The following is a 144,179-nucleotide window of genomic DNA, read 5'->3' on the forward strand; positions in this document are numbered from 1 at the left end:
AATTTAACACATTTCACCATTTTCCACATCAAACTGATGACAATCATAACTTGATAGAATAAATTACATAATTAAGTTTGCTGATGACACAAAGCTGGGAGGAGTGGCTGACACGCCAGAAGGCTGTGCTGCCATCCAGCGAGACCTGGACAGGCTGGAGAGTTGGGCGGGGAATAACCTAATGAAATTTAACAAGGAAAAGTGTAGAGTCCTGCATCCGGGCAGGAACAACCCCAGGTTCCAGGATAAGTTGGGGAATGACATATTAGAGAGCAGTGTAGGGGAAAGGGACTGGGGGGTCCTGGTGGACAACAGGATGACCATGAGGCAGCACTGTGCCCTTGTGGCCAGGAAGGCCAATGGCATCCTGGGGTGTATTAGAAGAGGGGTGGTTAGTAGGTCGAGAGAGGTTCTCCTTCCCCTCTACTCTGCCCTGGTGAGACCACATCTGGAATATTGTGTCCAGTTCTGGGCCCCTCATTTCCAGAAGGACAGGGAACTGCTGGAGAGGGTCCAGCGTAGGGCAACAAAGATGATTAAGGGAGTGGAGCACCTCCCTTATGAGGAAAGGCTGAGGGAGCTTGGTCTCTTTAGTTTGGAGAAGAGGAGACTGAGGGGTGACCTTATTAATGTTTATAAATATATAAAGGGTGAGTGTCACAACGATGGAGCCAGGCTCTTCTCGGTGGCAAACAATGATAGGACAAGGGGTAATGGGATCAAGCTGGAACACAAGAGGTTCCACTTAAATTTGAGAAAAAACTTCTTCTCAGTAAGGGTGACAGAACACTGGAACAGGCTGCCCAGGGAGGTTGTGGAGTCTCCTTCTCTGGAGACATTCAAGACCCACCTGGACATGTTCCTGTGCAACCTCACCTAGGTGTTCCTGCTCCAGCAGGGGGATTGGACTAGATGATCTTTTGAGGTCCCTTCCAATCCCAAACATATTGTGATACTGTGAACTATAATTGCAATAAACAAATCATCAGCTATATTAAAAAAAAACCCTTTAAAATAGATACAATCATCTAGGAAAAAACATTTATTCAATTAATTTACAGAGTAAGCCCATTAAGGCAAAATATATTACTTGGAAATAGGCTTTTACTGGGTACAAATGTGAGCTGTCTTAGAATATATTGTATATAAAAAGGTCCTTTGAAAGCATCTAAGAAAGGTAAAGACAGAGCAATACAAGCTGAAGAACTGCTTCTTTAAGGCAAACAAAAAGTATGTTTATTCTTCATTTCTTAAAAAAAGTATTATTACCAAAATATTTTCTTCACAAATGTTTCCATATTTCTAAATAAAGGTTTAAGATTGTGCGAGTATAGATAGAGGGCATTGATAGCCATGAAAAGAAAATCAGACACCACTGAAGATTTATATGAGAAACAGTGAGCTCATGACATCAAGGCTTTTAAGACTTAAAAATGTTTAGAAAAGATAGGATAGCAAAGCAAGGGATACACATTTCACCATTTTCCACATCAAACTGATGACAATCATAACTTGATAGAAGAAATTACATAATTCCATACAAAATACAAAGTTTGGAAGCACTTGAGTAAATTATGTTGTTGAAACTGCTGAGCTAATTTCATGTGTATGTGGTACATGATCTAAAATCCACTGAAGCAACTTGAAATTTGTCTAGTGTTTTAATTGGACATGAATTTCATTACTGTTACATAAAAAGAAAAAAGATGCAGCATGGTAAATGAGACTTCAAAATTATTTAGCAATTACTTCAACTAATGGGGCATGGATTTGTGCTTTTCTTCAGCAGCTCAGTTATGTGTTTTAAAAACTACTCAGCATCACTCCTGAGAACTTGTACACAAACACCAAACCTAGGAGATGTTAAGTACCACCAAAGCATAGCCCCCAAGAAAACATCTAACGCAGAAGGTAGTCTCTCTGTATTGAAATGTATATATAACATATATGTTACACTGTCAACATGTTTGCATTACTAATATAATAGAAATAGCTAAACAATTATCCCCTTCTTTTAAAAAGTATACTAACTAACATATCTCAGCAAACGCCTAGTACGGTGTCAAATAATAGCATATTCCACTTTAGAAACTGTAATGCTATTTGACCCAGTTATAAATACGTTTGTGCTGATTTCCTGGTTCGTGAATCGTATTGGAAATCATATAGTAGTTAAAATTTGCAATTGCTCATTTCCACTATCGGAAATTACCTTCACTCTGAAAAAGTAAAACAGAGTTTAATTACATTACAAATCTGTGTTGTATCCACTGAGAATTAGAATATGTAAGCCTCCACTTCAATTCCAGAATCAAAACCAGTATTCCTTCGTGTCATGGATCAGCCTTCTTTCAAATGGTCCTGGGTAGTAAGTGTTGTTTGTACATTCCTGCAAGAGCCTTAGCTGCACTGTAGATCATCTGTCGACGGGACATGCCAGTGAATGCCACATGCCAATCAGTCCTGTTGACGTTCACCACACTCTTCTCAAGCACTTCGCCCACAGTCACCAACAGGCCTGACCATCTCAGATTGTAGTCCTGAGGAGTAAGATTCTTAGCCTGTGTAACATTTTGAAAAGTGATTATTGAAAGAGTTTGAAATTAGTAGTTTTGTTTCTGTCTTCACCATTACCAACTTTCATAAGTAAACATTTGCACATTTGCACCTGTCAAACTGAAGGCTATCAGAATTTCAGACTGCCCCATAATTTCCCTAGCCAATTATTCTTTTTGGATTTGTATGTATCATGATCCAAATGACATTTGAACAACACAAAACTAAAATATAATGCTTAAGAGTAAAGACATTCTGCCATTACTAGGAAGTAGTCTTCTCTTTAAAAGTAGCCAACACATGGAACCAATAATTATACATATTTATACAAAGACTCATCCTTCAAAAGTTTTTAAAATGGTTAAAATGTCCATCTGAAGCAGAAAAGTAGTCAAATACAAGAAGAATGTTGATCCTGGCAAAAATGGAAGATTGAGCTATTTTAATGAGATCACAGAGAAGGCACATACTGCAATTCCCTGAAGCTGGAAGCAGAGGGAAGCAGCGGGGGAAGGATCACAGCATTTATCTGGTCTGATGCTTATCCCAAGCAACCACATGTGGCCACCCTCACACACAATGAGAGATAGAAGACTTTTAGCCCCACTAAGACTATTCTCAGTATTACTCAGTTCCTCACAGCATCGCACACTTGGTCAAATTCTTCACACAGATTTTATTTCAACAAATATTCAAGTCAGTCTGTTTCCAGTGTATGCACAGCACATCAAAGATGTGTTCCAGCCTTCCTAAAACTACTCTCTTGCAACAGTAACACCATATATAAGTTTGTTAGAATATGCAGTCTGCTCCAATATTGAAATAACTTATTATCATGAGGTATATAAGAGACAGATTTCTTGAGCAAAGGAACACAAAATGCTCCTTATTAGTCAGAACATTAACAGTAAGAAGTAAGTAACAGTGCATCTAGCTGCAAGAAGGGACTGAATATCTGACCAGGGTATCTCTGTTATGATCCATACCTGCAAATAACTTCATTAAGTAATTATTTGTATTTCTACTGCTGAGAATCAATAAACTTCAAATGAAATAAAAAACAAAACAAAACAACCCAACAAACAACAATATTGCAGTAGTTTCCCCAATTGCAATTTCTGGCTCAGCAAAAAAACCAAGATGACATCTGGTCTTCTCATAGAAAAAGGTTCTCAAAACAAGCCCTCAAATCCCCCTTTTACCTCCTCAAATCAAGTAATACTTAGAGTTCTGAACAGCTGTGAGTCTCATATTATGTGCTCAGAAAACTCTGCGCCCTTGGTAGAGACATTAGTGAGACAGTATGTATTCTGTACAGTTAGTTTTACCACTATTTCTATTACATAGAACAATAAAACACCTAGCTAGCAAGAATTTCATGGAACATAATTGCTTTAATGTTGCCTCTCCTAAATCTTTTGTACAGTGAATAAGAAATAACATTGTCCCATAAAAGTTTCTTCTCTATTTTTAGTCTGACATACAACTATACAATTGCTAGGAATTTTCCTACTGTAATCTAGATTTTTATTAAAGATATTGGAATGGATTTATACAGATTTATGTTTCTCACAGGCCCTTGAGAGAAACCCACTCTGATTCTAGAAGAGACATAATGGTAACAAAGGTAACAACTGTTGCATACACACAATCAAGAACCAAATGATTCACCACCACACATTATGTGGAAGTTAACTGAAATATATAATAGCACAACTGAAAAAAAATTAACTCTGGAAGTACAAAACAAAGCTATGTTTTACTGTTGATGTATATACAAGAACAGTTTTATTTATATAGGAGAGTAGAATTCCATTTAATTCAAGTTTAGAGGCTTACAGTTCCACTGAATCTGTAGTATACACTGAGCTATACACTAAATGAGTTGCATAAAAGTTAGAACAAGTACAATTTCTGCTATTACAAGGTAAACACTACTTTTCAAAGTTGCAAAGTGTGTGTACCTAAGATAAAAAAAAAAACATAAGAAAAAAATCCTCACCAAGTTAAGCTATTAACTATACTTTTAAAATGACAAAATAGAGAATATTCTGTGAAACGGAAATTGAAGATGCCTATTGTGCTTTATGCTAAAAAAAAAATCAGTTCATATCAGTGCTCCACAGAAAATGTGACACTTATTTAGTAACTTCATATTGCTGTGCCTATTTTCATAGCATCACAGAACAGTCTGGGCTGGAAGGGCCCTTTGAAGATCATCATTTCAACCTGATTAATTTTTTTCCCTGTAGCTTCACATCTTTCTCCACTCATTTTGGAGAGCATTCTGGAAAAAGACAGAGGGACTGAGCAATATTTCTCTTTTGGCCACTCATCAGCTTTTTGAGGCTGAAAGAACTCCGAAAAATAAGAAGTAAAACCAACCCCACAAACGTTCACTCTGCTGGAATTGGTACTACCAAAAAAAAAAATCCCCAAAACGTAAATAGCTACTACTTGTTTTCTCAAAACAACTCCCCGAGGAACAAATCCCAAACAGTTCTGTTTTGAAATTCTTTACAGAAATATTTGTTCAAAAAGAATTTTCAGACCAGAGTTAACTAGCGTGTGACTCATATCTGCTGTCAGGCAACATGCAGTGACTGGAATTTGGAGTAATTACCAGTGTGTGCCCAAAGAAATGTAAACGATCCCATAATTACCATTAAAAACTGCTACTGGTGATATTTTCAGTGGGATGAACTGTGATATTTCCAAGATTTCAATCTCTCCATTTCAGAAATTTTACATCCTTGTGAGAATAGTGCAGTCAGAAGTGTAAATCAGTCTTGCCTTTTAGGTGAGAGTCTCTATGTTCATGTTGGAGTTAAGTTCAAGCACAGATCTGAAGAAGGGGTATCCTTTATTTATGTATTTATTAGGAACGAGTTTTCAGAACACTAACTAGTACAGTATGCTGTCTGTTTGCTGGTAATTAACAACATAAATACTGAGAATTAATGAGCTTTATTAAGAAATGAGTGGTAAGATCTCAATTCATAAACTTGTACCTAGATGAAGTAGAAGCTACTTCACTGAATTTCTAACATGTATATGCGTGCACACAGACACTGCTCTATTACACAGTTTTGCTGGCATTAGATGAAACTCCAGTATGTATGTGAAGTAAGTCAAGGAAAGGAAAGCCTTCAGATTGGTAAGACTGCTTACTGCACCTTGACGCAATTACTTAGTGCATTATCTAAGCTGCAAAGACCTCCCTCCACACCTGAGGAAGAAAGAGTATTATTTTATCTATGTAAGGATTCGTGAGGGTTAATTTTGAGTCACTGAAACAGACTGATAACAATATTCCAATGGTTAAAGTTATATCTCCTTTATGAAGGACTATTTTTTTGTGGCTAATTTCTTCTTGGTTTATATTTCGTCTTGGTTAAGTTCTTGTTGGAATATTTCTTCTTCATTAACAGAAAAGTAAAACTAGTTCTTCCAAGTGCCATGTATTGTAGAATGAGACTCTCAATCAAAAATTGCTTTCCCACCAATGCCAAACATTTTTAGGTAATCCATAAACATTATTCAAAAATAGTTATAATCCTCATTTCATAAATTAAAACATTCAAGTGGAGCAACTGTCAGTAAGAAATGACACAATCAATGGAATTAAAAGTAAAGTCTTGTGTCCCAACTGTTAATCCAATGTTGGTAAGAAAATGGAACACTCACCTGCTGAACATATTGCAAAGGCACTGGTGTTGCTTGGGTAAAAGCTTCCAGATGAATTCCATGAATTGGATCCTCAATAATCAGACATCCAATGTCAAACCACCTGCAATGACATGCAAGTTACTTTGCGTTTGAGTACTGAATATCACTCAATTGAAAAACAACACATCAACAGTTGAAATATGACCATTTTATAAACTCTACTACAAATGTTGTAATAATGAGTTTCAAAGTTCTCTAGCATTTTTCAAGTAAATTTTTAATATATCTCTCTCTATATATATAAAATTCTAGTGCAAGTGTATGCATATCAAATAAATAATGCACATAAAAATAGATAAAATACATGAAACTTACAGATCAAAGAAATAAAGAAAGCTGGTAGGGTGGGCATGTGTGCAGCTACATCCTTTTGGCCATATTTACTATGCTACAATTTTTGCCTAATCTCTGAAAGAACGTTTTTCATTAAGATAAATTTCCCTAAAAATTTAAAAAAAAATAATCTACCAATCATTCATGTTCTATATTCAGAAGATTTTTTTTTGTATGTCTAATACTGTAACAATCATTTAAATGACTTATTCAGAAAAACACTTCTGCATCTTTCAGAAAAGATGGTGTCTCTTGTAGCAGACACAGTAAAGGCTACTGAAGCAGTACCTGAATGCTTCTCCTATCTGGCTTGCAAAAACATTAAATCATATCTCCCTATCAAAAAACTAACAATAGTGATATGATCCAAATAAAACCAAGGGCAATGCTTCATCACTACTTAACTGTACTCTGTTCTTATAACAGTTTTACAGTTGAGTTTCCATGGGAGAAACATAATCCAGGGAAACCACAAACAAAACAGCAAGGCAAAGAATCGTAAAAGATTTTAAAAGGAAAATATTACTGTAGTTCTTGTTTTATATGTGTGTTTACATATAAAATGTACTTAATTATTTAAATCGCAGGAAGCAAGGATGTTGTTATAAAAAGAAATGCAAGACTCCAACTTTAAGAAACGACTGGCTGGGCCACACAAGCTTCATGTTAAGAGTAAGAGTTTACTGGAGCAAGACAGGCAGAAATACTTCACTTTGCCATCTTCGAAGGAGGGAACAAAGCGCTGGAATGTTCTGGGATAGAGGACTACCTCACTTGCAAATATGAAACACTGTTGAGAAAGCTTCATGGTTAAAGATATCTTGCTCCCAATTAAAAAATGAGTGAGGAATCTAAACAGCAAAATACACATAAAAGAGTTTGCAACCTGTTCTGCAAACAGTATTCAGGGCACACATTTGGAAGGGAAAGTAATGCCCTTCAGTTGTTTGACAGACAACTGAGAAGTTTAGCTGTGAGCAGTGACTGATCTGATGTTAGGTGCAGAGCTCTTAGTATTCGTGGGTCTTTACTTGGAAACTCATCTCCTTCAGACACAAACAAGTATGGTGAACAGTATCAGCAAAATAATGATTACATCCCCACATTAAAACTGTAAAACTACAATTCTCACTTCAGAATAATAATTAATCAGTTATTAGCACCATGACCTATCATTTCTTTGTAATAAAAAAAAAAAAACAACAAGGGCAAAAAGTAGTTCAAACGTTTTTTGTAATGCCACGCAAGGAAACTTTCAATGCTGCCTACAGAGTAAAAATTAAAGCATGCATTCAGTTATTCTTTGTTTTATTGTAACTAATATTGAAGATCAAGACATTCTTGGAGCCTGTAACGTACAGACAGAAGAGAGAGTGTTCCTTGGAATAGCCACTGCAGTTCTGGGTCAACTCTTTCACACCCAGTACTTTAAACAACATTTTCAGATTTAGGAATGTGAGTTCAAATGACAAGAACAGCAATTATTTTGAAACAGAGATCTCATTACCATAGTTACTCCTTTGTGGAAATACAATAAAACAGCTAAATCGGACTAGAAGGAAATAAATAGTAAATTCACTATCCATCTTCCACTGAAGATACTAAATATACCTTTAAAAATGTACCTTTAAAAATGGTGCAGGAGCAGAGTATGTATATAAAAAAAAAAAAACCAAACAAACAAACAAAAAAAACCAATCAAAGCCCATTACATGAATAAAAAGGTAAACAATAGAAAAAAATACTTGAAGTTTGCATGAAGAAAAACATGACATTTTCCATAATGTTTTTGAAATTAATTATCAAGCTGCTTCAAGAACTGTCTGTCAAAAAGTATGTTATGAAATCAAGTTGTAATGTATTTGAAAACACTATTGTTATGTCTGTGCAGCGCAAATTAAAAGTAGTAAGTACATTGCCAGTGGAAGAAAAATGGATAATATATTATCTGATAAAATCATATTACTAAAAATGCCAGCACGTCTCCCAACATACTTTCTGAACTGAATACAATTTCAGAGAAAAAAAAAGAGTGCACACACGAAAGTGAGCAAACTACTAGCAAAATTCCAACTTTTACAGCTCCTTAATTTTGTCAGTTCAGCACAACTTCATTGTATTTTTATATTGTGAATTCTGAAAAACCTGACAAGGATTTTGTATATTAAAGTCTCAAGATGTCTGGACAAAAAAGCTGAACATCATCACCAAAATCATGTCTGCCCACGCAACACTGAAGAGAGACTATCTTTTCTGCTCAGAGCGATACTGTCAGCAACTCTTTAGAGGCACCTTTGAGTCAACAAAGAATATGACTTGTTTTATTTGTTTTGTTCCCCTCCCAGGAATATATTTAAAGTTCTCACTTGTCAGGAAGCAATTCCTCAATGAAGTTTTCTACTGATACCACAGGCTGTTTTTCATGTATTACTCCTGTCCGACGCAAGCTGTCTATCCTTTCTTGGGCTCCCTAAGTGGTAACATTAGCTGTTAGAAAATATTATCTTTGAATCACAACATAGTACAATGCTTACAGATTAATGCAAAAAGAATACACTTTTCAATTTACACAGAAAATACAAGACATTTTGAAAAACTACTCTTTATTTCCATGTTGGGAAAAGAAAAAATAAAACTCATGAAAAGCCATAATGGAATACCAAACAGTAAAACACAAACCATCAACAAAAAAACTATGATAAAGCTAACTACAGAATTTTAGTTTGTTATTTTTTTTATGAAAAAGGAGTAGATTAGCATGCCAAGAAATCCTAATCTGTAACGGTGCTAAGCTTCACTGTTAAAGCATCAGTATATATTTCTGTTACTCACACTGACATTTTTGCATCTTAAGATTTGTTTGGTTTAGATCCTTTAAGAACTTTCTATCAACTTGTAACACCAAGGGAGAGAACCTCTTTGTTGTGGCATCTATCCAACTAAGATGTATGAATCACTTGCTCCAAACCTGCTATCACTCTTAAGTTTTAATAGAAATACTACTACACTGCAGCAGTTAAACAGCTAAAAGAACATACACATTGTCCTCCTTTACCTCAATATAAAATTGTATCACCTAAAATATTGCTATTAGGATAGGCTTTACTCAACTGTGAGCACTGACAAAGCAGTTAGGAGAAAATCTTTCTTTTTTAGAGAGTACATTATTTTCTTACATTTAAGAAACAGAATATTAAATAGTTAGGTTAAGTTACAGGCAAAGGACGTGGCTGCATCCACATACACCTGACGAATGTGTACGTTTTTAAAATCCAGTGAAACAACTTTTGCTAAGTCTTCCCCTGGGCCACCACAGCTGTTTGCATGCTGCACAGTGAGTTCTTATTTTTAAAATGTAACACAGATCTGTTCAAGAAGATCCCTAGCAAGTGCTGATCAAACCATCTTTGGTCTACAGAATTAGTGGGGAGACAGCTCAGCCTCTAAGTCTTTTCATTTCTAACATTCCCACCATGGCTAGTAACAGACCAAGAAGAAATGCCCAATATACTTTGAAACTACACTAGTATCACAATGTATACTAGATGTGATGGCAATCAATGACAGTATAACAGAACTGACTTAACTGTTCTTCATTTGCTGTGATGTGTTTGCAAAAAATGCAAAAAGTGCTTCAACAAGCATCTTTAAGCTTAACTAACGAACCAGGTGGGGGGAAAAAAAAAAAAAAAGGAATGTTTACCTAGCCCACAAACTGACTTTCCCTTAACAGAAAGTCCGATTCTTGGTAAATGTTTGTTTCCACACTCTCTTTGCATTGAACGTACTTTACTACTGTTATATATCAACTTACTTTTAAACCTGCAGCATAGCCCACAGGTTGGGGTGCGATGTTAGACTGTGCAGCCTCTCCAGTAACAATAGCCATTCCAAAGACTTCTTGAAAGGCATCTCGAATTGCTGCAACCTTTACCTCTTTATTAGAAGTAACCACTATGTCCAGTTCTCCCCCAGTTTCTGTAAAATACATATATATATGTGCATACATTTTTCCTCATTTCTGTTAGAAGCTAGTTCGAATACATACTACAGTTCAGGAGTATGCTTCAGCTGATCTTCTCTTTCTCATGCACTGTACAAAAGTTATTTCATGAAGCAGCAGTAACTAAAGTTAGAAAGTAAAAGTTAAATGAATAGCTAAGTGATTCATGGATGAACGACAGACAATAGAACTGATGGTTGTTCAGCATCTGAAAAAAAAAGCATACCACTCATTTAAGATGACAATTCATGGATTCAGAATAATAACTCAGACATCTATTTCTAAGGATATTATGGTGTTCTGGGAAGTGGTAAGGAATGTTGGTGTGACACAAACTCTTCCTTATGAAAGGGACCAAGAACACAGATGCAGTTCATCAAATCCACTCAACAGCTGTCAAATTACATAAGCTTTAAAAGAATGGCTCTCGCGTTACTTTCTGTTTGTCCTTGGACAGTGTAATTTTATTGCCTGTCTGCCTCCCTACACCTTTGTCTTGGTTTTAGATACAAAATATCTATGGAACCAAAATGTTTTAAGTGTTTCTGAATTACTTCCATATGGTGGTATCTCCATAAAGAAGAATAAATTTTCACTAAGCTTTTCTAAAATAAAACAAAACAGTTAATGCATTAAAAGAAATATAAAACTACTACAAAAGACTGATGAACTCAATTATACCTCACATCACAGCTGACCATTTTTATTGTCAAACTTAACTTATACAAAAAACATCCTATAAAACTTGTCCCCGCTGTGACAGGCCTTCTTAAGAAAATCTTAAACTTCTTTCAAAAACAGAATATGAGAGAGAAAGCTGCATAAGTACATTGCATCAGCAAGTGTAAAGGAGAAAGTAATGGACATGTCCACAAGCAGACACTAAAACTAATAGGTACAGACATGCCTCTTGTCATCTTTAGTCCACTGGCTGTGGATGATGGAAGAGTACAAGGAAAAAGGACTACAGAAGTCACCATATCTACTGTCATTCACCATACAGCATCTCTCGTTGCTTCTCCTGAATTGAGCTAGATGAAACACTGGACTGGAGCATCTGTTCTATGAGGAAAGACTGACAGAACTGGGAATGTTCAGCCTGGAGAAGAAAAGGCTCAGGGGGATCTTATCGATCTGAACAGAGGCTGCAAACAAGACTGAGCAAGGTCTTTTTCAGTGGTGGCCAGTAACAGGACAAGAGGCAGTGGGCACAAACTGAAACACAGGAGGTTGTATACAAACATCCAGAAAATCTTTTTTACTGTGAGGGTAACTAGTTGAGCGCCAGTACAGGTTTCCCAGAAAGGTGGTGGAATCTCTAACCTTGGAGACATTCAAAAGTCATCTGGACACAGCACTGGCAAGTGTCTATAGGTGGCTCTGCTGAAGGAGGGGGCTGGGACAAGATGACCTCCACAGGTCCCTTCCAACCTACACCACTTTGTGATTCTGCGATCCAGCAGGACATTTCTTATGACAATAGAAGTAAACTAGTGAAGCCTTTTAACCTGTCATTTCCCAGACCCACTGACTGTACAAAAACATGTTACCTTTTCAAAGAAAAAGAACAGAGCCCAGTGGTTTTGCTTCTAAACACTAAAACTCCACCTAATTACACATGCTGATCAAGTCTGCAGTATTTATCCTGATGTAAGAAAAATTCCTCTATTGATAATGATAAGCCTGAAGCTTAAATTTTAAAGAAGAGAACAATTTATTCTTAGGCTCATATTACTTAGCAGACCTCAGTTATAACATCTTTTTCTAAGGAATCATCAGAGATATGCCAGATGAGCAGTAAGACATAGTATTTGGTTTTTAAGCTATTTTTAAACTTATTTATCAATTGCTTTACTGAATGGGAGTTGGGTGTACATATCGCTGAACTTTGGGTAATTGTTTTGAACACTGGCTAACAACAGGACTAAAGAAACATTCAGAGGATCTATTTTCATTGATTCCTTCTTGATAGAAATCAAGTTAACATCACTAAACAAGTACCTAAAATTGACTGGAGGCTTTTGCTGAAGTTAGCCTTGTTTGACTGCCCAGAGATACAAAAACTGTTCAAGAGGCTTTTGATGTGACTAAAAACTAACCCATAACATACCTATTAAATTACTGGTTTTTAACTTAAGGACAGTAACTGTGCCCCATATGTTTGTGTATTCCAAGAGCAGAATTCAGATTATGTTCTTTTGTATTAAGGATCACCATACATCAAAAGCATATCTTTGTTCATCACAGGTAGAACAGAAGGGAAACAAAGATACTATATGCATTAAAAGAAACCATTTATGACAAGATCTGTCACATACTATGGTAATACGGAAATATTAAAACCTAAAATATAAGAATGAGGTATACACTGGTAAATTCAGAGATAACTGTCACATTAAGTGCTCTGACACCTGAACATGAAATTTCATTGTAACTTGTGTTTTATAAACCAAAATGACAGTTCCACCTACAATTTAAGATTCTCTGTTGTCTTTTGTTATAAAAGCATAGATGCTTATGCTTATAAGGTATTCATTTCCTGTGTAGACAGAAATTTTCTCTTCCAGGTGCTTGCCTCAGATGACATCTTCACAATGTGTCACTGAAAATAGTTCAGCCCTTTTCAAGAAAGAGATTACAGAAATATTATTTGCTCCCTCTCATGAAAAAAAATTTCGACCACCTCATCCAGAAGCTTTGGTAGTTTCATGCTTTGGCCTGAAATTTATTTGAAATTGCAGCAGTGGAGGGAAAGCAGCGTGAAGTTGGGTCACTTGTTGTTGAGGACATGGCTTTTGTTGATGCCAGAAAACATTTCTAGAAGGAAGTAAATACTAAGTTTACAAATCTCTGCTCTATTTCTACGACCTGCAACTACAAAAAAAATCGCAATATATTAATGGCCAAGATGTATAAAGATACTTTCCCTTCCAACATGACTTTAGAGAACTTTGAGATAACCACTGAATTTGCTTACTCTAACCGAATCTTACAAGCAAAGCATTTTATTAGACTTACTTCCTCGTCTAGGTAATGTTGTTTCGTGCAATGAATACTGTGTCACACTGTCCAAACTGTCACTGGATACTGACAGATCCTATCTTAAAAAGGGATGGTTATGACTGCAATAGAAACCACAAATACAGTTTGCCAAATTGTGCATAATCAACATTTACTGTAGCTTTGCATTGCATCCCACTACTCCTCTCAAATACTTTCTCAGTTGCTGGCTGGCCTTCTTGCTGGTTTCATATCCTACTATCTCCTCACTAGTCAGCTGCTTGGATATCTTCCTTTAAAAGTAAGACAAATACCTATTCCTCAATGATTAAGTCATCTTCCCATTTTATTCCACATGTTGTTCACTAGATTAGTACAACAGTGCAGCAATGTGATCAGCTGAATCACTGAATAGGTCCAGGTGAAAAACAGCTCAGAAAAACAAAATGCGAAAACATTTAGTAGTTACTTCTTAGCCTTATCAGTTTCCCAAACAACTTCACCTATATGCAAAGGGCAGTACTGGCACAACTAAGAAGAGGACTGCTTAGCAGGCTGCTGGAAGAAAAACAAACAAACAAACAAATAACAAAACCAAACCACAACCCTGGACAAATTATGCCTTTTTCGCCCTATTTTAATAAAGTAGAAATCTCAAGGCAGTTACACGTGACATGCAATATACTGTAGTAAAACAAAAAACAGTGAATACCACGATGTTTCTCCTTCCTATTCATTTTCAAACTGTAATTAAAATGCTATGCTTTTTCTTCCAGGATCAATGCTCAGCAACACTTCAAACTTCATTAGACCATTATAGAATTTTAATGTTCCTACTAACTGATTCAGGAACTACTTAAAGTTTGATGAATTTCCTAAAAATAGTATAAATACTGCTGGGCTAGAAAAGTGGAACAGTTTTAAGTCAGGAAAAAAGCCTCAAAAGCTATGGAAGTACCTCTGTTCTATGCATACTTTTTGGCTTGTTTTAGCTTTCATGTCATAGCTTACACAGCAGTATTTCAGTATGTGATCCAACAGAACACATACAGTGTATTTTAAACTCAACTCCATGAGGCTTAAATAGAGACAAAGTGGGAGAAAACAGCATGCATCTTAGGGATTATAGACATGGTCTCCTCATTTTCTTTTCTTTTTAACTTCCTCATCTTTCACAATCTGAATTAAAGGGTATGTCTATGCCAGCATCTGAACTACAGTGGAATACAAAGTCAAACGAACCTCAAGACACACACAAGAAGTCAGCCTCCAGAGTAAGAGTTTCACCGGGTGATATACTTGAGAAATCAGTATAATATTGTGACTCTGAATTAACACACTAGATATAGAAACTTCAAGTGTGAAAGCAATGTGCTATTACATTAACCTCTCTAACACTGACATGTGTTACTTAATGGTTTGTCACCAATACTTACTGATATACGGAACCATGCCAGGATCCAGCGTTGTGATCATGGTCTCCACTGAATGTTTGGTTTTATCAAGAACAGACTTCACCATGGGATTCTCAGCTACACCCTAAATTTAAGCAAACAGATTTCCATATTATCATTCTTTTTTTTTCCCAAGACACTCAAAATGTCATAGCTAAAAATCATACAAAGAAGTACTTTCAAATACTAAGCTGCTTTGTGTTTTTCTTACCACATTTACACTTTGTAACACCTATTGTATCTCACTCCTTAGCACCAACGCTACAGGATATGACAATCAGTGCATGACATTTCAGTTACAACATAAAGTTCAAATCCTGTCTTTAACACACTCTTCTGCATTAATGCAGGAACAGGCCTGTCAGTGATGGTGGAAACACACTTGATGTACTCCTATTCTGGGACTGGAAGCCTTAAGCATTTAGTAGAGTTGTAGATTCCTAATGCTAACTATAGGTATTAATATCAGGCTAAGTAGCTACATTTAGACTGTGTTAACTCAAGCTGAAGAGTCCTTGTTTTCTAACCTTCTTAAAGACAATAGGATCTATTTTTGAATGGCCCATCACTAACAAATTTTTCTAGAGCAATTGAGCTGAAAGTCCTCAATTTATAAATAGATTCTAAACAATGCCGGAAAAATGTTCTACATTCTCCAGCCAAATCGTAGGTGGAGGTGCTGACAGACATAAAAGTTCGTTAAATATAAACACAAACACTGTCTTGTGTCTTGCACATAGTCTTAGCGAATGTCTGTATCTCATCAAAAGATCACAGGGTGAAAGAAGAAACACACCAGTGCTGAGTTACTGAGATAAAGCACTGGAAACTGTGGAAACCTTTTATAAGATTTCCTTAGTAAACAGACTGCTTTCAGTCTAATATTAAAACTGGATATACTTGTATCTGTTTCACTAAATGACATGCATTACATAGGACAGCACTGCGCACACATTTTTCTCCAGAAAATGCTTGCTTAATACACCTTCACAGTATTTCACAGTACTGCAGAATCAGAGTAGTTTTAACTATTGCAGAATAATTTTACTCAGCAGAGCTTCTTTCCTATAAATCGTAGAATCATATAAAGGTTTGAGTTGGAAGGGAAATTAGAGATCACGTACTTCTAACCCCACTACCATGGGCAGGGACACCTTCCACTGAAACAGGTTGCTCAAAGCCTCATCCAAACTTTGAATGCTTTCTATTTATTTGCAGCAAGCTTAACAAAGGAAAAAAAAAAAACAAAACAAACCATACTTCTACAACTACTGAGATACTGTGCAGCTACTAATAATTACTATCTTATCCTATGCTCTAAAGCCAGAGCTCACTGTAACCACTCGTTTCTCATGAATATAACGCAAGACTTTTCTGAATAGTATCATTCACTGAGTAACACAAATATTTGTGACTACTCATGTACCAACAGGTTGCCACCAAGAACAGGGAAGTTTATATTCCTGCTTCAGCTCTCTCACAATTTGAAGTTTGTTGGTTTAACAAAAACTGAGTGAATGCTATGAGATCCTCAGAAATATTTTAAGTAGGAATTCTGAGTAATGCAGAACCAAGCAGTACTTCTCCAATCAGCAATCTGTCTGCCTAACTAACATGAAGTCATTGCACATCTGCAAATAATCAGGTTCCCGGGCAGCAAGAAGCTGCTACTTCTACCTGTGGAAGATGCCTTTATGTTCATCAGCCTACCACAAGAAGGAGAAACAACCCAGTTTTATACCAATGCAAAACATGAAATTATCACAACAGTGTGAACTGCAACACAGCTAAGTTTGGAATTTCTGCCAAGTCAGATCTAAGTCAACATAAATCCTGTCACAGTTTAACCGCATCTAGCTATTCAAAACCAGGATAGCTGCTCACTCACTCCCTGCCCCTCATCCCCAAATAGGGAAGAGAATCAAAAGGGAAGGGACAAACTTGTGGATCAAGATATGAACAGTTTTATAAAACAACAAAATAATACTAACATACTACTACTAACAATAATCATATACAGAAAATGGAAATAAAATATAAAATGATGGTCAAAGTAATTCCTCATCAACTCTGTCCATGCTGAGCAGCCAGTCCTGGGAAGAGGGCACCCTGGTCCCAGACAGCCAGTCCCAGAGGAAGAGAGAGAAAAACCCACATTGGCAGAAAGTCTCAGAGGCCACTGCAAAACAGCAGAATGGCAAAAGGCCAAACTAAAGGAGCTCCAAAGGGAAGTCTGCTGAAACAGAGCAGAACTGCAATAGGTTTAGAGCTGGGTTTTCCAGCTGGGTCCTTAAACCTGAAGCATGATGCTAATGGTATGGAATATTCTCATCCATCAGCCTGGATGTCAGTCAAGTTCTGCCCCATCCATGCCACCCTTCCTTGCTGTCTCACACCTGCAGACAGAGAGCTCAGAAAGACCTTGCATCCCAGACAACAACTAAGATAACAGTAAGTTCTTACATTCTCTTTGTTCCAACCCATGGTCACTAGAAAGTTATTTGAAAACATTAATTCTATCCCCAGGTGCTCTCTTATTGTTCTCAAACTGAATTCAAACAATGACCATATTAGTTGCAAAAAATAAAAGTTTCTAAACGTATGAAGAAAATTAACTCCATTTCAGTCAAACCAGCACAATACAAATTGCTTAAATGGAGAAACTTCCATGTTGGAAGAGCATAAACACAATTTTTCTTTTCATTTAGGTCCTGGCTGTCTTCATTGCTCAGTCAAATACAAAAGCTTCCAGGTGCAACGACTGTAATAGTACCAAACTTTGCCTCTGATGTATCACATAGAAACCCATCTTGGAACTGCTATGAGTCTACTTGGCCATCTTTGACAGATCAAAGGAACCGAAACAGCCTCATTTGATTCTGGAACGTTAATTTGCCTATTTTAGATTGTCATACTCTTGGGTATTACTTAGCTTGAAGGAAATCTGGAAGAATGGTGTATGATTTATTAGGAACACCAGAGGAAAACAGATAGTTCAAACTACTTCAAGGACAGAAATAAAGATAACTGCTGCAACTAGTTTGTAAGCTCTTCAACATGGAATCTAGGATGCACTTCTGTAATAATCACAAGCCAGTCTCTCAGATTCTGAGTGATCTTCAGAAAAAACAGAGTCTGATGTGTGCTTACACCTACAAACAACTTGATGGCTTCAGTATAACTAATGATTCCTCATTCTTCCACATAGAAAATTCTCAAAAAGAGGCCACTGAACACACAGAGCACAAAGAATTGTTTAATATTTCAAGCAAAATCTAGATTATTGAAGTAAATAATCCAGACCCTATCCATAAATAGAAACAGGATGCCTTTTGGATCTTACTGGTATAAAGGCAACAGTCATGTGGATGAGACTGGCTTTTCAACTAATTTGCAATTGTAAGCTCTGGTACCTTCAAAAGAGCTACAGAATCACGTTACAAGAAAATGTTCTCTTCCGGAACATGACCATCTATTGCAAATATTAGGACAAATATGATGACTGAGACCAGGACATTATTATTTAAAGGAAGAAAGATGTGTTTTTATGATCACCAGGAGACACCTCCCCCTGAAACGTGCAGCATGGCAACGCTGCTCTCACCATACTCATGGAGAATTAAACTTGCTCTTTAAGATTGTAAAGATGTGTATTCCTTCAGTAAGGGATAGCTCAATGTGCCATGCCACACACAACTTTTTCTCCCAGCTTTTCATGTTAAAAAGGGCTTGAAAGTCCATTGAAAACTCTGCAGTGCCACTGGGACATCAATCTTCTCAATTCTTCTTGCACGTTCGGTACAGTACAGAAAATTGTGTTGCTCTTGAAGACGGTTCAGCATTCAGGTACAGTCCTCATATGTTTTTGCCACAACCTTCATTATGCTACTTACATACATCATTTGTTACAGCTCCAAAAATGTTACAAGCTAATTAAATTCTATTAGTTGATGTTGCTACTCATTTCCTCTGTATGATTAGACCGCATCACAAAGAGTATCTGTTCTGCACTATATACCACATGCCTTCAGCAGAATAGAAAAATCCTACAAGGTATCTCAGACGCTTCTCAGGTAAACTTTTCCTTGGTGGAAGATGTATTTGTCTCCCCTGGAAGAGACTTGTTTGTTATAGAACAGGCAGGACTTGCATCCTGCAGAAATCAAACTCAGTTCATTAGGAAATGATAAAGAAACAGGATATGCAAAGAATTCTGGTGAGGTAAAACAGTTGCTGGGAAGTAAAAATTAGCTTTCAGATCTTAAAGAGGTTCTAAATTTTCACCTGATTTAAGAACATGTGACAGAACCTGTTAGGTATGCATACTGTCCTGTTGCAAGCACTGAAATTAACCTAGAACACTTGCATTTTTGTAGTCCTGCCTCTTCTATACAAAGAAAGAGCAAAAGCATAGTTTCAGTAGCTACCACTATGAAAAACAGCCACCCTGCACATGAGGTCAGAGAAAAGACAGAATTTATAACAACAAGCATTTAAAAAATATGTCAGTAAAGTTAGTAAAAAATGGTAATTCCTCATGCAGGTAACAGACAAAACCCTATACCTTTATAAACCCCCACAGTCCTCCAGCAGGTACTGCGCCTTGGGCAGTGGACACTCTGGGGTCTTCATGCTCCTCAGGAAAAGTGATTGCAGAACCAGTTCCAGGAGCCAAAGGTGATGAGAGAGTTGCTTGTTGAGTAATAGGATCTGCCAGAACACCTAATATGAGGAGAAAAATAAAACACAAGTGTTCATTTGTTATACTGTAGCAACAGGCAATTGTTTAACAGGAAAATGAGCAGGAAGAATAGAAGAATACTGGGTTGATTCACTTCATTTGTTGAAGGCTCCAGAACAACTTTGCTTGTTAAAGGTTAGCCAACATAATTACTGTAAAAGAATTCGACAATATCTGCTAATAGAACCGAGGCTGCCAGTACAACATGTATAAAATCAAATAATATTTTTTTCTTAGCAGGTTAGTTTAAAAGTGGTGCTTTTTATTGTATTTTTATTTTCACAATAAGCCCTCAGTATAGGAAAAAGAGGAATGGGTGTTGCCCAGGAATGTTCTTATACATCATAGAAGTGAGAGAAATAGGAATTTTTCTAACCCTGAGTGCTGGAAATTAGTAGCAAACAAACAAAGACCAAGTAAACTAATAGCTTTACACATTTTAAACAAAACCAAAATGAACTCAAGCAGTAGAAAAATTAGTCATGAGCCTTTGCCCCATTACTCAGGCCTATTTTAACAGACTTTCCAACACCAGCCTTAATCAAGAGTTATTTTTATTTCACACTGCACAATTGATAAGTCTTTTTAGACATTTTCCTAATACAGGCTACTTAAAAGAGGTATCACCAATAACAGTAAAAGCCTGGCCCAGTTGCAGTTAAACAGCCAAGTTTCCATTCCACTAGCAGGAAATGACATCACTTCAGCAACTACAGCAATTGTTTACATAGAAGGTATTTATTTTTAGCTGTCCTAATGCAATTTAGTAGCTGGAAACAAGAAAACAGAATTTGTCATATGACATACAGATTGTTATAGATAGCTTTTCAGAACAAAACCCTGAAGTATGAGATTACAGCCTGAGATATATCATTCAGCGGCAAGAAAATGGCTGAATTTGACTCTCTGATCTACACAAAAGAGATGTATATATGTTCAGGTGGCTTACCTGTGCAAGTTAACAGAAAACAGAGCTCTTAAAGTTTTTTTTCTGTAAGATTGAATGCTAGCACAACTCTGCTAAAGAGGACTCTCTGTCCTAGACCATGACTGTATATTAAAGGCTACTTTCCCTTCTTCAGAGTGCAGCTACATTAATTAAGTGTATCCAGAAAAATAAAGAAGCTGGACTTGCAGGACTCTAGCAGACTGGTAGAAAAAGCCACTCAGGACATCCCTCACCATTTCTCACAAACGTGAAAGCATATAAACAAAAACTTACCTGTGACTGGAGGTGCAGAATATGATGGCATCAGTGGGCTCTGTGGTGCTCGACCAGCATGACCTCTGGTAATGTCATAGGTTGAAGACATGGAAAATCCTGAAATGGGGGGACCAGTGGGAGGTGCAGGAAGACCAGAGCCAGTAGTAGAGCTTAATGGAGAAGGTACAGAGAACTGGGACATGGAGGTACTAAAAGCTGAAGGAGCAACAGGAGGTGGGGTAGGAGTTAGAGGTGGTGCAATAGTAGAAACCGTTGCAGAAGGCACAACTGGAAGAGAAGCTGAAGTCATCACAGGAGAAGGAAGTGGAGACACTCCAGTGGGCAAGGGTGGTGAGTATGCGGGAGAAGACGACATGCTTGGTGTAGTAAGGGGCCTGGACAAAGCTAGGAAAAAAGAGAAAAAAAGGAATTTTAGAAATGCTGAGCCTTAATCACAGACATTCAATCATATAGTTGTTCAGATATTTTACAAATAAGTTTTGACCCAGCCTGCTTTTTTTTCTTCAAAGTGACTTTTAGTTCACCTTGAGTCTGCATACTACAGCAACTGAACTCAATTTTTGGTGAAAGTATCTTGTAAGCTGCATTTCTTTTTCTTGTATGACACTATCTGAGACAAGCTTAAAAAGATTAGTAAGAATTTGACTACTGAATTTATACCAGCTGAAGTCTGCCTCAGAAATTTCTAGCTAATACTGTTCTTTCTGACTGACTGCTTAATCAAAACGAATAATGATGACGGAAGAAGTGCCCATCTTTCAGAATAAAATGCACATTCATCACACTCATCATATCTAGAAGGGTGGGAGTTACTTCAGAGGTATGGTTCTGTGAGATGGGATGAGCACCAGACAGCCCTCTCCTCCCTGGCACCCAGTATCCCTAACCCATCTGCTTTATCTGTTTCAGTCTGGCCCTCAGCTGATGCTTAGATAAGCCCATTTTTCTCTCTCACTTTGAAACTCTCCAAGTTTAGCCAGAAAACCAATTCAGAAAAGCAGAAATGACTATTATTGATAGCAGTTGCAATAATGCAGTGGTGTCCAAACTTTATCATGCATGCCTATCAGTAAAAATTTTTGAGTTAGCACCCCAATGTATGTAAATTTACTTATAAACCATTTACATGTACCACTGTACTAGGATACTGTGTATATCATAAAACATATACAATAGGAACTTTAAAAGGATGTGATAAAGATGAATGAAAAAAAAATTAATTTCTTAACAGCACAAAAGCTTTTCTGCCTCCACTGCAAATTGTTTTATTAATATACTATTAATAGAATTAAATACTATGTAATACAATTATTAAAGTAATTATTAACATACCATATAATAAAATTATTAATAATAAATTTTTAGTGTGAGCAATGTGATTGAAGATGTCACACCTTTAAGAAAAAATTTTGGTTTAATACCTTATGCTACGGCAATTTGAAGTTCCGGTTCTACTCTGTGTCCAGATTATTTCAATATTTGGCTTTAACAGCTGTCGTAGCTGGAAAAGATACCTCACAAAGATACATAGGTCCAAATGGAACAAGTGCACTGTTGGCTGAACTTACTAAAACGTGCTATGTGTTTTCCACTCCTACCCACCAATTATGCAAAGGCTTTTCTTGAAATTCAAGCAGTGAATTTCAGCCTTCCCTGATGTCAACCAACTGTTCTTGCGAACAAATCAGAAGGTGGTGTACTTTGGCATTTTATCAAATGGGTTCAAAACCCACTGAAACTCTTTATTTGGAAGATTTTTACATAGGTCACGAAATCCTCTTTGCAAGTGTATGTGTACAGATCTGATAGTTTTTATAAGCTACACTTGCTTTTTTTTTTGGCAACTGGATTGCATAACAATGGAAACATATCCAAATATCCATTTTCAAATCCTTCTCTAAAAAGCATGACTTTCTTACAAAAAGCAGTTACTGTATTGCTCCTTGTTAAAATGTCACCTTTACGTTGAAGGGACAAATTAAGATCACATATTTTTAAAAAACATTTAGTAGTTAGCACATTGCTGACAATCACTTGTCATCACAGCAAATCTCAGAAAATCTGGGAGACATGTCTTTTTGTAAAAGAACAAAGTTCACGTCATCATTAAGTTCTACAACTCTTTTAAACACCTTGCCACATGACAACCAACAAACCTCTGTGCGATACAAAAAAATAAATTCCTGGTCACTCCTTATCTCATTACAAAATATTGTTAAAAAAAAAATCTACTGTTTAAAGATCATTTTCATAAAATTAACCACTTCTGGCCCCGGTTTCTTTGCTGCAATAGCTTGCCTATGAATGAGGCAATGAATCAATTTTATGTGTGGCAATATCTGTGTAATCTTATTCCAGAATCCATTTTTATCCTAGTCAAAGCAACTGCTCCGCCAGTGGTTATGCTTACACAGTTTTAATAAAAACATTGCTTTCATTAAAGAAGTCATTTATTGTTGAGGATGTATCTTTCCTGGCACATCTCTCCTGTAGTGTTTGACAATAAAGCAGTTCTTTGTGTATTTTATTATTGAAACAGAATTTAGCAAAAACCTAGGCTGAGACATGCTAGGAACATCTGTACTTTCAGGCAACTGTACAGCAAACTTCCTGCGGTGTGTAATTTGTTCTAATACTTGTTTCTTCAAATCTTCAGGCATGTTATCTATGCATCTTCCAACAGTATTTGCAGATTAATGCATTTTAGTTTGTCACCCTATTGTTTACCAGGTATTATTTCAGGCATTTTTACCATGTCAGGAAGAACATGTGTTTCCCCAGCATACATAGCTTTTTGTCTTCACTATTAGGTAAGAAATCTCAAAAGAGGTTTCTAAAGATTTATCATTAAGTTTACTGAAATTTTTTAAGTATTGGACTGAGTACTGTATGACTTATTAACAAAAAAAAATTGGAGAGGTTTGTTTTCATGTTCTGCTTAGTTTTTAGATGTCTTGCTAATCACAGTGGCTTCATACTGTCCTTAGCTAATATCACAAGGCTTGATATACATTTAAGGCAATGTTCATTGTTAACAACAGGGGATGTAAATTTCTATTTCAAATAGTCCTCTTGAAAATTTTGAAAATTTTTTTTGCAATTTTTTGGTCAGATCTGATTAGATTGTTAGCCATATTATGAAGTAAAAACAGTGGCAAAAGAGCTCGTCCTAGGAGTTGGAGAAGTGTCAGCTCTTCCATTTTCTTGTTTGCTTGTGCTCACATTATTAGCAGTATTTTCAGTCCGTGGTTTTGCAGGAATCTTTTTTAAGTCACTTGCCAGTTTTGTGAGGGTTAGTACAGTTAGAACTAGATAACAATACATAACATCCACTTAAGCAGGCACACAAGCTGCAATGTGTTGCAATATGACGAAAGTGAGCAAACAAGTGAGGGTGCTACCGTCAACCACTTTCCAGCATTAAATACCAGCTTTTCCCTCAGGACACTTGAAAGTTCAACATATGGACCGAGTGAGGAGAGCAGCATCAAGCAGTGTATTAGATATTAGTGAAGCTTAATTTCTTTCTTATTTTTTAGAGTAAAATAAACACTAATGGAAGTTCTAATATTTTCTTTCCACACCTGAATGGATTGCCTTGCACACTGCCTGGTGTAAAAGCACCCTACTTTGGCATCTATTGCACTACAGTGTCTCAAGGTGTGTCAGAAAATTCAATATGTCACATAGTAGATGTATCAGAAAACTAAATATTTGGTATTCAGAATACAATGTTCCAATTCCTGAAAAAGCAGATGAAGTGCTTTGATTACCACCCCCAATATTAAAAATCAAGTGATTATCCAGGTTTACTACTATCCCCTACAAGACTATAAATTCAAGTGGTTTTTAAATTCCATTCTATACCACTCATTTAACTGCACACTGTAGTGGAAGGTACTATTTCCCTGGTCCCAAACCCTTAAAAACCACAAATTTCAAGAATAGCATTTAAAATATTGTGTGTGCTAGATGCACATCAGATAAGAAGCATGCTTCCATGATTAAGCAACAAATCAAATTCATCAATCAGTCTGGAGAACAACACTGTAATTATGCCGATTGCAATGTTTTTGGATGAACTGCTGTGCTTCAAAACACAAGAATAAATATGATGAAGTGGCTGAGGAAGTTTCTGTACCTAATGAGATAGGTGTAGCAGTGGCAGCCGCAGCCCCTGTTGTAGTTGGTGGAGGTGTGCCAGGTGGAGTTGTCTCTATTCCACTCTCTTCCATCATTTTCCTTCAGCTACGAAAAGCTGTGTGGAAAAAAAATAAAAGGCATACCTTGAGAAACAAGGGAAAATGTTTTAAATTAGAATGTAAAGGTCCCAACACAGTGATTTACGTTTCTGAACAGAGCAGGTAAATGAAATGCTCCTGAAAAAAAAGAAAAAAACTAACATCTCAAGTACATAATTATCGAGTATATCTCATTTCTACTGTATGTTCCCTTTATTTTTAGCACTGTGATAATATCTCAAACTCCAAGCCTCTTCCTAAAAACTATATTAGGGATGCCCAGTTACTGCTTCAAATATACACTGGTGGTACTTAGATGAGTAATAATAGAGAAGTAATTACATATCGCAAACCCCATATCCTATTGCAAGAAAAACTTCATTATAAGGTAGTGTTTTGCTGCATTATTGACTGTAATAGCTCAAACAAGGACCTCTTATTTTCAGAGCTGATGTATGAGGGAATGCAAAATGCGGCCAGAAGTAAGACCAAGGACCAAAGTCTCCCCCTTCTGACAGTGATAAACCATGACTACCCAGGAAGTTGTAGCCCTTTCGGGCTTAAGCACTTCAGGAGATGCTCCTGAGCATCACAACTGAATACAAGCACCTTGCTGAACAGTGGCATAGGTGGCAATGGCCCAGGAGCCTGGACTCTGTGACCTAAGCTCTAACCAGGACCTTGCAGAAGCGTTTCAAGGTCAGCTAAATAATCCTCTAGAAAAGCCAAATGAAAACGGCTGAAATTTACTTACAACGTTAATAAAATTACACTGAAATTCATTTACTCTGAACAAATTTTCCAAAACTGACAGTTGCTGTAAAATCTGAATACCATACTGCTCTGGTGACACTATCAGAAGTGAAAGTAATTGAAAACTTTGGCTTTTATTTTGAAGACCAGATTATATTGGAAGTATCTTTTAACACCTTTGAGTAAACCTTTAAAATACACTACTACTGAAAAAGTAAAGCTACATGCCTATTTAAAAATCTTAAATTAATATAAAAGGGCTTAGAAGAAGGAAAAATATTGAGACTTTCAGGAACACCTGGAGATTTTTCTTCTTCAGTACACAAACACAAAGCCCTACTTTCTTCTAAGTCTGGTAAACTAGATCACAATGATTTGTACCACTCCCCAAGGTAACTACTCTTAAGGAAATTTTAATGAAATAAAAATCCTACATAAAGTAATTGTATGTATGAAAAATAGACAGACTTAAACATTTTCCACCATTACATCAGTGGCTATTAAAGACTGCCAGCTTATTCCCTTCAACAATTTACAGAGAAAAAGCCTTAGATAATGTGTTGAGTAGAAATACCCATGTGTATATACAAAAACTCCACTTACTAGAATACAGGAGCTTTCCTCTCTTTCATAAAAACAAAACAAAAACTCATTGCCCCATTGTTTTTAATGTATATACAACTCTTTAAGTTAAATATGGAGGAAAAATTACTGTTATTACCAAATTGAAAAATCCAAGGAGTAGGATGACAATGTTAGTCTTGACAGGCTTACAAAGAGTCCCAGAAACAAATTAAATAATCAAAATCACAAAGAAGAAATCAGAGTCCTTCTGACAAACCTGTATCCACTGCATAAGTAATTCAAGACTGAATATTTGATCCTAGCCTCAGAAAGCAAGTACATATGGTTTATGTGCAGTACTCTTCATGAAAACTCTTACGACAGAGGGATTTTACCTTTTGATTACCTCTTCATTTCATTTAAAAGCTTCTCTTCAGGTGGGATGAAAGGGTCAGTAACTGACTGGTGAGGAACAGACTGTCCTTGCAGAATGACTACATCTCATCATCCCTTAGAAAGGAACTGCAGTATCTTCCATTAAACTTCAGTAAGTGGAAGAATTTGTAATAATAAGATTTATTTATTCTTTTTAATCAACCTACAGGAGTTTACATTCCCCCTCAAAGAAGTATTTCTAAAGTCATTCTTCTTCCAATTATACACTGCAAAGCAAGAAAGAATTTTCCATTGTGCAACTAAAGTCATCACTGATTAGAAACATTTTGTTTTATCAAGGCTCATTTAACCTGCTGCTTGATTTTACCTAATGCATTAATTAAAAACTGCTGAGAGATGCTTATTACTTAAATTAAATACTACAGCCATGTAGAATGACTGAAAAAGTTCCACAAAAACTCCATACAAGCTCCTTTAAAGCTTCGCAGAGCTATCACAATTTGGGGTGGGGGAAGGGGAGAAGGGGGAACAACCCCAGAAAAAGTAATCTGACATCTGGAAACTTAAGAATTAGTAGAAATGTAACTAAATCTATAGTTACTTTTCTCTATTACCTTTACAATGAGAAAAGTGAAGCAAGCATAAAGAGACATAACCATCACAAATGTGCAAAAATTATGTGTCAATTGCTGAAATATGGAACCGACTTAAAATCTGAACTGACTTAAAATCTGAACTTTAAAAAAAGCAAAAATCAGTACTTTCACATTTTCTCCTAGCACTTGTAAGCCTCCCTGGGAAAGCCAACCATCTGCAAATCCAGCCTGGCCAGGAGATGGAAGCTTGAGAAGGGAATCCTGCCAGTTGTAGGGCTTATTTCCATTCCCTTTGGACTTTGCAGGTCCGGGTGCGTACCCCTACATGATACGTCCCAGTAAGCTGGATACCCTCTGAGTGATGCTCAGTCAGAAACACAGTGCTATTTTCATTCTGTTTTGGCTGAAATTTTATCCTTTGAACCTCTTTCATACATTGTCCACTATAATCAATTGGGGATTTGCCACTAGCTAGCCATAAGACCTCTCCCAACCTTTTTGCTGGAAGAAAAGACAAATTCCTATACTCTCACATAACACATAACCACGATATCCTGAATCGTTTTTCTCCCACTCTCAACTTTTTCCTTCACCATTTCCTCTTTCCATCTACCCACATCCATGCCAATTAGAGAATCCTGAACCCTAACTGCTCCTGTATTATTTTCCTTTCAGCTTACCCATCCCCTCACACAACTATCAATCTTACTGAGAAGTCCTGACCTGGCAGAGACTAACATGAAGCTTGCACAAGTAACAGCCTTCTATACACCAGCTTCTCAACCTAAGCCAGTTGTAGTTTGCACACACTGCATAAAAAACAAAAATAATACAAAAAATAATAATAAGGTTAAGGAGAAAGATAAGATGTGGGAAGAGGGAACACACAAAAGAAAAACAAAAAGTACAATAGGTGTAATTGGAAGCTAATTGTAATTGGAAGCTCATTGTGTTGAAAGAATCCAGCACTATATAGAATTAAAATTGATCCTACAGGATATATGGTTTAACACTTGAGTCTAACTGACCTACCTGAAACCAGTTATATGTGAGAAATTGAGAAGCACTGGAGTGGAACAAGAAGGTAAAGGGAAAAAAAAAACAACAAGAAATTCACAGACTTTAATGGTATTCAGTCTTCAGCAAAGTTTCCGAGGAGGGTTTCCAGCTTCCCATAAGGGAGTTGCAGGGAAAAAGTTCCCCAATAAGATCAGATCAGCCTACAAATACTTACTGACTGCTGGGTGTGGAACCGTACTGTCTTTTCAGGGATTTAAAAAAAAAATAGTAATAATTCTTCATAGATCAAGCCACAAACACATAATTTACAGCAAGGACCAACCAAAAATTCAGCATAACTTTTTAAGGAAGTTACTTTTGTGCCTTCTTGCAAACTAAAACACTTTGTATTACTAAACTGAAGCCACGAAGGAGAAACTCTGAGACAGACACATTTTAGTGTGTGCAATTAGGTGAAAATAACAGCAGTACTGCCATCTAGTGATTTGTGATCATAAATTGGTTTCACAAATTTGATAATATTGCCACATTTAGCTAGAAGAAAATCTTGATTTATGCTTATATGAAAGTAAAAAATAAGGTATATGAAAAAGAGAAAAAACACACTCCAAATGATCAGTCATGCTTATAATAACCCATTTAAGAAGCAGAAGCATGAATTTTGTTAGGCTGCCAAAGATTATTTGTTTAAAAAAATAACTCTTGCCAGTAATAAAGAAGACAGTATAGGGATGCTGTCAAACCCCCACATTATACAAAGAAAATATACTATACCCACAATGTGCATCCCTATGACTGGTAACTATATTTTACTGATTCTCACCAACTGAATCTCACCCATTAACCTGAAGCTGAACCTCATTCTCCTAATTCTCAAAAGCAAGGCCTGTATATATTGCAATAAAAACTAGGCTAACGTTCTAATTAAAATTTTTAGCAGGGCTTGTGTTAAAAGCAGGTATGAAATAATTTGAATTAGAGACTAAAAGGCTGAACTGGCAAATTATTCATCTTTTGACTGAAGTTTAACAGGAAGTAATTAAATTTCCACTAATATTTTGCAACAATCTTAAGGATATAACAATACTTCAAAAGCATTCTTCAAGTTGTTACTCTAAAATGTAGATTTCACAGATAATTATAAGATTATCTACAAATGGAGATTGGCAAATTTCACATGGATAAAAACACATTATGTAGAAATCAGTAAGTAATACTTCAGAGTTTATAATAAGGGCATACTTTCAGTCATCCTTAATTAACCACTTCTTGTATTTCAGTAGATGTTCCTGCTAATAAATGAAAAACCACAGTATACTTAAGAATCCTAAGAGGCAACACTGTTCTCTAAGCAGAGCCTAAAATGAAAAAAAAACACAGCTGGAATACTAAATTTAAATGCTATTAAACGTCTCATCTTTAATCACAACATGCATAACGACAAGGTGTTTCAAAAAGATGGACACAGTTTGAAATATCTGTATCTCTGCAAACACAAACTGCCTATGAATGAAACTCTTACACAGAGCACTTATTAGAAGTTTACTAAAACTTGATAGCTTATTAAACTGTTTGTAATTTTTTGTGTAATACGTTGGGTCCATCTTTCTGAAACACCCTGTATTTTAATTGTGTGTAACAGTACTGATTACACACATTGTTAATGGCTAAGCACAAGCTGACAACTGTCTAGAATAAGAATCAGTAATTCATTTATTTATTTGAACAAACAAATTCTTTGGAGCCATTCCTTGTGCAACAACATCTACAAATAAAATATTATGCTCTAGGTTGCATTAACTGATAGAGAGATTCACAGGCTCATAGTTCTAGTCCAGAGGGGAGATGTCAAAGGGAAAAAAAAGCCCAAGAACTCAAAGATGCAAACAAGGGAGATTAAAAAGAGAATTACCAGTAAGAAAGTGAGAAAGAAAATGGCAAAAGAAAAACCTTCAGCTATTAAAGATGGCATGCAGCTGACCTCAATCAAAAAGACAACACTTCCAAAAAAAAAACCAAAAACAAAAACAAATCCAGAGTTGAACGTTTAGTACATTGAAGTCTTATTTGAAAAATCCCTCATGTTGTTTTTTCCATTTTAGAAAGGAAGAGCACAAAGTCAGCAACAGAACTTCCTTCAGACCCTGGTCTGTTAAATGCAGGCAGTTCCCAGAGGACATACAAAGCCTCACTGAAGCCAAAGGAAGGGCATAGAGGGATGGTAAGTTTAATCACGTGGTGTTAAATGACTGGTTCTATAGTCTAGAGAGCTAAAGGGAGGTTATCGCAGAAGAAAATGCACGAGAGAACAAAACTCTCCTATACCTGTTTTATCTTTATAGTATAAATAACATTAATCATTACACCAGCATCACTTTTTCACTTTTTTTCTTAAAAAAGAAAAAAAAAAAGTTCACTAACTAGAATCCAGTACACCTCAGACCTAATGCAGTACCAAGATAGCCTGAAACATCAGGCATGCCAGAAGAATCACGGAATGTTAGCGATTGGAAGGGACCTCAACAGATCATATAATCCAAGGGGTTGGATTCATCTTGACACTACTGCAGGCAGTTATCTTAGTCCACAGACACCATAAAAACCAGAAAGTTCCACTTTTCTAAAACTTTCCTAATCTCTGAGCATTATTTTGTTTCCCACATTCTTAGTGCCATTGCCAACGCTCTGGATTTGTTCCAGACTACATGCACACTTACTATCAAATATTTATTTTTAAACATCACAAAGTTCAAAGGCAACCCTCATCTTTGGTATTGCCAGCTCTTGTGATTTATAATAATTTCAAAGCAATCCTCAAGACACTGATGTTCAAATATGTGAGATTACAAGATTTGATGAACTAAAAAGTTGAACCATAAAATAGTTTGGGTCGGAAGGGACCTTCAAAGGTCATCTAGTCCAGCCCCCTGCAATGAGCAGGGACATCTTCAAACAGATCACATTGCTCAGAGCCCCGTCCAGCCTGGCCTTGAATGTCTCCAGGGATGGGATAGCCATCACCACCTGTTCCAGTGTTTCACCACCCTCATTGTAAAAAACGTCTTCCTCATGGCCAGCCTGAATCTTCCCTCTTCTAGTTTAAAACCATTACCATGGACCACTCCAGAACACTGATGATCACAAAGAACTTCTAACCTAGTATACAATGTTACATACAACTACATAAAACCATCCAAGAAATAGCTTAACAAAATCACGTATATTTTATCAATTTGCACCAACAACTACATCATAGGATGTGATGGAACAGCTCCAGCATTTTCAGAGAAAGAAACTATGTTTTTTTCATGTGACAATAAAAATAAATAAATCATATAAATCAAGGGCAAATCACTTCAACAATGCCTCCAGAGACATTATAATAAGTAATAAACCTCCTGAAGCATCAGTTGATAGAACTCAGGTACTAAAAGACCTGCAAGGGTGAGCATTTCCACTGTCAATCACACTGAATTCAAGCTGAAATCACACAGGTTTAGCAAGACCAGCATTTCAATCTCTAGCTGCAAGGCTAGAAGACAAAGTCCCGAGGTCAGGCATCCAATCTCCCTACACAGAGCCTGGAGGAACTCTGTTAGCCAACAAGAGTGACTCACAACAGCTGAACAATATATGTGATCTAGCAAGGTGCTGGAAACAGCTAACTAAAAACTCTACGGTAGAGTGCTGGTCCATGTGTGCATTTGCAATGACACCAGTCGCTGAGGCAGCAAGGAGTCCTGCTGTAAGGACTCTGATCTCCATTCATAGCGTATGACGCTCACCCTTACAGCGAGCTTCAAAGTATGTTCTCGTCAGGAGGGAGGACAGGAGCCGCTGCTTCCCTTAAGGACAAGATGGTTGAGAACAACAGGAAGAAGCTAAAGTGCCCGTAGCGGGGTCAGGTCCTTGGCCACTCTGCAGGATCGAGCCCGGTGGGCGGCTAACACCATGCGGCCCCAGGTGTGCCGCCCAAAGAGGAAGAGTGCCCTGGGGGGAGGTCTCGGGAGGACTCCTGGAGCTCGGCCCGGGGCCTCCACACGCGCAAACACACGCGGCGGGGCCTACAGCCCCTGCAGCCGCTGCTGCTGAGGGGCCGGCAGGCCGGGCGGACCCTACGGGCACCTCCCCCCGCGCGGGAAGCCCTCCAGCGGGCTCCCCGCCGCGCCCCATCCCGCACGCCACGCCGCCCCTCGCCCCGTCGCCCTGACCTCCGGACCTGTCCCAGCTGCTTCGGGCCCCAACGCAACCCAACCGCCGCAGCCGGCACCCTGGATCGCGGGGAGGCCACCGCTCAGGGCCGCAGCCCAGCCCAGCCCTCCAGCCACTCCCTCCCCGTCGCCGGGGACGATGGGTGCCACGGCGTCCCCTCTGCCCGCCACAATAGGCAACCTCACCGAGCCCCAGCACCAGAGCTCACCGCCTCGCCACGACGCGGCCTGCCGGGCCGCGCTCTCCTAATGGGGAAGCTGCGCCCCAAGCCTCGCCGGCGGGAAAAGGAGGCGCCCACCGGCCGCGCCTCTGACTACAGCTCCCAGCGCCCGTAGCGGCGACGCGCACGCGCTCTGCGCCACGCTGGCTACGCCTCGCGCTGCCACGTCTCCGGCAGCGGCGCCGCTCGTTCTCTTGCGCTGCCGCCGCGCGCCTGTTCGCCCGCGCGCCCGGGGCGGCGCGTGCTGCGGCCCCAGGCGGTAGAACCGTGCCTCGCACAGCTCGCGCCCTGCCCCCAAAATGGCGGCAGCGCACGGCGGGACGCCGCTGCGCCACGCTGCGCCACGCTGCGCCACGTTGTGCCGCGCTGCGCCGCGCTGCGCCACGTTGTGCCACGTTGTGCCACGTTGTGCCACGTTGGCGGGCGGCCGCGGGGACACGCGATGGAGGGCAGGGCGGGATAGCGGACTGTGGCTGGCGCGGGGGAGAAACTCCCTTCCGCCATATTCCTGGGCGCTGGTGGGGCTGCCCTTCCAATCCTGTGTTCAGTTTTGGGCTCCCCACTACAGGAAAGACATTGGCGTGCCGGATTAAGTTGAAAGGACGGCAGCGAGGCTAGTGAGGGGCCTGGAGCCAAAGTCTTTATGAGGAGCGGCTGAGGCAACTGGGGATGTTTAGTCTGGAGAAAAGGAGGCTGAGGAGAGACCTAATCACTTTCTGCAACTACCTGAAAGGAGGTTGTAGCATGGAGGGTGTTGGTCTCTTCTCTCAAATAGCAAGTGATAGGACAAGGGGAAATGGCCTCAGGTTGCAACAGGGAAGGTTTAGATTGGATATTAGGAAAAAAAATTGATCATGGGAAGGGTTGTTAAGCAGTGGAACAGGCTGCCCAGGGAAATGGTGGAGCCACCGTCACTGTAGGTATTTAAAAGATGTATAGATAAAGCTCTCACGAACACGGTTTAGTGCCCAAGTTAGGTTACTGTTGTACTCAGTCTTGCAGGTCTCTTCCAACCAAAATGATGCTGTGATTCTTTATCACTAGCTGACTCCTGTCACATTACACCTGCACAACAAATCATTTTCAGGGATGTCAACAGCCCCTCTGCCTATCAGGGAGAAAAAGAGAGGAGGTGCTCTCGGAGAGCACAGGTCCAGCCCCATGATGGCCCAAGCAGGGCAAGGAGGCTGTGCCAGAGCAGAGGGAGAAGCCCCGTGGCCTCTGCTGAGGGTAGCGAGAGGAAATGGTGGGCACAGCGCAGGCAAAGGGGGAGGAAGCAGTACGAGTGGGGTCAGCAACGCCACCTGAACTGTTAGTAACACCCAGACGTCCTCTGCAGTTTTTAGGCCCTTTTTGTCTTTTTTTAGGCTTGACAATCAAGCCTAGAAGGCTGGGAGCCCTTGCTGGCTGGCACAAGCCCCAGCTGCTGGCCCAGCCCTGGTTTTGGCAGAGCCTGGGCCATTCTAGTGCTGCTGGTGGGGTGGCCTCTTGGCGGCTGGAGAAGAGTTCTCAGGGCTGCCGGCCCTCCTCCTCGGGGCTCGCTGTGGCTCCCCCTGGGGAGCATTCCCTGCCCTGGCTGGCAGAAGATGGACCTGGCGCAGCCTCCTCCTGGGGCTCTTGCTGCTCCCAGGGGATGGGAAGCAGAGCAGAGGGAGGGCTGCTGGGACCCCCAAGCAGGACAGCTGCTGAGGTGCTGGGCCAGTCGCCCATGTTGTCTCCTTCAGGGCTTCTGGAGGGAGCTGGGGCAGGCATGGGAGACCGTCCTTGTGAGGCAGAGGGGCCGGGGACAGCCTCAGGGCTGCTGTCCTGCTCCCAGGCAGCACAGCCGTCCTCCAGGCTCAGCAGACGGTGGGCCTCCCTGCTGCAGCATTGCATGGCCACGTCAATAAGCTGGTGCACAAACGTCGCCGGGTGGTTTTGGAGGGTGGACCCCAGCAGCTGGACCATGATATCTTCATCCAGCCCAAAGAAGACCAGGAGGTGACTGATGAGGTCCTTCACTGTGGCTGCCTGTGAAGACCAGGTCCCAAATAGCTGTCCCAGCTCCTGATGCACCCAGGTCAGCAGGGGCTGGAGGAGAGCTGGGTGGTCCCAGAAAAGGGATGCCCAGGTGATGGGCCGGAGGCCACCCAGAGGAGCCCTGGGCACCATCCCCACAGGCTGTGGTTGTTCTACTGTCAAGGTTTAAGGCAAGGTGGCAATAAACCATGGTAGACGCTCCCTGTTATCCCCTCACTTCCCGCCACCCCTTTCCTTTAGATCGGAAAGATGATAAGAAAGAGAAGGGGAAAGGAAGAGGGACTTAAAGTTAGAGAGTTTTAAAGGGGTTTACTGATGCTACTAATAAATAGAGAATATCTATACAAAATATACAAAACACCAATCTTGAATGCTCGATGTGGAGCTGGCGTCACTCCAGCAGCAGGAGCTGGGTGTGCAGAGCTGGCGGCTCCGGCAGCTGCAGCTCAGGGCCCTGGAAGTCATGGGCGGGACTTCACAGCAAACCAGAAACTGGTTGCAGGGATGCAGGGCCTGAGGCCTGTAGATCGCAGGCAGACAGACAGGGTCCTCTCTAGATGCCGGCCATGGTCAAAGAGAGCGTGACCCTCGTGATCACCCTTTTATATAGGGGGTATGACGGTTATGGGTTGGAATACCTAATTGACCCTCAGTTGGTCAGTTCTAGTCACCCATTCCATCCGCCTCTCCTCAAACACGCCCCTCTCACAACGGAACGTGGGCAAACTTACCAGTCTTTCTTGGCTACCATAGTAATAAATCTAAACATGAGCTTCTTCAGCATTCTGTTGTTCTTCTTATCAGCACTGAGTACAGCATCCTAGGAAAAAAATATGCAGGCTAAAACTCAGAAAAGTACAGCCACCTAGAAGAACTTAGCTAAAAGAAAAATCACTAAAAGAGAACTGGTCTTGTTTTTAACAAAACCAGGACAGCTGCTGCTGGGCTGTGCGCAGCTGGATGGCCAGGAGCTCCTTCTGCCTGGTGGCCAATGATGGTGCTGCAGGTGGAGGGATGACATGGTCCTCAAAGTTGCTGTTTCCTCGCACTGAGTGCCAAGACGGAAAGGATCCTCCTCTTGCAGAAGGGGCACTCAGGCTTGCTCTGTGCCCACTGCAGGATGCATATGTAGCAGAATTGGTGGAGGCATGCATCACGCTCAGGAGGCCGGCATGGCTGCAGGACAGTCATCCACGCTTCTGCTACTGGGGAAAGTATGGACCAAGTCCTCTTGGTGGCCATTTCTGGCCACATGAGAAACCAATATGAGTGGTGACAGCAATGCCAACCTCATTGTTAGAAACACCAAGCCTATTTCTGTAGTTTTCATACGTTTATTGTATTATTTGATCATTAGTCTCTCAGTCCCCTTGGGGGTCGGCACAAGCCCCAGCTGCTGGCCCAGCCCTGGTTTTGGCAGAGCCTGGGCCATACTACTGCTCCTGGTGGCTGGAGAAGACTCCTTGGGGCTGCTGGCCTTCCTCTTTGGGGCTCACCGGGCCCTCCCAGGGGAGCACTGGCTGCCCCGGATGGGAATGGAGGCTGTGGGCCCAGCCTCCTCTGGGTCCTCCCGTGGCTCCTCTGGGTCCTCCCGTGGCTCCTCTAGCTTCCCGTGGGTGGGGACGGGGACAGAGCGGGTGCTGCTGGGACCCCCACGAAGGGCAGCCAAGGAGGTGCTGGGGAGCTCTTCTGCCTCTGATCTGTCAGGGCTGCTGGAGGGGGCTGGACTGGGGGCAGGAGAGCCCCTTTGGGAGGCAGCAGGGCCAGAGGCAGCTTCGGGGCTGCCCTCCCGCTCCTCGGCAGCCCAGTTGTGCCCCAGGCGCATCCAGCGTTGGGCCTCGTTGCTGCACCGCGCCACCACGGTGTCAATCAGCTGGCGCACAAAGCTGACTGTGTGCAGGCCCAGGGCAGCCCACAGCAGCTGGCACAGGGCTTCCTCATCTGGGCCAAAGAGTCTCAGGTTGGACATGACCAGCCTCTGCACTGATGCTGCTTCCCGGCGGGCACCCTCGAAGATCAGCCGCAGCTGGTGTCGCAGCCAGAGCACCAGGTGCCGCAACAGAACCGGGTACTGTTGGAAGAGCAATGCCCAGATGTGGGGGTGGAGGCCGCCCAGAGGGGCCCTGGGTACCGGCCTCACAGCTGATGGCTGGGATGCTGCAGGGCCACGGAGATTGCGGGCGTCTCGATGTCCAGGAGCTCCTGTCAATTAGGTGACAACAGATGGTGCTGCAGGTGGAGAGATGACATGCTCCTGAAAGTCGTTGTCCCCTTGCACCGAGTGTATGATGGAGTGGATCCCCCTCTTGCAGAGGGGGCACTCAGGCTTGCTCTGTGCCCACCGCAGGATGCACCCGTAACAGAATTGGTGGAGGCATGGCATCACGTAGCTGGCCTCCTCCCAGCTGTCCAGGCAGATGGGACAACGGTTGTGCAGCTCTGTGGCCATGCTGTCCACTTGCTGCGGTGGGCTCGGGGGAGCTGGGGATGTGGAGCTGCTCCCTCGCACCGGTGCTGCAGCAGCCGCTGTTGTGCTGGAAAAGGAAGAGAGGCCACGGTCACTGGCTGGCCCGGGGAGGGGTGGAAGGAATGCCCAGGTTCCTCCAGAAGGAAACTCTCCCAGCTCCCCGGGGTGAGGTGTCCCTGCCCAGCTCACCTCTGCTGCTGCGAGCTGTCTCCTGGGTGCCCCGGCTGCCTGAACCTGGCAGGGCCGGGGAAAATCCTGCAGTGGCTCTGGGGTTGTGCACTGAGAGCTGCAAGAACAACTGCCCAAGCACAGCACCAGCACCGACAACAGCCTCGCTCCACACTCCAGACCTCGCAGACTCGCTTGGCTGGAGTGCGGTCACAAGACGGCTGGGTGAGACTCAACGCCCGGATATAAGCAGTGAGGGGCGCCTGGTCACAACTGATTGCTCAGGAACGTCATAGTCCATCACTAGGTGACATCAGAACCCACCACTGAGGGGCATCACTGTGCATTGCTTGGGGACACCATGACAGACCATCCTTGCCCACAGCACTCACCCAGCAGCACTGAGGCCCCAGCACACGTGTCTGGGGTTGCCACAGAGCCACTGCCCACTCTGTTCCCCCATCTCTTGCCTTGTGCTTGGCATCGGTGTTTCACACCAGTCGCCGAGGCCTCACCTGTGTCTTGCCAGGGCCCCATCAGGTTGCTTTGGTCAGGACAGGCGTCTCCAGGCCCATATGGCAAGAGAGGTTCACTTGGTCAAATCTTGTGCCTCCCTGGAAGGCTACAGGAGAATGACCCACAGGCTCTCTGCACAGCCCAGCCCCACTGGCCAGCCTCCCACAGGGGCTCAGAGGCAGCACTTGACTCACTCTTGCCAGTCTTATTCTATTTTTTATCATATCCAGAGTGGGAGGGTAGGCAGGGGTGGTCCCTTTGCTCAGCACTCTTCAGGCCTCAACCAGGCACTACGTTATCTTTGCAGGCCCAGACAGGAGATACTATACATTGGAAACACCCATCCACTAGGGGAGTCACCTTGTCATACAAGGAGATCAGGGTGGTCAAGCAAGAACTGCCTTACATACACCCATGCTGACTGTACCTGGTCACCTGCTTGTCCAATATGTGCTGCATGATGGCACTCAGGATCATCTGTTCCATTATCTGCCCTGGCACCAAGGTCAGACTGACAGGCCTGTAGTTCCCCAGATCCTCTTGTGGCCCTTCAAGTAGATGGGCATCACATTTGCTAACCTCCTGCCAACTGGGACCTCCCTGGTTAGCCATGTTTGTTTATGTCCTGTTTGTACTTTGTTTACTGGCTTTTTAATGGTTGACCCAAGGCTACTCCACTGAAGAGGGGAAGTGCCTTGCTTTTGGCAACTCAGCTCCCCATCTTTCTCAAAGCTTTAAGCATTCAAGAGACAGCCTCGAAAGAATCAGCCCGTTTACAGAATCATAGTACAGTTTACAGACAGTAATCATAGAAGTTCAGCAGTTAAAAATCAGCCTTGATCTTCCATGAAGCATCTCATGAACTACTTGCCTTCTGTATGAGGGAAAATAAAATATTAACACATTACTTGGTGGTCCAGCATGGGCAGGCATAACAGTTTTGTATTTCCCATCCTATTTCAAGATCCATCCTAAGCAAATGAGAAACAAAGGAAAAAATTTCAAAGCATTTCCCATCTTTCATTAGAAACTTTATTACATTAACCTACAAGTATGTGAGGTGAAATAAATGGTAGTGAAGGACAGAGGGATGAACATCAGTCATCTTTGGAAAATAGATATATTTTCACAACAAAACACTTTTTTGTTACAGCTAAGAAAAAAAGCCAGGCATACTTGAAAGGTTTTCTTTAAAAATATATTACAGATCAATCATATCAAAGTGAAGTCCTCTGGGCTAAAAAACTGAACATAGAAGAGATAGGTTCAGTGCTCTAGCACTAGTATGAGTGTACCAAATGACAAGATTTTCTGTACAGTAATTAATGAACATGCACTCATTTGTTTTCAGTCATTTAAACGACTATATATACAGTCTTTAATAGAAAGCATTTTTGTCAAAATTAGCTCTGTATTCTTCACTCTGGACTTTAGAGCTCCAGTATAAGGATTATTATTCAGAAACATACCTAATAAAAAAATCGGAGTCACAGTACTTGGAAAAGCCAGTATGTTTTAAAAAACACATTCCTCACTTTTTATTTTGTTTTATCCTAACTTCACTTCAATATTAACTTGAGTCTGCAGATTGTCTCAGCAGAAAGTATGAGTCCAAAGTATTCTTTCCCATGTGCATCTCCAATCCAAATTTATGGGAGTTGTCTGGGTATACCAAGATAAGGACAAAGTTTATGTGTAACAGTGTGTTGTGATGAAAAATCTTTGATACAGTAAAAAGCCTTGAGGTTCATTATGCTTCTAAATGACCAAAATTACTATGCCTGCATTATTTAAAAGCTAAAGTTTTTGCTCACTACATATTTTAAAACCAGGTATTAACACTGTGCGGCTTTTTGCACTTTATTAAACTGCTAACAAGTTGCTAAGGGATAGCTATCTCCGTTTCAATGCTATGTTTCTCACTGTTGTCATGTGAACATATAGAGGCAAGGCATCTCTTTCCATTCCCATCTGTAGTGAACCCAATTCTCTGAGTAGGTGGCGTTCATTAAAATTATTGTACCAACTTGCTTATTAAGTTCTCACCACAATGTAGTATGCACGTTCACAAATATTTAAGTTCCCTGAAGAGCATACTGGGATGTAGAAAAAGGGCTATGTGACAGTCATGAGGATTGCTTTGGGGATCTATTAAATTGACAGCAGATTGTACTCCAGAGCAAGCCTTCCCAGCAGTACAGGAGGCAGCAGGACTGGTCACCGTGCTTTTTTCGTCTGGAAAGATACATGGCTGTCATTTAGCAAGAATGTATGACCCCTGCATGAAATCTGTTTTCTGAGTGTCTACCAAGGATCATTCACTGAAGTAAATTCACAAGTTGTTTACGTGATCTATGTGTATCGTAAATCTGGCTTGGATGCAGACATTGCTTTTGCTGACTACACAGCAGGAGTTTTGCCCACATCTGGAAAGACAGACTTTGGTAATATGTATGTTTAGAATATGCACAATAGGCAGAATTATCAGAAACTCATCTGTTTTCATGAGTATTTGGCTGAATACAACACTTGAGGATATGTGATAGACTCAAAAATTTCAAACAAATATAATTTATTCAGCTCTTCACTTTTCCTTATAAAGAGAACTGTTTATATTATAAAGATTAATTTATCTGGTGATCTCCAAATTTTACACAGAGTAAGAAAATAATTTTTTGTGAGCTCACAATTGCTAAATACAGCATTTGCTATTCATGGCTTCAGAGAAGAAAGGTTTTATTTTAAAGTCTCTTTCACACAGTACAAACACATGTATATACCAGTAGCACTACATGTTATCTATACACACACAAACTCAATCAATACTTTGTCTTACGGAGGGATTAAATGGTAACTGACTTTTGAAATCTTGTAGTTAATTTCTGTACTTGCAAAATCCAAAACTAATCAAATCATTTATTGCAAGGATATACAAGAAATGCCCAAGGAATTGCAAACAGACAGTGCTCATGGCCAGCAAGAACCAAGAATATTCTGGGGCACTTACACAGGCACATACTTTCCCAGGCTTGAGCATGTCCACAACAACATCTTCAGATGCAGATCTCTCATTTGTCACCACTTAAGTGACAACAAATAAAAGCAAATTTTATTTCCATTTCAGCTCTGGAGTTTCTTTTTAAAAGGCTTCCAGAAGTTCTTTCAGTTTTTCTTCCAGTTGATCCTCTGCCACATTTAGTATTCCAAAGGCAACTGGCTGAGATTTTCTTAGGAATATATCAGTGCTGTCACAGTAGCGGTCATTCCTTGTCTCAGACTGTATTGCAGCCCTGACTTCAAGATAAAAACGGTCTTGGCACTCCCTGTGCTAAGCCAGACAGCAAATATACCAAGCTCTTGACCAATCAACTGCCCTTTGCATTGTTAGAGCATGTCACAGGTCTCATGTGCCAAAATGGGACCCTAACACAGAAAAAAGACGATTAGTGTCTGCCATTACATGCCATGGGATGCAACCGTCTGTATCCTTTCCTTATCAGTGGGGGATATACCAAGCTTCAAGACAACCTATTTGCAAGAAGCTACAGAGTTTCCACCAGGGCAGGGTGAAAAAGCCTGTTCTGTTGATGTTACAAGCATATTAGCAGGTAGCATCACTGGCAGCAGCAGCAGCTGGAGGTCATACTGCGACATAATGTTTACGTTCCTAAAGGTAACTTCCCACTGAAAGAGAAGGTCGGGTCCCTATCAACCATTTAATTTTTAGGCCAATGTGTCTGAGGGACAATTTTGCTTGAATGGATGGATATCCTGACAAATTTAATTTCCACTGAAATGTGCAGCTCGTAACAGACTGTTTTGGAGGGAGATAAAGGAGCTTTTTGGAAAGATGGACTCCATCCATACAGTCAACAGAATAAGCTATACATAAAAGAGGGACCGTTTTTTATTTCTGCATTCCTGTTATTATCCTAGACAAAAACACCTTGAGTTTTTTTCACAATTAATTAATTAACTATGATGTATTAGCTAAACACCTCTGATAGACATCAGTATGACATGAATTCTTACTTTAATCCTCTCCCTCTGCCAAGAGGTCCCTTTAATCAGACAAAATAAAGGCCAGTTGGCAAAAATGCAAAATAAATGGACATGGCGTAGAATATTTTTGCACTGACAAGCTAGATCTCTAGAAACACAGACACACGGTGTAAAAATGGAGACACAAGTTAATGAAGACTGGGGGGTACATGTGTCAAATTACTAGCAATGCAAAAGACCAGCTTAAGCATGTGTTTCCCTACATCAACTATAAAAAAGAAAAGGTGCTTTTTTAGCAAGTATGCACAGAGATTGCTTAGTTATTTCTATGAAAAAAAATCAGAGCACTTTACTATTTTTATCCTATATTACAGTCATTATTACTACCTGTTTATAAAATGTAAACCTTTCCTTGCAATTAAGATTTACAGCAGTCATCACCTTTGTCCACTCCTTATATAATCAGTCCATGGTGTCAAAAATAAACTGAACTGACATATTTTATGAAGTAATTACTGATATGTTATGGATTATTAGTTGTGTATGGCGGGAATAGTAGACAGAACTGCAACATACGGAGCTGACTGTAGCAAAAGATTTGTTGAAGGCTGGTACTGGGTCTCCAGTACCAAGAGATCTTGAGGCTTCATATAATATTGATGTATGCAATGCCTTCATCTCCAAAACTATTCAAGCAAGGTACACACACCACCAGTAATGGACAAAAAAAGCCTGATGGTGGATTTCCCAAACAACTCTAGTATTGTGCTTACTTATCCCCATCACATCTTGTTTCTCAATATGTGCTGACTAAAGATCAGAATGGAAGGTAAAATTTGGCAAAGCAGTTTTTCTTCTACAAAACTAGTGAATCAGATTACCTGTATGAAGTGGTATTTGGTAAACTGCACTGTCCTGGGAATATTTCTGTTCTGAAACATGACAAACGTGAAGTCTATATTTAAAGCCACTGAAATGGGATGTTATCAAAACTGATCTGCTAACTAATATTTTTAAGCCACTATATTACAGTATAAATGTCTTGCATACCTGTTTCTATAAAATTCACTGCCGTGAAAAAAAAGAATTATCAGGATCCCCAGAGTGTGGCATTTGTCCATCTGTCACTTGTATACACAATACAAACCTCATGTTGAGATTCTGTTTAATGTACAGCAATTGTCTGCTGGACAGATTAGGAGCCAAATATGATGTTAAACCTTAGGGAGGAGCACAACCATGCCACTTTGCCCCTTGAGAGTCCCACTGTGCTACACATCAGCTTTTGGGGTCATTCACTGCTGACCTCCTTCGTAGAGGATGTGGGGCTATCTCGAACTGGTAGCAAATCATAATGGCATGGAATATGGCTGTTTTTTGGAAGATCATAAGGATCCTGGCTGAAACGTCCACTGCTGCTGAATGCTCCCTGGACAACACTCACCGTAGGTTCTGTGACAAAAGAGAGCACATACAAGGAACACTAGAAGCGGCAAACAGAAGGCAAAGACTGTATTTCATTTCAGTTTGCATGACAAAATATCCTCTCCTTTCTGCTTCAATCTAATGATTGAGTGCTGAAACACAGGCATAGAAACAAAGGCTGATATTGAGGTGTTTTGGCTTCACACTAAGTTACACCTACGGGCTTGCATCAGGGCCCTGCCATGAGCGTATCTACTGACAGAAGCAAGTGGACCAGCATCTGTTCGTTTTGTGTGGACAAGCTAAAAGAAAGCCCAAATTTGGGGCTTTTAATAAAGATTTTATAAAAATCCTCAGAAACACAATGGAGATATTGATAGATTTCAGAGGAAAATTGATAGATTTCAAGCCCTGGTGAGACCACATCTGGAATATTGTGTCCAGTTCTGGGCCCCTCAGTTCAAGAAGGACAGGGAACTGCTGGAGAGAGTCCAGCATAGGGCAACGAAGATGATTAAGGGAGTGGAGCACCTCCCTTATGAGGAAAGGCTGAGGGAGCTGGGTCTCTTTAGTTTGGAGAAGAGGAGACTGAGGGGTGACCTTATTAATGTTTATAAATATATAAAGGGTGAGTGCCACGAGGATGGAGCCAGGCTCTTCTCGGTGGCAAACAATGATAGGACAAGGGGTAATGGGATCAAGCTGGAACACAAGAGGTTCCACTTAAATTTGAGAAAAAACTTCTTCTCAGTAAGGGTGACAGAGCACTGGAACAGGCTGCCCAGGGGGGTTGTGGAGTCTCCTTCTCTGGAGGCATTCAAAACCCATCTGGACATGTTCCTGTGCGACCTCACCTAGGCGTTCCTGCTCCAGCAGGGGGATTGGACTAGATGATCTTTTGAGGTCCCTTCCAATCCCAAACATACTGTGATACTGTGATACTGTGAATCTCTAATAGGGGACAGAAAAGGAAAATGGTATCCTATGACATGTAACATACACTTTATTCCATTCCAGAGACCATTAGGTTGACTACCATTCTACAAGACCTGCAAGTTTTCTGTAACTACAGCAGCTACAGTAATACAGTAACTAGATGGGGCACATGTGAAGGAAATAGTATGTCTGTGGGTGAAGATGCTGGTTTTTTTCTGGTCAGGAAGAGGAAACATCTCTTTTGTCCCTCTCATAGACTTACTCCAGCTGCGTTCAGTACTTAACAGCCTAATGTAGAGCTGAATTACATTGCAATCAAATGCTAAGTTTATATGATGCTGTTCTTTAAAGAAAGGCTTTCAAATCAGGGAAATTCAGAGGTACGTCTAGGTTACAGAACACAGATGAAGGTATTTCACTCTGTTCTTGTGAATTACACCACTTAGCTCAAAAGAATGAGATTGTTGTTACAGCTTTTGAACAGAAAATAAAATCTGAATGCATCATCATTTTTTTCAGTGATTTTTCATGTGTTTTGATTAAACAGTTCAAAAGATTAAAAAGTCATGTGTTCTTTGTTCTTAGCCTTCAACATTCAAAGTAGATTTTGTACTTACCGACTTCATAAACATTCTTATTGGCAGAAGTAGAGCCAGCGATCTCAGCGTAGGGGGAGTCCCTGCGTGCTGGTGATTTCATTTCAACATATCCACATTCTGAACTTTTTGGTACAAGAGCCGGTGGGTCTTTTATAGTAGCATATGGATTCTCAGAACTACTTAGTGAGCAATTACTTAAATTGTATTCTGAATTCTTCACTAGATCTGCAGAAAGGAAAAGCATCTATTTCTCTCAAGCATGCTACATCCTATGGACATTGCTACTTAACACAGTATTCTTTTCTTTTGAGTTCTATAAAGTCACTCATAAATGAATATCGAAATGGAAACCAGTCATAACACTTCAACATCGTTACACCGCAATTAATGAAAGCAGCTTTACTGCCATGCTCTTTCACAGTATTGGTCTTACCATCAGAAAATTCCTGTTGCAAAGTCTGAGTACCTTCAATTCTGGTTAAAATAGTAGCTAGCATTAAATACAGATAATGTGTAGAATCAGTTTGTAAGAGGCACTTCAGAACACTTTCTGCCCTTCCAAGTGAACTCAGGACACTGTTAAAATAAGTGATCTAAGCTTGCTGCCAGTAGCAACATCTAGGCAGATGGTAAGGTGATTTTTAGGGATGGTTTAGCTGGTACAAGGTCTGAATACGCAGCCACACTAAAAGAGTAACCAGCTTTTTACAAGATTCTGTAATGTGCACGTAAGAGAACTGAAAAGGAATCATCACATGGCTTGTCATTTCAGGATTTAACTGAAAGATAAATAACTAGTTTAAGAGATGTATTTTCTTAAGCTGCGAAGATATTTTATGGTGTCTGTGTTACTTTGTTCTCTGTGGGTGTTTTGGGGTTGTTTTGGTTTGGTTTGGTTGTTTGTTTTGTTGCTGTTGTTTTTCTTTTTTCTTTTCTCTCTCTCTCTCCTTTTTTTTTTTTTTTTTTTTGGCGATACGTTGTGTTATTTAAGCTTTAGAGCTGAGACTTTCTCAGCTTGTTCCCAACCCTGAGTACCCAGCACGACACTGACCGTGGTAAACATGTCGGCAGTTAGATGCTTATAACTTTTTGACTCCTTCGAGATATTTTAAATTGGGCTTCCCCTAATCCTCTAAAACCATGTCAGGTATAATAAATCACTCCTTCATCTTAATTGTTCTGTATTATACACAAGGTGACAAACCAGCTGCTTTTGTCTACATATTTAACTCACTATTCCTATGGACTTTGCCGGGCATTTTTCATTGTTTGGATACCCAGGCATTCCAGTCACTCTTGCCCCATATAACAAAAATAGTGACACACACCAGTATGGTCCACTATAAACTCTGATGAGAAAACTGCATAATTCCAAAGACCAAAAATATCACCACTACCCTGAATTTCTGAAGCTTTTATTTCCTCTCTATGTATTAATGCTTTTTTATCCTTTCCAAAGGCCTGCAGTAAATGTGGTGAAGCACTGCAGGCTTGCAGTCATGCAGTCCTATATTGACCATGCCAGTTGCAAGAGGAATTGACCCTCTTTTAAAGCTTTTCATCAGAGGCAGCATGCATCCTTACCTGTCTCACTAGGTTGAATTCAAGGGCCATTGCCCTTGTGCTCTCTAGAACAGAGCCATTTCATAACTCAGCCATTACAGAAACATTTGATGTATGTGCCACACAGGGGACTTACAGAGGCTTGTTTTGTTTTGCTTTGTTTATAAACCCTCTCTTCAAAAAAAGAAAAACTAACAAATGAACTTCATGCATGGATTCAGTGTCTGGGAATAATTTAGTCCAAAATGATTTTATATTATCTTCACACAGAAATCAAAGATAATTTGGAAGAGTAAACTGAATATTTACATAATTTCATCTAAATAGATCAGAAAATAAACTCACCTTTCAATGACTTTCCCAAATATCCCCTATCAAGTCCAAAAGCACCTGAGAAAAATGATATAAAAAACAGAGTAGGTTTAAAATCAAAGAAAAGTTATTAGATATTGGCTTCCAAAGCTTTAAAAATTGCTTTGGGACCAATTTCTACCTTAGCAGGTTAATTCTTTTATAAGCACTGTGAAATTGCTCAGTATAGGATACAGAAGCATTATTACTGTTTGCTTGCAGATTTTTCAAACAGTAGTTTCCTGAACAGGGAAGGTGCTTAAGGTCATAAGGGACCATTCAGTTATCTCATTTGAGCTCACATATGTCACAGGCTGTTATGTTTCCACTAGTGACTCTAGAATAAGCCTAATAACTGCTGTTTAATTAAAGTATATTTTTTGTCTGGTTAAACCATATCTACCAGAAAGTCATCCCGTCTTGACCTAAGAATCTCAGCGTATGCAAAGTTCACTCCAATTCTTGGTACTTTGCTTCCAAAGTTCATTACTCCCATTGTGTTGTCCAAGGTCATTCTGTTCCAGTTCCCTGTCCTGCAGAAATGGCCTGAACACCTAGTGCCTAAGTTTACAGCTTTGCAATTGTCTGTTAGTAACAGATTTCTCTTCCCAATATAAACATCAGCAATGAACAATGCCTGACAACTGTCTTCAGAGACCTGGCACTTAACTTGGTTATTAATCCATTCAAATAGCTGTGATTGATATTATGGAGTGTTAATTTTTTAATCAGATTGTATTGTGGTACTATGCTAAAAGCCTCACAAAAGCCTAAAATAATTTTATCTATACAATATCTCTATAAATAAACTTCAGAGTTTCCAAGAACGAAATCATGTTATTTGAGGAGACCTAAATCAATTCATTTTATTCCTACCCATCTTTATGTATTAGATCTCATGTCAGCTGTTCTGTTGTTTTTACTAAGACTAATGCCCAGGTCACCAGCCCAGAGTGCCTCAAGTAATCCCATTTGATTTCTATAAAACCAACATACTATCATCATTCATCCAGTCCTCTAGAATCACCCACAGCCAGTACCTCTTAGGAGTCTTAAGTGCTAATGTAAATGCTGTAAGAAAATGGAAAGCTGAGCGTTAAACATTATGACTGAAACCTTTTCTAAGAAAAAACAGATCTGAGCCTGAATTGTGGTTAGATCAAGACTGCATACTGTTGTTCTGATTCCCAGAATCTGATACTGATAAAGATCAGAAATGAAGGTAATTAACTGATCTAAATTATACAGGCACTGAAAGTCCCTTTTAAGGGTTTCACTGGTCAGAAATATGGTCAATGCAAACCAGCTCTTTTGGAATGCATGAGATCGGGAAAGGATGAAGAAACAGCAAAAGATGGCATCAAGCAGAATACAGCAACTCTCACCACCCAGAAATTGTTCTAGTTACGGTCTTTTAAGAAATTTTTCTCCTAAGGCCTTTTAGCAAACAGAAGGCTTAGCTTGGAAGATGCTCCTATAATTTACACCTGAAGCAGCTCAGATCATGAGAAACTAGATTTTAAAGCATTGATGCCATTTGGTGAGAATTAAAAATAAAAAACAAACAAACAAACAAACCCATAATATATGCAACCTCTACTTTATTAATAAGAATATGTAATTTTGCCAAAGCAGACCCTTATTGTACAATACCTATTGTTTTATGAAACATCGATAAGCAAATCTTTTTAGAAAAATAATATGGGATTATTTTGCATCTCATGTTCTGCACTGGGCATCAGACTGATTTACCATTCCTCACAAGGAGTCACTTTTTTATTTCTAAGGGTATGGCCTTAAAGAAAGGTCAAACCCATAACCCTGAACCTCACACACAGTCTCACAAGCCTGGCATTACGCTGAGAGACAGGGAAACATCCCTGCTTTCCCATCCATCCCAAAGGCAATGAATAACATTCACATTCTCCTCCTTTTTTTCCCCTTACCAAGCTCATTGAGGTAGCCACCATGTTTCCAATCTGCAGGCAGTGTTCCCGTGTGGTCCATGACAGTGCCTCGTTTTCCAGGTTCCACATTTTTAAGGTTCACAAACAGCTGATTGTTTTTTGCCTATTTCAAAGAAAGATGGGTAATAAAAACTGAAACTGATGGGAAGTTGTTGAATTCCCAGGTGGCAATCAGGGAAAGCAAAAAAAACCACCAAATATGAAATATTAGAGGAGAAAGTAAAAGAAAACAAAGACTAATTGAGACAGAAACATCCAGATTTTTATGTTTTACCTTTGCCATGGTCAGTCTGTCCATGTTGTTGACAGGAGGTGGTGTAGTGCATTGAGTTAGAGTATGATAACTAGGGTTAGAGAAATAGTGATTGTTAGCATTTCCACCATTACTGTGAGGGATGGTTTCTGAAAAGAAAAATAAAGGAAAGTAAGCAACTAAAACTAACATGGCATTTCTTTCTTTGGATGTTTTTTGACAGTACTGCACTATTTCAGAACCTGATTTAGAGTTTCTTGGAAAAAAAAAGGTAAAAATCTTGCATTCATTTAAAGGAATTAGAGATACAGAGCAATAACTGACTAGTCATGTCCTCACTTTCAGCAAAGAGCATTCACAAGGGTTACTTGCTAACTTCTCTTTCTGCTGTGGTCTCTTGCTCTCTTCTACCTCAGTAGTCATAGTGTTGTCCCAATTATAGACACTTTTACCATCGAGTTCACAGCAACATTTGCTGGTGCTTCAAGAGAACCACCACTTTTGGTGATACACCTTTCTTGTCTCTGGCAACTGTTTATTCTGGCTTCTTTACCTGCTGCCTTCCTTAAGAGTTGTGTGCAAAAGACAGCACTGCCTCAAGTTTCATGTACCCATTGCATCACAACTCACATGCACTTTCATAGACTGAACAAAACTCCTCTTTTGTTTTAGGAACATTGCTCTTTCCCTTCATTTGTTTCAAACTGGAGCCACTCTGCTCTCTGCCTCTCTACAACACCTTGCCACAGCTAGTGAGAAATTCTGATTTGCTACATCTGTAGCAGTCTTTCTGTATTCAAGCTGTTGGCATTGAACTTAAAATCTCAGTAGAGAGATTTGTGTGCCTCATCACATTCATCCTTTTGCCACACTTCACAGTTCTGTTTAAAAATAGGCACAGAGGAACAGAAATGTCCTTTCTTCAACTGTTTAATGCAGAAAAACATTTGAGGGTGCAAAATGTTACACAATAAAGCAAGGTATATTGTCACTTGTTCCTTACAATTGACACATTTTACCAGGGTAAGCCACCTTCAGAGTATCAAAAGCACAGATTAAAAGACTGTGAGAACAAACTAAGCAGCTATAGATGCTGGGCCAGCATCCTTCTGAACTCAGGTGAACTGTCCCTGGTAGATGAAAGGTAAGCACACAAGTCTATCATCGCATCCCACTGGTCTCGTGTGGCAGTTCACCAGCACCACCGCCAGTGTGGTCTCAGGGGCTGCTCTCCTGCCAAAGGCACTTGAGATCAGAGTCTCAGCCTACTTCTTCCAAGAGGGAAAGCCCCTCCTGCCTGTCTTTCCAGGAAGGCTTCCAAGGCAGATCTGCAGATACTCTTTTTGAAATGGAATATGTTCCTGCTCACAGCAGCCCTCACTAATGCAAAAAGGTGAAACATGCACATTCAAGCCCTGTTAGGTGCAAATTTGAACTCGTGCAGAGCTCTGCTAAAAAAGCACAAAGTCAAGACATGGAAAGAAAAAGATCTGTTCTAACTGTCACTTACCTGAAATGGTGTAATCTGCATTGATGACCCTCATAGCAGGGGTATAGGTCACTGCAGGCATATTTGTTTCTTTTCCTTTCTGCTTATGTCTGTAAATGATGAACAGCACTAGCAGGAAAAGCACAATCAGGACAAGAATGATGATGCCTGCTATAGCCCCTATCTGGTAAGAATCAGCAGGGATGGCAGCACTGGTATGGCTTAAGCTGTTCAAGTTCCCCACTATAATTACACCAGCTGAAATACAAGAAGAAATGAAAATATGTGGCATAAATTCAGAGGCTTATATGTCAGGAGCAGAAGACAGTAGTTCACTTCTAAATCTTCCTGCTAATTTAACTGGATGTAATAATTCCGAAATACAACTTTGTCAGAAACCAATGTGAAGACAATCCTAGCCTTAAGGAAGAGCATTCATCTTCTTTATATAAAGACAGATTTTCATGGAGCTGAAAAAGTAATAACATTCTCTAGGCAAAAGCACAGTGCAGGTAAAGCAGATGCTCTGTCAGCAGCTTTGGACAGCACAGCACAGTACTGTAAAACACGTCATACGATCTACACTTGAGTGCTTTGTTCCAATAAACTAACACTGAAGCATCTAATACTTACAAAATCTACAGAACATTTAACAGATGTAATAGAATGGACGACTTGAACACACATGCCTCATCGCATTCATTTAAGGAATGAAATAAAGATGGCATTTAATAGGTTAATACAACATTTATATAAAACAATTGCCATAATTTTATTGCATCTAGGCTTCACCTTGATCACACCTGGCCCCTTTCCAGCCTGGGCTGCAGTAACATGTTCCCGTGATGTGGTCGCAGGTTGAGTTGTTCAAACAGTCACATATCTGCCGGCATCCATACCCATATGTACCTGGGGGGCATTCTGCACAAAATAAGTGCAAATAAGAATCAGGCATAGTCATTACTTCCTAAATGTTTTGGTGTTACAGATCCACAGCACCATGTGTGCCACCATTTGTTTCTTTTCGTATATGGCCAGCAGATGGCAATGTCTTATTAGTGGTAGACTTCTGTGGAAAAGATTTTGTTAAGCGGACTTCTGTGTGTGTCTATGTGGGAAAGGAGAAGGAAAAGGAGAAGCAAATTGTGTTCAGAAGTGATTTTCCTTTACTGTAATGTTGCTGCCACTAAGGCGGTGAAATTAGCAAGGAAAAACAAAAAGGGCAGAAGACAGCGATGAAATGGACAAAATGTAAACAAAGTGCCAGTTCTACACCAGAATGTCAAGCCTCCCAGGTTACTCAGATACCAGTGCTTAAAAAGTCACATAGTCGTATGAGTGAAGCCAGACATCTGGCTGGTGTCATGTCATATGACAGATGTGCTGATGTGGAAAAAGAGCAAGAGATGAATGCCATGAGTCTAATATACACCACACATTTATATAAAAATGAAACTGGTCTTAGGCTGCTTATGGCATACTTTGAGACTGTCATGTATACACTGAAAAACTACTTACAGAAGAAAATGCTAAATTATTAAGAACTAATTGGAAGAGTTTTACATTTTTTTTTCTCTCCCAGAATGATTTGCATACAATAATTAATTACTGATCAAAGTGTATCCTAGATCATGTAATTAGCACAGTAGAGAATTATCCTACACTGATAAATATTATTTCTTTTAAACTGCCGCTTCTGTTACTGTGTGGCTTCCTACCTTATTGTATCTCTGATGGTTTGAGGGACTGTCATATTACTTCACTCTCTGACACTCAATTTTCTGAAAGCTACCAGGAGTTTTGTAACTATTTTAATTTGTTTTTCTTTTTTTTAAAGAGTATAACTCACAATTGGTGAATAACACAATAGGTGCCACAGAAATGTTCCTGAAGTCTTGATCAATTCAGACTCAAGTGGAATGTCATTCTTACATACCTCCTTCTTTTCTTGGTTACACTCAATAAAACAAGATTCTAACCACTGAAGTCAATGGGTGGGCAAAAACCATCATCCCATAATATATTTTGGCATTTTGAAATTCAAATTGGAATTAAAAGTCAATTTTTAAAACCGACATTCAAATTCAGAAATACCAAAACACTTAGTTTAATGTTGTTAAATCATCACAATCAAATTATAGGATAAAATATAACATCTCTAAAACTTAATAATAGAGTTAGATTTGCCGAAGTATTCAAGATGATTTTTTAATATAATGGCATCAAGAGAGGATCTTAAAAAGTTTATCTTTTCCTAAACATTATTGCTCTTTTGAAGTGAAACATTAAAATCATTGGAGTAGAACAAGAAAATGTGAATAGCTAATAATTACATGTTGCCAGCTATTATTTCACTGAAATAAATATATTTGTCTAAATAATTCAGATTTTGCTGCAACTGTATTTTTCCTAGGAAAAAAAAAATCTACTCCCCGATTTTTAGTGGTTCTACCGTAGATGTTGATTAGCCTTAAAATCTAACTCCTGTTGCAGCTGGGGGCTAGACCCACCGCTGAGGGAATGAAGTGTGTCTACAGGGATGTAACCTCCCCTGCCTTCTGCAACAGTGCTGCCAGGTGTGACACATGCTGTCCTGGCCACTGCACAGCCCTTCAGAGCCAGATGCAGCTAAATCAGTCCTGGCTATAGGTAACACATAGTGTCCTCTGCCCAGAAGAAGCAAAGCCCTGTACAGGTTTAAACCTTCACAACAGCAGGTTGAATGGATTGTTTTGCACTGCAGTACAATGCATGAAGAGTGGGAGCACCGCTCTGCAATGTTAACAAAAGCTGGACTAACAGTTCTGTGCTTATGAGCCTGATTATTCCTCTAATGTTGTACAGCGTTACACCACCATTGATTTCAGTAGTGCTATTCTTGATATTTCTGAGTAACGCATCACAAACATACAAAAACAAAATGCCATCTCTTACGCTTTTGTAATCCAATTGTGTTGTAAAACCACATGGCAAAGATTAATTTTATCCACTAGGATTGATGTGGTACTTCTTTAGTTTTCTCACTATCAGTTTTCATTGTGGTTTATGCTAATGACAATTACTTGCATTCATTTGTTACTTTCACATGACAGAATTGTTGGGGTTTTTTTAGCATTATGTGCAAAGCAAGTAGAATGTAGTACAAATGCCTCATATATGTAGCTGCAAATTGAAAGAAACAGGCACCACAATCGTAATCAGTCTTAATAACTAATTCTGTGGGCTTTTTATCTGTTTGGAAAAAGCCTAGATCCAGCTCCCAAAGGTCCTTCCCCACCAAAATTGCCACTGAAGTCAAGAGGCTGTATCACAGCGCTGGCCAAAACAACAGAGTCAGCTCAGGGTTTTGTGTTTGCTACTGGGCACGAGCAATTCCTGCCCGTACTCACTCTGCTCGCAGTGCTTCCCCATGAATCCCGTGCGGCAGGTGCACTGCCCGCTGATGTGGTCACAGTCTGCTCCATTCTGACACTGGCATATCGATGCACAGTCCTTCCCGTAAAACCCTAGGGGACATCCTGCAAGACAAGGAGTGGGAGGGGAAAAGGAGTGAAACAACTGCTCTAGAAATAGAATACAAATATTCTGGTTAAGTATGTTATTGAGGAGTAATTTCTCTAGCCCAGCTACTCAACATAGAATTCTACAAACAGTAGATCAAGATCTACCTTATTTTAAGTTATTTAAAATACACATTAGGCAAAAACTACATAAAAAAGAGGTTGGGAAACTCTGTGGACAGCAGATGTTCAGAATAAGGCAGCAAGAAGGGCTCCTCAAAGAAATGGGTTTAAGAAGATATTTGAAAGAGGAGAAAGAGACGAGTTTGTGAATCAGAGCAGGGAGTCTGTTCTGTGATGAATAAACCTTTGGACATATTTTCTGCACCAAGTTGAAGAAGGAAAAAAACCAAAAAACCCACACAAAATCAAAACATATTGTATCTTAGCTCCTCACAAAGATACCATTTCAGTATGAAGAAGACATATCACTGCAAAGAGGTCATTATTCACCAGCAGGAAGCAAAATAAGCATGTTAGCTGACAGCTGAACCAGTATAGTTAATGTCTTCCAGAGCTGCATCCATATGGCCCTATAATGTATCTGTTATTTCCTGCCACTATGACACTATTCAGTTGAAAAAGCAGAGCTCTGATTTTATGAAAAATTTATTTAAACACTGAATGCAAAACACAGTAGTCTTCTTTTTCTTGAGTTTAAACATAATGGTTGTGCACAGGTTACAGACAGTCAGAGTGCCTGGATTGAAGATAAACCAAATTGAAGCTGTAATATGATACAGATAAGAAGGCAACTTGGTCAATATCTATCTCTAACAAATGTTTATTTCTTAAACTTCGTGTGAACTCTTACCCACCATATAATGAGTGTCATATACCTACACCCAGTCACTGCACTGCTTGTATTTTTATTTTAATAAAACACATAAAGAAAATGAAAAAAATATTCTAACATCACAGTCTAGTGAAGTTTCTAAGTTCCAAATAAAATAGCTTCTACACCAGTATTGGAACTAGAGGTGCTAAGTTAGCACTGTTGTTGCAATTGCCCCTGAGCGGTGGCAATTACAGGTATGAGATGTACTGTATGATCACTCTGCTGTAATAACAGAGACTGCGCCTCAGTAGACAACAGCTACAGCTATGCTTTTCTCGTGGCTTCGGTCAGCTCTGTGTTATCTTACAGTCTTGGTTGTTGGGTCCCTGACGCTATAGTGTCTCCTGGGGATGTTTCAGAAAGGGAAAGTATCAGATGGTAAGGTGGAGAATGCCTGCAGAGCTGATACTGTTCATGCTACAGACTGCAGCCGGAACTGCACATGTGCATTGGCAGCATCTGAACGTCAGGGTCATTCATTCTGCATGTTCATATGACAAACCATTCCAGAAGGATGTCCATCTACAGCCAAAAGTTGTCTTCTTCTGAAGGAAGGATAAAGAGGAACCTGAATGTAGTGGCCAGTACTCCGCCAGTGCTTATACAGGGGCCTCCCCTGCAACCATGTAGGTAATGTGGTTGTGTCTTCCTGATCAAAAAATGTTCAGCAGTGTGGGATGAAATCAATGAATAAAGTGTGAAAACACTGAAGGACAATTCTGTCACTGATTCGTAGACTAACACAAGGTAACAGAAGTCACTCACTTTGCGTACAGTAAAGGCCAGTCCATCCTGGGGTACATTTGCACTCCCCATCGTAGGCACTGCAGTAAGCTCCGTTATGGCAGTTGCATGTGTGGATGCAGTTTGGTCCCCAGTGAGAAGGTGGGCAAGCTAGAAGAACCCAGAACAATTAATTAATCTCAAATGTCAAAGATCCTTGATACCTATGAACGGAGCTGCTTACAATCACATGTGAGTACTCATTCATTTGAGGTTTGTGGTTTTTCTTTTAAACACATTTTTGGGCTCCTCAAGTCTGAGAAAACAGCCACAGATTTTTTATTTTATTTTTTTCTTAAACCAAGGAATCATTTTGCTCTAGATTAAAAGTGCTGAAAAAGATTAGATGTGTGAAAGAAATCAACAATACATACTCGATACTCAGTAACTAGGACATTCATACCAGCTTTCTCATAGAGAAAGCCATGTAAATTTCCTTTCTTAATTATTTTTCAATCTGCAAGCAGTTCAATTGAGCAAAGACAAGGGGATAAGCCTTTAAAGCCCCAAAAGTGAAGAACAAACAGAGAAGGTTGAAACACATCTTGCAGCTTAGAGCTTTAGACCCAATCCTAAACTTACTTCTTGTATTTCCATTGTTAGATACTAAATAATTGCCTAAACACAGTGCATGTAATCAGGACTATACCTTAATCAAGTTAAGTCAGCTGCTTCCGTGGGTCCATATCTCTAAAAAACAAGTAATCATCTATACAGTGGAGATTTTTTTTCACTCACAATCATATTGACACATTTTGAGACAGAATTTTACCGACTGCTGTGAAACTGCCATGGTGAGTGAATTTGATACTATGTGCTTCCATTAGAATAGTGAAGTGGTTCCAAAATGCAAATTACTATTCAGACATAGCAAAAGATAATTTTCTTCATGTCGGAATATCACTAAGTCCACAGGGTAGGCTAAGAATAGCCCCTTTCTATTGATTAGGATTCACATCTTGAGGTTTTTAGTGTTTCTCTAGTAAAGAGATGCATAATTTTATAGTTTTCTGGCAGTACAGCATGAGTATTTCACAGGAGAGAAGAAAGAGGTCAGACATGGAACCCTTAGCTTTATTCCTGTGTAAATTTAAAAAGGCTGATGACTAGTTGTTGTTGTGTACAGATTTGGTTGTCCACAGACCTATCTGAGAGCAATAAAAACTCTTGAATCATTTAATTGTTTGCAAAATGACTCGTCTGTGGGGGCTGTGTTTTTACAAAGTGTAATCTTTGCCCAAATTTCACTTCAGTAAGAAATATACGACTTTGTATTGAAAAAAAGTACTAAGTTTGGTTTTTTTTCCGTTTCCACTTCAGTTGTGCCTTGTAATGATTTTCATTATTGTTTTTTTGTCTGAAATAAGTGGTCAACTAAGAAGGAATGTAAACCACATACAGATGAAAGGTTCGAAGTTTCAAAAAGGTTGCTAGTTCCAAAAGAAATTAATGGAATCATTATTTTCTATGTGAACGAAAGGCCTTTATACAAAGCAAATAAACTTCCTCTGTTACGGTCCATGAGCACAGCCTCAATAGACGCTTCCATTCATATTGCTGGCACCATTTTCTTGTTATTGATTCAATGAGTAAGTCCCTCCTCCTCCTAAATACCCCTATTCTGCTACTCTTCCAACTACCTACTTATTTTACCATAAAAACAGGGACCTTTGTTGATACTGGCTTCCACAGGAATAGGCCCAAGATTTATTTTGGTATCATATTGAGTTGTGCATGCTAATCACTTCACAGAATTTAGCCAGCAAAGGTTTTTTCCAAATTGACCAGCTGTTACATTGCACTGGTACAGAGCCAGTTAACCTGGACCAGTCAAACCGTAAATTATATAAACCAATGAGGCATGTTATTAGGAAACGGGCATCCCTGGAAACCCCAGCACAATGTCTTTTGAATTTTGACGTATCAGGGTCTGGTATAGCTTCTTTTAGTAATATAAAAGGGGTTGACTGAAATTTTGGCATGCATATGTTTCAGACTGTGCAGATTTGGTACTCATGGAACTGTATATGCTTCATGTGAGAATTTTGCCCCAAATGTTTTTTTCCTGTCGTTAGTAATTTGCATAGACCCAGCAAGGCATCTGGAGAATGCCTAATTATTTAATAAAATAACTCTATGAAACATAATACAATTAGGGCCTAGCCCTTCTCCAGTTTAAGTCACTAACAGAGTCTTCAACAAGTTTAGCATACCAAGACAGTACTCAACAAGTGAGGCAGAATTACACTAAAAACACTATCTGTGAAATGTTTATAAAAGGAAGAAAGCGAAAACTCCTTCAGAAAGTTATAGGCACTCAAAAAAAAAGTCATACTGAAAAATTTCTTAACAAAATGTTCAACAAGAATAAGGATGGTCTTCCAACCAGAGCACAAACTTGTATCAGAAAATCTCGGCTTTGTTCTGAGCCTTGCCAGTAGCTCTCCATGCAACTGCAGTAAGAAAAAAACCTTATATTTCAGTGCCTCAGCTTCTTATTTGTAAAATAATAACTCTGTTATGAATAAGACTATCCTGAGGATACAAGTCCTGGGATGTTCACAGCCCTACTGTGGTAAGATTAAATAATTACAGGCAAGCAAACAACAAGTCAAGAACTCCCTCTGCAATGCAAGACTCATCAGGTCACATACTTTTTCATGTTGGATGAGACCTCTAGCATCAGCTAGTCCAACATCCTACTCAAAGGATCTTCAAGAATTATAATTTCACAACCTCTTCCAGATTGGGAGATTTCAGAGCCTCTCTGGACAGTTCCTGTTCTTGACTACTCTCACAGTAAAGATTTTTTCTCTTGTACCTAGTAGAAGTCACCCTTGCTGCCGCCTGTGAGCACAGACTCTTGTCTTTTCACAGTGCACTTCTGAATTAAGTCTAATCCAGCTTCTATACAACTCTTCTTTGGGCAGTGGAAGACTGAAAATCAATCCCTCCTGTCATATGCTGCAGCCCACTTACTGGAAAAATCATAGTGCAAATGCATTTCTGGTAGTGCTGATGAAACAAAAAAAAGTTTAGGATCTTTTCATTATATACCATAAACTCCTCATTTCTGACCTAAACTGTGTTTCTTTACCAAAAAGTAGATTATTTAAACAGCTGAACCCTCATTAATTCTTAAAAAAAAAAAAGGAAAAAAGCTGATACTTACGCTGAGAGCAGTCACTACCAATCCAGCCAGGGTAACACTGACAGGACCTATCAATAGGATTACATGTTCCATTATTGGTGCAGGTGCATACTCCAATGCAGTTCTTGCCAAATCTGCCACTGGGACATACTGAGAACAAGTTGTCAGAATTAGAACTCCTTAGTAAACATAACAAGATTGTATTTTCTTTATTTCAAGAGAAAGCAAGTGATATTAGGATCAAGAAATGTATTGCTTAGTATAACCTTAAAGTGACACATTATAAATTATGGTAAGCCCATTGTGCATACTCATTATACAAATAGTACAAATAAGAATACAGTGGGTTTCATACTTAAGGATCAAACTTTCAAACAGTTTAAATCTGCTTAAGATTCCTAATTTATAAACTACACATATTGCAACAGAAACTATTTTTGGTTTTATAGTTTCCAAGTGACAGAATAAAAATTATTACAGTGCCTGGTCTCTGCAGCCCATAGAATCTCTATTACAACTTGTACCTTCATTACAGAGAGCTCCTGTAAATCCAGGTAAGCAGTCACATAAGCCAGTAATATGGTGGCAGGGACCACTGCTGTGTACACACTGGGGACATGTCTGGCTGCAACGGTGTCCATAAAACCCAGGGGAACAAACTGGAATCAGAAAGAACAAAATGTCATTGCTTCCTGCCCTTTCTATACAGCCATGATCTACTCTTGAGCACACTTATTCCTGACTTCGAATTAGTTCTGCTTTCTAAATACACAAGAGTTGCACTGGTGGTTGTTATTCTTCATACAGGTCAATGCTTTACACTCATAGAAGGAGATTTGCTTATCTTTATCAAGGGTTTACTATATTCTAGTTCGTAATAACGTAGTTGACATTCTATTACTTGTCAGGGCACATTAGACTTTTGTTTGAAATGTACATGTACTTTATATATTATACATATTTGGCTATACATTTTACATCCTCTACAATATGAACTTCTTCTAAAGCATTTCTGAAGACAAGTAAGTTAAAAAAATAGAGTGGATAGCTTTATCTGTACATGCCTAGGGTCATCTTAGACCTTGACTTCTTAAATGTTTCTAACTTGGAAGACAAACAGACATTAATTCACTGAGAAAAACATACAAATGTTTTCCAGTCATCCTTTCATTTAAGTACTCACCATACTCATTACATGGTACAGACAGCTACACATCACCTAACTTTAAGAGAACCTGAGACAAGAAATACAGAGTTGTCAACTTCTTATGCTAAAGGCTGGGGTGGGAAAAGGGCTGTTGAATTAAATCTCCTTCTTTGTTGCTCTAATCCCATTTGGCATTTATTTCCTGATAGATTAGAATATTAGGTAATGCATCGAGAGAAATACCTGCTGCACAGCAGCAATTAGCACTGATGAAAACTAACTTGGAATCTTTTCAATATTTTAATTTCATTCAAAATTCAGTCTTTTAATTATACACTTGATACAAGCAATGTGGGCAGATCTCTCTAGAGAGATTAACTTTTCCAAGTGAAACAGCGCCAAAAGGTCTTCCCGCTTACTGAAAAGGCACTTTCTGACTGGGATCCAAATTATTTGTATGACCTTTGTCTTCCCAGCCTTCAGGCCGCGCATCAGAGGGGGGCTCTGAGAGCCACTGGACTGGAAGCCTCTTGTCCAGTTCACAGGCATAGTTCCAAAACACAGGCAACACTTTTACATGTAGTGTTACACTTAGTCTGCCTTTGGATTAACTGATTAACTGCAAGGCCTTCAGAGATTAGATAGTGAGAATAATTACTGCAGTTAGTTAGAAATGATATGGGAATACTTATGCCACAATAATGTGGGATTTAATAGTGTCACAGGCAATCACATTCTTCAGCTTGAAATCTTGCCATTCCTGGAGTGTTAGGACTTCATCTTCCTCTGGTTCTCCCTCTGCCTTCTAGTAATCATTACAAAATTCACATTCATCAACCATGTTTGGAAATGCTTGCCTTGAGAATGGAATGCCCTGCTAAATTTATTTCTTTGAAAGTCATGTGCATGACAACGTCACAGTACAGACAGCGAAGAAAAGTTTTACCATAAGAAAAAATGCACTATTAATCAGAAACATTTGTTAATTTTAGATAACACTTGTTTCAGTATACTCATGCATTTTGACCCAATATACAATCAAGGAGTGTTTCATAGTACTTCATACTGCAACTAACAAGGCATTATGGTATTGTATAATATGTATTCCAAGTAGAGGAGGGAGAAACAGAAATTTTAAAGTATTTATTTTGTCCTTACTTCTCTGACAAGTAGTGCCTCTGTATCCTGGCGCACACTCACAGATTCCATCATCTGGAGAGCAGGATGCTCCATTCTTACAGTAACAAGACAACGAGCAATTTGGACCCCACTGTCCCTCTGCACACACACTGTCACAGTGAATACCTGCAACCATAAACGAACAAAACTGTCAGCCTTTGTAAAAAACTCTTATTCATAGTTAGTTTGAACTTTTGGTTCTCAGAGGTCTCATTTTTAAAATGCAGATCATAAAACCTGTTTTGAAAGTAGCACTAACATTAGGAAAACAGAACAAGGTAAACTTGCATCTCTGCTCCTGCCTTCCCCTAGAACAGTAAATTTCTTTCATATTCTAGCTTTGATGAGATGTAAATAAGGGCTGATTCTGCATTTCTGCAGATTCACATGGAACATAAGTGCTCCATGGGATGATGCCTTCAGGTTTCCTGCTCACTAATACTTTAAGATCTACAAAGATAAACATCAACCCTTCATCAATATAAAGAGTTCCATAATTTTCCAACATCTTTATACACATAGAAATTTTAAAAGCTTTTTAATTCCTCTCACTTTCACCACTGGTATCAATAAGGAGGTTTTAAAGAGGAAAGCAATTCAAATGCAGCAAAATGATGGCTTTTGCTCCCTCCATAATGGCTGTTTCAAACCAGCAAAAGTTTATTTTCAAATTTTATGTTAGGGAAATGCAAGACAAAATGTATTGCAGAAACTTTTCCTTCTGAATGTAAAAAATTCTTAAGGTCTGACATAATTTTCTGTAATAATGGGGTGCAGGACACAGAATGATTTCTAATTAGTGGTGAGCTGATTACTGGTAAGCCTCTACCAAATGGAAAAATGTAGTGCACACAAAGGGTTTCCAAACACACCATGTGAGCATTCCAAAATGCTTAGCTACAACAGTGTTAAGGATGCTGGTCAGTCAGTGCTTTGTCTAACCATTTTTGTCACAAAATTTATTACAAAACAGCCACAACCTGAACCCCTATACTTAAACCATAATAGAAATCACTAATTATAACAATCCAGTCATGGGATAGTTTTTCTCTTTGCAATGCAGCAACATTCAGTATAACTTTCCTGTTTGTTTTTTCCACTATCTGCTTTTAAAAAGCACGCTGCATGTTAAATGCCAGCAGGCACCACTGTGGAACTCAGACCATATTGTGTCTACAGTACTTTGCATTAACAATTAAGTATTATTGTAGTGCCTCTACTGAATGAAGCTCTTCGCTAAGGGAAAAGTGGACTGAATGCAGCCACAAGCATGTCTTGCTTTGTAAGTATTTCCAGCAAAATATGCCACAGGCTCACTGGCTGCCAAAGTCCTAAAAAAGTAGAACAGTTTCACATGTGACAAGAAAAAAATCTTTGAATTTTGAAGAGCAAAACCTACTGTTCAGAACATTACTAAAAAATAATTACACTGTTCACTGATAGACCAGATGCAGAGGTGATTCTTCAACACCCACAGCATGTACCTTGTAAAGCTGCCTATATCCAAAGACTAACTCTCTATTTAGAGGAAAGGTGAAACTCCAGACTCTCAAATTGTTTGTTTCTCTGCAAGACAATCAACAGATTGAATAATGAAATACGTAGTTCAACAGATTGCACAAACTAACATCAGCAAGAGAAAAAACACTTGCCTTTTAGAATCTAGATGCTAACAAGCAGCAAGACAGTACCCAGGCCACCTAAAAGCCCTAATTGTACAATGATCATTGGTTAATACTGATCTAAACCAAACTTGTTGTCAGAAAATTAAAGACTTCTTGTATGATTACTTTTTCATCTTTTCCTGCATAGGCAATATCATTTTCCTATCTTCATCTACATTTGAGAGACAGTGTAGACTTTCTTCTCAGTAGCCGGGGTCACCTTTTTCACTTACCTCCTATTTGTAGATAAATAGATAAAAGAGACTGGTTTGATTCTGAGAGATGCACATAAGCAGGATGAGATCATAGCATTTTTTTTAGAAACAAGACCACTTATTTCAGATGCATAAGATTGCTCTGCTTTACGTTCTCAAATTTGAGAATTCAAGTTTATAAATCTGTGAAAGCACAAGCAGACACATGCAGAGGATTTCAGGATTGAGTCTGGCATTCTGTTCGCATGACTGTTATCTGTGATATCACACAGAGCTTCACTCAGTGAACCCTGCTAGAGAAAAGACATTTTTCACGGAATTTTGATGGGTTTCCGTGGTGTTCAGTGTACAACAGTCACTATTAACAAGTCAGCCGTTGCCAAGAGTTACCATAGTGCATTATCTGAGATTATGTAGACCAGTGACATGCAACAACACTAGGCTCAATTATATCGTCTTGATCTGTGCACAGAGGATGCTTTATGACAGCATGGTGTCAAAGGGTGATACTGGGCACACTGGGATAGAAAAGACAAAGGGCCCTATGCTACACGGAGCCACGATACTTGAGAGAGCCCACGACTACCATTAAGAAATGAAAAAGGAAAAAGTTCCTCCAGTACATATCAGAGAAAATTATCCATTGGGGAAACGGAAAAAATTACCTTTCGTTTCCCACTTTCAGCCCTTATGAGGAGGTGGTCAGGTAAAGCATTATATCCCCCTGCTTAACAAAGAGTGTATCCCAAATATCACTGAGTAATAATTATGGCAGTATAAAATACTGAAAGAGTGCCTAATATTACCCCTGTTGCACTATAAAAGGAATTTTATTATATTCACTATTGATCATAAGCAAAATTAATTGCGCTTCCATGTGTGAATGTCAAGAATGAACGTAGCAAAGGAGAAACACTAATTCATTTAGTGATTTATTGGGTCTTTACTTAAAAAAATAGTTTTAAATTTCATTCACCCACTGTTTAGATAAGGTGCTTAAAATGAGTAACTGAGTTTCACATCTTTAGCTGTAAGAATCAAATATGTCTATTTTTGAGAAAGAATACGTTAGAAATATTTAAAGTATTAAAAAAAAAAGATAACTAGTTTTCCAGACTGATGCTTTATATGAACTTTCAGCAAAGAAAGCCATGCTTTTACAGGAAAGCTAGAAATCAGTGAGGAAAAAAACATTTTTTACTAGAACTTACAAAGCAAGATTAGACTCAGCTTTTACAACAATGGTATCAACAGTGATCTTCTTATGATTGCTCCAATTAATCTCTTATGCAATAAAATTGCTTTTGATAAGTTTTCATGTTGATTTTGATACTGATAAGGATATCTGCAAGGAAATGTTTTTGCCAGAGCTATGGACAAAGGGCTCTTTGATGGCCTTCACAAGTTGCTAGGCAATCACTGAATGGTCATGATAAACTTCAGCTAAGCTGCTCTGAAGAAATGCTCATGCATTTAATGCCCAGTGCTTTATGCTGGGGGCCTCACATCTAAATCAGCGTTCCCCCAGCATTTGTAATTGCATGAATGAAGTAAATAATTCTTTAGGGATACCAGTGTTTCTTCCCATCCTAGCAGAGTGTTTACATACTCCCTATGGTACATTTTTAAGCTGAGACTCAATGAATCATCCAAGTCTGATGAACGAAGAGCTGCTTTGTTTCAGTACTCAAAGGGGAAAAAAATCTAACAATTATTTCTTACGATCTTCCTGGGCAAATTTATTATTGGACCAAGTGCCATTTTCCAGATTTTTGTGTTTTCATTAATCTGATAAAAAGTTATCTGAGCTTCAAAAAAAATTTTCTAGCTTTTTTTTTTTCCCCACAAAGAACATGTATTTGCTATAAAATTTATTTTCACAACATGTGGGACTTCCCAGTATAGTGTCTCAGAATTAAAACCTATTTGTATACAGGTGTACTTCCCATATGTCAGAACTAAACTGAATATGCAACAGCCTAAACAAGAGAAGGATCAAGACCTCAAAACTTGGAGAAATCATGGTTTCGTTGAAGCTAATGAAATATTTCCATTATGGTCCAAGACCTCACCCTTCATTTTTGAGAGAAACAAACACTGGACAACTTCTGTTCAAGGAAGCTGAGACTTCTGATGGTGAGAATTGCTCCCCTCCATCACAGCCAAATAGTGGATGAGCAGCCCAAAGAAAGGGGAGAAACAGGACATGGCAGTGGTGAAAAATTTCAGAGGCACTATTTAGAAGGACCTTCATTGTCTTTAATGGAAGAGAAGCACCTTGCTCCCTAGGTAAAGATAGCCAGAAGACTAAATAAAGTGTCTCAAATTAAGAAGCTAATGAAAGGATCAAAGATTTTTCTCTACAAGTTCAGACTGCTGCTTCTTCACTGTAGCAGCAGAAGAGTTTGTGCCCATGAGTTTTGGTAGGAAGCCAGCTACAAAAGCTTGTCAACACAGGGCTGTGTGTTTGAAGGCAAACATATGGATCTGCAAATCTGAGTGGAAGAATCACTTTTGAGATATCCTTGGTAGTTTCCTGAAGACCATACTGTTGCTGCATGCTATCATCCTTTCCAGTGGAGCTCTTCATCTACCATGGTTTAGACAATCACAAGAAAATACTACTTTCCTTACCTTCTTGATAAGAAGAAAATAAATGTACTTAATCTATTGATTTAAAGTAATTCTTCTAAAAGAGCGGTATTGCTTCCACATAAATACACAGTTAAGTCCAGATGCAGGGTAGGCCGAGCCTCCTCCTACTGAAGAATTAATCTCCCTAAATTTGGGAAGTAAATACACTATTTATCATGTACCCGCATATGATGTAATTTTTTGGCACACTTAATCACAACGGGACCTTGTGCTTCACGAGCCCAGGGGAAATCAGCCAAGGTGGAGGGAAACCCATGTTCTTGCAAAAGGTTCTTGGCTTGGGTGCACCAAGGCACCAGCAGCACACCGTTCCAGCACCAGATTGCTTCTCTGGGTCTTAAGGTGAGGGAGACCCATGACAGTACTCTTCTATGCCTTTTTTCGTCTATGTCAAAGGGGAAAAAAATGTGTACACATGAAAAGCTAAGAAGCAAGGGAGAATTCTAGTTTGTGTTTCCCAAGGGACCTGGTTATTTGCTTCAGTGAGGCGAGTATCAGATGACAGTCCTCCCTGTTATAATCCAGCAACAAATGTGCCTCTTACAAATAATATCAGGAGCACATGGAAAGACACAGGACTTACTCACAGAAACAACACATCTGGTGACAGGCAATCTGACTAGCGTAGGCAGGTGTCCAGCACAGCAAAAACCCACCAACACCCTGTCTGCTGTAGCATATGGTAAATACTACGCACGCTGCTAAAATGTAGGCTGATAGTACTGCGTATGTCGCTTTCATAAACCAACGCTATTGTTTCGGTACAGAGAGCAGACTCGTGGTATTTCATAATGCCTGGCACTGCATAACCTTTAAATTGATTTTAAAAGTAACAAATGTCATGTATCGGTACGATATGACATCTCTTCACAAACAGAAAGGTCCAACAGAACTGCATCCAAGAAAGCACAACAGTAATAGGTTATCAGTAATAGCCTCATTACTGTAGTACAGTAATGAATAAACTGTCTAGAGAAAAACCTTCTCCCTTTTTATGATGCTTTATTGCAAAATCTCAGTTTGCAAGAATATGAATTCTCTGATCTTTTAGGTAATTTGGAAAAACTGTATTTTCACAGCTGCTTGCAGAACGGATAAGATTAATGGATGAAATTAACAGTTACCATGGTGCTTTCTGGATTGTGGTCACTGAGAGAGGCAGTAGAGGTGGCTCTTTAATGGAAGTTAACTTAAAAGTTTTGGTATAAATTTTTAGGATAATTAATTATCATTGCCTATTAGGGGAATACATTTTGTATGTCTTTCTTCTGCTTTGTATTTTAATGTGTCTCACTCTTTTCCACTGTCCAGCTATTTCACTCCCTCCAAATGAAGAAAACTTATTTATAAGATACAGCGAAAATATCAAGGGACGAGAGTGTTTGGGGCAGACATCATTCTCTGCGTGGGAGGATGTTTCTTGTTTGTGCCATCCTGTCATGTGGCTCCTGGAACGTGATGGAATGGTCAGATTGCCAGGAAAAAAAACCATGAGCCTTAACTCTTGCTTTTCTAAGCAGAATTAAGCTGCTGTACAGGGAGGACTTGATGTAAACTATAGACGGGGTAGGATTTCTAACAGGAGTCCTACAAACAAAGTCACTTTTGTCTACGATGAAGAATCTAGACATGCACCTAGGTAACAGACCTTAAACTAAAACCAGAAATCCTAAATTCAAACGGAACCTAATTAAAACCCATTTTAATTATTTCTTGAGTTTTATAACAGCTGATGGCAACACATTACACTTTAGTTCATAACTAGGACCTAAGACACAAAAGAAAACACACTTGGCATGTTCAAAACCGAAGAAAAAACTACTTTAAAAAGTTAAACCATACAGCATCTTACTATTGACCCAATGCTCAGCTGCAGCTATTTCTTCAGACTAAAATACGGGGTAGCATGTCAGCTATGCTGGCCTTTGGTACAGGACAACAGTTCTTCTGCCCACACAGCAGTTTAGAGCTCCCTCCTACTGAGAGAACAGGCACCTTCCCAGGCAGTGACCCCCAAACCCCGTGCAGCCTGCTTCCTCTTCCCCAGAGTTACGGTACAACCATGTCACCCAGCAAGAGAAAAATCTTCCACCCTTCATTTATTTCTGCAAAGTTATAGAAACTGTTCCCTCCGATGAAATTCCCTGGGGAATTGTGTAGACAACTGCCCTGTTCAAATGGCTGAGAAAAATGCTACATTTAAAATATATTCTCAGAAGCTTTATGTTATTTTGGTGCCATCAAAATATTTGGGGAAGTTGACCTTGGATTCATCCATTTATTCTTGTTGAAAAAGAAAAAAATACTCACAAGTTCACATTTTTAAGCTTCTTCAAATGCATTTATTTTCTAACACTACCCTCCCAGTGGTTTTTGGACAACTAAATCCTTCATTTGGGTTAGGTAAGACTGATTCAAAATTAGTTCCTCTTCCCCTCTTCCTTTTTTTTTTTTTTTTTTTTTTTTTAGGTAATACTAACCACCAAAACCTAGTAAGTGTGAGAGTTACTTTAACAGATCTAATAGAAAAAAATCTAAGCTATTCTAGCATAATTTGTTGCTATATTTTGACAAATGTATTGGGATTGCATAGCAAGGTTTTGTAGCAGAGGGGCTACAGGGGTGGCTTCTGTGAGAAGCTGCAAGCTGCTAGAAGCTTTCCACATGTCTGACAGAGTCAACATCAGCTGGCTCCAAGATGGACCCGCTGCTGGCCAAGGCCAAGCCCAAGCCCATTGGCAACGGCAGCACTTCTGTGATAACATATTTATGGGGAAAAAACTGTTGCACAACAGCAGCTGGAGGAGAGGAGTGAGAATATGTGAGAGACAACTCTGCAGACACCAGGGCCAGTGAAGAAGGAGGGCAGGAGGTGCTCCAGGCACCAGAGCAGAGATTCCCCTGCAGCCCGTGGTGCAGCCCATGGTGAGGCCGGCTGTTCCCCTGCAGCACATGGAGGTCCACAGTGGAGCAGAAATACATCTGCACCCAGGGAGGACCTGGGCGTGGACCTCTGGAGGACCTGGACATCTGGCGTGGGCTGGAGCAGGTGGATGCCCAAAGGAGCCCCTGGAGCTGGAGCAGGCTCCTGGCAGGACCTGTGGCCCCACAGAGAGAGAAGCCCACGCTGGAGCAGGTCTGCTGGCAGGACTTGTGACCCTGTGATGGGCCCAGGCTGGAGCTACCTATTCCTGAACGACTGCACCCCATGGAAGGGATCCACGCTGGAGCAGTCCGTGAATAACTGCAGCCTGTGGGAAGAACTCATGTCGGAGAAGTTCTTGGAGAACTGTCTCCCATTGGAGGCATCCCATGCTGGAGAGTGGAATGAGTCCTGCCCCTGAGGAGGAAGGAGCAATACAGACAACATGAGATGAACTGGCTGCAACCCCCGTTCCCCATCCCCCTGCACTGTTTGCAGGGAGGATTTGGAGAAATCAGGAGTAAACTTAAGCCTGGGAAGAAGGGAGGGGTGAGGGGAAGGTGTTTTTAAGATTTGGTTTTATCTCTCATTATCCTACTTTGATTTGACTGGTAATAAATCAAACTAATTTCCCAAAGTTAAGTCTGTTTTGCCCATGATGGTAATTGCTGAGTAAATGGTGTTTCCCTGTCCTTTCTCGACCCACGAGCCTTTCATTATATTTTCTCTTCCCTGTATTTTTGAGGAGTGGGAGTAATAGAACAGATCTGGTGAGCACCTGGCATCCAGCCAGGGTCAACCCATCACAATCTGCTTCTCTACCTACTATTTATACACATATATATACAGCCTCCTTTCTTAATTCTACAGTCTAATGATATCTCTGCAATGTAGCATTACAGTACAGCTATTTGAGAACCTGTTTGTAAAGTATTCTCTCCTTTTTTTAATCATTCTAAATATAAGTACCTACACGAAGACCATATTCCTCATGTATATTGCTCTGACATGTGACGTGTGGGAGGAGGATTTTTCCAGACAGACTATAAAGCAAACTATGTCATTTATGTCATATTGTGTGTCTAGACATCACCAACATGTTGAAACTTGTCTGTTAAACACGTTGTGATGACATCATCCAGAGACGAATACTCAGTTTTATCCATGACCATGCATGATGTCTCTGTCTAGTGAAATCTTTTTCCTTTCTAAATATTAAGACAAAGTAAGATTTGACTAAAGACAAAAATATTATCTCTTTTTTAATGCCTGAGTTCATGTATAGTCTAAGTTTGTGATATGCTTGAAGCCTTTGTCACATCCCCAGTTAGTTATGGTCAGGTAATTTTTATAGCCTGTTATAAAAATTGTTAAGTTTTAGTATGGCCTTTCAAAACTACCTATTTTAATCTGGCTTCATTCATTAACATATTTTTGGTCTCTGAAGACTTGTCTCTGGTTTAGAAAAGTCACAATATGTGTTTTGAGCAGTACATCTGGAACTTGTGAACAGTTCTAATTGCCTACACAATGGTTGCTCAAGATCAGCAACTGTTCACATTTTTAATGTGGGTATTCTTTGCTTAATATGTTTATTAACTTAAGAAATCATATTTTGGGCAGATCCAAATATAAGTTTGAGAAAGTGTGTCCAAACACACATGTACAATTACCTGAAAATACCTGAAAGTAACAAGAGTCATCGAAGGTCATTAACATCAAAACAAAATAAACACAAAGTAGTGTCTCACAAAATAGTAATAGATGGCATAATACTAACACTATTTTTTCATAATTATCTCAAATATCTTTTATTATTTTTGAGTGCTTGTGGTAGCCATTTGCTAGAGGTATCTGAGTGGCTAATGATAAGTCACACTGCAGTTTGAGAGAAGAGAATAAAATAAACATAGAATAAAACAAATTCCTGGCTCAGTTAGGTAAGTGCTGGCTCTGGAAGCCCCTCTCACACTGAAAAGGGCAACACTGGGGAGACGCAACAGTGAGACAGGCCTTCTCAAAGACCTTGGCAGCAGCTTAACATACAGACAAATTGCACAAGTAAGAAATAGATTTGGTCTTCCACAGCAAAGCAGGAGCCCTTCCTGCCCACATGTGTTTCCCCTACAGATTTCCACTTCCTACACTGCCAGCACAACCTTTAATATCTAGTTATTTACCACCTTCGTAAGGAATCATACTCTGGAGATGCCCAGATTTTAAGATTTCCCCTTCTATTCCCAGTGTTCTGTGGATCCCACATTTGGCAAAGTTTCCACACCTGTGAATCACAGAAGTGACACAGCAGCCATAGAACTGTCCCGTTTCTCCTTCCAACCCCACATACTGCTCCTATACCCACAAAACTGAAAGTCCCACCACAGCAGAAACTCTCATTGTTCTTCATGACCGTTTCTTTCGCACCTGACCATCCTGGTAGACAGCGACAGTAACCCGTGGTGGGATGACAACCGTCCGCGTGGCTGCAGTCACAGCGTTCTGCACAATCCATACCATATGTGCCGTCCTGTAGCAACAACAACAACATCAAAACAAAAAAAACCAGAAATTACAACAACTGTGAGTTAGAGGAGAACAAGTTCTGGACAGTTCTGCATCAAAAAGCAAGTAAGGATCTCTCCCGAATCCATAATCTGCTTTCTCAATGTAAAACACTTTTGGCTTTTGGAACATTTTAGCACCCTACATTTTCATTATTTCATTTAAGAGAGGAAGATCAAGAATTAATTACATTCTCTTGAAAAATCCCAGACTAATGGACCTGGACACAGTGGTTCAGAACAGAGTAATCTACACTGTCAGAGGCTGCAATGAAAGCTTTCTTGTACTGTCCCTCTAATTTCCCTCATTTGCCTTACAACTGTGCTCCTGCTCCAGGACCTGGGGTTCCCTTTACAGGAAAGCAATTCAGTCTCTTTTCTGCCTCAGACCCTGAGCTGCCTACATATTGGTCAAAAAGGATACTACATAAAGCCACAATTTCTTAAAAAAAATGTAGCAAAAACGTTATCCTAAAATGTGTATTCAGTGTGAAGTTTATTGCATAAACAATACAAACTCTTTTGTTTTGATGAAAAATCCTTCTCTCTGCACTACATCTCACTATGTTAAAAAGAGAAGCTCTTTGGTTATGAGACAGTACAGAAAACAAAATAATTTTTTGGCTATGCAACATTTTTTCAACAAACAAGAGAGATTAAAGTTACAAGTTGAACACCACTCCTGGTGTATTCTTTTTTAATGGAACTACAGATTTTAATGGAACTACAGATAAACACATGAATTTGCCTTTTCTGCTGCTTCTGTGGCACATATATTTGGGGTTAATTTCCTACAAAATCAATCTAAGAAAATGAAAAGAGCAAAATCCTTAAAACTGCATTCTGAAAACAAGACGAAGTACAACAGTAAATTTGTCTTACAGAGAAGGTGTCAAAACCAGATTAAAAATCATGGGGAAAAGCTAGTATAATTTAAGGTAATACTTCTGAGGTTACTCATAGCAAAGGAAAAAAAAGAAAGAACATGTCAAGTTTGAAAACAAATCATTTAAATTTGAGGCTAAAAACTGGTCTCAGTCACATTAAAAACCTGAACAAAACCTATATGAAAATTAATCTGCTGTTCTTTGACGTTCCTGCCTACATTTCAACCAAGTTCCACAGCATTCAGCTATGCAGTTCCCAGTTTTTCAAGTCTAAAATAGAAGAAAATCTTACATGACTGGGGTATAAGGAGCCTTTTGCTCATCTCAGCAACTCCCCAAAAAAACCCCACTTCTGACTATTCAAATTTTCATTCAAAACAAAGGTGTGCTTTTCAGTCTTACATTGTAGGTCAGCTACTCCTACAACATAATTGCTCAGTAGAGCTAGTACACACTGAGAGAAGCTTGAATGTGATATGGGAGGGGAATACAAAAGGTTTATGTTTAGTTCAGGTGATTCCTTTATGATTACATTAAACCAAAATTTTGCCATGCAGATAGTTTTGCAAAAGAGAAGACAGCAGAGAGGAAAAGCAGAGCAGAGAGAAGTTTACAACTTCTGAAATTTTGAAACTGTATATTTTTATGGCTTCCCCAAACTACAGATTACAAGTCAGAACAGAACTGATGAGGACCGTGCCTTTGTCAACACAGCGATTTCTAATTTTGCAGTTCTCAAAGTCTGGGAGGTAGCAGAAGTGAGAGCTCCAAGAGAAAGGCAGAGACCTGTCATGGGACTGGGCAGGAAGAGTGCCTTTTTGTGTCTGACTGAGAAGAAATGAAAGTTCTTCTGTCACACTGAATTAAAGTTAGGTTGTTTGATGTGGAGTACATTTTTGGTACATTTTTCCTCCCATCATTTTTACTTAAAGTAATTTAACAGAAGCGGTTTGGTTAGAATTTGATGCCAATAGGGAAAAATTTGGTTTTGTGTTTTTCAACAAATTCTAAAGGAGTTGTGAAAAGTTTGAGATCCAGCTTCCGAGTGTGAAAGCAGAAAAAGTGTTCATCAGTGCATCTTCATTTTGTGTAGCAGTTTTTCGTGTGCTTGGATGTGCAGCACAGCAGAGTTCTTCCAGAAGAACTGCTGGTGCATGTCCCTGATCTTGAACCCAGTTGTGTACGGGCTACCAGGTGCAGTGCTGCTTAGGGACTTTTACCCATGAAGTCAGAAGAATGACATGGAGCATCCCCCTGCCCAGTATTATCCTACAGTGCAAAATTCAGTGAAATTATTAAGCTACCTGACAAGGGAGTTCACATTTTTCTCCCCTCCAGCCTGGAGCACAGGTACAGGTTCCATCTAGAGCATTGCAAGCCCCTCCATTAAGACACTGGCAAGTCAGGTTACAGCCAAGTCCCCAGGTACCGCTGGGACAATTTATTGAGCAATCAACACCATGCCAACCTGCAACAAATAAGAATTAAAGTGACAAATTAATCAGGTTTTCTCCCATTCCTCTCTGAGGACATGCTGCCTTCCACCTACTGTGTGGCATCTCTCAGAGCTGCACGATACCAGCGTAACATTAACTACAGGTGAGTATCAGCAGTTTCAGCTGAGGACTTGTCCAGGTTTTAACAAAGGTGCTCAAGGGCACCTTGTAACATCTGTGCACAGCATACATTTGCAGATGGCTGCCAACATACAAAAGTAATTGATGGGAGATCCAAAACAAAAACAAAGACACCTTGAAATTTCTCAGCACTAAACTATACTGCAAGTTTTAAGGCACAGCCTGGAAAACAAACAAACAAACAAAAAAGACAGAGACTATTTTCCTTAGACTTGAGCTGCTGCTTTCAGGATTCTTTCACTAGTGTTCAACACAGACAGTTTTGCAATATGGTTTTAACAGAAATCTTAGACATAGAAAAAAGAGAAAACACAAGAGTAGTGTACAAGTTGGATTTCTCCAGGGATACAAAAAAGACCTTTCAGATTATTTCTGTACTCCTCTTCAAATACAAATAAGAATGTAATAGAAAATGATCCTAAAATGCAGCATTCACCATTGATTATGCCTGATATTAATGGTTCACAGACTGCGCACTGGATAGACAGAGATGTGAATAGATTTTTAAAAATGCGATCATCCATTGGATACAAGAGAAATGGCGTGAGCCAGTCATACGTTATCATCAGCAGTGACACAAGCCAAGTTTCTAATTTTGTACCTTGTTTACAGTAAGCAAAGGGAAAATAGTTCTGCACTGAATCTAATCAATAGACTATCCAAAACACATGTTTTGAAATGAAGCTGCCTTATGGCCTGGATTGATAGCTTTGAATTTAGGGGTCATTTCAGGAAAAATATTACACTATACTAGCTGGAAAATTGAGACACTTTCTATCAAATGTCTTTCCAGGATTTGTAAATTTCCTTCATTTACATGAAGGTTTTAATTTCACCATTTGGTGTCTTTTTTCAGTGTAGTATAACTAAAACTGCATGATGCACAAGAAGATAGGATTATGTGTGGCTCAAGGCATAGTTTTTCTCCTCACAAACTACTACTTAGCAGTAGCTATTGGCTACTTTAAGAGAGTTAAATCAGCTCCACTGTCTCTGGCAAGAGCACAAGCTGGAAACTACACATTTGCTATACAGCTGATTTAATTGTATCTGACAAATTTAGTGGCTATTTGTGTAGGTAATTCTAACACTTCTCCCCCACACTCAACCTTTGTATATTTTTAGAAAAACATTTTTAGAGGGGGGGTCTATGATGTAGGCTGGGCATGGGATTTGCATGGGAGTATTCAACAACCTGCCCTCCATTCTCAGCAAGACAGCATCACAGCTGAGAGATGCTGGACTTCAAATCTTTCCTAACAGCAGAAGAGAAAAAGAGAACAGGTGTATTGCAAGAGGGGATCTTCAAGTGCAGTTTAGTAGCACATCTGGGGTTGAAAAGGAACACCATGTGCACCTGTAGACCTTTACATGGGAAAAGACTTCTGCAGAACCCATGCTGGAGGATGTCTGATATATCTTTGTTGCAGCCAAAGGCATGTGATACTGGGAGACAGAGAGGTGGGCAGGCACATACAACTTCTGGTGGAGGTACACTGACAATCAAAATCACTGTTGGGAGGACACAGCCAGGTAGAAAGGTCAAGGAACATAAGTCTACTCCTCACTAATACTTGGAGATTCAGAAAGTTTTCTTGTAGAAGCAGGGAACAGAAGAGGCACAAGCTGGGAAGGAGTTACGCAAGGTTTTTGTCAGGTAATTGCTGAGGAAAGGAGTATTTGAATAGATAAAAATGCCAGTAGGTATCAACATCAGAGCTAAATTGGCAGGAAGAAGTCAGTGCCTCTGTGATGCTAAGGGGGGCGAGGGAGGCAGCCAGAGGTGAGGCTCACCCAGGCGGAGGGGAAACTGTGCTACATATTTTGACTGGGAAAGCCAACATCAGAAAAATGGCATACGATGGTCTCTCAGACCACAGCACTGCCACAAGATACAAGTGGTGGCCCACCTCAGGTAAACACTAGTAATTTGCTCAGCCACAGTATCCAGCCCACTGAGAACTGCATTGAAGAAAGAGGAACACAAGGTACACGCACCCTTCTCTGAGTAGATGTGTTCCTAGTTTTTGCCTCACTGAGCAGCAAGAAGCATGAAGTATCTAGTGATATGGCCTTCGAGGTGGTCTGCTTTTTACTGAGTTTGTTGCTCCTTCTCTGCTTCAAAAACTCATTTCATTTTGTGATTAGAGAAAAAGAAAAATAATTCTGAAGAGACACTTACCTGCTTTGCAGGCACAAGAACCATCCACTGGTGAACAGATGGCTTCATTTTTGCAGTTGCACACAGATGAACAGTTTACTCCATAAGTCCCCGGAAGACAAGGAGTACCACAAGTCACACCCTTAATTACACAAAAATAGGTTCAGATAATACAACTACTAAATGACCTAGATGATTCAGAGGCTATAAAAGCCAGAAAACATACAGCCCATGAGTGTCCTAGGCTGTCACTAAGTCATCCTGAATTTAAGGGAGAGTCCTTCATGCTTTCTACTTCTAGAATAAGCAGTGGTTTTCCATTAGTTGCTGTGAGAGCTCAGGTCACATAGCTAACAGAACTTGGCTAAAGCAACAGACAGTATTTTCAGTAAAAAAGAAGCCCCTTATGAAATCTAAACACAGTAAGATGGCAGTTCAGTGGAAAATAATGTGGATATGTAAAATATTTTTAAGAAGTATTTTAGCTGAAGTCTTCACAGTTATTATTCTTAAAAGAACAGTCATACTTTAAAATGTTTTCTGTGTTACACTAGCATCCAATGCACCGGTAACAGCAAATGTGTGAAAGCCACAGAACAATCTGTCCTGAACTGTAAAAACAATTGTCTTTGTCTAGAGTTTCTCTGGATAGAGCTGAGGAGTTGGTGAAACAAGATAATGACTGAAACCTAGCATTCCTCCCTTTATTTACACATAATTTACACCTTAGACCTTCATTCTTATCAATGGCTTATAAAGCAGTCAACTTTTCTTTCTCAAAATGGCTTAAAATGGCTCGATTTCAGTACTAAGAAACAATCACAAACTTTGCCTTTTCAGAGTCTTACCTTATAACACACCCAGTGGTACAAAATATCCTTAACTCTACTACCTACTACTACCTTAACTCTGCTGTGGTGGAGAAAGGACATTCTGGCATTTTGAAGAATTTGGCACTTAACAAAGGAAGCAGAGTCAAAAATGGACTGTGAAAGTGAGACTTATTTACCTTAAATCCCGGGGCACAGGTGCATTTTCCAGTCACACTATCGCAGTCAGCACCATTTTGGCAGCTGCAGATCTGCTGACATGACTCGCCATAGAATCCCGGGGAACATGTCTCATTGCAGTAGAGCCCAGACCAGCCGGGCTTGCAGGAGCATTCCCCAGACATAGGGTGACAGCTGCCAGGAGGGTATGAAAGGATAAATAATTCAGGACTAAATGTGACACCAATATTAGTTTTTTTTTTCCAGAGAACAAAATGCTGTTATAGATAGGTTGCATAAAGGATCTTGCATGCTATGCACAGATACGGTTTTACTCACCAAACCGCAAAGGGCTCTGTATATGTGTATATAAATGTATGCCAATTAAGATAAAAATTGTAACATCATACAACATATAGACATTTTGGGAGGACACAGAAAGAAAAGCAGAGGTATGGTTTTTCTATAGCTAGCTGCAAAGAAACCTACCTGAAGCACAGCTTTTACAATAAAATATACATCCATGGTTACAAATATCAAGGTGATGAAACCATTAAATTCCACAAAATGTATTGGTAGGTGTCCACTCCACTTATAAAGGGATCATTTTCATAACTCTGCCCAAGCATACTGTCTGAGAAATATGATGCTTCAGTAAAATAGCGTGGCATCTAACACAAAATAATAACGCAGCACCCAATGAGTAGCAAGTACGCTCTTTTCTTTAAATCATTGGTTGAAAAGAGGACAATTAGCATCTTTCTGCAAACGATACAAAATCATTTGCATTGGGCAGAATTCAGATATACCATGAGAGCAGTGACCTTTTGGAGAGCATACTCCCTGTGTCGGCCATACCTGGTGGCAGCCCAGCTGTCCCTACCTGGAACAGCAGTTTCATTGAAGGGCCAGTCAGACAGCTGTTGCCTGATAACAAATGGACTCCATCAGCTGTGCAAAGATATATGTGCTGGAAAAGTGGACACAATGGGGTACTCTGTAGCACTCTGGCAGACAAAGCACTTCACTTAATTCTCACCAAAGGAAAGCCTTAATATCCAAATCCAATATATTTACAATGGGAAGACTGTTTAAAGATATTTGTCTGCCACTGATTGAAGTTGCTTTAAGTGTGCTGGAAAAAAAAAAAAAAGTGACTTTGCCCAGACGCATTAAATGACCCATGACAAGCGCCTGATTTTGCAAGACCTGCTGACTCCTTGTATGGGATGTGTTTGCATATTTTTCTGACCATTTTTAAGTTTGAAAAAATACCTACTGCAATTTTAGGTGCTATAACATAAGTAACAACAATATCATTTGAAAAAGTTGCAACATAACAAGGAAATACAATATTAGCTGCAACTGCTCTTGGGACTCATGGACTACTCTTGTCAAACTACAGATTCCCATTGCCAAATATAATACAACCAACTGACAAGATACTGCTGATCAAAAAAAGTATGAATTATACTGTCTGGAATGTCATTATGCATTCTGCTCTCTATATATTATTGCATATGGTGTGACATCGTAAGAATCTGGGGGACTTAAAGACTCTTGGACAGTATCAAGCTGGTTTCCATGAAGTGAGAGGAAAGGTCTTTTCAACTAAATAATATATGCAAAAATGGTTCAAAACTTATGGTGCTCATAGTCAACAGTCCTGGTTATTTGTTCAGCTCTAAGTATACCTGCCATGAAATATGCTGAAATGGAACTATTCTCATATCAACTATATGCAAAGTTATGAAAACACATGATGCAAGATGATCAGATTTGTCCTCTATTCCCAGCTTTCAGTAGGCACTCAGTGGTATTCTGGATCCAATTCCCATGTTTCTTACCAGTGGAAGAGAACAAGCCAGGGAATATGAAAAGATCTTTCAATCCACAACTGAATAGTCTTTAGGATATGAATTATAATACTTTTAAAACGTAAAATTAGTAGTACTGTCATTTTAAGACACAAATCTCAGCCTTATTTGTTGTTTGTTTGTTTGTTTGTTTTTATTTTCAGGACAGGAGAACAACACACACATGAGCAACCATTGGTTATGAAGCAGAAGCATTGATATTCTGTGCCCCCCAGTGAGTGTTACTAAGACATACTTGCATATATATTGATTGACACCAAAATTAGTATTCTGTAATTTGTAATTAGATGCAGGAAGCTGGAATACTTGTGAAGCTTTTTGATGGGTTCTCATGCAGCTAACTTAATTGGCAATAAGATGTATATATTAAGATACAGAAATAAAGATATGTTGAGAGATGATACTGCCAGTACATCCGCTTTTATTCCTGGTCTTTTTTTCACACTTTCTGGAAATGCAACCCTACTCTGTACAGAGACAAACAAATACTCATGGGTAGTTGATAATTATTTGAAGGACTTAGATGAACTTAATGATTTTCATAAAAGTCCACTAGAAAAATGAAAAACTGCAAGACGCCCTCAACTTGACTTTAAAAATACACACAGACTAAATGAACTAAACATGTATCACATCATAAAATTCCACATTACATATGTATGTACCTCAGAAAAAGCATGGACAAAAGAAATCCCATTAAAGCTCATGTAATGAATAAACGCTAATTCCAGCTTGAACTATACCAAATTAGCTGGTGATACAGAATGCCCCCAGCTGTTCTTACCTACGGGTGTGAAACAGTGGTGGAAAATCAACAGTAAGAGCTTACAATTAAAAAAAAAAAAAAAAAGAAAAAAGAAAACCAAAACAAACAAACAAACAAACAAAACCCCACCACACAACAACAACAAAACAGGGACATCTCAAATTCAGCTTGGAGATCAACCTTAAACCAAGGAATGTGCTGTAAGACAGGTGTAACAGATATCCTTTGTAAGCCTTCTAGATAAATACGCAGCTACAGTCTGCCCTTTTTACATTTTCTGAATAATCATCTGGTGTCATCTGAATAAAGGCAAGACAAAACTCAGCCTAGGCTAGAAAAACATTCCTGTACAAAACAAAGTGATAATGTGAACAAAGGCCAATCTTTTTTGCTCATTCCTGCAAACTGGATCTTCAGAATTACAAGTTTCTCTAAGCCCCACAAACTGTGGATGGAAGTGGGAGGAAGATATGGGGCTGCTCAGACCAGCTCACAGCACTGCTGTTGTATCTCACTGAGGAAGCTTTTCATGTTTTATGTGATCTTAATCTCAGCCTAGTAGCGCTCACTCTAATTTTTTTTTCTTGCCTATTGAGTAAAAAAGGAAAAATCAATAGTGTCACCTAGTCACAGAGAACAGCAGTCTGTGTCTGATTTATACTGTAGCTCAAATTCTTTCATATATATCAAAAGATGCAATAGGGAAGAACCCTTTGTGACAAAACTCTTTGCACAAGAGTGTTGTTACCTGCAGCTGTCCTCTGGACCCCTCAAAAAAAACCCCAAAACTCTCAAGTATATCTATATCTAACCCTTTACGAAGCATTTAGTAAATGCTGCTGATACAACTAAGAACAAGCACGGGCTTGCCTTTTATCCCCAGGAGCTGCCATCAGCCAACAGCAGCATCGAAATCCCTGTAGCTTAGCCTAGCCAAAGTGCAAATTATGAATTATTGGCAAAGCTGTTTTGATACAAATTCCTTGGTCATAAAACAGTAATAGAAATACATTTTTGAACTATGGGGTATCATAATGTTTTTTGTACATTTAAGTATTTGAAGAAAATGGCTAGACAAATACTTGTATACTGCAACTCATGTACACATGTTTTACAGCACTATTTTTTGGTGCTAAGTCTCTTTTTAACCAACTTTTAGTTCATTTCTGTATCTATAAACACTAAGAACATAAGTTGTAACGTAGGGCTCTAGGCCTACCAACAGCTCCTCTTTGAGGGTATCTAAACCAGTGGTCGTATCATCTGAAAAAAGCTTTTACGATGCCAAGGTCCCTAGAAGTCCTAACAGAATCCTAGACCTACAGACACACAAAGTATATTTGAAGAAGGAATTGTATGCCCTTTTTGTGCCCTGGGATTATCAGTTCCTACATTCCTGTAAAATGGGCTAGTGCTATGAAGAAGATCCTTTGGCTACAGCCAGCCCAAATAGTACTTGAGGTAGGAAAGTAATCGACGATAATATTCCCTGATGTGCTTAAAAAGTTATCTCCTGGCTGACTGATATTTAGTGAAAGATGAGGACAGCGAGACAAAACTGGCTTCTCAGAAGATTCTCAAAAGCGTGAAGTGTCTGCAAAGACCTTTGTCTTCTACACCATTACTCAATGCCCTTTGATTTCTGTTATTTGCTGGTCTTAATCACTTCTTAACCCAGGGAGAAGGAATATAAGAAAAATATAAGAAGGAGTATAAGAAAAATACACTTGTGAAGTCATGAAAATCTTTGTTTACCTCACAGATCATTATGCTCTTGCAAATATCCACCCACATCTACAGGCCTGTTAAGTTCCTTTGGATTTCTCATACAGAGGAGAAAATGTTCAAAAAAAGACCAGCCATATGCTGCTGTTTACATGTGAACATTTGTGATCTGATTTGACCACAAGCTGTCTTCCAGCAGTATAAATGAAGGAACAGCTGTGTTGAACATGAATCAGAAGTAATCCCTGTAATATCAGAAATACTATACAGTGTAATGCATTCCTGTCAAACAAGGCTGCTACAACAGTCTGCAGACAAACTTTCAGGAAAGCAGATAACCATAATTCATAATACAATAGTATTTAGTCTACTAGCAGAATTTGAGAGCTAGATAGGTCAGCATTATGGTGCCACTTATTCTTGAATGGCTTGCCCAAAGAAGGAATTGCACGATTTTATGTAAAAAACTCTGCATTTCTTCAAAAGATGTCTCAAGTAAATGGGATAAACAGAAGTGCAAGCACACAACTGTAAAAGCATATGAATGGAAAGAGAAAATAATTCAGTTTGCTGTCACACAGTTTGTCAATGAAAGGTATGTTGAGCAACTCAGACAATCCACAAAGTAATTTTTCAGAAAGGCCTAACATAATAGTTATTTAGATGTATGTGCTCAAGCACTTTAACATCACTGCTTAATTCTGACTAAAGTCTCATTTTATCTATGACAAAAAGTGCATATTATATAGAACATACAGCAGCATTCTATGTGACAGTCAATAGTTTCTGGAAATTTCTTTCACAGCTGTTTTCAACTGCAAAAACTGAGACTATGTTCACAAATCTTATCTAGGGTACTGTGACTAGTAACACAATTAAGTGTAAGTGAATGTGTAAGTGAATGCACAATGGCCAAATTACTTCATCAGAACTGTGTTCTGTAGCAAGAGAAAGCTGTCTAGAATTGTTCTATAAATATGTTGGCTTGCCTCAGCTGACATCTGACATTCCTCCCACACAGTTCGAAGTTTTTCTCCAAATAGCTAGTTTTCAGATGCTGAACAATATGCTGAAACACTGAAAACAAAAAAAACTCAAAAAATATAACTCATTACTGCCTGAATAAGGAGGGATGGTAAAAGGTAAGCCAACTGGAAAACTATTTAAATTCAATTTCCAGGGATCAGTTCTTACCTGCTTTTTATAGAGGAAGAAAATAAAAAACGACAGTATTTTTAAAACCTAGATTTATAATTGGTAAGGCTTTGGAAATTTTGTATTAAAACAGTCCTCTACACCAATTCTCGTATGTGCATTCAGGGAGAGAAATAGATCCTCTTCTCATTACCAACTCGTAAGACTACACAGCCATTGATTTCAATTCAGTTATTTCTCATCTACAATACACCAGAATACGCAAGGGACGTATGATGTATGCTGACTTTATACAGTGAACAATATAATTATTTATTCATGTGGTAAATATAGACAAATGTCACACCTTGGCTTAACATCTATTTCATGGGTCAGAGACCAAATACAGTGTATTAAGATCAATTATAGCCACAAGCAACAAAATTCAGAAGCTCTTTTGTGGTTATATTTTCTTTCTTAAATGGTTAGAGAATACCAAATAGACTTAGAAGTCTTTAGCTGCTTCGGTTTGCATGAAAATACTAGAAACATTAGGAAATATTTCTTTTCAGATTATATTTAGATTTCTGTGTTCCATGTAGGAAAAGAAAACAGGATAAACGGTGTAAAGCCTACCTCCAGGTATTGGGCATGTGGCAGGGGCACTTTTTATCACACTTGAGACCATAAATTCCCTCAGGGCAAAGCCTTGTTTCACAGTGCTCTCCGGTGTATCCTGGTTCACAGAGGCAGGCACCACTAATATGGTAACATTTCCCACCATTCATACACTTGCAGGTCTCAGCACACTGCACTCCGTAAGTCCCCACTGGACACTCATCTTGGCATCTGTGAGAAAAACAAAAACTATTTTTCATAAACGATGGCTTTTGGAGATTCAAGGGAAATGAGGTTTAAGATGAATTGCTCATATGGGCCTAAAATGTCTCTTAAGTAGAGCAGGAATTTATATATCTTCATATTTAAAAGTGGCTGTCTCTCTGGCTTCTTCTGCTGCTCAGGTAGACAGGCTTAAAAACATCGGCTCTGCAAATTCCTTTGGAAAAGGTCTCCCTTCTCTCCAACAAAAGAGTCAACATGCATACCGAGACAACTGTACTTCACATTCAGGAATCAGAACAAAACCAGACCCTCTTAAATCAGATTTGAAATATCAAGGAATAATTTTTCAAGTATTTTGTTTCAAAAGCCATGCATCTGTAGCTTTTTAAAGCGATCTAGATTCTCCACTTAGGAATAACGTGAAGAGGCAGCAGACACCCGCACCTCTGCAGACACTCAGGCCAGGAAGCTCCCTGGCAATCACACTCGGCAGCCTCTGAGAAGAGTATTTTCTAATTGTGTTTCCAAACATACGACGTTTCCAAAATACCTTACTTTTCATAACTTCATTCTAAACCTTTGTTGTTGTTGATTTTTCATTTCAAAAATTCTTAGGATGAGGTGGAAAAATATTCAGGAGCCCACACCCCTTCTTTTCTTTTTACTTTTCTAATAGATGAAACTGAAAATTAAGTAAAGAGTTGAGTTTAACCCATATGGGAGAGTACCAGTGATTTTTGTTACCGCTTAAGGAAAATATATCCTAATAAAGGCACTTCACCAAAATTTTCCTCTCTCATTCACAGAGCTTTTAGAACACAGCTACTTTAAGCTTATTTCCTTAGTGTTTTACATATGAAATGCATTAATTTAACCTAAAGATCAGACTGTATGTTTAGCTGTCTGGCCTGACTACTAATAGTCAATTCTCAGTATCCTGTTTGTAAAACTTGCAACTCTTCTAATGAGTTTCCAGATAGCAACTTCACTTGGCAATGTATTTAAGAGATACAAAATGAGTTCGAGGTTTTCAGCTTTAACTTCTCTGTGTTTTGTAACTGAATTGTTAAAATTCAGAATGTCAGTACTACTACAGCTTTACTAAAGACTCCAGCACTACGTGCACTTAAAAGGTTTGATTTTATGTATGACAGCAGACAAAATTTAACTTTGCAAAATTTTTTGGGGCTGTTTCATTGCACTTTCATCAGCTTCTGAAAGACCCTTTTCCACTTTGTGGTGAGGACAGGTATTAATCAAAAAGTATTAGGCAGAACAATGATAAAGGTAGTTTAAACTAGATTCCCTTGTGTTAATTCAGCTCACTTAGAAACAGCTACATGCTCTAGGAGTCCTGTTTTTCTTGCTGTATGACCAAGTTCCAGGAGTCAACACCATGCCAAAATCTCAGATAAATACTGTTGAAGTTACACACAGAGTGGAGAATAGCTTAGCACTTTTTAAAAATGTCCCTTTTGCTGCTGCTATGTTCATGCCAGCTTGGACAATGCCCACACATTTCTTCTAACAACTTCCCTCCTTGCCAGTCCATTAACATGAAATAAGAACCAGGTCTACAATCTTACTTCTGACCCATTCCTGCCCTTGGAGTACCATGAAAAACAAAATAATTACAAATACTGCCTGTTTTGCAGGAAAAGATGGAGCTCAGACTGGCAAAAGTGATCAAAATGCTGCAGCCTGCAAGGCATTTCAGATTGAAATCAGATTTCAATTCCCAGACAAAATATTAATTGCATTTAGAAACATTAGTGTCATGCAGTGCATAGACTCTCTCTCATTTGGATATTCCTTTGATTTCCCTGCTGACTTCTCTGTGTTTCTTCAAATGCATCTATCACCTTTTGCACTGCTTCTTCACAGACACAAATTTCATTTTGGCATCCTAATGGTTCTGGACTAAATGTTTCTTTTCCATTTATTTTTTTCTTTATGTCTGGCACAGCTCTCTTCATGTCCTGTGAACACTCGCGTGGGAAGTGCATATGGTTACAATACCTACTATTGTTGGCAGAGATCCCCTGGCCTGACCCCAGTGATTAAGCTGCTGCTGGCTTCAGCAAATGAGTTGTGAGCTGTTAAAAATACATGCAGGAAAATACTTCTTTCATCACTTTCCACTGCCTTCAAAAATGATGCCTTGCTATATTGTCTTTCCAGTCTACCAAAGATGATTTTTAACAATCAAGTCAGAAAATAGAGAAGTTTCACATCTTCATTTGAATGAAATACTTTAGAAGACAACTCTCCAGCTTCCTCATTTTGAAGAAGAACCGAATGAGCCTCCCTTGCTACTGTGACCGCCAAATGTCTGCACAAACCCAAGAGCTTCCCTCCTCATCGCTTCACCATATCCCAAACTGCGTCATTCTGCAAGCCACTCAAGTGAAGACCCACAAGACGCTGCCAGAGCACACACCACAGCAGGAAAACCCTGAAGCCAAGCGGTTCCTCACAGAAGGATAATCACATAGGCACTTTTAACTTGTGACTCCTCAGCTAACTGATACGGCAAACATTTCATAACAGTCTTTTGATCATACCACAGACGTTTTCATTCTTCTTCCTACCAGATTCTCAACTTCCTGTGCCGTAGCCCACCCTGTGCAGCTTCAGCAGTCTGGCAAAAGTAAGTTTTTCTTACCGTTCCCCTGTGTAACCTGGACTGCAGTGGCATTGACCTATTGCTGAGTCACAAGTCCCTCCGTTGTGGCACTGGCACTCCTGGGAACAATTCTTCCCATAACGACCCTCAGGACAAGGCTGACCACAGACCATGCCCTGCATGTGCAGAAAAAGAATCTTAATATTAGATTGGGTTTATCACAGCTTGAATGACAAAGGAAGAAAGGTTTGTAATGAAGGTAGATCAAGGAGATCTCGTGTCACTTGTCTAATGCTGACCTTGGAAACGCCAGGCTTTAAAAATGGGGTATGTTTCAGCACTGGAGGAATAATCTTCTAGGATTTCTATTTTTGAAGCCAAAGTTAATGAAAAACACCATCTCTAAGCAACAGTGAAAACACTAAGACATTTAAGACTAATTGATATCAAGCCCTTCTCAATTTATTTATCAGGAGTAGTATATATAAAGATATTTGGAAATGCCCTCCAGTAAGTAGTGGTGCAGAAATCAGTAATTGCTGTAATTCCCCATACTACTTTATGATAAGTTGTTTTTTTCTGATGAAAGGAAAAGCTGTTTGCAATTTCCCTGAAAGCAGCATCTTAAAAGCTTAGGTAGGATGTCTGCTTCCCTTCAACGGGATTTGAATTTCTGCACTACTATTTACATCCTTAATTACACATGTGCAGGGATGGGAGCATTAGACCTTAAGACTTCTATGACACTATTTCAAGAAAAACATATTTACAGGCATTTCATCAGGGGAAAAAACAACAACAACAACAACAACAAACCAACAGGTATTTCAGTTAACATAAGATACTGCAGAATTCATACCTGGCTACTTTAAATTTTCCCTACAGGAAAAGCCAAAAAAGTTATATTGACAAAAATGTGTTTCAAATAATTGAAAATAACAAAGAGTTATGCTGAAATAACTACTTGGAATGGAAAATTATTCAAAGAGCTAAACAGTAATTTCTTAGTTAAGACACACATTATTATACAGTTCCCATCACTGTTTCACGTTCTATCTCATTTTTCATTAGCTGTATTTTCCCAGATAAAGGGAGATAAGAATTTATGCAGACATTTGTATTGTATGACCAATGATTTCATTCTTCGAACATGAAGTGGAATAAAGAGTAAAAATGGCCATAATCCAAGTTGTCAGGTGAGTGGTGCTGTTCAAACACACAAACAGAGATGATAATTTATGGCAATGTTCTCTGGTTGGCAAAAAACTGACCTTTGCCACAGGTTATCTCAATATAACAGCTCCATTATCATGAGTTACTTAAAAGTTCAGTAAATGTGGATTTTCATCCAAAATGGACAATTTCATAGAAAACATTATTTTAAAAAACTATTGATAAATATCGTCTCCAAATGTATTTAAATAAACTATTTGGGCTTTGAACACCTTCCAGACTTTTGATCACCATACGAATCCATTATTTGCCAACTCAGAGTTGGTAATCTGGTAGCAGGGGAAGCTACTTGCAGTTCCAAGGTCAATTCTTCTCTCCCTACCCACTGACAAAAGGATAAAAAGTCTAAAGTTAATGTCAAAGTTCTGATGCCTCATTTCCATCAACAATATTTAACACAGTATCTAAAGTTTTAGGGCTTTCGCCATGCGTGCTACACCTACGACAACAGGCACAAAACCCACTACTAAAATATAGAATGGTGTCACTTCCCTCTAATATCAAATTATATCTAGAAATTACTAACTTTCAGACAAGATCTAAAGGATGCTGCCTTGTCACAGTACCATTCATGTCTTTTGCTCCCCAGAATTTGTTATGGTTAAAAAGACAGCACAGAACTGAAGGATTTTCAGTAACAGATGGTTTTGCAAGTATTTTATTCCAGTTCCTTATGCTAAAATACACTTCCCATTACTCCTGGCTACAGGCAGTCTGTATTTGCTATCCTCATTTGCTACACTTCTCTGAGGCTGCCCGAAATCTACAAATATGGAAGTTTTATGGGGATGTGTCAATTTCAGAAAGTGTTTTTACCATCCATCCTGGCGGGCAGGCACACTCCCCCGTGACGTGGTGACAGACGCCTCCATTCTGGCAGGGGCACCTCTCCTCGCACTGTGGGCCGTGCTTCCCAGGGGGACAGAGGTCCTCGCAGCTGAGGAGGTGGTGGTGGACAACAGAGACAACCGTTACTGTGGCACACACTCCAGTCTCCAGCCACCTCTTTATTTTTAATGCTATTGTTAACTTTCTGGCCAAAAGCATGAAGTAGAAAGCAGTTCAACATAAAGAGACACACACTGATTATTGTGTCGCAACCATCCAGCAAATCTGAGGAAGCAGACCTGTCAAACTAGGCATTATCTCCTCTTAAAGATATTTCTTTCTACACTAGTTGGTGCTCACTCATTGTTACTGACAAAGTTCAAAATCTGTTCTGTAATGACAAAGCCAAATTTTTGCAAACTTGTAGCCAAACTGTTTTCATGGTGGTCATAAAGAAGCTCCTGCATACTTTTCATGGTTTTCACTCGGTAGTCCAGATCCAGAGGGCTTTGTCTCAGCTACACACACTTTGTCCAGCTGCTTCTTAGCCACCAGCCCTGCCTCCCTGTATTATATATCAGTCAGACCAACAGCAGTGTTAAAAGTTAATCTAACCTTAGTTTCTCTTGTTAGCATGATTTAAAACCTGTATCTCTCTCCTATAAATAATACATTCAATGCTTACAAGGCACCCGTGTATCCAGGGGGGCATCTGCACTCTCCAGTCATATAGTTGCAGGTAGCTCCATTTTGGCACTGGCATTTTTGATGGCAATCATTTCCGTATGTCCCTTGATCACAGCGTTCCTCGCAGCGCCAGCCTTTGAAACCTGAGGCACAGTGGCAGGCTCCAGTGATGGGGTTGCACAAGGCTCCGTTTTTGCACTGGCAGCGGCTGCTGCAGTGAGGTCCCCAGTGGTCACTGTCACATGCTGAAGGAGCAGAAGGAAAAAATTACAGCAGTTTTATTAACAGCTCATGTTACAGCACTGGAGATACTATGAGTCAACTGTGGAAAAAAAAAAAAAGTTATAAAATGGAAATAGTTATGTAGTACATCCTCAGTTCACCTTGGTCTTCAAGGACCTTCGCAGGTCGGCAGAATATAATTTACACACACAATAAAATTGATTTCTTAAGCATAAAAGCAAACACTCTAAAATGTGAAGCTGCGAAGTAAATGCAAGTTTGAGACTCTTCACTGTCAAAACTCTTCATTATGGCTCTCCACTGCTAAACAACTGTTATGTTTGCAGTGAGCTTACATTTACACAGACAAATGTTAGTAACCTAAAAAAAAGGTAAAAAAAGAGTAGTCTAAATCCATAAACAACTGTCTGAATCCCACAAGGAAGTTCCAAAGCTTACTCAACATAAGATTGTGATTTTTTTCAAGTCCAGAAGTTCCTACCTATTTCCATAATGGCAAATATTTCCTTTTCAATCTTGAAATATACTGATAGGGCAAGAGAAAACACCAGAAGTATTTTTTCAAGCAATAGAAATTACTGATTTTGTGGTTAAATTTCATCTGGATGTTAACAATTTAGTTACCCAACATGTCTTCATGATCACTCAAATGCATCTTTTCTTGTCTGCCCTAACGCAACCCATTAAAATCCTGTAAGCAAACCACTCAGAGGTTATTTCAGCATCAAAAGAAAAACCTTAATGTTAAGGAAGGAATTTTTCTTAAGTGAGAAACATGGGAGTTCTGTAAAGAGCCAGAAGATTAAGGTCACCTTGAGTGCAACAGGAATGTGCTAATCATATGGTCAAATGATCTGATTTTATTTTTATATTTTGTTGATAACTGCAGTACAATGGGAAAGCCTCAACTGCAGCAACTGGAAGCCTGGGCTCTCCTCTTGGAGACTGACAACCATTGTTCTCCCAGCCTTCTCCTAGGGCAAAAAAAGCCAGGCAGAGAACAGGCACACTTTCCTAGACTAATGCAAAGTAATTCAAGAATCCTCCTCAGGGCAGGAATTATTCAGCTATAGGAGCTGTTCACTGAAGCTACAAAAATAAAAAGGGATTAGGGCCTTTTAAAGAATCTACTCCTTAAGATTTTTCTTTTTTTTTCCCTTGGGAGGTCACTAGAACATGCACCCATCATGGAGATACTGTGAGCACCTACACACAATAAAATACAGAGCAATAGAATGTACTGTATGTACTATAAACACCCAGCAATACTGACAGGACAACTGCCCATATCATTGGCCTTTCTCTTCAAAGATGTGTTGGTTTTGTTCTGGACTATACTACAACACACTGCTGTCTTCAGCACACAGCATCTCACAAGTTGCCTTTCCCCATGATAACACACATTCATTGAGAACTGCTATACGATTCTTTTCAATGTGTCTGCATGGAATAGAAAGTGTAATCCTCATGCTTAACCAGTCCTCAAATTGTTGTCAGGAAACCAACTATTTTGGAATATATATAAAAATATGTGTATGGGTGGTGAGACATCTGAGACAATCACATCTATGGTCTTGACTGAGTGGACAACCCTACATTTTTTCTGTTTAACACGTTAATCTGGATTCAGATAACAAGTCTTCCTCCTGCTTCCAGATGAAACAGACAATTTCAATTTCAGCCATTCGTCATGGAATAATTAAAACTTAAAAAAAAAAAAAATAAAAATAAACCCCCGATCCTGGCATGTCTGATAAACAGAAGAATTCAGACTGATTGTCAGACCATGACTTTCAGTGCAGAGCTCAGTCAGGGATGAATGTGGCCTGAACACATCCTACATACAAAGGCATAAAAGGCAAGAGAAGAGTTATTCTTGGTTGATAAGTGTGAGCTTGTGCTCTTTCACCAATATGTGGACATGGGATGTGTGGTGCAACGCAACAACATTCATGTAGTTGCTTGAAGACCCAGCATGAGGAGTCTCAGAGCCACACAGACCAGAAACACCTAGTACCACACATCTGCCACTGCCTCGAACACACAGGCATCAAGGCTACCTTGCTAGGAACTGCTTCACTAGAAGCCTCATACTCCCTCTGCTATCTTTTTTACAAGCCCGTCCCCAGTTTGCCTCCCTAGGGTGCATCCAGATGCCTCCTGGAGATTTACTGATATCCAAGGTTAACATGCTATGACTGCGAACTTGAACCTTTCTTGACTATTTTACTGTAGGAGCTTTTACTGCACAGTACATAGTAATTTATTAGTTTCCTGGTGTGATCTTCTCATTATGTTTGCAGGAAATCACTAAAATAAAAAGCATCATATGGTTGCTAATAGGATTTCCAGTCTCATAACCATTCTTCTGGCAATGGCCAGGTGGGTAAAAAAATATCGACTATTCAGTTTTCACTACAGGACAATGGTGAAGCATGTCGACAAGGACAACAGTGGCCCCATCACAGCACATCTGCACAATAGTCCTTTACACAAGGTCTGCCACCAGTCTAGCATCTATCTGTGAGTTATGGGCAGACCTGTGGAGAAATCTACAGGATTAATAGGAATAAATAATAATTTTGAATGAGATGGATAAATCCCATATTTTACCTCTATGTCCCCTGACTGATAATCAATAATGTTCCTCATAGAAAATTGAAGTGATTTGTCAGAAACTGATGCTCAGTTTACTATTAAGAAAGAAGAGGCCCAAGGGTAGAAATGTTTCCTGTGGCGAGTTTGGTTTATTTTTAATTAGTTTTGGAGGCTAAATTTACCAACTATTACAGCAGACTATTTCTGCTGCTTCCTAGTATTCAGACACTAAGAAACACAGGCTGGAAATCACACAGCTGCTAATCTGGTGGAATGGAATAGTCTTTGAGTTAATGACTATCGTCAGGTTACAGACTGTCAGCTGGAGTTTAATTAGAATAGCTACTCTGATTGTCCTGACTGCACCAAGGTCACATGCACACGCATATATGCAAACACCACATGCAGGCACACGCAGAACTGTCAGCTACTGGCTTCTGAACAGATTCGGAGCCATAAATCATCTGTCTCAGCACAGGGTATATGTGAAAGGGAACCAAAGTGTATAGACGAGAGCCCCATGTTCAGAATGGTTTCAACACAAGGACAATGATGCATCTCAGCCCAAATAACTCCTGGAAACAGTTTGAATCCTGAAGAAATACAAAACCCAATTAGTAAACCAGAGTTTATTTTCTGTGTTGATGATACAGAACTGGCCTAATGCTGTTCTGTTTTAAGCAGAGCTCCTTCCTAACAATAGTAATTTCTCCTTCCCCTTTTCACATATATATTTTCATCCTCAGGTTTGTCTGTTTTAAACAGAAAAAAATAGCTAGCTGTACTGCTCCCTGTCAGCTGTTATAGCAGGCTCACAGCGTCCGCTCTGCCTTCACCTTACCCTGTAGGGTAAAAAAATTAAAAAATCAAAGTAAATGTTTAACAAACACCATGGCATTAATGCTACATCTTATTGTCGTTTTTATATATTCTGTTCATCTGGGAATATCTTGTTCGTCACTGCAATGAGTGCTGTGCACATCACACGACACTACAAACACAGAACAGAGAACTTTTCTCTCAAAAGACTACTCAGTGAAAGCAGAAGTTTGCCTTTGGGAATAAGGACACTGCGTTGTATAAATCCTCACTAAAATGAGCAAGTAAGGTATGATTCTCTAAGACAATACAGGCCTACCATAATAAAGAAATGCTCACTGAAACTGAGTGCCAAACGATGACTCCAGAAACACAGGGAAGCTCAAGGAGTCAATAGTGCAAAAAACAACTTCAAGAAGAAATAGTATCTGTGATGCAAATTGCTACCATTTTGGGGACTTTTGTAGCATCTTGGAATATTAAAATTCTGTATTTCCTAGTACAATAGCTTTAATGGAGATTGTTATTATGCTGGGCTAGATGTGGTTTTATGCTCATGGCTTCTGTGAGCAGCTGGTGATTTGCAAATTGTGGTGGAGGGAGCCCTACTATTTTAGAGTGTAAGGTATGAATTTTTATAACAATATGAAGAACAAACGAAGAATTTGGTAACTCCTCTACTACTCCTTATAAACAAAGACATTTTAAATTAAATGTGGTCACATACTTTTAAGGGTTTTTTCTGCCTTTTTTTCGTTGTCGTTGACTTCTTTAGAAGTCAACAAAAAGAAGAATGTAAATGAGTACAAGTTTATTGCTGACAAACCCACCTTGATCACCTACAATTCTGTACTCCTCTAAAGAATGGCCTATAATGAGCAAAAAATAAAGCTATCAAATCAAGCAAAAGAACATTTCAGAAGAAAATTCTCCTTAGAAACTCTGACTTGCAACTATCTTTTAAGCATGCTAAGATTTCCTTTGTAATATCATCCTCAAGCCAGGCAATGTTTATTGCAATTCTTTTAAAAAATCGTTCTTCTCTCTCTTTTTTTGCTAATGGGAAGATGAAAGTGAAGAATCACAGTTCACTTTTCTTGCTATCATTTTTTGTAGCTGTCCTATATGTAGCACCAAGACAACAGAATGAGACTTTATTCTGGCTTACACATCTTTCTGCAACACACTGCTGTGTGTTTCTGAAAATATGCACCATTGTCACCAAAACAGAGGAGATTCTTACCACAGCATTTGGCTAACGTATTTTTATGGTCTTTTAAAAACACTGAAAATAAAATTCCCTACAACAGACAGCAGAGAGTGAACACCCCATTACTTGGAATGCAATACTGTGAAGTACAAATTCAAAATAAGCAAACAGTGGCAACTAGATTTCCTCTCTCTGTCTCCTCAAAATTCCAACATAATTTCTTCAGACAGGTTCAAGGAGCCACAGCCTTTAGTACTTGAAAGCTGATTTTCCTTTCTCCAGCATGTAAAACAAAGTGAAGTTTCCCATAACTTCAACATAACCTTTGACTGACATTTCTTCCTCTCTAGGTTGTCACATCAAGGACAAGTCTAAATCTTTGCGTCTTCCTTTGCAAACTTTTCTGACTCTCAGATCTCTATTGCCTCACACTTACTTTCGTGGCCTTTATGGTCTAGTCCTCATCTATTATTTCTTGTCCAGTATGCAAATATCAACCCCCCACATCCACATTGCCCATGACATTAGCCGCTTTGTTGCATTTTCAGACTATCATCTTCCTCATTTCTCTTGAAGTTGCCTCTACAACTTGGCACATCTCTCCATAATCCAAGCCATAAAACTGCCATGTTGTCTTCCTCCATGGCCTACCTTATAACTCCTCCTTCCTGTCAAGTCCACAAAAAGTCAATGTGGCAAGCACGACAAAACCGCTACCTGCCACGGTAATTTATGAGCGTTTGCTTTCTTCCTCATTTCCTATGTGTTTCCAGCTTTGTGTTATCTATTTTCTTTTCCTTCAACCACAGATTTTCTAGGGCAGAGGACACCTTCTGTTCTGTACTTGCAGGAGGAGTCCACAAATCCCCAGCAGAGATTGCCATGAGCAAGAAGGACCATCCTCTACAGCTAAAAGTAGACAGATTGTAACATGCCCTGTTTAAGAACTATTCTAGCCTTTTTGAGCAGAGAATGTAAATAAGAAATTACTAACATTTCTAGGAGGGCCCAAAAGCGACTTGCATTATCAGGAAATATCCATCACTAATAACCAACCACAGCCATTGTAAATAAAATAGGCCAATATTGAGAAAACTTTGATTTATCTCCAAAGGAGTAGCCAACTGACAATCTTACTATCAAAAAATTCTCCAAGGCTGTCCACAGTTTAGTGTTTGGAAGAATGACTCTTCCCTCTGTTCCAGAAGCAAGAAACATGCTTGCCTTAACTTCAACATATATTAGTGGAACTAATACTTCAGGTATCTAACTGGCAGTAAGTGGAATCTGACGAATCTCAGCAAGAATTTTACAATAAAACAGAATAACCTTTTATGAAGGGGGCATTTAAATTTGTAGGTGAGAGGAGCCGATCACCTCAACTATTTTTCTGATGACCTCAGTAAGGAAACACCCAGGGCAAATCCTCCCTTTTCTCTGTCAACAACAGATGCCAATCTAACTTCCAAGTGTCAACAGAAGGGAAATTTAATTCTAACTCATTTGTAGGATATTTTGCATACCTTGAAGTGCATTTACTGTTTTTCCCAGAGAGAGTGCCATAATTAAAGTATGAAGGCTTGAAAAGACATGGCACACACAATGTTTTAGATCAAAATTTTATCTGAAAACTGGATTGATGTCCTTGACAGGGAAGAAAGTATTTCATATACCGTGACAACAGTCAAACAGGACATATATTACATTAAGGCATAATGTACCTTTGGTCTATGCAAAACTGAACTTGGATAATACTGGATGGATTCTTAATTACTCTTACTGTTAAGGACAAAAAATTCTTAATCATGTGGATGCTACTCTTAATGATCTTTTCTGAGTGTGCCTGTGTTCAGAACAACAATCATTGATTCACTAAGCAAAAACCATGACAAAAATATAAATTTTGTCACTGATCTAAATCCACTCCATCCTTCTTGGAAAATGTAGACATTATTCTTGAAACTGCTCTCTGCTATTATGATTTGGTTAGCTGCAGATCTAAATTGATGATGTTCGTTTCCCTTAGGACACTGCTGCAGGATAGGAAACAATAATTCTCCCAACTCGGTTTTGAACCAAATGAAAGTAAATTCCCGTTGATTCAAAAAAATCTATAAATACTCAAGTGTGTTTAAAATTCTACAAGATATATTAAGCCCCTAGTTACATCAACCTGTATGTCAGCCTGGACAGCGAGACAGTTAATGTGGAACATGGCAAAGAGATATTTCAGAGATTAGTCCAAAGAGGCAGAAAACAAAGCCAGCTATTCTGAAAAGTAGAATAAAAACATCCCTTAGAAAACATTCCAAGTCCTATTTAATAAAAACATGAGATTACTCTCCACATAGTTTTTATACACTCCATGCTAGTCAACTCAGGATGTCACAAAAACATAAGCACATGCATATCAGAAAATAAATATTTTTCCTTTAGAGAATCACTCATTTTAATTATAAAATATCAATGACTTTTAGTAAAAGACTTAGTTTACCAACATCCCAGACACAGAAATGCATAGCAGCGTTTCTTTTTTTCAGAATGCATTTTCTATTAACTCTGGATTTTCTTTGAGCCTTTTGTTTCTATCTGATTTGTTATATCGTAGGCTTTTTACCCTGTGGCATATTTTTCATTCTTACTTTTTGTTTTCACTATAAGAAAGGATTTTTATTCAAAATGCTAAGCTTTGATTTAATTTAGGGATTTTTCTTTTTTTACTTTGTAAAAGTCTTTTGATCCGTGAAGTGGAAGAACAATGAAAATGTGTTTTTCAGATCTTATAAAAGACTGGAATTATATGCCTTTCACATGCCATAAATTTCAGAAGACTCTTTAAAGTGTTTTGGACATCAGAACACAAGGCCAGATAAATGCTAAGGCAAACACACACAGATGGCTCTTCGTGTTCATTTTATCTCACTACTGTTAACCTGTTAAAATAATCACTACTACAGGAAGAGTTACAAAATTATAAGAATCTGACTGTATTGTATAAAATGGACTGTTGTCATGCCATGATTCTGATTTTGCACAGATCTCCTTGTAGGACCATAAATTAGCCTTTTTTATTTTCTGCAATGCCTTGAAGGCCATCTTAATTTTTAAATTAGGAACAAATGTTGTCCTTCAGATCCTGCGAAGTGAGACACCAACAGTACATAAGTCTGCCAATATCTAATGTCGTTTGAAACTAAACCAATACTAAAAACACTTTTGCACTGTCACTAGGAAAAAAAAAAATTCAAGAAATCAACTTAGGTAAACACCACAAAAATACCAAGTTTAAGATATGGTGAAAACCAGAAATGAAAAGCATCTCTGATCCAGAAAATGTTTTTAAATCAATAAAACTATCACCATGTACCAAAATGTCTTCCTTCAGTAAATCTCAACATAAGTAAATTTAATAACTCAGCTTCGTGGAAAACATTTTTGTTTCTTCTTTTGCTTAAAGACTGGACTTGTAATTCAGCAAAATACTGGTTTGTCCATAAAATCTATTCAATTTCATAAAACTTCAAGATCAAAATTCTTTATACAAAAGAAGTTATATTAAAAACAATAATAATATAATTTCAAATATGTTGTTGTACTGGACTCTAGAACGGCATGGCTGCTATGTAGCCCTGAGAATTTTGATACTACCTATCACAGTGACACTTGTAGTGTCTCTGTAGACAATGAAGGTGATGGCAACTTCCATCAACACCTGTTTTCCCTATTTGCACTTGATCAAGTTGCTGGCCGGTTAGTTTCTTAACCCATAAATATTCAGCCTTGTTAAAGGAGAAAAACTGGCAAAACTGAGGAGAAGTCAGGGGAATTACAGAAGTAAAAAATACAGAAGAACTAAGGGTAATGGAGATTATGGGGAAGACATATGTAATAAGAAAGGGTTAAACTTAAGACTGTTTACAACTTGCTGTCACTGTTGTTAACAGGATGTATTTGTGCATGCAGACATTTGGGAGTTGAGGCGGGGGGGCAGCTCTGCATTACTTGAATGAGCTATTTCTCTACATTTTCCATAAAAGCAAATAGCTCCCTGTCAGCATACTCTGCAGGTTCACTTCTGTGTTCAGCAGTTTCTCAGTTCTGTGAATCAAGCCTTTCTGCTGCAAGCATGTGGTTAAAGCCAGAACCTATTTCTACAGCTAGCTGAATGGCTTGGAAGACTTAAGGATGAGCTTGCTCTCTAAGTGTCTCTTCTTGCAAGCTCGGTTACTCAAAATGCTTTCAACAAACAAAAAAGGAAGAAATGCCTTGGTCAAAGAAGCTCAGTTCAAGATTCACAAGCTGTGCCATCAGAGGCTACAAGATGTTCCCCAAGACCTTGTCTGGTTCCCCACACCAAGGGGGCTGTCTCACTTGGCGTGCAAGGGTGTCTGTGGAAAACAGTCACGCACCCACCTCTGCAGGGTTAATGGAAATTACAAGCTCCACTGAGTAACTGGCAGTGCTTGTAACTCACGTGAGCGTCTCACACAGGCTATGCCAAGGGATCCAGTTTCTGCCATATTCTCCCTTTGCCAAGTCCCATGAAGAAAACAGTGAGATTTTCGTGGAATTTGCGAACTTTACAAACACCCAGGACAGGAAAGGAAATCTGACAGTAGCAGAGCTACTGTACCTTAAAAGTTTCCTTAACAAGTGCATTTAAAGATAAGATGTTTCCCTGAGATGCCAGCTTTAAACACTTGGCTTAATGTGTTAAGGAAAAAGCCAGTTCTCTTCTCATGCTTTATAAAACCCTGGAGCCAAATTACACAAAAGTGCCACTTTTTCTATCCCTATGCCCTCAAACTACAGTCCAAATGAAACTCTATTAATCACCAACAGAATCAAATTACAAATTAAAAACCAGTGATTCAAACAAATCTCAGATCACTTAAATATAATAAAAATAGAAAATGCCTATTCATATTTGAACAAACAATCCTAATATACTTGTCACAAACCATGACGACATTGTTCCCTTTTTGCTCTACTACTCAGGCCAGCTGTGGGATCACGAAAGCTTTTCAGACAAGTTCGTTTAGTATTGATTTTGGCCTTTTGCCTCTGCTACAGCTTATTCAGAAAGTGTCCTATTGATTTGGAAGGAATTATTTGTGGACTACTAGGCATGAGAAGAAAAACAAAGTGAATGTCCTGATTGCTTAGTGGGGTTCCATGTTAGGCTGCATGTGTATCTATATTGCACATGCATTCAAAACTGACAATCAGCTCCATATATTACATATTACAGCAAATACTATGGCAAGACTGTGAGCAGAAAACAGGCAGAAAACTTAATCTACAAATTTAAAATATTGTTTGACCATCTCTAAGCATGTAGACAGGCAACTATCATTACATGTAGCAGCTTTTACAGGAGACTCCTTTATTTACAATCGGTAGTCAAAAGTGTTCTTATAATATATAACAATCCAATTTGACACATGTAAGTTAAAAATATGATATAAACAATAATCCAGTTTGTGAAGGAAAGGTTGGGCTGCTTTGTTTGTTTCTCGATAAAATCCTTTTGTTTACATTTTTAATCTACAAACACACCTATCTTTATCACTGTGTCCTCTTTTCCTAAATCTTGTCTTTGTCCCCAGCCCAGAACCCATCAACTTATACTCCTGAAGTTCACAAACACTTCTTCGAACTGGTGCTCACAATGCACTGGTTGTGCTGATCTGCTCACTTCAAAGGATAAGTTCAATATGTCTTCTGTCCACTCATTTGCCATTGACCTGACTACTGTGTTTGGTCAATAAATCTTTATCAGAATAACTTGTTTCAGATGACTGTTATCTTTCCCACTAGAACTGAAGTGTTCTACAAATCAATGATCTCTCAATCCAAGTAGTATTTCTTTTCAGATATGTTCATTAACATAATCTCTTCCATCATCTCCAACTGAAATTCACTGCAAGCAAACACTGCTTAATATAGTATGTTTCCTTTCTGTAAAAAGAAAGGGCCTGAAAGAAAAATTCATCTCACATGATAAATGTTCCCCAAGGAGATAATATTTAGTTAGCCAAATTCCACGGCCACCACTCAGGTTTTGCTCACAGAATACATGCAATCCTGTTTTCCTCTCAGGTGCGATGTAAGATTTTCAGAAAGGCAGAAGATGTGACAGTGAGGACAGTGATGGTTTAGGCTAGAATTAAGCACTGAAAGAAGACAGTCTCAGTAGTCCAGTCAAATCTTTATCCCTCTTCTCCCTAAACTGAAAGCAGCTACTGACCTAGGCAACAGCAAATTGGATAAGACTCATCACAAAAACCAGGTAATCACTGCTACAAAAGGAAATACGAATCTCTCAAAAAGTTTAGTCCCTAGAAAGGTTATTAGGCCGTAGCACACAGTGGTATGCAAAAACAGGTGACAAAGCTTGCTGATTCAGTTTTTACTGCGCAATATATGAATTTAGTCCATGCAATCACTGTGTCACTTTTGGAGAGAACATTATAGTGTTTGGGAAGCACCTGTCTGCACCTGCCACCCAGAGAGCCACTGTCACATAGAAGCTGTGGCATGTGGTTTAGAAATTTATTTGAAATACACTGTGTTTATAGAACTGAAAAACAACAGGTAAAATCAAACTGTAGGATGGCAGATGGACATACGCTGCAATAGGACTAACTCTGTTCTCAGATACTTAGAGATGAAATACCTTTGTAAGTAGAATAATCAGTCCAAACAGAGAAAGAATAGTACTTTGGAAGAAAAAGTTTCATTCTTCAGTTTTACAAAAAGTATAGTGCCTAGGTAGAACAGTTTCTTCCAGCATTTTTGTGTCCATGGAAAATAAACAGATGACTAAATCTGGAAGTCTGCCTAATATCTCACACTTTGAGAATAATCTCTCCCTTTCAGTCACAGTATTTTATTTGCTCATCACTAATGATTAAATCTCTGACTGTCCACCTTACAAAAACGCTGGCCTGCCTTGTAATCATTTTTCGTTCTCTATTCTTTGGTTAAATAGTTACATAGTTTAAATGTTTCTATGATAGACTGTATTTTTATTGAATGAATGACTTTCCATATCAACAAACTTATTCATAAAACCAAGCATCTCTTTGCTTTATCTGATTGCAACTTTCTGTTACTAAAATTAATGAAGTTGGGGATCATGCAGAAAATATAGTTAAAGGCAAAAGATTAAAGTCTCCTATGTAGGGCAAGCAACAAAGAGCCACAGAGCCAAAACCCTGTAATTTACTGCCTTTCCAACACTATCTACTGCTCTTCAACTCAACTTGATCTGCACTGTATCTCTCAGACACACTGATAAGGAAATAATGCACAGCTAGCAACAAACAGCAGCAAACTCAGAAGGACAATATGGTGAAAGCAACATATTTCTTAAGTTTGTCCACATGGAATGGGAGAAATTCCAAACCAAGTGTCCCTGTAGCACATGCACAAAAATATCTTCCTCCTCAGCCAACCCCCCCTTCTCCTAGGACTACACTAGGGATTTGAAAAAATTTTGGCAGTTCCAGTTAGCTCTAACGTCACGCAAAAACCTTTAGAGGATCACCAACCTCTCCAGAGATCACACTGTTCAAAGGTACACAAACAAAGTCTCTTTCAGCTTTGGCCTGTTGTATATGCACACCAGAAAGTATTTTTGCTATTGAGGCTGCCGTGACAAGCAATCCAAGGCAGCCAGCTGAGGAAGGAGCAGAGGAAAAGATCTGCACATGTATTCAGAATGAATGATACGAGACAGGTAAGGGAAATGGATTATAGAAAATCCTGTGAGAGGAAGGATTTTATCCAAAGACAGATTTAGAGGCTCCTGTCTCATCTAAAGTACCCTTTCAGTGAGTTTTGAACTTGGAAATCCCAATAAATAACAGTATTTCCCCATTCTACGTCATCTAGTGATGCACTTCTGCATGTTTGATTAGTTACAGAAAAGCTCAATACATAAAGATTTCACAATGAAAGATAACATTTTTTGACAATTTCTTTTGATCATTCAGCACATAGATTAACATCAGTATTACAGTAACGTGGCTTTGCTAACTTTTTCAGTTTTATGCCTTATAGAAAACTTGACTTTGCTTCAGAGCTGTTTATTAAAAGAATCACTTGTAAGTATATGCAAAGACTATGCAATAAACATAACAATTTCAAAATAGCTAAGTTATTACTCATGTAATTTATAATTAATTATTTTTATTCACGCTCTCTCAAATTTCACAAAATATGCTGTCTGAACAACGGCACAGTTCCAGATGCAGAGTCACTATAGCACCTTGTTAAAAACAACAACAATAACAACAAAAACACCCACCGTTAAGTGGAATAAAATGAAGGTGAAAATGTGAAAATGCAACCACATTGTTTTTGTCCCCCTGATGAGCATATCTTTGCAAGACATCAAGCTCTGATTTATTAATTAGAATTTTATGTGCTCTACACAATTAAAATTGTAAACTTCTTTTTATTGTTGACTAAAATATGTTCCTTCCAAGTGGATCATCACTAGCAGTGACCCACTTCGAACTTTAACATAATGAAGTATATGGTTGTAATGTTACCCGAAACATTACATTTCCAAAGACCTTACAAAGGGGAATAGAAAGATGGTATAAATAACTGTAATGAATACAAAAACAAGAATTACTCTGATAAACACTATTTCAGGCAAATGGAAGAAAAAAATAACAATTCATGGTCTGCACAAATTATTCCCTTTAGCAGAGGAAGGGACTGCACAAACATGCCAGCCCTGCCCCAAGGGGTTTCTGCCCTCTGTCTAGACCTTGTCACCTCACTGCAGCCTGCTGTGCCTGGTTTTACACTCAAGGAGTCTAGAAAACAGCAATGACTAACAAGGTCATAAACTGATATTATTTTACTACTTCACTTTGTGATTTTGACATTTTGCTATGTTCTTGCACCAAGCATGTGATTGCCTTCACAATTTCTTTATTAAGCATGACCACCTGCTCACTGGGCTGCATGTGACTGCACCCACAGACCAAGCAGGAAAGCTGCCAACCTGACCCTGTCTCCTGCTGCATGTGTCCTTAATACACCACTCTTGTTCCCATCGTCTCCTGAACACAATCTTATGCAAAGGGGAAGGAGAAGAAAGTTGGAGAAACGTGGCTAGTAACTGAAGTAAAATGTGTATTTGATCAGGCTGAGATGGAGTTAATTTTTCCCACTGCAGCGGTGATAGTGCTCTGCTTTGTATTGCTAGCTAGAAAAGTGTTGAAAACACACCAGTGCTTTGGCTTCTGCTAAGCAGTGCTACCCCAGCATCAAGGCTGTCTCTCCGACATTGCCCCCTCATGAGTAGGCTATGGCTAGGCAAGATCTTGGGAGGGGATAAAACCAGGACAGTTGACCCAAACTGACCAAAGGGATATTCCATACCATACATCTGCTCAGCTATAAAAGCTCAGAGAAAGGAGGAGGAGGGCAGACATTCATTATTATGATGTTTGTCTTCTGGAGCAAACACGATGCATAATGAAGCCCTACTTCCTGGGAAGTTGCTGGACATTGCCTGCTGATGGGAAGCAGAGAATAAATCTTTTCCTTTGCTTCCATACATGGTCTTTGCTTTTGCTTTATTACACTGCCTTTATCTTGATCCATGAATTATCTTCCATCTTGTTCTCTACTCTTTTACCCCCTGCCACAGTCCTCCTGAGGAGGGGAGTGATAGAGCAACTTGCTGGGCACCTGGCATCCAGCCAAGGTCAACCTACCACACACAAAAAGAGACTAAGCAGACTCGGAGTGACTAATTATGCAAGAGGAGAACACAGGGGAAAAAAAACCTACGATTTAGTGGCAAAGCTAAAACAAAGGATAGGGTTGTGAGGATGGCTTTGCTCATAGTTTTAAAACATGACCTGGCACCATCATTCTTTATGCATTAGGAAAATGAAAAATTAGATATTTTCTTATAGTTAAAATACAATTTTATCTACTTTACATACTAAGTTCTGCATTATCTGGCATGTTTTTGTGCACAAAATAGCTCATGACATTTAGTGCTGTGACAGGGCAACATTGCTTGCAAGAATGTCCTATTTTTTTAAAAAACAAGTTTGTCTTTTAGTGAATTTGCCTGTCAGCTAAAGCCTTCATATTAGCTGCATTTTCCTGGAGAACCAGATACATGTTTTGGTAAACATAGCAACTGAATGCAGACTTATTGATAAGCACAGATGGACACCTCGCAAGAGGAGCGATGAGAAAGAGGTGACCAAGAAACTGATCAACGGTGTATAACATTCCATTCATGTGAATACTTCATATAAAAGTGGGAGATCACGAGGATCTCATTCCCTTTTTCCTTATGGCCGACATTAGGAGAGGACCTTGCTAGTCATCCCTGCAAACTGAGGCCTAGTGACAGACTGAATCCAGCTCCGGTTGGCTGCAGAGTCCAATCCAGGACTTTGGGTGCCGGCTCTGCAGTTGCTGAGACTTTCAAGATTGGTTTTGTATATTTTGTATTATTTTCTCTATTCTTATTAGTAGCATTAGTAAAACATTTTTAATTTTTCCGACTCTTCTCTCTCTGTCCTTCTTTTCCTCCCAATTGCCTGTCCTAAGTGGGAAGGGGGGCAGAGGGAGGGGCAAAAAGGGGGATGTGGCGGGGAGAGGAGGTTAACAATACATCTGCCAGGGTTTTATTGTAACTCCACAATCTAAACCATCGACAAAGTAAATGAAGAAAAATCAGGTCACAAAGAGTAACCTGATAACTCAGAGCAAGCCCCTGACTAGAGAGCAGAAGCCCAACCATGGCATTGATGATAATCTGCCCAAAAGAGAGGACAACACTGTGGAAAGGGCACAAGACAGGCAGAAGCAGGTGAAAACTCACCACTGGAGCAGTTTGGTCCTCCCCAGCCAGGCTCACACTGACAGGTGTTTGGAGCAATACAACGACCATGGACACATTTATCAGCACAATGAGCTGCCAGAGAAGGAAATAAAAAAGAAAATATTAACTAAATACAATATTATTCACAGCACTAGGAAAAATATCCTAAACTTATTTCTAATCCATGTTTTTCATGTCTCAAATATATTCTAAAAGCAAAATAAACATTACTGTATTAATGTTTGATGACATCTCTTCAAAATAAATTTTCTTATTTCACTCTCTTCTATTTCTCCTAAATTTGAAGGCTCCAGTTAAAACCATGTTGGTACTACTCAAATACTTTCATATTTAATGAAAATTGTCTGCATTTAATGAAAATTGTCTACATTTAATGAAAAAGGTGTCATAGTATGATATAGGTTGGAAACCAGTCTGAACATGGCCGTGGGCAAGAGTTTCTAGGTGGTGCTGCCTGAGGAGGTACATTGGACACAATGACTCTCACAGCAGCCTTCCAACCTCAACCACCCTGTGATTCTCAGAAGTAAGCCCTCACTCCAAGAAAAAGAGGAGAACTTGTGCATGCATAAAAAGAGGGGTTCTCTGGCAAAAGCATGGGTAAAACATGATTTGCAACACACCAATATTTTAATATTGTTTCTTCTGAATGGCTGCAGAGTTCAAATGAAGCACAACAAAACAGTGATGATGATTAAGATAAGGCACAAGGTAGAATCGTAGAACCATTTAGGTTGGAAGAGACCCTTAAGATCATCAAGTCCAACCATAACCTAACTCCAGCACTAAACCATGTCCCTAAGAACCTCATCTATGTGTGTTTTAAACTCCTCCAGGGATGGTCTCAATCAGTTCCCCGGTCAGCCTGTTCCACTGCTTAACAACCCTTTCCATTAATACAGTTTTCCTAATATCCAATCTAAACCTCCCCTGGCACAACTTGAGGCCATTTCCTCTCATCCCATTACTTGCTACTTCAGAGACCAACACCCTCCATGTTACAACCTCCTTTCAGGTGGCTGTAGACAGCAATCAGGTCTCCCCTCAGCCTCCTTTTCTCCAGGCTAAACAGCCTCAGTTCTCTCAACCGCTCCTCATCAGACTTGTGCTGCAGACCCCTCACCAGTTTTGTTGCCCTTCTCTGAATTCTCTCCAGCACCCCAATGTCTTTCTTGTAGTGAGAGGCCCAAAACTGAACACAGGATTCAAGGTGGGACCTCACCAGTGTTGAGTACAGTGGCACAATCACTTCCCTAGTCCTGCTGGCCACAATATTCTTGATACAAGCCAAGATGCTCTTGGCCTTTTTGGCCACCTGGGCACACACAAACCCTATGAATCATTGCGACCTTTATTCTAAGTGCTAAGCAAAGCTGCTTGAAAGTTCTCTTCTTTTTTTTTTTAAATATTATTTGCAAGCATGTTAAGGCATGTTAAGTTAAGGCTTACTTTTAAATGAGGATTTTATTTGAAACTTTTAAGAAAAATTTGAAATGGCTTCTAATACCCAACATAACCTCAATGTAACTTATTCAGAATACAGTACTCTGTAGAAGAAGAATCTGCAACCAACGGCAGTTTTCTAGCTTTATATTCATCACAAAATACCCTCAAATTTAAAATATATACACTGTAATACTTTCCTGCTAATTTGAACAACAACAAAACTTTAAAAAATGTACACAGGATTTGAATTCTCTTTTTATCAACTTTTCCAGAGAAACTACAACAGGAATCTGATCAGTATATCAATGAATACAAGGTGAACCATGGGAAAAATTCAAAGTAGGTGTTTAAAAGAAGTTTAATGGGACTATATGTGAATCATTTGGGTTCTGAATGGATTGAAAATGCCCTACAGTAATTAGAAAAAATCTTGCAAAATGTCCTGTTTTCTTCCTAATTAAATATGATGAAGCACATTGGTCATCTTTACGTTTTGTGTGGCCAAAAAAAAGCAAAGTCACAGAGAGAGTAACTATGTATATTTTTTAAATCTTTGGTTATCTGGGATGCCAGTCATTAATTCCACATTTTTACAGCCTTTAATTTTCATTCTCAACTTTCATTTCTAATAAGCTACTTTTCAGATGTGCAGTAAAATGATCTTCATTAGAAATCAACAGGGGGAATATGATTTTTTAAATGTCAGATGATACAAGATACTAATACAAAGCTATTTCATTGTTCTCTATTTATTATAAAAAGAATGACTTTAAATAATTCATCACCGTTTTCCATTAGTCTTATAACTAGACATGAATTACTTGTATCTTTGAAGATTCTTGCCTAGCAAGTGCTGCCTTGGGCACTGAAGCTCTCCCTAAACCAAATGCATGAAAAATCTTACCAGTAAACCATAAGACAACACAGTACCTGTACACATACATGTCTCTGTATGTGCACATGTATGACTAACTTAGTGAATACCAGCGTACTCAAACCAAACTCCCGAGCGCTAAGGCTAAATATAATAAAGCAACATTCCATCACACACTCTGTGAGACAGATGGAAAAAAATATAAAAATCACAATGTTGTAAGAAATTGGACCCACAGAGAGGTACAGAAGAAGCTCCTTGAGTATCTCCTTGCACTGCCCCTCACACCATGCTGAGCACATAGAATCACACAATCACAGAATCATAGACTAGTTTTTGTTAGAAGCTACTGTTAAAGGTCATCTAGTACAACTCCCCTGCTTTGAGCAAGGACCTCTTTAACTAGATTGGGTTGCCCAGAGTCCCATCCAGCCTGGCCTTGAATGTCTCCAGGGTTTGAGCATCTACCACTTCTCCGGGCAACCTGGGCCAGTGTTTTACCACCCTCATCATAATAAATTTCTTCCCCACGCCTAGCCTGAATTTAGCCTCCTTTAGTTTAAAACCATTAGCCCTTGTCTTATCACTACAAGCTTTACTAAAAAGTTTGCCCCCATCTTCCTTAGAGGCCCCTCTAAGGTCTCCTGGAGCCTTCTCTTCTCCAGGCTGAACAAGCCCAACTCTCTCAGCCTGTCCTCATAGCAGAGGTGTGCCAGCCCTCAGATGATCTTGATGGCGTTCTCTGGCCCCTCTCTAACAGGTCCATATCTTCCCTGTACTGAGGACTCCAGAGCTGGACACAGGACTCCAGGTGGGGTCTCACCAGAGCAGAGCAGAGGGGCAGAACCACCCCTCTTGACCTGCTGCCCATGCTCCTTTTGATGCAGCCCAAGATACAATTTGCCTTCTGGGCTGCAAGTGCACATTGCAGGCTCATGTCCAATCTTTCATTCACCTGTTGCTCCAAGTCCTTCTCTGCAGGGCTGCTCTGAATACCCTCATCCCTCAGCCTGTATTGGTGCCGGGGGTTGCCTTGAGCCAGGTGCAGGATCCTGCACTGGGCCTTGTTGAACCTCATGAGGTTCTCATGGGCCCACTTCTCGAGCTTGTCCAGTTCCCTCTGGATGGCATTCCATCCCTCAGGTGTGTCAACTACACCGCTCAGCCTGGTGTCATCCACAAACTTGGTGAGAGTGCACTTGATCCCACTTTCTATGTCACTGATGAAGATATTAAACAGTAGTGGTCCCGACACAGGCCCCTGAGGGACACCACTTTTTACTGGTGCCCATCCAGACACTGTGCCATTGACCACTACCCTCTGTATGCAACCATGCAGCCACTTTCTCATCCACTGAACAGTCCACCCATGAAGTCCATATCTCCCCAATTTAGAGAGAAGGATGTTATGGGGGAGCATGTCAAAGGCTTAACAGATGTCCAGACAGACAATATCCATAGCTATTCATTTATCCACTGACGTAGTTACTCTGTCACAGAAGGATATTAGGGTGGTCAGGCAGGACGTGCCCTTGGTGAAGCCATGCTGGCTGTCTTCAATCACCTCCCTGTCCTCCCTGTGCCTTAGCATAGCCTCTAGGAGGGTGTGTTCCATGATCTTCCCAGGCACAGGTGTGAGGCTGACAGATCATAGGTCCTCCTGCAATCCCTGTGTAACAGCACATGCTGTGGTGCTGTGCAAAGAATCACCAATTACTTCCAGTAATAAAACAGAGTTGTCTTAGAACAAAAGTACAACAGGGGAAACTTCGGGTCAAATGCAGTAGCATCTCACAAATTAGAGCAGTATTCTTTCCTTAGCCACAAGAGCTTAAATCAACAGTAGCTTCTCTGCAGCCACTGAAGTGGTGTTTTACATTTCCAGTAGTAGAGCATAAACCAAATACAACTCTTCAAAACAGGTTACCACTACTAAGTCTCTACAGAAGTTATCTACAGGTAACAATATCAGGGATTTGACAGCCAAAACTCTGCTGACTCTAATAACAAAGAAATATGGGATAAGAACCACAGGACAAAGACATATAAATATTGCTGCTTCCAAATAAATTCAGTGAAGACCAATGAAAAATTTATATATGTATATATAAATCACGCAAATACAATTCTTTTTGTTCTCAGAGAAGGGGTACATGTAATTCTTTAGTTTGAGGAAGCTAAACTAAAGCCAAGAATGTTCTCAAAATTTTCAAGATACACAGAAAAATTAAAGATATCCATATTTCTTTTTTTTTTTTTTCCGTAAGTTTCTTAATGTCCGAAAATATATCTGATCAAAGAATGATTTCTTTCTATGCTCTGGATAGATAGATAAATAGATAAAAACCTATTTTGTAACCAACATAAATTATTCTCCAGAAATGTTATGGGTTAGTGATTCTCGGCAACTGAATCTTAATTAAACATCCTTAAGAGACATCATCTGTAAAAAAAAAATCATTGCACTGAATATGAGTGAAATTCACTATCTGACCTACAAAAAAAGTGTAAGGTGAGGACAACATGAAAAGTACTAGAACAAGCTGGGATGACATGAATGGACATCAGAGACAAAACCTATTTTCTATTGATTTCCTATGGAATTGCTGGACATGGTTTAAGAAAATATTTATGTGTAAGAGCAGGTGAAATCCTTAACATGAAGTCTTTTTGATACTAAGCAGTGTGAAAATTCGCTGAAGGCAGTAAATTGCATAAGTCACATCTTCTTTTGTAAGCAAAAAATCAATTATCATATGAAAAGCAATCTGAGCTTACTCTTGCCTATTTCCTTCTCCATCTTATTTCCCATTTTCTTCTGTATCTTATTGTTTCCTTAAAAATCTTCTCTAAAATCTTGCCTTGTTCAACTTACAGGTCTATTTCAGGGGATCATATCCTTTCATTTTCTCAAATAACAAAAGATAGACCTGCTTTCTCTGATTATAAAGTATCAGCCAGCTTGAAGTATCTACAAAATATGTGCTGCTGCATGTGCAATTTCCTGTAGCAGCCCTCTCAGCACCACGGGAGGAGATGCCCTGTCCCCTGGACACAAGTCCATCAGCATGCTTGAGCTCTGTTCCCACCTCAGTTGCAGGCACTGGTATTTCAATAACCAGCTGAATGAACATGCCCTGCTGAGGAAGCTCAGCAAAGCAAATCAATGTGTAAAGACATGTGTAACCCACCTGGGCCATCGACACCACTATTACAGCAAGCTGAAAGTGATGTGGAGCCGGGGCTTGGCTGACAATGCTCACACGCCTCAGCACTGCAGCTTCGGGAGGGGTGCTCATAGCAGAAGGATTAACCCAGTCATGCTAGAGGCATAAAAGATATAACACATTTTAGGTCAAGCTGCCACTTTCTAACACTGATGACATGTCTCACACTGATATCAACAAGGAGAGGGAGACAGTGCTCCCACTTAAGAGAAGATTGCAATTCAAGCACCTACTTAGATGCCGATGGGCTCCAGCATATCCCCTGCAGCTCAACACAGATTGCTCCTCCACTGCTATGGCTGCTTCAAGTGTTATTACAGCTGTGTGGCATAACTCCTGTGCCTCACACAACTTCTACTTCCACTTCTGAACCAGGGCGTATATGAAGAGTGGAACATCGTAAGACTTGAAATTTCTGAATAACACTCTATGACACTGCTCTCTGTGATTAAGAAAGTGTCTCGAAGTTCTTTCATTATAAGTCACCATAGACGACATTTAGACAGCTGTGCATTGCATTATCTCGTGTCAAAAGAAGATACAGAAGAACGTCCAGTAATAAAATTTAAAAAAAAAGATATTTTTTATCTTCAGTAAAAGTTTATGCATGCATTTTAGGATCCATTGCTTTTTCATTTTGAAAAGCCAGACATAAATCAATTAACATAAACAAAGCTTGAAATAATTTGCCTGTAATTATGCACGTAAGTAAATGATCAGGAGAATCAACTACGGTTCTGCAATTAGACTTCCACGTTTTAAACAAATTAGTCAATTCATCAAATTAACAGATACCTGAAAGAATATCTGATTTCATGAGATTTCATACATGAAATATGTTAAATAAAATTCCTATCAGCTTTACAGATAATTCGTATCAGGAAGATTGGAATAATATGTGAAATGGGACTGCTTTTGGACTGTAAATAGATGTCCAAATTATTTATTTCAGATTACTTTCAACAAAAGAAGTCATACTACATGTCTAACAGTGCTTCATGTTTAGTATTTCTGCTAATACCACTCTATCCTGATTCAGATACTTAGTCTTTGAAAACAGCAAATTGAGGAAATATAGCCATTAAAACAAACAAAGAAAGAAGAAGGAAAGGGGGGGGGGGGGGGGGGAGGGGGTGGGAGGGGTGTGCAGGGCAGGGAAGAAAGAAAACCACACTTCTTTAGCTGGTAAAATTCCCAAAACTTTGTGAATTGAATTTTAAAGCACGAACCATTTCAGACAGGAAACAGAAAAAAACCTCTTCTACATATTCCACAAATTTTAACTTCAGTTTCCTTAAAATTAAATAAGGCCCCTCAGCACTTATCATGCAAAATAAAATTCACATATCTTTCAAACCACATTATAAATGTGTTTTTTTCAAATAAATTCTTCACTTTTACACTGTATGCTAGAACATATCCTTTGATTAATCCTTTTATCTTATGCTTGATGACGAGTTGCTATTGAAGTGAGCGATATTCAGTTATACATTAAGATAGATGGTTCATTTTCTATTTCATATCTAAAGGAAATTCAACAGGCATAATTCACCTTTCATGTTCTCAGAAATGTGCTACACTGTCAGATCTAAACATTAATTACAGGCACTGTAATTTTTAAGAGCAAAAATAATCACCTGGCCTACAGTTAGCCTACTCTTCTGCAGAGATCCTGGCAATAGTGAAGACCTCAGTCAGAAATTTGCACATTATTCATATTCTTTATAAAAATGAGTTATATGAAGAGTGCACAAACTAGAAGTACTAACAGATATCTTCATGCTTACAAAACAGTCCAAGTATTGACCCCATATAATGTTGAAATTAAAATAAAAATGTAATTTTTTTACCTACCTGAAAACAAACCAAAATAGCACAACTAATAAAACACAGGAGAATTTTTCTATTCAACATGACTGAGCACTGCTTGCCATAATAAATTCGATCTGCAAGATACTGTATCTATACTAGCCAGACGTTCCATTAAAAAGGGTGCCTATTATAACACTCCTTAACATCACTTAAACTACCCCAAGAGACTCCCTGAAAAGCCTCCAAGGTCTGCAGATGGAGCCTGACTTCTGATGCCACTTTGTTGTTTACTAATAGTGATGCAAATGCAGCATCATTTCAACAAACTCAGAAACATTGGAAAGATAGCTATCTGAGTTGGTCAACAGATTTTTTTTTCTAAACTTATGATGGCTGTAGTGAGGTGGTCTTTTCCATGAAACTTTTAACAGATACCTACTTTTAGTGTGACTGTCTTCTTATCAATGGCATTACTCAAAAGAAGAGGATGCTAAAATTCTGTATCAGAGTTTGGACAGTTTACAGTACAACAGTTATTTTTAACTTAGAGAAGAAAAAACAAACCAAAAATTTCCATATGAGTGATAAAAAGACCTGTTTCCATATTTTCCATGTATATATGTGTACTGAATCCAAAGACAAAACACAAAAGGGATTTTTATCAAAAAGTGAAAATATAACACAAGTTTCACCTACTGGAAGTTTTCAGGAGCAAATACGGAAGAGTTGCAATTCTACAGTAATCTTGTAGCTTAAGATGAATTCAAATTCATCTGTTGATACTAGACTTCAAAAGATGTAAAAAGAAAATCCCCAAAGAAACACTTACATTTGAGCCAGTGCTTTTCTCTGGCTGTTGGTCAGTCTTTTCCTTTGAGAATACAACATCTATAGACTTTAGCAACATAAGGCTGGCACATTCCTGCAATTCTTTATGCACTGACAAATAATCCTCTTTCCAGTGGCACTGCCACTAGTAAGTACTACCTCTAGGGGAACGGTGACTGGTGAGTATTCCTTCTGTACATTCCTAATTGTTAGTTTAGTAAGGAAGTCACAAGATTTCAATTCATCATTGTATGCACTGAAGTTTTGAGCCATACCAAAATTATCTACCAGTAGATTATTTTAATTGAGCTTTCTAAATCAGTAAGTCAAACAAAAGAACAAACAAACAACAAAACATCAAGAGCACCACAAACATTTTAGCCTTTTAGAAACACCCTACATCTAAAAAATAATCCAAATGGAAAATTAAACTACCCGAGTGGAAATGCAGTGCACATTATGGAGCAGTAACGGGAGATATCCACAACACTTCAAATTGCTTTGATTCTCTTCTGTCTTTGTGTATAAGTGTGGAGGTGCATGTGTATTTCTCAATATGATTCCCATTTTCTTGCAAAAAAAGATTTTGTGCTGGCTTTCTACCAGTGATATTTCTGCTGTGATGACATAGGAGGAGAGTCCTCCCCCTATGACTATCTCTTACCATTTGATCTCAGCTGACAGCATCCCACTTGTTTTCCAAATTAAACTGGATGACTAGTATTATTACAGTGTATGCAGGTATCATCTACACAAGTATGTACGAGATCACTACAAAGAAGGCTGGTTGAAAAAACAGAAAGCATTAAATATTTGCCACCTTCTGTTAACTGCTGAGCTCCTCCTTTGCCCTGAATCCTCAGCTCCAATTGAAGCTCATCAAGACTGAAGGTGTCTCAATGCTTTCCAGGGTCCACCATTGCAGAATCAAATAAATGCAAAGTTACCTCCACTGAAGGATGTTTATTTTTACATAGTCTGAAGTCTGAGGCACTCCAAAATCACTTCAAAAGTCAGAGCAGATTATGTCCTGAATATCAGCATCTGGCATTTTTTTTGTGTAATAAAAGTAAAAAAACACTACATACAGTGTGATCTGAATTTACTTGTTTCTGAGTACTAATATGCATATATGGAATGAATTCACTACATACACTATAGCTATGTAGAAGCTGTAGTCACGTAACAGACTCATCACCACACTTCTCACATGATCAGTCAAACTGTTATATACTTCAAAAAGTATACTACCTAATAAAAAAATCAAGCTGTATAATAACCAAATGTAGCTAGAAATTCGTTCTTATAAGTCTAATACATACATGTGAAAAACAAAAAGGTTAAAAAAATGCCAATTTGATCTCAGGTCCATTTAAAAAAAAAATGTTTTTTAAACATATCATTTTGACTTTGCTTTTTCATGTGCAGACAACAAAACAAATATCCTACTGCTGCATTTTCAAATTCCAGGAAGTGCTGTAAAACAAAAATATAAATGAGAATAGTGTGATGTGTTATGACATTCACAGGGTACAATTTTCCAGGGATACAAATAAATCCTGTCAGTCACTTCCAGTATGCACCTCACAACAAGCAGAAAGGCACAACTTAAGAAAGTATTTTGCATTTGTCTTGAATGAGTAAATCTGACATACATCCTGATATTGATTTTCAGAGTCTCATTTATTGGTAAAGACCAAAGACTGATCCACTGCACTGCTGCCTCCTAAACTGGGTTGCAAAATCCAGTGGCAATGACAAATCTCTTGTTATTTGTTATTTCAGAGAATGTTTCCTGGACAAGCTTCTCCATACCTTGAGTGCTATGCTGCACCACTGTTATTATAGCCATAAGGCAAAAAATAAAGCAATGAAAGTACCTTCATTTTTCTCATTCTCAGCGGACAAAAACAAACACCAGGTAGAGCAGCATGCCTGAGAAAGTTAGGCTGAAAATGTGCCATTGCAGAGCCAGCCTTTTGCAGGTGCCTCAGTCCAGGTCCCGCTCTGGGATGGTGAGAAAGTGCTGGTGGGCTCCCCGCACAGGCCAGCCCAGTTAGGGTTTGACTGGGGGACATGACACAGGGCTTCACACAAGAGGAGCCAAAGCAGTCACTGAAACAGCTCACACTTTGCGGCCTTCCCAATAAGCTGGGCTTTTCACTTTTTTTCTCTTGGCAAGATTTGCCAATTGGTTGCCTGTTCAGAAACTGGGCAGCAAGCCCACCACCCACATGCCATCCAGATGCTCCAGCCTCTCACCAGTCTGCTCTTACAGGGTCCTGCATTTCCAGAAAAAAAATCAACTATACTGCCTCAGTCCCTCTGACATTGCTCATTAAGGTTTTTCAGGACATAGCTGTTTTCCACTATAATACATGCCCCTTCTGTCTTCTAAATTAATAAAAGTTTATGCACAGGTCAACATCACAAATGACGTGACAGACATAAGATTGCCCCTGATGAGCCCAGTTTTTCAAGGAGATGAAAAGATGAAGAGATTTAGTTCACTGCCTTCTGGAAAATTTACCGTTGTAGTCTGTGCTGTGCATGTGTATTCCCAGGGACATTTGCCCATCTCCAAGGATATGCTGTTCTTCACAACTGCTTACCTATCAAAAGTTCTCTATTGTCAGTCCTGCCAACACAAACCATCTAGCTACCCAACCTGCTATATGACTTTGAACAAACCTATGTTAAACTACCAAACATACACTTCCAGATCTCTGGATTAACACCAGATCTATTTTCATTCTGCCTTTTACTAAGCTCTTGAATGAATACCATGTTAAGAATCATATCTTCCTAGGTCTGCATAAGGCCATACGAGACAGAATGAGAGCTGAGCCAAGGCCACCATCAGGCCCTGGACACAACTCTTCCCTCTTTAGACTTAGGAAGCTGTGGACACAGGGGCATGTGCCACACAAAAAGGTGCTGCTGCTGCCTTCAATTAGTTGTTACAGATTTCTGCATCGGCAAGAGAAGCTAAGCACAGGGATCAACCAGAGCCCACACTAAGGAGAAAAACCTTATATTCCCTTCTGATTTTGAACCTCATATTTACTGTGTTGGAAAATGCACTGACACTTGTGCTGTGCATTTTCCATTCGATCATTAGTTAGAATCACATTGAGGCTGGTTACTTAGACATCTGAGATCCAGTTATCCTGTGATTTGCATATGCACAACGCCAACTGGCTTCAATGAAACCTGCACGTGCACCACTGATAAATAACTGAGCCCCCATAACTCAGCTTCCACAGGTCACCCATCAAAGGGGAGTCAAACTGGTATTGTGATAAATGTATGGAATTTCAAAGCAAAAGAGGCTAAACTTACGGACACATATTTCCCTGCTTTCATAAAATCCAGGGCAGCACTGGGATTTACGCCTGTACATTGTCTTTTCACCATGTCTGTAGGCAGTACGGTAACTGATCCTAAGGGAAAGAATGAATGGTTGTTACACATAATTCATGTTTCAGAAACAAAACAATATACATTCTTACAAATTTTAAAAAACATTCCGGTATCATTGAGACAAAAAAGCTCAAGGAGACCTTGATTTATCTGTTGATGAGTTCAAGAGTCCTAGTGATTCCCCACTGGAAAAAAAGTTAAGGATTTTAGCTACTTAACTAACATGCAAACTAGAGCATCACTGCCTTTGCTATTACCATCCCCTATGGAGACCAAAGGCTGGCAATACAAATCAGTTTGCTGGATAATTACAGCTATCAGTTTTCAAGGGAAGGACTTCTGGGGATGATGCTCCCAAGGCTGAGTCAGTTTTCTCGGGGCAGACATATTGTGGGAAGAGAATTTCTGGATAAGGCAAGAGATGTGAGGGCTCACGGGAGAGCTCAGAACTCCCGGGCAGCCGGCAGTGCTGCACACCTCTTGCCACCAGGGCAGATGCGTCTTGCCGAGCATAGCTCTGAAGGGTGGTGGTGAGCGGCACACAGAGAAATCAGCACATAAACACGTCAAGAACTGCCGATAATACAGCTTCCTTCTGACACGAGCAAGTAGTGTTTATCAGAAGCGGGCTCACCCACTGCTTCCTCCCCTCTGCTCCTCACCTGGCTGCTGAGCACATTGTCCACCAAGCAGTAAATACATCCCCAAAACACCTGAGACAGTCTGAACTACAGCAAAAAAGAGCTTGTATATGAATGGTGTCACAGGTAAACAAAGTGCAATCTCCCTTTGAACTCAGTATCTGCTTTTAACACACTCTCCATACTGATCTATCTCCTCTAGCTGCTGTGCCCCAGGGAGCCTTTCCAGCTTCTGATGGTTCATCCTCATGGGCATATTCAGCTAAGGAAAATGCTTTTTAGAGCTATCACTAGTTTTTAATCATTCAACCTCTCCTTACTTTCTGCAAGCACAAGGAGTTTCCTTTAAGAAATTATTTTATTTCCTTTTCAAGTGGCATACACTTTCCCTGGAACATAACATTGCAAGCAGCAAGGGGACTCTCAGGACATTTCTGAACCAGTACACCTCACAGGTTATAGGGAATTCAATTTTGTGCATTGTGTGCTTTTTCCCAACCTGTTTGTTTTATGTTAGCACTTTATGGGAAGGTACAACTCAACCTGCTAATAAAACATGTGACATTGCTTGGACAAGCATTTTCCAGTTGACACAGACCCTAACAGTTAGGTAGACTATAGTTAGTCAGTATATACATAAAATCTTTACAAATATCAACAAGATAAGCAGTTTGACAACATTAGCAGTTATACATCACCTGTGTCGTGTGCACTTGAACCAGTTTAGGATGTCAGTACAACTGGTGTAGTAGATTTGATCAAAAGGATGCGGATATGACTCTTGCACTGTAACTGAATAACTGGGGAGAGACAGAGAAAGCAGACAGATCATCAAGCAAGTCCTTTATAGTACAGTCTGAATTAATTAAGTCTTTTACAGAGCCCTGGTATAGAAATGAATAAATATAACAAAATACTCATGTGGAACAAAAACACACAGAAGGTTCAAATTCAGGTAAAACATGAACCAACTAACTTTATAAAACAGAAGACATAAATTGAAATATTGTTCTTCCACCAACAAAAGAAAAATAGCTATGTGGAAAACCATCATGTCTCTCCTGTGTAAAACATTTCATGAAACAGTACTACTAGACATTTCAAGGAAAGTAATATAAGCCTAAATTTAAAACAAACAAACAAAACCAAAACAAATAAATAAATAAATAAACATTTAAAACAAAACAAAACACCTGTGTCTCAAATGAACAGTAAATTGAAGTAATATGTTGTTTGTGTTCTCTTGTGGCAATAAACTTTTACTAACATTATCAGACAGCTGGAAAACTAGTTAAGAGCCAGAAAATGAGGTGGCTTCTGCTATAATACAAAACAGAAAGATCTCACTGGATTTTCAGAGAAATATCTTTTTAAAACTCAAGCTGTATCCACAGCAAAACATCTTGTTTGGTAGCTGAAAGGTCTGCCAGTGTATTTAGATATTGAGTGTTAGCACAGAAATACATCTAACTAATGATTACTGAAAAACAATACTATTATGCCATCAGCCTATTCAGCAATCATAAACTATAAAGTATTAAAGTCAATACCTTATTCTGTTTACTGGCTAATTCTTAAGCGAGAAACATTTTTTTTTTTTTTTTAGAAATACTGTGCTTAAGTCCTGCTACTACTTTCTGCCAAATTATAAGCAGAAATAAATCTACGCTCTGAAGAATAAATCCTAGAAATAAATCTATACTCTGCAGTCCAGAGCCTCCAGAGCTGTCAGCGGGGCAAGAGGAACAGAGCCCTGTTGCAAAAGGGAAAAATATTGAATCACCCTAGAAAACACTCCAGCAGGCTGTGTGCGCTGGCAGTCAGTCAGTTCTTGATTGCGCAACAGGGCTGGAAAACACAGGAATGCATGGCAAGTTCCTGCAGTAGGACTAATTCCCAGGACCAGCCCAAACACTTACTCAGTGTGTAGCCCGTTCGGCTTTCACTCACTTTCACTCACACCCTGTTTGACCTCTTAGTGCCTGTTGCACGGTAACAGCCACAATCTCCTCTTCCTGCTGTCATCACCTATACTGAAGGAAAACACATCCAGACCCGCTTACTCAAACTGCCTAGAACTAACTCCGTTTTTCTCACATCCATGTGAAGGAGAGCAACCCTAATCCATCCAGCTGTTTGACCTAGTTGACAAAATGCTGGTGGGGTGCCGCCACTTGCTTGGGGCTCTGCGCTTTTTGTTCAAGGCAGGGTACGTTCTACCCCTTTTTGCTGTGGTCGTGGTTCATGTGTAAAGACTGCTTTATTACTGCTTGGAGTAGATTTAGTTAGAGCATATAGCACTGCCAGTGGCAGCGGCAGTAAAGGGCTTGTAGACAGGGATTTACTCTTTCATACTTAGATACCTTTGTTGCCTGCTCTGAGCAATAGCATGAATGTTTCATTAAGTTTACTTCGCGTTCCTCCCCATTTTTAAGACTCAGAAGAAGAAGGAAAAAAGCTCATGCAACAAAATGGGCATGCTCTCTAGATATATTTTTCTTGCCGCAGACTTTAATCAGTTTGTTTTAAAATACATTATGCAATGTAAATAGTTATATTTGGGGTTTTTTCCCATTTTGCTTTCCTAGATCAAGGCTCCCTTCAAAACCACTTTTATCTATAAAAACAGTAAACAAAACATACCAAATGTAGAGCAATATCCAGTAACATTGCAGATATGTGCCTGAATACTATAAACAGGTGTTTAGTAGAGTAACTGCTTCATATACACAATGTTGTATAAGTCAAATTGTACATAACGGTAGACACAGAGTCCAAATGCTTCACATGAAGCTCAGATAAATTCCTAGGGAAAGCCCTTAAGTGTGCTGTTGCTTTTTTTTCTTTTTTTTCATAGAGAGACTTTATTAGAAAGTGAATACAAGCTTCAATTTTCTTTATAAAGATTCAGCCATAACACAGGGAAATAAATATACAGTGGCATAGTAGCACATCCAGTGATTAATCATAAAACACAGTTTACCTGTGCAGGAAATACTGGTGTCCTCAAAAAAAAAAACTGTCTCAAGGACTAGCTGATCGGTCACGGGGGTAATACTAATGAGACCATAAGACTTGGTTTCACTACTATAATAACCTTTACACAAGAAAAGCAGCAAATGCTTGTGGCTCAACCTCTCCTACCCATTGTAGTGTTTTCCTTGCAGTTAACATGAAACTGACTGAATGAACAGACAAATTAAATCGATGAATTTCTTTCTGTAGGCTACAAATTTCTGAACCTCATAAAAAATTTAAACAACAAATCTTAATTCAGATTCTGTGAATGTTGAACAGATATGAATCAGCATAATCAGATTTGGCCAAACTCCAATATGGTTGATTATATTTTGCATAAGTAAAAGCTTCTTCTCACTTAAATTGAAAAAAAAGCTTTCTTTATTCACTTCTGGCAACCAGATGGCTGTGTAGCATTGCTAGTGTCACTGTAATGTTTTTTTGCATCCTAATCCCTACTGCAAAGATGACTGCATTTCAGCCCAGTGTGAAATAATCTTTTACTTATCCATCAATTTACCTTGCCCATGCAGTAATGAGATTTTCTTCCCAGTTCATTACTCAACTAAAAGTTTTAAATAATTTTAAAAATACCATGTAAAACAAAACTAAATTATTACAATCAGAATTAATGTCATGTACTTTTCCAGACAAAAATATTACCTTTCCCAGTGGCTACACACATTGGGATCTTCCAGATTCAAAGATAAAGTTGTTCCCATCCAATGGTACAGGAGTATGACCGGGAAGCCAAAAAAGGAGTTCAAATGAAGAACCATCTTTCCTAAAAGGTTGCTGTAAGAAAAAGTATTTATAACAGATAAACCATATTATAAAAATTATAAAGGAGTTACAACTATTGACCCATGTCTAATCAATCTATATGATATAAAGCAACAGATACTTCAAGAAACACACACTGCTTGCCTAGCAGAAGCAATATCATGCCTAATTTGAAAAAAAGAATCCAAATGGAACAGTTTCACACAAGTGGCAGGGCAGTCAGGTAGTGAACAAACTACATTTTAGAGGTCCCACTGTCCCATCAAATTGCAGGCAGCCAGGCTTAGTCTGTTCAGTGATGTTTCGTCCACACCAAGTGACAGAGCTGCAATTTCAAGGCTGGCTATTGCTGAAGACCACAGGACCAGAAAGGTTCAGCCAATGACACAGTGCCAGACACCCTGCACATCACTTAGGCACAGGGGGATGTTGTGCTACCCCATTCATTGCCAGCAGCACCCCCAATTCCTGCAGCCTATGGTGACCTCTTAAAAATCCCAGATGTCACTTCATCATAAGCAGCATCTTTCATAAAAAGGCTCTTCCCCAAAACTACACGCTGCTTTCACTACGTGACTTCTCTTAAAGATGCTTAAGCACCTGAGGCACAGGCCAGCAAGGGGGGTGATGCCCAAGGTCTGCTTGCAAAATGCTGCGCCCCAACACTTGGTCACTGCCTTGACCTGCGTGTCTCCACAAACTGCCTTCTTACAGGGCCCAGGCAACAGCGTCACGTGGAAAGATGCAACTCAGAGGAACAAAAAGTATTATAAAGACATTCTGCAGGACTTAGGAGGAGGTGTTGCTTATTTTTTTAGTGCAAATATTTTAATAAAATAATAAATATGCGTGAATACTCCTTATCAGTTCTTCAGGATGTTAGACAACACTATTGGAAGAACCCATGTGAGCTCAGGACTTGCAAAAAATGGCTTTTACTAGCTAACCTATAGTTCTTATGCAAACAAATTAATTAATCAGGGGCAGAGTTTAAATTACTTTGCTTTGCATTGTTGACAGTGCCACATGTTATCCTGCATTCTTACTGCTCTTTAGAGTTGAATTCCTAATATAGTTTGCAACAATACCCCCTCCTCTGCCAATCATACAGTTCCCAAACAGAGTAAAAATTCTGTTCATAAAAAAGTTATTGTAATAACATAAAAATCTAAAAGATTGCCCTAAAACTTTGACTAGGTCTTTGTTTTCAGGCAAATTAATTTGCATACTGAGACACTTTTAATCCAACCTGCTGTTAATCCACAAACGCCAGAATGAATGTTGGTAATAGGTAATTTGTAAAGACTTAAACTACTTATTTCCCTTTCGGTGAACATTTGACCTTATACCCTCATTTACACACACATTTAAAGACTATGTGGCTACAGAGATCATCAAATAAAAATGAAATCATTGAGTCTAATTGATAGTATAAGAAAATAATTTCTAATAAATATGTTTGTTTTGAAATAATGCAAATAATTTTAACAAAGGAAATTAATCAGAAATAGAATTTTCTTACTTTAAATATTATGGAACAGAATAAAGCAAACCACACCAATAATTTTATTTTAAGAGAACAAAAGTCCACTGTGCCATGAGAAAAAAATAGACATGAAATAGTCTTACTTTACAATACCTTCTTCAGAAGTCAACATTAAAAAGTTCACAAAAAGAAACTATTATATTTGAGATATCTGAGGATACAGAGATGATCTCATTTTGTTAAATCCCTCTTGAAAAATCAGGGCTGCTAAAAGACATTTCATGGTCTGTAAATGCTACTCTGTATGCACACTGCACAGCAGAGTAGTCAGTGTACAGTTGTTTGAAGAGCAGTAAAAGCATCTGTATTTTCAGGTAATAATTTCAACAAAGTGGCTATTTCTCTCACTGAAAATAGTCACTTTGATTATTCACATTGTAAACTTTATTTCCTTTTTTCCCTTTTATTCTCAACTTCAGTAACTTTCCTTTTGGATACATTTAACGAATTTTAAAATAAAAAAAAAAAATCATTTGCATGAACCCCCTAGTGTAAAACTTGATTGCATTCCAGATCTTTTGCTTAATTATTAAGGAAAATCAAAACAGAAAATCAGTACAACTGATTAGCATTGCTAAGGTGTTTATATTAGCAATAAAAAATGTAGATGACTAATTTAACCCTTACTGTCTACAGTTTGCACTGAGATACCCTGAACAGAGATTAATTTTTCTTTTTATATATTGCTTAAATTATCTCACCCAATAATACATCAGTATCTTCACTGTCTACATATACATAGCACCCTGGTTTAAGCACCAAAAATGCTCATTTTGGAGAAGACCTTCTCTATGCAAATTAGTGATTAGGAGATGTATCAGAGAATAAATAACTCATGCTAAGACAGAAAGCTCCTCTGACATCCTACAGCATATTGTATAATTTATGTTTCTGAGTCATAAAAAGGAATTTGCTACCAGGCATCAAGCTTTCTACTGTGAGTAGCACTACTGACCTCCATGAAAAAGAACTTCAAAGAGGCAAATGGTTGTTCCCAGAATACTCTCCACTATCAGCAACATGTTTGCATATATGGGGGGGATAAGGGGTGAAGGAGGGGGCAGAAGATATTTTTCAGACTTCATATGGGAGTTAGCAAAATACATTTTTTCAATCATTTCTATTGTTAACCAATATGTATGATGCTCTCAGTGCAGGTGAAGTCTCTGACTTCACAACCCAACTGACCACACAGAAAATTCAACCTAGCTCACAGCGTTCGACTGCCAGGTCTTTCTTCCACTGAAGTACACAGCAAAACACATACATCTCAAGAGAACACTAAAATCTTTTTGCATTTTTTATACTATTTGAGGCAAAAATTTGGGTTTACAAAGCCACACGTTGACCCTCATTTGGGCAGTATCTTTATGGCAGGTCCTCTGCAATATGAGGTCTGTTCAGTTCAGAGACTTGTCTGCTTCCCTGGACTTTAATACAAGCCCATGGTTTCAAAATATTAACAGCAAAGCAGTGCAGCTGCATGAAGCAACTGTAGAATACTCCCCTAAGTTTCTGTAATCTAATTAAGGAAATTTAGCTCATTATACATTTATTATATAAAAGGAATATATTAATAGTCATCAAAAATAGTAATATTAAAAAATTAATCAGATCATCCCAAGGCATAATTACTAACTGGTTATTTTTAAACAGTGTAGCAGGTGTACAGGTATCCCAAAAATATATTCCCATAAATTACAGGTACTCCCTCAAACGCATTTTACTGTGAGCAACTACATGAACTACATGAACTACATTCATCTCAGTAGTGAGTAGATGAAAAAGCCTGTATGTGCACCATATGGACACAGATAGTTAACTATTACTACCCATCATCTGAGATCTGTAGACACTTTCTCTGCCACCACTGTGTTGACGGCTTTTGCTTTGGTTTGGAGTTTTTTCCTATAGAGTTCAGGATCAAAACCAGAGAAAGAACAGAAAGCTAGAAAAGACAAACAAATGTTTCTTCTCTAGGTAGTGAAAATTCAGACACTATTAAAAGTTAATCTCTCCACCCACCCAGAGCAGAGCCACAAGCAAAACTCAGGACACTGAGCTCTCCCTCAGATTTGTTGTAGCTAAAGGTAAATAAACACGAGTGGACCTGGAGGAGCAGGGGAAGGTAAAACAATGCAAAATGTAAAAGAAATTAAGTTTGCTTAAGGCTGCAAACAAGTCCTTTCTGGTCAGCAAAATCAAGTGCTGCTGGTAAATTAAGCAGGATTAGAACTGCATGAGCAACAGAGAATAGTACGACACAGTTGCTAACATGACATAATGGACCCAAGACCAAGGGAAATGCTGATGCAGCTTTCTCATTACTGTTGCAAAAGCATTTTTACCACTGTAACATAAAAAATGCAGCAGGAACATGGCACTTAGATAGAAAATGAACTTCAAAATAGTAAGAGCTTTTCCTACTCTGTCATGGTATCCATAAGGTTTTACAACACTCATTTCTGCCTTTCTGCAGTGATACTATGCGAGTATACCAAACTGTTCTCTGGGCTGCAATCCCATGGGCTGTTCTTAATTACACTTACATTGCATTAACCTGCCACGTACAGCAAATGCTATTATAAAAAATCTTCATTCTGCCCATCACAGTTGAACTCGCAGACTGAACTGTAAACCACACAGTCATTACTGAGGGGTCCCTGGCTGGTGCCTCTGCCTTCACACTCCCCAGAGCATGACAAAGCCAGCACCCTGTAACAGGCTTGGTGACTGCTACCCACAAATGGAAATCACAGCTCCAGACGAAATAAAGACTTTTTCTAAAGATTTTCTGGTGAAGAATTGTTTGGTCTTTCATTTCCTGTGTATTGTTTTTCATAACATCATAGTCTCCTCAGTCCTGAGGTTCAGCTCCTCTATGAGGGGTGCAATTTGTTTGTAAAATAATCTCTCACACTACTGATGTCAGGCAAAGCACAATTTGAACCTGACCTAATCTTGTCAATGATGATTAGTCCCGTGTTAACTTCCGTGAAAAAAGCTGATTGCTTGTATTGATTACATTAGAGAATTAATGGGTGAAGCGCAGAAGGTATTTTTCCTTTGGAAATCAGTAAATCAGTTTGATGCTGTGTCACATCAAGCTTCACTCATAAGCCGAATACAAATTAACCTTAATAGGAGCATTATCACACAGACCCAAGGCTGGCTGTAAATAAAGTGATCAGTCTCTTCTTGAATCCTCAAAATATGTCACTTCAAAGGCATCACCACCAGTTAGGGGAGCTCAGAAGAGATCAACATGCAACCCATCTGGCAAGGCTGAGACTCTGCTTGACAGAAAATGTGAGGGATCTGGACAGCTAATATGACAGTTTGCTAAATGATAACCTAATAGTGCCATAAACTGAATGACCCTTTCACATCTCCCATGATCAGAGATTACAAGGGTCCTTCTTGATGCAGTTCAATCAAATCTGAGCCTCTTAGCTCATGCTTCTTTACCTTTAAACCCCATTGCTCATCCAAATGTGTGCTGACAGCTATTGCCTTAGCCACACACTGACTGACACCCTGACCTTGCTGGTGAATTTGCCGAATATATGACTAGCCACAAACTATACTAACCCCAAGTCCTCCCTCAAAACACAGTATTCACTTCCTTATTTCATACCCTAGTACTCAAAAGTAACACCACCTCCAGTTTTCCTCTTCACATGTTTGTTCTTCTGCAAGCTTTTTCACTTCTGAGGTCCCTCTGGGGGGTAGCAGTTATTCAGGCCAATTTAGACAAGGTTGGGCTTACAAGCCAATGCAGCCACATCACAGGTTTCCGTTCTCTAACACTAGGAGGTCTTACATGAAAAAGAGAGTACCCTTAAGTCACTCAAAAACAGTTTTACTGTGGACAAAATCTAAAATTTTTAGTTAGTACCTAAGATCGAAAGTGAAACAGACACCAAAGGTGTTTAACATGGACTAAGCACATGAAATGGAAAAAAATTAATGTAAACCACATCAGAGGCTGAGTGTGCTGGAAAAAGTTTTCTTTATGGTGACAGATACAGTGCTACTTTTTTCACATGCCACATTATTAAGAAAAACAAATCATTAATGAATTTCCATTTTTCTTCATTTCATAGATTATATAATTTTTATTATTCTGTGCCTTTAATTATCAGAGGTTTGTAGGAAAATGAGGTTTAAGTAATCACAATGTATGTGTATGTGTTCTGTTCTCATGCCCAATAACTTCCAGATCCATTGGTCATTCAAACGCAAGTTAACAGAAGCAAAGAAATCTTTAATTGTCAAGTTCCAGAGAATCCACTAATAAACCACAAGTCTGGAGAATACCAGGCTTTATCTGCCTATAAGTCATGGAAATATCTGTTTCAAAAGCTATGGCATCACGATCCTTTATGTAATGTTATAATTTCAAAGGCTGCATATCTGTACCATTCCTTCTAAATATAAATAACAACACATAATGTGATTTTAAATAGCAGGAAGAACATGTTAAACTGTATTTTGGAGTAGGCACCTTCTACTTAAACATGAAAACGTTCAGGCAGAAGGCTAGAGAGGCGGGGAGCCATCACACATCGTTTTACAAGTGTCAAACTATCTCTCGCAACACAATTATAAGGACAGTTCCATTTCCAGAATGAAATAAGGTTACTAGAAACACTGGAGGAAACAAAAATCTTTAGCTCTCAGCCAACTTCTAGGTCTATACAAGCAATGCCAACCAGCACTGCAGCATGGTCCCAGATAGCTGGCCCCTCCACAGGACTGTATGCCCCAGCATCACACTGCAGTACAGACCCAAAAGCACAATGCTATTCCATCACCACCATAAAGCGGGTCCTAAAGGATTCTGTATTTCCCTGCAAGTCAGTCAGCAATGTCTTTTACAAGATCTGTTCTTACTCTAAAAGATGAGATGAGAGTTTCCCTAAGATTCTCTGGCCTCTTGAAAAGCAAGACTCTTTTTGGCCCACCAGCTTCACTTACTGCCATGCAACACTCTCACAGTACAGTAGGAGCTTCCATAGCCACTAAGTTGGCAAGGATGACATATCCATTTATCAGTCCTCTTCTCCCTCAAATCAGTCTTAAAAGGAGAGGGAAAGGAAGTTCAGTGGAAGTCAAGTTTGCATGAGGCAAGGAGGCATGGTAAAGACAAATGCCAGCATGCCAGATCCTTTGCAGATGGACTCATTATTATTCCTCTGAGGCAGGCTGCCAAACATCACAAGCATGGGGTCACTTCACTGTAGCTGTAATTGTCCACTAAATCAGAGCACTGTTCACATTAAAAGATTTTTTTTTCAGGCAAATAACAAGTATAGGTCTTGAACATGCAAACCTGTGATCATTAAGGTTACATGGTTTTGTATGTTTAAAGATTATTCACACAGGAAGTCGAGAAGGTGAACTGTTAACAAAAATCTTTTGGCTAAGTGTGCTGTCCAGTTATTTTCCACCCAGATGAAAAGTTACCCAATACAGCTAAAGCTGTCTAGAATCCAAATCAAAGTATCTGAAAAGCACACTTTCAGAAGATTAAATGGCAGCTAGAACATAAACCCTGATGCACTTCTTTTACACAAGACACTTTAAGTGAACCGTAGAAAATTATGTCAGGTAAGTATACTTATTATCTATTTCTGTTCTGAGTGTCAGTGGGCAAATGTTTATTGCTTTAACTTCAGGTTCTCATACCAAAAATAAAAAAAGGAAAATTCCTCAGGATGCTTAATGTTCATTCATCCCAAACCAAACAATGAAACAAGAGTAAGTGATGGACAGAGAGGCTATATGTGAGATGAGGAAGGCCAAACGAAAGGAAATTGTTTCTAAAAATAATTTATAATAAACAAATTTTGTAAACACAGACCACTGAAAATCTTCACCAGCTGTGCCTGTACTGTTGATGGTAGTGTTGTATCAGGGTCGTATTTTCAGTCAAAGGCAACCTGCAGCTTGTCACCAGGGGACAACTCAAGACCAAGATTAGTTCCCCCTTCCCTGCATAAGGAAGGGCATATAGGAGTCCGGTTTTTGAAAGGCCACCCTCAGCCACCATCTCTTAAGCGTCTGTAGATCTTTAGAGTTCACTGTTTCCCAGCTGACTGCCATTTGTGGGCAAGTTATTGCAGCTGTTTGTTTCCTGCACCCTCTAGTCAGAGCTTCAAGGTCTTCCTCCTCCCCTTCCAGCCCCTTTCCACAGCTGCAGATTGCCCTTCGGCTGGCCAGCTGCCCCCACAGAAGCCACAGCGGTGGGATGCAGAGCCATGTGGGAGCCAGGGGATGGCTGGTGACGTTACCCGGCTATGATGAGGCTACTGACACAGGGACCAGCAGCCCTCAGTCCATACACAGATGGCATCTATCAGCCCTGGGCATCTTTACCAGAGTGGCTGTTGACAGTTACCAGTCAGTTAACAGTAACTCATACTTTAAGAGAGGCTGTACAGTACAGGACTTGATACAAAAATCATATCCACACAGACTTCGTTTCCCCTCCTTCCTCTTTTTTTTTTTTTTTTTAAATCAAATAATGTGTTGCTTACTGGACGACCAGTCTGTATATTAAACCCCAGGCTGTTTTAATAGTACCGGTGAAAGCTAAAAGGCTAAGAGTAAAAATAACTGGATGCATGTGTTTAAGGAAACTTAATTCTCAAGTTAGACATTAGTAGTATGTATTAAAGATCTGTTTATTACAGAATAATGAGGTAAGAATCTGTATCAAATTTTTTAGCATAGTCCTTTAAGCAGACAGCACCACCAGACATCTGGTATTTCATTTTTTTCTAACAGGAATCATAAGAAAGGATACTGTATTCATGGATGCAACTGTGAAAACTTTGTGGTTTTTGACAAGCTGCCTGGGACAATCCTGTGGTTGCCTAAATACACCAATGCCCTGTTTCCACTGGTGTGGAAATTCTCATTCATGGCTTTACTCTGTCTTGCCTGTAGCTTTTGTGACCTCTCTTTTCCTATTATCTCAAGTACCAGTCTTCCAAACACTGTGTCACTTCCAGTTTATTGCCAGCCTATAAAAGAGTATGATCACAGGACTCAGACAATTCCTTTAGCTTCCTATGCAATTCAGGATCCATGTCAAATGTGCTCGCCTTCCTTTAAAAGTTTTCTGCTTCTTTTTTCAGCTCTCTTCAAAGACTGCCTCTGTTTCTTTCCTTCCCCAGTTACATGCACGTTCCCTTTTTCCACATATATTTCCATCATACATTCCATTCTCCCCCTTCCCAGACACATCCTCTGTTATCACTGGCAAAATTCTTCAGTCTACAGCTCCCCACGCATGTCATAGTATTTCACTGGACCCTTTCATTATAAAAATCAGACATATGAACACCCTCATTTATTTATATCTTCTAGTTGATAACGAGTTTTTATAATTTGTGAGCAAATTTGTTGGTAACACTGCTTCAATATATTTATCTTTGTAAATCATCCACGCAAATGCCATTTTGCATATAACACTCTACAGAAAATTAAGTTGTCATTCCAGTTATCTCCTCTTCTAATGATTAAGACTGAGTATTTCACTCCTGCAAATCCCTATTACAGTCCTTTGACAGAGACTTCATTTTTCAAATTATCTACTTTAAAACAAGACCAAAAAAAGTTAATTAACTCTGATGCCATCTCATTTTAATGGCATCTTGACATATCAATGCATTACTTCTCATATTTTCTTTTTCACCTATAGAAATCTAGTTCAAAGTAACTACAATTCATTGCACAAGCCTCCCAGATCCCCACACCATCACCCTACTCCACGCCCAGGAAAGTAAATCCAAAACTTTCTGGTAGAAGACTGAGGAACCTAGAAGTGTTTCTTCTGACACTTCATTCATTCACTTCTTCCGTCTTTTATTTTGGCATTTACTTATTAGCTTGTTTGATGTGCACTGCTCTTTGACATTACAGAGTGACAATGTGGTCCCATTTTCCCACCTGTGGCCTGGAATATCTACAGACACAATATGAACAACAGGTTAAGGAGCAGTTGAACGTTTAAGACACCTAAACTCAACATTACATTATTTTTAAAAAATATTACAAACTTAAAAACATGATTGCAGTTATATAATTTTAATGTTTAGACTCCCTATCGGTCAACAGAGAACAAACAGTATTCCTAGGGAGAAATGCAGCCTGCCTGCTGCTAACAGTGACTGCAGGTTTTCTCTCTTTCATATGTTTGTGTACTTGTCTGTGTATGCACACGCAAGCACCTGCACACTGTTGCATATACATAAATGCAGGTAAGTGTACACAGACAGGTTCAATACACTCCTGGATGAATACCTGAATCTGTAAGACAAGACACTGTGCTTTGGTGAATAAATAATAACTCTAAGAAATAAACCAGCTACCAACATTTGTAATGGGCAGTAAAAAAACACATGTTCTTTCCAAAAATGATGAAGTAAACAACTTTGTATTTTACGCATGAAACCACTTTGATACTAAAAGAGTAATTTCATATCAAAGTTTCCAGTTCTGATTTATACGAGTTTTAGTTTTCTCTTACAATAATTTTTAAGAAATTTCAATCATTACATTCTTAAATTAATTTTTTTGAATGATGAATCAGATTCTCCTTTAAAAGAGTGCCTGGTACATCATTAAAAGAAACTAATGAAGGCAAATGCCTCAGAAGCTCTAACAATCAAAAGAAGACTTCTTGGTCACAATTAATATCTTCTTTCAAGATAACTTCTCTTATTAAAATATGTTAATTTACTTGGTTACAGGTTATCTGAAACCTTCCTAAATGTCTGCTGCTAATTCCAGCTGAAGGCAGAGTAATTTGAACCCAGAAGAATCAAGACCATATTTTTATTAACTTGAGCACAAGGCCCTAAATCCCCCAAAATGTTATCCTTCAGGACACATGTTGCCTTCTTTAAACTTGTAGTTATTTGCAACATGGGTTGTAAAAGGACTGCAGTAGTACGAGCTCATATCACTACAAAAATGGTCTATTCATAGCATTGTCTGACATAAGACATTTAGCAACAAGGCACCCTATTCAAAGATCTTATTTTTGCGGACATTTGTATGCCAAATTAAAAAAATCTCTACGATGGTGGGTTTAATGAGGTACTCTCTGTAATGAGGTATTCTCTGTAATAAAAATTAAAAGAGGGAGACAGAGTTCTTCAGCTTAATTGCCACATCTGTTATTAGGCACTTTACTGTGATTGACTGGAGTGTATGTGTCAGAGACTGTGCCAGAAAACAGGGAAACTTTTAAAGTAGACTTCTAACTTATAGCCCAACTGGCATTAGCGGCATCGCTGTTACGATTTCTGCTGCCGCCCAGTTAATCCTACAGGAACATTGGCTTTAGTTCATTCATTAAGAATAAAAACAAATATTGCAAATTGTGCATTTTTTAAGGGAAATTAAAAGCATTCACTATTTTCAGAAGGAAATGCAGTGAAATTTGAACGCGTGAATGTGTCATCTCTCATTAACGGATGACAGACTTAAGCAATCCAGTATTTGTAAATTGCACAGGAAGAGATTTCACCTTCAGTAGTATATCTGCAACTTTATTTTGCTAGCAGAGCAGCAGCCAGCTGAGGAGACACTGAAAAGCAGCACAGCATCTGCAGAGGGACCGGACATTCATAGTGCAGGAGCTTCTGGGAAGAGCCAAAATGGAACGGATGCTCTCCTCAGATCCATGTGGAAATCTGGGATGAAACCTGAACTCACTAAACTGCTTGTTCTCTCTGAAATTCAGAGCCCAACAGATCAACGCTGCCAGCATTTGCTGTATCACCTCCCTGGCTGCAGCAGGGACACTTCAGGCATCTTAGCTGGGGGCTTGCTGCAGAAATAGCAAACCCAAATGCAGGTCCCTGGCAGAAGACAGTGCAAACAAGTAGAGGAAAGCAAAGCCCATGTAAGAGGGAGAGATCAGAGCAGCCCGCACCAGAGGTTGCGTGATCACAGCATCATGTAATAGATGGGGTGGGAAGAGACCTTCGAAAGTCATCTACACCAATCCCCCCTGCAATGAGCTCCAATGTGACCAGGTTGCTCAGAGCCTCATCCAGCCTGGCCTTGAATGTCTCCAGGGATGTGGCATCTACCACCTCTCTGGGCAACCTGGGCCAGTGTTTTACCACCCTCATCATAATAAATTTTTTCCCCATGCCTAACCTGAATCTCCCCTCCTTTAGTTTAAAACCTTTACCACTTGTCTTATTATTGCAAGCCTTACTAAAAAGTCTGCCCCCGTCTTTCTTAGAGGCCCCCTTTAAGTACTGAAACACCTCAATAAAGTCTCCTGGGAGCTTTCTCCAGGCTGGACAACCCCAACTCTCTCAGCCTGTCCTCATAGCAGAGGTGTGCCAGCCCTCAGATCATCTGGCCTCCTCTGGCCCCTCTCTAACAGGTCCATATCTTTCCTGTACTGAGGGGTCCAGAGCTGGACACAGGACTCCAGGTGGGGTCTCACCAGAGCAGAGCAGAGGGGCAGAACCACCTCTCTTGACCTGCTGCCCACGCTCCTTTTGATGCAGCCCAAGATACAATTTGCCTTCTGGGCTGCAAGTGCACATTGCAGGCTCATGTTCAATTTTTCATCCACCAGCAACCTCAAGTCCTTCTCTGCAGGGCTGCTCTGAACCCCCTGATCCCTCAGCCTGTATTGGTGCCGGGGGTTGCCTTGACCCAGGTGCAGGACCTTGCACTGGGCCTTGTTGAACCTCATGAGGTTCTCATAGGCCTACTTCTCAAGCTTGTCCAGGTCCCTCTGGATGGCATCCCATCCCTCAGGCCCGTCAACTGCACCACTCAGCTTAGTGTGATCCACACTCTTGCTGAAGGGTCACTAAATCCCATTTTCTATGTCATTGATGAAGATGCTAAACAGTACTGGTCCCAGCTGGGAAAAAGTGCATCTCTCATCCTGCCCATGGCTGTATGCTGGGTGGTGCTGACAATTGACTTTTGATGACTATAGGCTCAGATTCACGATTAAAAAACCTGGTGAAAACTCCATGCCTGGGCTGGCTAACTTGCTATTACACTTTTTCTACTACCATCAGGTCTGCTTTTGACTCTAAAACCCAAGCTCTTAGCATCTTCCAGTCCTGACACAGCAAAATGACTCTGAGCTTAGACACACCTTCTCCCTCAACTAACTGCTTCTTTCCAATTTCACAAAGGCTTTTGAATAGGAGCACAAAAATGTATGTTCCTATTGTCAGCAAGGAAGATGGACAGGCCAGCTGCCATACTGCTTAAAATTACTTCTTTTCATCTATTTCATCCAGTAATGAACAAGAGATTATTTGACCTTCCTTAACAATTTTCTGCGCTGCTCTGGAGACTGTGAAGAAAGGTAGGAATGTGTAGAAGAGTAATAAAAACTGTACAGATATCCATTGCATCCGCTCCTGAAAGGCAGAAGGATGCCCTTGTGTTGAAAGCTAAAGAAAAGCCGCCTACCACAGGCTCGGGCAAGTGATGGGTGCTTCATCTGACCCAACCGATCAGCTGCCCAGTGAACTAATCCATGAATAAATCTTTCTTCTCTCTGGAGGGCAGACTGGGACACTCTAATTCCCTCCCTCCAGGAGAGCAAGTGACTGTTTTTTGGAAACAATCTCCCCTGACGGGTTAGATGAGCCAGGGCAGATGCTCTCTGTCACTGTCTGAAGGTCTTTGTAGTGCTCTCAGGAGTCCAAGGCTGCTCCATGCTGCAAGGGGGTCCAGCAACTTTCCATGTAGCTCTCTGACTGTGAGGTCTCCTTCATGTGCCTTCTGCAAATATCTGATCTCCCTCAGCCTCTTTTATACAGAAAAGTATAGGATTCACTTACTTAAGCACATTTATTTTTAGGTATATATTATGAAATAATCTCATATACAGTATTTTTATCAACATAACTCTATATAAGATTTACAACACTTTTCCTAATATTGTAAGGCTTTTTGTTATTAAGGCTGCTCTTAATAACCAAATTGCACATGGAAAGTATTTAGACTCCTGTCTATATATCTTATCTCATAAAACAAATCAACAGCAGAGCTGAGAACAAAATTTAGGTCTCCTGGTCTCCAGTTTAAGCCTATTCTTAGGACTCATGCCTCCGGTTCAACATTTTGCCAGTGGCAATACCATGCACATCATGCTTACAGTGCTTACCGTGGGTGTAGCATCAGAATAATGAAATACAGACTTTTGGATCTTAGACATTTACAAAGGAAGCACCACACATAAAATCACAACTGAAAGAATTTTTAACAGATTTGGGTCATCTCTGAAGAGGCCAATAATGCCCTCTTGTCGCTCTGGTTTGTCATTTCTTTTTTTTTCCCATTGGTATTCATGTTGTAAACTGCAATGAAGAAAAACACACATATATGCATAAGAGAAAGCCTCAATGTAGTAAAACTTTGGTATTTCCCTGGACATAGGCAATACAACAGAAAACAGGATAATTTTTAGAAGTGTAGTGAGAGACTTCATTGGAGAAGAAGAGGAAGCTTAAAGTACGTCCCAGGATGCTACCTCCAAAGATGCATCTGAATGCCACTAGACATTCTTGGAGTGACTGCAATTAATTTATACTTCATTTCAAAAACCTCCTACTGAAGTCCAAGAGGCAGCATCCTCAGACTTTTTTTTATATCTTCTTTTACCACTAGATGAGAAAGAGCATTTCCTCCCTGCATTCCAGCACTACTTTGGCAAACCAAACCAAACCGAACAAAATGACTTTTCTGAAGTCAAAATAAAAAGCAACTTGTAAAAGGGTGTGGTACACACAACAAGGTTGACAGTCTGCAAAGACACAAAAAAATTCTTCTGTATTTTAGTGGCACAGACCAGAACCCCAAATTACTGCATCCTTTGAGGTTCACTCACCATGAAGGCATATCTTGGCTGTCATTATTCATACATAATGCAAATTGGCATGTTCAGCAAGAAAGAATGGAACATATCTTAAAAGCGCATTAAAGTCGCAGAGGAACAATATTGTTCCAGAGATGTCTCCAAGCTCTACGAAAGGGGTTATGGAGATGGAAAAATCTACTGACAGCAGCAAGGAAGCATCTCTTGCCGTGTTTTTGCTTCATTTTTCAACAACTACTCAACCAGTCTCCTTATTCAATAATTAAATATGCACTCTTTTATGGGTTCAGAGTTTCAACAACTTCCGCAGAACTAGTGAAACTCATACTGTTCAGCACCATCTCCTGTCTTAAGGTGATGAAGCCCTGTGGCATACCTGCACAGCAGTATTTGCAATGTGTGGTGACTTCAATCCAAAATAACCCTAAAGCATAAAGGGCACTAATGTTGCTATGCATTTCAACAGAATCCATTACACAGCTCAAAATTCAGCTTTTTGCTGAAAGAAAATTTAATAATCTATTAAAAGAGGCCAATTGTTTTGGCTTCGGTGGAGGCAACTTTGGGATGTCTGGACAACACAGAATATGTGTATTCAGAGATCCTACAAAGTATTCCACAAGCAAGGCATGAGGGTTCTGTATTCATGGACCTCACCTCACTTACTCTGAAAGTTCACTGATTTCAGTTGAGTTATTCCTGGTTTACTCAATGTAAGCAAGAAAACTGGGCCCTCAGCTTGTCTTCTCTTATACATTTTATTTTAAAATAAATGAAACTAGCTAAAATTATTTTTTTTTAAAAAAGAACATTCTTTGCACATAGCTAAAATCTTCATGAAATCTACCCCTCAGTTTAAAATACGCATTTCAAACTCCCTGGCAGGTACCTTTCTGAAACAGTTGTTATTTACAATATCAGTCTGTGGAAGAAAAAAAAAAAAAAAAAAAGATTAAAATATCAAGTTACCCTGCACTTCCAAACAAGCCTGGCCACAGCTGTACATCAGCTTCCGAGCAACTGCTCCACAAACACACAACAGGGCTTCTGTCTTCCCACAGGGTTTGCTCGGGTCACCCGCATGTGGCGTGGATTAAAGTCACACCAAAGCTCCATTACAGAGCAGGCGGAGCTGCGAGTTAAGTGCAGGAGCCATCGGTGCCTCTGGTAAATGCCCCCATCAGGCGATCAGCCCCGAGGGGTCTCCTCAGTGCCGGAGGTGCCCTCACACAGCCCTCACACAGTCCTCAGCCAGGACGGAAAAAAGGACCCAAGTGATTTTTCTTCTCTTACTTTTTCACTGTCTAAGGAGAGGGAAGTCAGTGAAGAGGAGATGAACGTGTTAAGAGGAGTTGTACGCAACAAAGAGGATAGTGAGGAGGATGCCTATGATTTTGGTGGTGACAGAGCTATTGAGCCAGGTAGCCTGCATAAATTGTGAAATTTTCTTTAGAAACATCATTGTCAAAACTGAAAACTAGTACCTGTGTCAAACACCTGAGTATTTGGCACAGAGGCTCCCTGCACAGGGATCACAGAATCACAGAATGTTGGGGATTGGAAGGGACCTCAAAAGATCATCTAGTACAATCCCACTGCCAGAGCAGGAACACCTGGATGAGGCTACACAGGAATGTGTCCAGGCAGGTTTTGGATGTCTCCAGAGAAGGAGACTCCACAGCCTCCCTGGGCAGCCTGTTCCAGTGCTCTGTCACCCTCACTGAGAAGAAGTTTCTTCTCATATTTAAGTGGAACCTTTTGTGTTCCAGTTTGAACCCATTACCCCTTGTCTTACCATTGGCTGTCACCAAGAAGAGCCTGGCTCCATCCTCGTGACATTCACCCTTTATATATCTGTAAACATTAATGAGGTCACCCCTCAGTCTCCTCTTCTCCAAGCTAAAGAGACCCAGCTCCCTCAGCCTTTCCTCATAAGGGAGGTGCTCCACTCCCTTAATCATCTTCGTTGCCCTACGCTGGACCCTCTCCAGCAGTTCCCTGTCCTTCTTGAACTGAGGGGCCGAGAACTGGACACAATATTCCTCTGAATCTTCTTGAAGTATTTAGATTCCTGGAAGTCTCCTAGTTGCATCGTAAAACACCCCACATTTCACAAGTTCTGAAGTGCCTGTATTTTGATGTCACTGAATATAGTAATTTGGATACTTACAATTCATCAGAAAATGACAAAAGAATGGGAGGAGCTGACAACATCAAACAGGACCATGAAAGCTTACATCATGAGAGAGAGTGACACCTACACCAAACTCTATATAACAGCCAAGAATCATACAGCGTCATCTCTGCAAATGTCCTTGTCCTTTGTGGTCCCAAAACCACACACAGCACAGGCAGATGTGATTTGAACAGTAAGGCACACTTGGGACACGAGTTAATTTGGACAAATCCGAGCAATTCAAACATTAGTATTTGGAAGTAATAATTTCCTTTCATGAGTAAAAGGGCCACCTGTGAGGTGGGATTTCAGATTTGGAGAGGCTGTTCACTTTGCTGTCTTCAGGAGAGGGACAATGTGCTGTTTTACATGACATGTACTTTTAGAACATTCATAGGGACATCATAACTGAAGCAATTCTTATGCATAAAACAGTAATTATATGGATAATTAAAATCCACTGCTCTTGTAAGACTGTGCAGTAGCCTACGATCATCCTATAATGACAGCACACACAGAGATCACAAGCATTTCCAAAGTGCTTGCAAGAGAAAAGGAAATCCTAACTCTGTGGAGTCTGGGACCCTTCTAACACGGTGTAAAAAAATCAAGTACTGATCCTTCTGTTGAGGTTTGAAAAAAACAGCCTGTCTAGCCCAGCTGTACCCTCCGCAAGCATTTATTCACCTGACTTAGATAACCGAATTTCTTAGACCAACAGCTCGGCCTTACTCTGACACCAGCTGCACTGTATCCTCAGTATTTCTTGCTATTTAAAAGATTTACTAAAACATGTAACATAAACACTGGAGGAAGAAGCTGCCAACCTGTCTAACTGCCAACCTTGCTCCCCAAACCAAACACCTCCAAGATTTTTCCCAGGAGCAGTAAGACTCTTCAAACACAGCATAATTAAAGAAAGAAGCAACCACCACCAAAAAAACATCCAAGTGCCAGGCCAAAATTGGCCGGCATTTTTACTGACATGTAAAATTCAGGCAAAATTATTAAGCTCTCTAGTTTCGATCCTCAACCACAAGCAACTTGGCATAAAAAGGGGTGTGTGCATAGAAGTGCCAAGTTCACACAGAGCCTGTAACAAGTCCTGAGAGTTACATTTTTGGAGTAGGGGGGTGAGTGCAGGGAAGGGCCAGCTGCCCAGGACAGCCCTCAGCACATGCTGGATGGAGCAGGACTGAGCTTGGCCCTTCGTTGGTGCAGGTGGGAGTAACAAAATCAGCAGCTCTTCAGGCACTTCTATTGTGTATTTAAATAGAGCTACCAATATACCATGCTTCTTGATTTATCATTTGTACCCCAAACACAAAATACGGCCTGACCCTCTTCAGATTGATTCTTGCTGACACAAAACTCTTAATACAGGCATAAGTAATTTTGGTCATTGTCTCTCCCAAAAATATAGACAAAAAACCCTCCAAAGAAAAGCCTAATGACAGAGAACTGAATAAATAAAAACATTAATTATTTAATACTACATTGTCACAAGTTGCAAAACATGCTTTCTGGCCCTCTTTGCACTTCAAAAACCTCTCTGAAGTAAAACATTCACTAGGAGAGTGTAACTAAAGTAAGAAAAATGTGTTAGTATAAGCAAAACCTAACTGAATATGAAATAATTTCATATTTCAAATTTTTGTATTCAGAAAGTGTAACAGTCAGAGCAAAATGAAAAAAAACATATTTGAACCTGATGTGAAATTAAAGAAATTGAACTCTTGGTGCCTTTTTTTTTAATACCAGTCCAAATATACTAATAAACTACATGTTTCCCCTAAGTGTTTAGAAGCAAATATCAGTCAAAAGCAAACACTAGTTTAATGAGGTCCTCAATCAAATGAAGAAAAAAAAAGACAGGGAAAGAGGAGGCAAAAGGAGGGAAGAGGAAGGAAGAGAGGAGAAGAGAAAAAAAAAAGAGAGAGAGAAAAGAGAGGAGAAAAAAGATAAAAAGAGGGGGGGAAAGCAAAAAGATAAAAAATATTAAAATAGAAAAGAAAGGAAAATAGAAGTAAAAAGGGGAAAAAATAAGAAAGGGGAAAAGGAAAAAGGGGGCTGGGAGGGAGAGGGAAAAAGAAAACAACAAAGAAGAAAAAAATGAAAAAAAAAAAAAGAAGAAAAATAAGAAATACACAGCAGTAGCTAGGGAATGAGGCCAAAGTGCCTTTGTGGGGCGTGATCACCAGCGACTCAGCTCCTCAATGGGTGCAACCCCCTGTGTGCTGGGTAAGACAATCCAGCCCTCGGGGCAAAGGCAAGACAGTCGTTTTTAAACAAATACATTTCTAATTGAAGAGCTTTCCACTCCAGCTGCTATAACCTATTTTTTAAGTAGATTTACAATGGCTGACTCAAGTATGCTGCCTTTGGGGCCAGGACTGCCTCAGCTCACAAGTCATCAGCAACATTTCTTCATGTATCAAGTGCTCTGATTCTTGCTGGTGGTCTTGAACCCTTTGAAGAGGGTTTATAAGTAACCAAACAAATGCTTCCCACAATCACACTTAAGCATTATTTGTGTCTTAGTTCCAATGATCATAACATGTGTGTGCTGACAGACCAGTGAGTTGAAGATTTTGTAAACACTTTACAGGAAACTACAACTCAGTTATTCAGGCTCACAAGCACACTGCAGGAAGCAGTCTTGTAGCATGGAGCAAAAGAACTGGAAGATCTACTTGGTCTGTTGACTTACTCTTTTTATTCCTACCATGTCTGTCCTCAGTGCTATGTTACATGGCTTCTGCAGATTCCTGACAGCAACTCCAAAAAAACCCATAAACAAATCAAGTACATAATTTTGTACTCAAAACTTAACTGGACCTCAGCACACACATGAGCATGCACACACAGACACTCATGTATTTTTCTTCTTTTTTAACATACAAGTGGTTCCAGTGTATTCACATTCTCAGGGCAACCAAGCTTAGTCTGACTATTGGCTTTGGGAGGATATGATGCCAGCCAGCCATGCATAATGGCCTCTTTGTCTGGCTGTCACATGAACAGCGTTGTGTTACAATCATTGTCACTCTGGGCTTAAACTGCAAGGCATGCTTTCACACAAAACATTCACTTCGGGGGCTCCTTTTGGCAGAGCCCTGTGATCGAAACTCTTTCGTTCCTCTTTAGTTAATCAGTTCAGCAATGCTGAAACTTTAAAAAGTCAGGATTCAAAAGCTCTCACACAAATCATCTGCATCTAAAAATTCTCTATGGGTCACATGCAATAAAAGGGCAAGTAACATAAAACAGTAATCGCTATGCACGAATTAACACCAAACTCATGCGTTGAGCAACACAGTTAATAAAAAATAGACTGCCATAGTACAAAAGGTCTGAGTGAAACTAACAATAGTGAAAACATAGAAATAAGTTTGATTCAGTCCACCTTTGCAATATGAGAGGGAAGAACGATACCACCACGGTAGTGGGATCCCCCTAAAGCCCAGTTTAGGAGAAGACAAGCATAGCACTGCACCTGCAAATTCCTCCCCTTTGTTCCACCAGCTCACCAACTCACTGTTCCCACCTGTGTCTACAATGCAAGGCAGGTGCACCCCGTAGCCCTGAACTTTAGATATGAATACAGTCAAAACGAGACTGCTGTGTACAGCTTTCCCCAGCACATGCTGGCTGCCCATGAGAAAACCCACGGCGCAGGCAGAGCCGGAGCCAGCGAGCTCTCGGGCAGCTTCTGCACCTTGGGCTGGCACTGGTGCAGAGCTGCAGCCTGACTGTGGAGTATGGGCAGCGCACAGCACTGCCAGGTCCCCTGCGAACCATGGGTGAGGATCTCATCATTACTTTTCCTAAGCCCTTCGACAGCAGAGTATTTTGTTCCAAATAACAGTTTGGGACAGGAAAAATCCCAAGTCAAAGTTATCGCCCCCTTGAATATTTTTCTCCTACACTTCGGGAAAGTGTCTGCAAGATAAAATCAAAACATTTCCACAAGATGAAGATGAGTAACTTACCAGGTGACAATGTTATTACCTGCTCTGTAAATCCTTTAAATTCATCAAGTACCCAAAAAGACTCCTGAAAAGTAGATAAACAGGATTTCTGTATAAGAGAATCTTCAAAAGATGCTGTGAACATGCTGAACTCATTGAGACCCTACACGGATGTCTTTGTTTTCATTAATGGAAAATATTCTCACAGGGCTAAGTCTAAAATATGTTAAGAACAACATCCTCCTGCCCTTACTGTCTCTCTGAATCACTTTGTGTTGCACATATTTATCTCATACAGTTGCTTAGGGAATACAGCACTACTTACTTTGAACAGGTTTTACAGGATCTACCCCTGTGCAATGCAGCAAGAACTCACAGAATAATGCTTGAAATGTACAGAAAACTTTCCAAAGCAAAGGTTTCCTTCCAAAAAGAAACAGGGGCGTGCATGGAACAACAAAGTACCAGCTTGCTTAGTGTTTTCTGTCCAGTTAATTTTTCTTTCCTTTGCAGTTCACCAAAGCAACGTAACTTCTGCTAAACTCTGGTTTGGTATTCCACCCTGCTACTGCTTGTAGACATTTCACTTGCCCTAAATAGACATTATCGCTCTCTTGATAGTTTTCCTTTCTTGAGCAGCCTTGGGCAGCCCTTCCTCTACTCTACATCCTCCACCACTATTCAAGCACACCCTCCCAGACCAGCACTGCCCATGAGAGGCACCACAAGGCTGGGTCAGGGCCCCCCAATGTCACGCCTGGACAACTTCACCCACACCATAAAACCCTGATGATCTTCTCTTGTCCCCTGACAAATCCACCTTCTGCATCATCCTAAGGTCATGACTTCCCTTTGCCTTTCATGGTCTCCTCCCATGCCCAGCATTTCTCATTCTTCACAAGATGTTGACCCCTTATTTGGCAGGGCCATGGTACCAGCCCTCATAGGCAATATACTGGTGTTTCAGAGAAATAGTTCTACACTGTCTCCTACTTGAAGACTCGCACCAGAAAAAAAAAAAAAAACAACTATCATTAAATCCCTTTAAACATTTTAATTTACACATTTTTATTAATAATATGACTGTGGCTTGACAGACAATTTCATTATTTGATTGTCCCTCCATATTTTGTATTGTCTTTTGTTTTAAATTTTAGATCATAAAAGGTAAGATCACTTTTGCTGTTTTGTGCTGTTGTACAGGTACTGTGACTTGTAGGACACTAGAGCCATACAACCTATGGTTGTTAGTGCTACTGTTACCATTTTAAATACAAGAAACATTGATATGAAGTCTTTATATTCAAGTTGCATCTCTGTATGTTCAACAAAAATAATTTAGTAGGCTTAAAACAGTATTCTTTTACAGCAGCAGGAAAAAAAATATTAATATTCCTGAAATCACACAGCGAGTCAGTGTCAAAATTAAAATTATGCTGCTTTCCAATCTATATTCTTTCATTGTGTTGCACATCAAAAGGCCTCAGAATTAGTACTTCATTGCTGGCTATGGGCTAATTTTTCTGACAATCAGATACAAAACATAGATAAAACACGAAGAGCTGTCTGTCTACATTTTAATGTAAACCGAATGTGTACATCCAAAGGCATGAAGCACAAATCCTTACATAAGCAAAACATCAATTAAAGACTAGACAGTTTGAATAGGTTAATTAACAAGAATGCTGACACAATCAATAAGCTATTCTAGTAAAGCAAATCCATCCCCAGAATACTCCCAGGTGGCTTTAGATGATACATACTCTTTTAATCAGAAAAACATTTGGCATATCAAGACACAGATTCTTCTCATGGATGAAAAAACACAGTTATATCTAAGTTCATGATACAACAATTCTAGTATATATTTCAAATCTTCTAAGGGGAATATGAATACCAGTTACTGGGAAGCTCATGTCTTAATGTTAAAAATCAGGGTCATATTCCATTGCTGACAATGAGTTGGTAACATAACCACTCTATAGTGAAATCTAGAGTCACTGGCATAATTGATCAGGGAAGACACTGTTTAATGGGAATAAGCATGTAAGAACTGTGACTGCAATTCTACTACACCATTCCACTTTGTATATAAATAAAGGCTTATAGTGGGTTTTTACTGCTATACACTGTGTTCCATTTAAAAAATGAATATACTGGATCACATCCATGTTATGGTATTCCCTATGGAAGAATCAATATATCTTTGTTTTGCCTAAAACTGCAGCACATATGCAAATAATCTGTTTAATTTTTTCCTTCCTTAGAAGCCACTTACTTAATGAGAAGAAGTGAAAATGCCTAGACAAGAAAAGGGGATGTGGAGACACGGTGTAAAACTCCTGCCAAGTAATCTGAATATAAATTCAAGCAATCCTTACCAGCTGCAGTCAAAAGCCCACTCCAAATTCTGTTAGATGTTAATCAAAATTAAGTATGCTAATGCATGGTTCCTACATTCTTTGCGTAGATGAGTTAGCCACTTTTGTTGAAGTGCATTTGCTTCCCTAGGTGTGTGACCCATACAGCAGAATACATCATGTTGCAGAAAGTCATTATGAGAGTCAAGGAAGAACTGTTCCCTTGGACAAACTCCTCTCCTCACCGGCTGGGCAGGAAAAGCTCATTTAACACTGTAACCAGGGGACAGATCCTCCTGGTGACTGCCCTGTGAGGACTCAACCCCACAGCCCCCCCAGTTGCATTTAAAGTGTTGGCATTAGCTACGTGTATTTTAGCTAGGGCAGCTACATGGTAAAATTTATGGTATACAAATGGCTAAAGCATCACGATGTTGAGGGAAAAGCAGTAGTATAGTTTCTGTCTACTGGGGATGTCCATGGAGAGTTGAAACTGGTGTCTACAGCCCTGCCCTGGAGAGCAGTGCAGACCCTGGATGGTTTCACCACCTGATACT

General features: G+C 39.4%; 2 protein-coding genes across 5 annotated transcripts; both read right to left on the bottom strand.

Moving 5' to 3' along the window:
* Positions 1-1,478: 1,478 nt before the first annotated feature.
* Positions 1,479-33,147, bottom strand: PRRC1 (proline rich coiled-coil 1). 4 transcript variants are annotated; one of them, XM_080362766.1, is made up of 9 exons: positions 33,032-33,147; positions 25,183-25,299; positions 21,039-21,425; positions 19,640-19,797; positions 15,058-15,160; positions 10,433-10,596; positions 8,985-9,088; positions 6,244-6,346; positions 1,479-2,561 (listed from the first exon to the last, which is right to left on the bottom strand). In XM_080362766.1, the coding sequence occupies exons 2-9, from the start codon at positions 25,277-25,279 to the stop codon at positions 2,352-2,354; spliced, it is 1,326 nt and encodes a 441-aa protein (XP_080218892.1). In that variant the 5' UTR covers positions 25,280-25,299; positions 33,032-33,147; the 3' UTR covers positions 1,479-2,351. The 4 variants fall into 4 exon arrangements, with proteins under 4 accessions (XP_080218892.1, XP_080218891.1, XP_080218893.1 ...); XM_080362765.1 differs by lacking the exon at positions 33,032-33,147 and adding an exon at positions 32,831-32,882; XM_080362767.1 differs by lacking the exon at positions 33,032-33,147 and adding an exon at positions 32,823-32,870.
* A 10,359-nt stretch (positions 33,148-43,506) lies between these two features.
* Positions 43,507-120,679, bottom strand: MEGF10 (multiple EGF like domains 10; the record flags this gene model as incomplete). The annotated part of the gene is made up of 24 exons (XM_080362938.1): positions 43,507-43,667; positions 45,194-45,400; positions 47,084-47,128; positions 49,036-49,159; positions 49,331-49,458; positions 50,820-51,056; positions 51,591-51,719; positions 54,188-54,316; positions 55,962-56,090; positions 59,152-59,280; positions 59,655-59,789; positions 61,436-61,582; positions 71,338-71,440; positions 73,666-73,829; positions 76,181-76,301; positions 77,169-77,343; positions 83,287-83,499; positions 86,159-86,295; positions 88,169-88,289; positions 88,866-89,112; positions 104,611-104,703; positions 116,161-116,261; positions 117,581-117,682; positions 120,564-120,679. 24 exons carry the CDS (start codon positions 120,677-120,679, stop codon positions 43,507-43,509), a joined length of 3,393 nt encoding a protein of 1,130 aa, XP_080219064.1.
* Between the last annotated feature and the right edge of the window lie 23,500 nt (positions 120,680-144,179).

This window comes from Nesoenas mayeri, assembly GCF_963082525.1.
Source record: "Nesoenas mayeri genome assembly, chromosome: Z".
Lineage (NCBI taxonomy): Eukaryota > Metazoa > Chordata > Aves > Columbiformes > Columbidae > Nesoenas > Nesoenas mayeri.

Excerpts from the sequence above, each read along its gene's own strand:
- PRRC1 (XM_080362766.1), bottom strand. The coding sequence starts at position 25,279 with ATGATGGAAGAGAGTGGAATAGAGACAACTCCACCTGGCACACCTCCA. Across the intron at positions 19,798-21,038 it reads TTCTGCACCTCCAGTCACAG|GTGTTCTGGCAGATCCTATT; the intron begins GTAAGTTTTTGT and ends TCCTCATATTAG. Across the intron at positions 2,562-6,243 it reads CTTTGCAATATGTTCAGCAG|GCTAAGAATCTTACTCCTCA; the intron begins GTGAGTGTTCCA and ends AATGTTACACAG.